Raw genomic sequence first — 106272 nt, 5'->3', positions numbered from 1 at the left:
CTTGTTGCTGTTGATTGGTCTAAACCCAGCAAGGACTGTCCACTTCTTATAGCCAGGAAATGCACAGCTGAATGTCAGCAAAGGAACCAAGTGTCAAAAGTACAGGTAGCTGGAGATGCTGTCAATACCTGCACTGGGAGGAACTTGCTAAAAATTCTCCTGACTCTGAAAACGAAAAAAACATCAAAAGGAATGAGGAAAAGCTGTGTGTATATGCTTCAAGGTGCAAAACACTGGAAGACCAAGCTTTCCCCAGTTTAATGCTCTGTATTTACCCTCCTGATTCCTATTATCAATGGGCTCAAGGTGGAAAAGGAACTTTATAGTGAATACACGTTTGGCTGGAAAAGTGGATAAATCTTAATGCCGTAGTAACAGAAATACAGCCCTTCTCCAGGACGATCAAGACTCAAAAAAAAAGCAATAATGTGCGGTCACAACAGTCTAGTTATCCCAGCTGGTATCATGTATGCATGCAATACAAAACTGATCAATCTACCTAGTGACATCAGCAACTGGACCTTCTGAGAAGCAAGTTACTTGCTTTACTCTCTGTAAAGCAATACTTCCAAGAGCGCCCTTTAGAATATCATCCCACAAGAGATAGGCCAACAAATATATATATATATGGAAGAGTCTTCATAATTGCAATATCCTAATTTACAGCAGCATCAAAGATAAAGCACGAGAAATATTTTTTATTTACAAGATCAAGAGACTATAACCTGAAACTGCATCAGAGGAAAATGATTAAATGCACCATTTTGTCAAAAAGACATAGAAACCACAGTACACCTTGTAACAGGATTTGTTGTAATACAGCAGATGACACATAGTTCACAGAAAGACCTCCCAAATACTTAAAAGGACACCAAAAGCCTTGAAGCACAATTTAAACACTACTAGAAGTAGACAACTTGCTGGCACCAAGGAGAGCAGCACTGTTACAGGGATAAGCTCTGTGAGTATAAATGAGGGCACAAATACCCATACAGCAACATTTCCATTCAAACAGGGAAAAGAAATATTTGCAGATGTCAGAAATTTCACAAATCCACAAAGGGAATGATTTAAAAGACATAAAAGTATGGCATGAAAACAGAGAAGTCTGTAAGAAAAAAAATATCATGATAGCTGAAAAAAACCCCCAACATTTGGAGAAACACAGATAATTCCTCCCAAACTGCTCAGTGCCTACTAGAAATGAAGAAAAATGAGACCAATGAAACATGGAATCTTTTAAGACAATCAATCATTGAGGATGATTTAGGAATGCTGGTTAACTTGCAGAACAACAAAGTATCCTTGGCTACGAAAGAATTTTGGAAGGAAGAGGCAAATTTAGCTCTAGAATATGGACTGCAGAAACAGACTGCCTGGTCATTACAACTAACACACCTCAATGGCTCGCAGAAAGATACTCAGGGGATCTCTCAAATGGTACAAACAGGGGGGGTGGGCTGTGCACTTCACTGGCAAGAATGATCAAAAATAGAGACTGTTTTGCTTGTTTAAAACACCAGAACCAGAACCTGAGGAGCTTGCCAATGCCCAGTGCTCCCAACAGAGCACAGCAGGAGCTGGGGGCTGCTCTTTCTTAACTCAGAGGAAACCATTACCTTCTGATAGTTGATTACTATGGTAATTTTTCAAATTCAATCAAAAAAATAGGAGCCACCAATACAGCAAATCAGGCTGTGACAGAGCCCCACAAAGCTCCTGTCTGTGAGGGGAGGGTGTACAGTGCAAGAAACTTTGATCTTTAGTGCATTTTCACATCTATGTATCCTATTTAGTCTCTACAACTTGTCAGATGTAATATGTTTCTTGTTAATTTACCACATACTTTTCCCTAAAATCTGTGGTTTGCAAAGCCTTATACCAGGCTAAAAAAGGAGCGTGTTTTAGCTTGTCCTCAAACAACTGGTTTGTGTCTTGCACTTGTCTCAATGCTACTTAAGTCACAGGAAAAGGGCTCCATTGGAAGATGCAAGCAAATACCTTCTTGGCAGATAAATGGGCTAGAGAGAGTTTATGACCTTGAGAATGTTCATAGCCATGAGTTACCATGTGGCAGTGTTTGCTAAGGGGACCTGCAGTGAATTTAGTAAAGCAATAGTCAACAACAAACATCTGAGAGATTTAACAGGTCTGCACAGGGTGGATGTCTCAGACATGCACAACCTGCTCCCCAGATTATTCTTGGCCCAATGGACAGAAAGCTGAGAAATACATAAAAATAGTCAATCATCTGCTAATCAAAGTAAATTAAGGTTGTCAGGACCTTCCTGAACTAAGCAAATAAGCAAAAGCTGTGTGTTGTTTCTAATGCCAAGAATTGTTAATCAACATTTGTTCACTAGAAGACAAGCTAGAAATTGTAGCATGTTAAGAGGTGTCAAATCACTTAAAACTTCCAGAAGAAATGTCAGTTTTGTGACAAGAAGTCTAAGAAGATGATCTGTCCTCACAGTAATTGAATCAGCAGAACAATCTAATTTTTATGCTCACAGAAGGGACATACAGGGAAAAAGGAAACACCTTGCTCTTTGTTGTGCTGCCAGCAATACTGAAACCACAAACGAAAACGTGTGCCATATTAGTCAGCCCTGGAAACTTCCTACTTAGCATATAGAAGAGAAAACTCCAATACAGCCAACCCAAGCACAGATGATTTTTCATGTTTTGGCTATCGCTACAAGAACCAAAAGCAACACTTGCTTCAGATGGAAGAGAATATTTAAATGCCCAAGCAAAGGATTGTGGTACATTTTGACAATGTTTTTAAGGATAACTCCAGAACTCCTTTGCTTATGAGAGTGTGTGGCAAGACACAAGCAAATAGTTACATGGATTTTTTTAAGCAAGGAATAGGAAATTAGAGCCCTCCTTAATCTTTTTTTTCATGTATCTTCAGCTGAGTTGTGAGCAGAGCATGTGTTTGAAAAGTTTTGTTAATAAAAAGCCTGTTTAGTTTAGCTCATCCCATATGGATCTCCACTTCTTCACCTAAATAAAGGCAATAAAATCATGTTTACATTGGGTATTTGCCTTTTTTTTCCTCAAGAGGTAATTTCTTTCATACTCTTGCTAACACTGCTATGTATGCAAAGCTTAAGTACAGAGTTGAAAATGTAACTTCAACTTAATACAAATTGTAGATAACCAAGACCATGTTTCCCATAGGCATGGCCTTCCAGGAGAAGGATCTTCAGATGCTCTTGTGAATGTCAGTGAATGTCCCTGTGGCAAATTTGGGATGGAAATAAGATGAATAAGAAATATATCCCCATTCAAGATAATCTCTGCACTTCTTTGGGAGGTTTGTGATGCTGCTGTTTCACAAGGGAAAAGAACAGAGGAGGTGAAATTCCCACAGGGAGTGTCAGGGCTCACATTGCCTTTGATCTCAGGAGCTTTTTGAATTGTACATAAGTCACGTGCCCATTGCAGATAACAGGCAAAGAGGGTTTTGATGAGAACAGTTGCTGCTGCTCTCTGGATCTCTGCTTTCAGCACACCTGAGAGCAAATGAGCTTTAGGTAGCCAGGACAGAACATGTCACTGGGATAGCAGGAAAGGAGGCAGCTGCAGACAAGATTCAACAGAACATGGAGAGCAAAATTTTGGGTACCAAGCTGTATATCAAAATAGCCAGTTTTGTAGGAATCCCACCAATGCCAAATCAGAGTAAATGAGCTCTAGTTCAAGCTGCAACACTGCAGGCTTGCAGGATGGGAGCAAGATGTACTGTACCCAGAGAAAATAGGAGCAACAAAACTCAAAGCTGGAAATTCAAAGCCCACTTCAACCATGTCTTCTTCAGCTCTTGGAAAACAGCCTTGGTAAATCTCTAGTCGCATCATCATGACAATTTTCCCAGATTGTTGGCTAAACAGTATCAGTACTAAATATAGGCTTCTTTGGCATGCCAGAAGGAGCTTGCCAAACATGAAGGAGAGCAATTTGTCCTTCCTGAGAAGACACATGCCACCCTCAGGCATATGATACTGAGCCAGAAACAATTCATCCCAGAATGGCAAACTGCCCAATACCAGCCTCAGCCTGATGTGTTCCCACACTGCCATAGAATCATACTGGATACTGTATGGAGGATAAGTGCCACTTTCCAGGGCAGTATTTTTTCCCAGGTAAGACTCACTTTTGTAAGGGAACTCACTGAAGTGCAAAGTTAAAAAGTAATGTCATTGTTTTTAAAAAACCCGATCAGGTGTGAATCTTCACACTATGTTTTAAGGTCTTAAACCCACAAATAAGACTATTCCACCTCCAGCTACTTTTAATATCTAAATTTATATATACCAATGGGTCTGTGACAAACAGATTGTCACAGCTGTCAGAGTGGGTCACACAAATGAGCTGCATTTGAGAGGGAATTGGCTTATTCTTTAAAGAACAAACCTGCGAATAAACAATGATGAGAGACCTATTTAATGTAATATATGGGTTTACTTTGTTCAGAAAATGAGCTCATCCAGGAAAAAATAAAAAAAACCCCAACTTTGTGAATCTCTTATGATGGATTATATCCTTGTAAACTCAGACAGACTGGTTCAGTTTTTAGTAACTTGGTCATCAACAAGGTCCAAGAACAGGCTTTAAACCAACACAGGAACATGACATTTCCATTTCTTCAGGGCTTCTGATCTTTTTCCCAAGGAAACTAATCAGTTGCAGTCTTACACTGGAAATGGATTATTTACAAAAATGCTTCTGAGCAATAAAATGTCAGACTTCCATCCCACAGTGAAAGCTGGCCAGGCACAAAGGTCTGTAGGCACACAACTACTTAAAAGATCATGACAGAGAACAACAGAGGAAACCACTGAGATCTGGAGAAGGTAGTTGCTATGATTTATTCCAAATAAAACAATTATGCTCAGAGAGAACCAGAAGTAAGGGAGGAAATCAGCATTTACTGAAATTAGGTCTACACATACATAAAGGGAAAACTCTCTATAGAGCTTTCCATGTAAGAAGCTACACTAGATATTGTCAAAGAACCATTATTTTTCCAGTTGAAAAGGTGGAGGAGAAGAAGAATCAAGTGCACTGGAACAACAGGAAGGATTTCTGTATTGCTGATTAACTTCATGAGTGAACCACCAACATGTGCTAAGCAAAGAGCTTTGAGCTAGAGAATTTTTTAAATTTCCAACCTACAGCTAGGGAGTATCTTCCACAAACAACAGGTAAGAAGCAATTTAAGAAGTTAGCTAATTATTCATAGGATCATCATCTTTCAGAGGGAAAATTAGAAATGTCTCCAAAGGAGCAAGGAGCAATGGGACCAGCAATTTAGAAGTTTAGGTACCCTTTTGCTGGCTGAGAACTAGTAGCTGCAATTACATTAGCTCTGATGTTTTGAAGAATTGAGAATTATGGACCCTCCGCTATGGTAAATGCCTTTTGCTAGAAATGGCTTTGAAACTGGCCAGGTGTGGCAGAGTCCTCATGCAGGGTTTGGTCACACCAACTGAGCTGTCCTTGAATCCTGAAAGTGGGGTGCTGCCTTTTCTAACAAACTTGAGTTGAAAATCAGCATAGAGGTGCTCAGAACCAGAGAAGGTGGTGCTCCAGGTAGAAAAGGGCTAGAGAATAAAAGTTTTATGGCTTTGAGGGATTTTTTTCCCCCTTCGCTTGGAGTAGTGAAAGAAGAGATAGAGTTCTGTAGCCTATTTGATATTCTTTAACCTCTCTTGAGCTGTTCCGCTTTAAAGCTTCCTTGACATGTACCCTTTTTCTTAACTGAGTGCTCTTTGTCTTGAAAACAGCTATTAGGCACTCACCCTTATCTCAAGATGTCCTTTTTACGTTTCATATGAACAAGCTGAATTGCTTGGAATAAAAGTGGCTTTTCTGTCCTACTCTGTCAGGAAATAAAGACATTTCTGACATATAATACCATTTTTTTTAAGGATAAGGTCATCTTACTGTGCCAAGGAGACTCTTTTTAAGGCCACAGAATGAAGTTACTCCAAAAATGCACTGCTTTTTATTTATTTTAACACATAGTTTTCAAGCTTTCTGTCTAGCCCAAGGCATTATTAATATTGACATGAATACATAGTTGGCTTCCAAATAGGCCTGCAATCCCTGTGGCTCAGCTGTTCAATACAAAATCCCTAAAAAAATCCCAATTGTTAAAACATCACTGCAGTCTAAGTGCTTAGCAGGAGGTTCTCGTCTGTTTCCAAAACAGATTTCCAATGAGTTTCAGCTGTGGTCAGTTCTTTAAAAGTCATGGATTTGTACACTCAGGCTTGTCCTGTTTCATTGGAGAGTGAATAATCTTTCCATGTTTGAATTATTACCATTTTAGTAGCAAAGCTCAGCCTCATTTTGTAATTTCTGCTGGGGGAGTAATTTCTCCTCACCCAAGTAATCCCATTGAGTTTCCATATGAGCAAGAACTTGCAAGATCAGGACCTTTCACCCTCAGCACTGCCTCTTTTTAGTGTGCAACTATTTTTATTCTCCAGCTTCCAGGCATAGAAATGTTGACATCTAAACTGAGGAATGCCAATGGTTGAAACACAAAAAGAAAATAAGAGCCATCAATTAAATTATTTAGAATTTTTTTCAAGACATTGCATTATTAAGCAAGCAGTTGTTTACACAATGGAGTAATTTTAAAATATCTACATGTTTTAAAAATCCAAATCTTAAATGCTGCACATGTTTAAAATTAAATAATGTTTCATGCTTTACTAAGTAGTAGATATTTTAAAATAGTAGACATTTCAAAATAAATTCTAGCACTTATTAGCCTGTCTCCAACGAAATATGTTCTTCCATAAACATTTAAAAGAGCTCTTCTTAACTCTCCATCTCTTGAGCAGCAGAAATTAAAACCCTTCCAGGGACAAAATCCTTACTTTCTCCAAGTTGAAAACAACTTGGGTACTGTCAGCAGTTATGTATCCCAGGGGTCACCCTGTACTAGGGTGCACTCTGTTAATGACCTGGGTGGTGGGACAGAGTGCAGCCTCAGCAAGTTTGCAAAAGATAGTAAACTGTGCAAAAGATAGTAAACTGGTGCCTTTGTGAGTTAAAAGGCCTAGGCAATGGTATCAGTTAAAGAGACTTGTTAAGGAAAATATGTGTCAACTGTAACCTTGCAGTCTTTTTTCCTGACTCATTGCCACAGCAATGGACCCAGGATATAGTAATGAACCTTCTCACATTCCTGCACCTTGGTAGTCTGTGTGCCTTGCCAGCTGCTACCAAACCCATCTGCTTCTGGTCCAAGTCCCAGCGGACAAAGACACTGTGCCATCATCTAGATGGCAGAAGGATGACGATGAAATCCACAGATCAAGGGAGGCATCCTTGTTATGTGTGTTACGAGGGGTTACCAACCCTCTCTGCAAGCATTGAGGCCAAACCTCCAGGAACAAGCTCATGTTTAAACTACCAGGCAGATATCGAGGCAGATAGCAGAAGTAGGAAGGACTACTGACCGAAATATCTGGCCTCAGGACCACATTTCTTCCTTTCCCTATTTGTTCGTAGGCTTTGCTGGAGAACGCTGGGAGATAAGAGTAGGGCATTTATGCAGAATGTTATGGTGCAGGTTCTGTGGTGCCATAGTGCAGACGAGTTGGGGTTGGGGCAAGTATTAAAACGTCCTTTACACAGCCCTGCAAGGGACTTTGGGAAAGGTCTTCTTCAGTGGTGCCCTATTTATATGCAGAAGTGTCTGGGGCACTGTGTAAAGGGCTATGCTGGAACCCCAAGTCTCTCTGAATACAAGTCCTTGACTAGGCCTTAAGGTAGTGATCTAACCAGGATGGTTTGTATGGATGTAAGGACATAGATTGATTTTGACACAAAAATGAACTCTTAAAGTAAATGAGAGAAAAAAATCCAGAAAGTGAAAGTGATCTCAGTGCAGAAAATTATACTGACCTGGAAAGCACCATACAAATTTTAGTGGATATGTTGACTAAGGACCATGTCCTCATGTAGGTAAGTTGTCCTTTTGGGGCAGATTCCACAGCCAGATCTGTTCTCTTGTACATTATCAGTTCGAGCCTCTTCATAGCTCCTTATGCAATGGTTATGTTGTAAATCAAACTGAAGTTTGCTGGCTAGCCCTAGCTCATGGATGATTCCCACTGACTACTCTGGTATGAATTTGAGCAGCCTCCAAACTGCCCTGCAATGTAGACAGAGAGGGAGGGATTTCAGCAGACCATCCCCATCTTCCCAACAACTGCTGGACTCAGATACACACAGCAGAATCTGAACAAAGCAAAAATTCTGCCCTGAAGCCTTTAGGTGGAGTGGACATAAATAATGGCAGACTCTGAAGAAGGAAGAAGAACCAACTCTTACAGCCATTGTGGGAGGCTTCTGCTAACTTATGTGGCTGGCCTTTCAGCTCCACATATGTAACCATTGTCCTCAGCAAATGGGTTTAGTATAAGCAAGGAGCACTTACATGATAAAACGTGAAAAAGTGCTGTTGCAAAAGTACTTGAATCTGAAAAAAGCCAATTCGAAATAAATAAGGGGCATTGAGAAATCACATTCTGGCAATTGCACAAAGTGTGTGCATTTCCCATAGAACTGAATAAAAATAGATTGTGTCGAAAAAAACGATGAAAAACTCATGGGAATGAATGTCTGGCACTGTTTATATTCCACTCCTGGGGCTAAAGTTGGAATATTGAAAGGGTGGTGCAATTATGAATTTTACTTTAAAAATATAAATATTTCTGTTTTTTATAAAAGTATAAAAATAATCACACACTTTCTTTGATGATCCATTAGTCTACATTAAATAGCAAGTCTCAATTCACTGCAAGTCAGCTGAGTTAAGATACTTACACTGCATTCATAGAGAGATTAATATGATGGAGTCTTTAGGTTCTGCCAAAATAGAAACAGTAGTGTCACATACAGACAAATGTGTGTGTATTTATTTATACATGCACACACATATATGAGAGATAAAAAAACAGTGCTTCTGTTCCAGGATCTGTAAAGGTCATTACATTTAGATTATTTTTTAATCAAATGCACATCTACAAGTTCATATAAACAAACCATTCTGAGACAAACTGGAGACTTGGCGCTCCAGTGCACAGCTCTGACACATCCACATTTGTCCTTTGAGGTCTGCTGGTTTGAAACAAGGTTCTTCTCTCAATTGTAGCTCTTCAAACTAGAAGTACACATCTTTCCTTGCAGACTAGGCAATACCTGAACCCATCTTGTCTGATGCCTTTAACACACTGAAGTGCCTGTCATACAGTCCAATGTGCATAGTTACCCAACCCAAGCGGTTTATAAGTGTGCAGAGACACTCAAATTGAGAAACACATTAGGGTCAGAATGGTGGTTTTACTCACTGATGCTATTCTCAGTTTTCACCAGGACAAAAGCCTGTAGGAACATTACTGCTGCATTAAGGTTTAAACTAAAGAAAATATTTCAGCTGGTGCTTATTTGTCCTCTTTAACCAATATTTATGCATATGCTTTATTCCTCTTGCCAAGAATAAATAATTATTTCTTCAAGAAAATAATGAGTAACAATTAAATCTATCAGGAAAATAAAAACACACCAAACCCCAACAAAACAGACAAACCAAAACAACCCCAGACAATCAAACCCAAACCTACAAAACCAAAAAACAATCCAAACCAAAAGCCCAACAGTTAATGTCCACTGAAAAAGTTGCCTCTTTCCTAGAAGACATCATTTAGAAGGAGAGACTCCACAGCTCCTTTTGGAAATTAGCTACCAAGAAACTTAAGTTAATTCTCATAATGAGTTGGGTTTTTTTGTTTTTGTGGAACATTGACAGTTAATGAGAAATGCAAGGCATGGAACTGTAGGGTTGTTCTTCGTCCAAGCTATTTCTACTCCTTTGTTCACTGTTTTTGCCACAAAGTAGATGATCTGAAGGTGCCATACCTAAGCTCGGGACTAATAGGAGGAGAAGAGGCAGGGAGAAAGTTAATTTTTCAAAAATAATTGGATTCCCCAGCTCCATCAAGGGAAAATTAAACAAAACTATCCATTCACTTTTTCATTTAAATAATACCCAAGCATCCATGGGGGTGACTGTAGGTTTTTAAAACAGATTTGTACTATGATTTTCTAACTATTGCATCGTATTTTGTAAGATCTAAGAACTACTACATGTTTTAGGATATTTATTTGTTCCTCTAGTGACATGAAAGAGTTTGACTTTCCAAGAGAAGACAATGAGGCATTTCTGATAGGCAAGGCTGATACTATTCTTTTTCTTAAAGATGCTATTAGAGTATCGAGACTGATATCCTTCATAACAGATCATATAAGCCTCTTCTACCGAGCATAGCAAAAAGTGCTTAGATAAAGGCTGTGAACTCTCACAGTCTTTTCACTTCAAGGCATTTCCTTCAGCTTATGAATAATTCCTGTGTCTCTTTTCTGCACCTCTCCTATTTATCCATATCCTTTTGAACACATGAACACCAAATCTGTACTTTTTTTTTACTGGTCTCAGGAGTGCTTTACAGAGGGAAGACTCCCAATTCCTATTTTTGGTCTCCCTCTTGAAATAAGCAAGAATCTCATTAGCCCCTTTCTCTACAGAATTATTCTGGAAATTGAAGTTGAGCTATTTCTCCATTTTGATCCCCAAACCCTTTTAGAAGCACTGCTTTCCAACATAAAGTCTTTCCAGTCTGTAAAAACATCTTGCACTCTTTCTTCTGAAGTCAATGACTTAATATGTAGCTGTGTAAAGAAAGATTTTCTTTAAATGGACAAGTCACCCAGATCACTCCATGCTTTCCTGAGCTCACTGACATGACCATTTTGACTGGGTTTTGTGTCATCTGGAAATTATATCAGCAACATTTCTGCTTGCTCCTGTGTGATTACAGGAGGTGTTAACAGAAGCAGCCTACTGTCAGTTCCTGGGGAACTTCTCCATCTGATGATGATTTTCTGTTGTCAACTACTTGGAGAGATGTCTCTGTTAGCCATTTAACAGGTTGTCTTCACAGTGTATAATGCCATTTTTATAAAAGCAGTAGGACATCAATGAAATAAGATCCTCGAAATAGCTAAGTCTACTATATCTACATTGTCATTTTATTTTGTTGCTTTTAAAATGAGAAGGTTTACTTTTAATCCCAAATTCAGCACTGACTATATTGTCTTTAAAAATTCTAGTAACATTTTTCTGAAATTACAGGTGATTATGAGTTTCTAAAATGAGTGCCCACATAAAAAGGACCAATTTTCTAAGAGACAGTATCCAGTAGTTTCTGAATATCAAGGACCACAAACAACAGGTTTCAATGGAAATCAACAGCTGTTCATTTACTGAATAATAACAGATGCAAGCAGAGTTTGCAATAAGTCACAAAGCTCATGCTTCTGGAAAATCCAGTTTGAGGTTAAAAAGAACTAAGGTGAGTGGAAAAGTAAGGGACTTGATGTCAGAAGACGTGATACTCAGCAGTTCTTCTGAACGTATTATCTCAGTAGATGAGGTTGTTGGAAGACTTGGTTTCATGGCCAACATAAGACAACCTGAATTTGAATTGCTGATAGTCTGATACTCCTCCTCCTGAGCCATGATTTCTGCTCTTTTCTCCCTGACAGCATGATGACTCATCTCAGCTCTATCAAGCATTTAATTTCACTGACTGCACAGCCATACAAGTGCTAAAAAGGTGATACAAAGGAGAGGAAAGTAACACTTGTTCAAGGTTTAGCAGGTGACATTTTGTGTGAGGAAACTCCTCAAACCATATATCTGCTTAAACTCATTGTGCATTGGTACTGAAAATGGCAGGGGCTATTTCATTAACACTGCTTTGCCACTATTCTGTTTCCTGATTTGAATTCCTTCCATCCAGGTTTTGAACTTGGCCTTTCTGTTTGCTCAGGAAAGACCTTTATTGGCATAAATAACAATTTTACTTGAGTATGTAAGTGGCTACTTGGTTCTTGCCATTCTAGATTTACATTAGGCAGAGGAAGAGTTAAGTATTTTGAATCTATAGAACAATAGGCACAGGCAAAATAAAGGTATTATATGGAGAACAGGAGATTCAGTTGAAGGAAGAATTATGAGGAATGTGTTCAAATTCAATTAATGCATTACAGGCACTAGTTTCTTATATTGTTGGTAGAATTGAACATTTTTCTGATATATAGATTTGGGTTTGGCAATGGATTTTGTAATATAATAACAGTGACACATCTTTCTAATGAGAAAAGTAGAAAAGTAGGAAACTATGAATCTGCACAACTGCAAGTCTTGTTATTGCTGGAAAATCCATGGCTGAATGACTGCCATTGAAAACAGTTAGTAAAAAAATTGTGTGAGCCAGATTTGCCTAGTAAGCCAGCAGGAGCTGAGAGAGAGGAAAAAAAATTAAAGAAGGAAAGTCAATACATGTAACATTTTAAAGGTATTTTGGAAGATCGGAAATTGGTACATAATTATTCTTATGAACTGTGGTTGTTCAAAACTTACAATCCAGCTATTGCTTGATCGAGAGCCAGCAAGAAAAAATATTGCCATATAGCTAAATGGATTTTGAAGTAAATATAAAGCATGAAGGGATTTGCAGATGCATTCTCAGCAGCACCTTTTAGTCATGCAGTATGCAAAGTGCATCTGCATTTGAAATTTCAAAAGCCTGGACAAAAGATTTAAGATAACACAAAATGATTTTTAAAACACAGGAAATACATAGAGTAACATCTCCCAAAAGCAAATGTCAGTCTTTTCCTACTATGCTGTAATAGGTATAGGGCCAAATTTTGTCCTATATTTTCTCAAGTACAGTATAAACTCTTTCCATCAAGAACCGCAATTGGGAGTTACTAGTCCCTCTTGCCTGGAACAAGGTAACTAAGAGCAGGGTTTAAAAGCCTGTACTCCACTTGAGTATATAGAGTGCTTGCTAAAGTTACTTTCCATAAGACATAAAGGGCTTTATGCAGGCTTACACTCACGATGTTAAGTGCACACTTCTGCCCCCTCTGTATGGCACCCACTGCATTGCAGGCTGCAAATCGTTGCTTGGGAGCATGTCTGTAAGGGCTGGAAAAGAATGTTCCTATAAGGCAAAACATTGACCTCTGGCAGGAAAAAAAGGCTTGTATTTGGTTGTAGGATGGACTTTGTTAGCTTAGGTTTACTGAATTTACCAAGTTTGCCTTTACCCTGGTAAAGACAAGGCCTGGAAGTCTGACACTCCTTCCTTCTGCACTCTGTTTATTGTCCTCTGTGTGATCAGAAAAAATCTCATTCTCTGATCTCTGACAGAGCAGTCAACCACTGCTCTGAAGCATGCTGGAATTGTCCTGTGGGAGATACAGTGCTTGTTATTTCTCACCTGTTAGCTCTAGTCTTCTAGCTTTTCACAGCCTTGAACCAGGTGAAGGGACAGAGTGACATGCAAAGCTGGTAAGCAGTGTGTTATGAAGAGTGCATCTGTTGCCTCGGAGGAAAGAAGACAACAAAGTTGTTTCCTTGAGAATTGTGAGGGGAATGTTCTGTCCAATCTTTTTTCAGTACAGATGGATTTTTGAAGGTTTTATATTCTCTTTCATTTCAAAAAGATATTTACAGCTGAACTAGAATGACATAAAAATTAGTGGCAACTAATAAAACTCATCTGAGAGGTGTGAACCAATACGATACTCTCATTATCTAACTGTTCACTCTGCTAGACATAACACATTTTTTCAACAGCTGTCCTCCTTATGTGGATTTAAAAGCAATTTAAATATCAATGCAAGATCCTTGGAACAGAAAGTATCTAAGGAAACCAGATGACACTAACTTGAACTACAAAGTTCACTGCCATCCTTTGAGATACACAAAACTCAAGTTTCACTAGGCACAAATGTTTTAGGCTGTTTTGAAAAATTTTTTTTAAAAGAAGCATTCTTTAGAGTGCTGCCACTTAGGAATCTCTTATTCAAATTATCCCAGCTTTGCATAAAAACATCAAAGGCTAGCTCTTCAGGAAGTCCTCAGAGAAACAATCTCCTTTCACGTCTGGGAGGATGGGAGGCTCTGGCAAAGCTAGGGGAGTCCTTGATTAGACGGCAAAAGGCACTATGCTGCTGGTAAATTCCTAGAAGAATAGAGTGCCCTGTCTGGCTAAGAAAAAATGTCAGGGATGACAACCTTTTTAGTCCCGGAAGACTCCAGTAAACGGAATATTATATGCTCACAGAACACCTAGTGTCTAGAAGACACTAATTACTAACATTTCCCTTCTTGGGAGTTTCCTCAAAGCTTAGGTATCTCTGAACCTGGTCACAAACAGATTAGCCCTCTCGGTGGTGTGAAAAGGTTTTTAAGCTCCTAAACTTGTAAATGAGCCAATCTGGCATTTCTAGCTAAACCACCCTCTAGAGTGACTACAGTATGCACCTGTCTGTAAAGTACAGATGTCAGCTCTCCTGCTGCACTTCAACCTCAGCCACTGTAATGTGTGTGGCTAGTTGCTGCACCAGCAGAGCTTTGTACAGGCAGCTGTGGTCAGGGCATGCCAGCACCGGGGCATGGCAAGAAGTGGGGGTGTGCTGGGAGCCCCCTGGACACTGCAGCAATTCTTAGAGCCTGCTGATGGAGCAACCTTCTGCAGCCCAGAGAGCACTCGTGATCTGCCCCAAGATGACTTAGCTTGAACTTGAAGATGGTCCTCAGGCTGGACAGTGCTAAACATCAGTGAATTTAACTTCAAATAAGTACTTTATAATGGCTAGCTGTAGGCTTCTCCTGCAGGGTGAAATGAAGCCACAAGATGTTGCTCAAAGGTATTTCACAGCTCGACTGGCAGAGGTGTTTCTTGCCTGCTGCAGGGCAGCAATATCACCAATACTGGCATGGTTCACTCACTTGACTAATTCAGCTGGTCTATCTACTTTGAAGACCCGACTTGTGAACAAAGCTCTATTTGAAAAGGCATATGCTACAGGCATTGGGTTCCACCTGGAAACTAATTAAATTTAAAACTGGCTTTGAGATACCTATCTGTGTGAAAAGCGTTGTAGGGATTACTGTATTTTGCTGTCATATTTTCTTGAGGTCAAGCCTTTCAGTACACACTACTACAAACTCACATTTTGACTGCTTATCTTACCCTATGCCCTCATGAAGTATATTTCAAGGCAATTTGAGTAATGCTTAATGTTAACTGAAATAAATTTTTAAACAGCCAAGTAGTCCCAGCCTTAGACATTTTAGCAGTTAATTTCCTTGGTGTGTTAAACAGAAGACTCCAACAGATATTTCTGGAACCCCAAAACGTTGGTCAATATTTAGGGGTGATTCCAAACCAGGAGGTGATGCAGTTTTCATGCATTCCACAGACCTCATTTTCAAGAAGCATTTAGTGAAGCCTCGGAAAACATGGCACCCATAATTGCTACTTACTCTACTTAAAACATTTAAGCTTCCTGGTGATGACAAGCAGCACCCACTTACCGCTGTGCTAAGTGTCTCTGCAGAGTGGCTTGGAAGAGTGTTTATGCTTAGCATTGGCACTCGGCAGTGTTTAAATTGGACTTTCCCCCCTTTTTTCTAACAATTGTTTCTTTCTCCAGCTAAATTTTTCATGGACTTTAGACAACCACCTGACAAACAGGATGCGTTTGCTAGCACATCACCCCTCTCACCCTCCACATCATTCATATGCATAGATGTGCTGTCTATTTATATTCGTCTATATTATGTGGAGAACAGCTTTAAGGTGGTGCATGGCTGTGAAAAAGCAGAGCAGGAACCAGCTATGAAACGCTACATGCACTGCGGTCCTTCCCTGAGCGGGGACACGTCCGCTCACCAGGAATCCCTGGATGCCTGGACCTCCCCGCAGGGAGAAGGCGCCCAAAGCCCGGGAGCCCCGGGGTGCCGGGAGGCCGCGGTGCCCGGCGGGGCGGGCGGCGGGAGGTCATCCCGGGGGTGCGGAGATGCCGGCGGCCGCCCTGCCCTGCCCTCCCTGCCGCCGGTCGGGGCCGCGGGCCCGGCTCCCCGCGGCGGCGCGGGCGGGGCGCGGCGGCCGCAGTCCCCGGCGGGAGGTTGTCATGGTTTCCCGGGTCACATGTGCGCGAGGTTCCCCCGGCGCGGGGGGAGGAGGCGCCGCCGCCGCCGAGGCTGCGAGAGCCGCTGCCCCCCGCGGGTCCGCCCCCCGCCCGCTCCCACCTGCGCCGCCGCCACCCGCCCCTTCCCGCTGCCCACGGGCGATCCGCCGGGCGCGCCTCGTCCCCGGGCCGCCGACCCCCGGCCCCGGGCTCTCCCTCCCTCCTCCTCTTCCTCCTCCTTCTCCTCTCCCCTTCCCCTCTCCCTCCCCCTTCCCGGCCGGGCTGCGCCCCCCCGGCCGGCCCCGGCATGAGCATCTCCATCCCGGCGGGGCTGACGGAGCTGCTGCAGGGCTTCACGGTGGAGGTGCTGCGGAGCCAGCCCGGGGACCTGCTGGAGTTCGCCCTCCAGTACTTCGGGCGCCTCAAGGAGGAGGCGGCGGCGGCCAAGGCGGCAGCGGAGAAGGAGCCGAGCGGTCGCAAGGCGGTCACCGGCCATGACAGGGGCAGCCAGCGCCGGGCTCCCCCCGACGCCCGCGGGGTCAACTTCGCCGAGGAGCCCATGCAGACCGACTCCGAGAGCGGCGAGGACGAGCAGCCTCCGCCGCCGCCGCCGCCGCAGCAGTTCCCGGGTAAGGCTCCCCCGCCTCGCCGGGCGGGTGGGAGGGCGGGAGGCTCCTGCAGCCCCCGGGCTCAGGTGAGCGGCCGGGCAGGGAAGAGGGTCCCGGCCATGGGCCGCTCGCTGTGCCAGGAGCGGCCCCCGGGCAGCCCCAGCCCCGGCGGCCGTGCGGGGGTGGGCTCGGTGAGCGGGCACGGGCAGCGGCGGCACCGCGGGCACCTCCCGCCCGCGCTGACGCCAAACGGCGGAGCCCGCGGGAGATTTCCCGTATCCCGCGGCAAACTTTAACCTCCCGGGTTTCCCCCTGTTGTTCGGCGGTGCTGGATGCTGGGCACACAGGTATCACCAGCTCTATCTCTTGTAGTGCATGAGCCTGTGATAGCCCTGACAAAGATCTCTGTATTTCCTTTTCGTAAGAGCAGAAGAGAGCAAATCTCCGTTCTGTAATTAGTGCAGCAGTAACTCTGCCTTAGAAAACACCTCTCATGGTCATGTTACTGTTTCAACGCGCTTGATTAAGCATTTTACGTAGGCGTACTTATATGTGTTTTAAAAAGTAGAGCACAATTTAAAACACAATTTCTTCCTGAAAGCCAAGATGAAATATTCTGCATGTAGAAGGGCCTGTGGAGCAAGCGTGGTTGTGACAGCATAAAACATGTGCAGTATCTTTGTGTTTGAGGGTAACACCTCTCTGCACCTTATCTTTGTGTGGCTGACAGGCTTTATTTAGAGACCATGTCGATCCATCGGCTGCTGTGGGTTATGGGACGGGTGGTAGCTGCCTCTGAAGGGTGTGTAATGCTTCATCTTTTTGTCACGAGCAGGCTGACTGAAGGGTCAGTCAGTACCGCTAGATGCTGAGAAGCCAGTCAATGAGGGAAGAGGCGGTGTCCAAGTTATCTTTTATCTTTTTTTTTTTTTTTTAGAATAGCTTGAAATTGAAGTGTATCTCATCAAAGCATTCGTCCCTCCGGGTCATGCTGGAGGTAGATTTACTTAGCAGAGTACAGAAGTAAGATGTTTGCTAGTTGCATATCAGTGCAGTTTTTAAAAAGATATCTTCTGTGCATTTTACCAGGAAATGTAGATAGACAAATAGATGTTTAAGGACTGGGTAAGTTTTCAAAATGCTTCATGTTACACCTTAAGATAGTCACCATTCTTTTCATCTGTTATTGCAGCTCTGCCATGTGTATTTAATGAGAATTTGAATCTGTCAATCAGGTTCTGCAGATTTATGTGGTAATTTTAAACTCTAATGCTGATTACGTGAGATTAGCAAAAATCTGAAAATTTGCTGTCTTTGAAAACTGAAACGGTGATAATGGGGAAGAACAAAATTATCTTAATTCACTAACACAGGACCTGGGTTTCAAACGTTAATTATGATTACACAGACTTGCTGGTAAATGGAGAACTGGAATGTTGTATGGAGGGAAGTGCATAAATGTAGCTTGATTTATTAGCATGTATGTGTTACATATGTAAAACTTTACAGGGTGCTTTAAGAAGCTTGCTAACAAATACCTGTAATCACGATTCTCTTAACAGTCTTTTTGTTGTGATTGTGAAGAGGGAAAGCCATTATTGTCAATATTCTTATTAAGGGACATGTTAGAATCTCTTAGTTTAACTAGTTTGTTTACTTATTTGACAAAAACCCTTTAAAAGGTCACATTTTTAATATATTTTGAAAGTTAAATTGTATTATGGCCTGTAATTTGTCAATTTCATTAATTATTGATTAAAGTAACAAAAAATGAAAATATTTGTGAAACCATATGGAAGGTTAATAATAAGTAAATTATAGGAAATGATTACTAATGATGTGCTTGTGTATGTGAGTATTGTGCAGAAGTGTGTATTTTAAATTCAGATTTTATGTCTTCCCTAATATATTCTTCTAAGGTAACATAGCAATGCATTCAGTAAGCCTTTTGTTAATAACTGAAGGCATAAAGGCTTGTACTCAAATAATTTTTAATGTGTTTAAATACCAATTTTAAAGCATATTTCTTTTAAGCTTTTGCTCTCTGTTTCTCTAAGTAACAATTCTTGAACTTAAGTTTGGGGGATGTTTTTTTCTTTTGCCTTTATGAATAATCAAACTGCTTCTGTACAGCCAATTTGTCCTGTTTGCATACTGCTTTCTTAGGAGAGGACAACAAATTGGAAAAGTTGATGAGCAAACGTAAAATGAAAACCTTTGGGAAGGAGGTCAGACCTGGTGGTGGTATCTTTTCTTTGCTAAAGCAGTACACTTGAAATGTCAGACTGAGAGTATTCCTTAATTAATTCAAACAGAACATTTTTGAGAGCTCATTGTAAATGCTGTTGTCTCCAACCTTTTTTTTCCTCATCAAATGTTTCTAAATACCTAAAAGCCCTGCAGTTGAACTCTTTGTCAGTATTAGTTTTGTCCTTGAAATGTATTGTGGAAGTTACATCAGCATTATCCTGTTTCAGAAATGATGAGCTGAGGCATAAGCTGTGTGAAAAAGAAAAAAAAGCTGTACTTGGGATTAAGAGTCATATGTGAACTTTGAATTAAACTCTGTTCAGGTCTCTGCTGCATCCTTTACATCGGTTACAGACAATCACATAAAGGTAGAAGCAGTTACCTTGTCTGGAGGGAGAGCTTTGTTGTATTGATGTCATAATTTGGAATTGGCACCTGGAGTTAAGGTGACCTCTGAAATTAGATTCTTTAGGTTCAGAGCATTTAGATTATCCCCTTTGGAACACACTGTTTAATTTGGGAATGTTTTTAGGTCTCTAGTTGATTTGTTGGTTGGTTTTTAAAAAATATATATTTAATTGTCCTATGTGGATGTATTAGCATTAATCAGTGACAACTAATTCCTACTAATACTAGTAGCAATTACTGTATTGAATAGGACAGACATATACATAAAAATGAGCCCCTTTTTAGAAAATTCATCTACCTTTTTGCAGGTTTGAAGTGCATATTAAGATTTTGTGTCTGCAAAATTTGAAAATGCTCAGTAAAACATTTGTTCTTTTACAATGACTATACTTTTGACATTACCACTTATATGTTGATTTGAGACTTATTCTGATGAGTAATAACCCATGACATTTGTAGCAGCTGTTTTAAAGTATTTGCCATAGCTAAAAATTTGTATTTCATCTTGCCTTAATATGAATTAGTAGAGGAGTTTTTAGAGGTAACAGTGCTGTTCTTTAAACTCAAAAATTGCCGTGCTTTATGTACCATTTGGCATCACGTAGCTTATGTTTATTTTTATTTTGTTTTGTTTTACTTTGGTTTGTTTTGGTGTCTTTTCTGAGATAGTGATGTATTTTAACAGGAAAATACTACAGTTGTCCCTCTCCTCCCCCGTGTGCTTCTGTTGGTGTGTTGGTTGCTTTGAATTGCTTCTTTGAAAACTTGAGCTAGGAAATGCAAGTATGTATCTTGGTTTAACCCACTGTTTGTGCCTAAATGATATGAAATCACTGCTTAGGTAAAACATATTCTAGCTTACAATACCCATTTTAAAGGTGTGTCTTTATTTTAGTTCCTTTATTCAGTTAGAATTGCTTTACCTATGTACTGTTCATAGAAATTTTGAAATAATAAGTAAATTGTAGCAACCAGGGCATCAAAGAAGACTGCACACAACCACATTCATGCCAGCTTTGTGATGATAAATGGTACTTCACCGGTGCAGTTAAGCTAATTTACAGTTTTCTTCCTGAAATTAAAGAAAATCAGAAAGCTCTGATTAGTTTGTAACTTTCCTGTGGGTCTGTAATGTGTAGATAATGGGTAGATTAGAGCAGTGGAAGGGATAAATAAGAGCAAGGGGAAGATATAAATATATCTATAGGTTGTAGAAGGATATCATTAAATCTGGGACCATATAGAAAAATGTGAATTTCTTAAAAATGTGTATATTCAAATTAAAATCTGGGCTATGATGAGTGGTGGCTGAAAGCATTACTATTTATTATGCACTTAGCCAAATTTAGAAATGAAGTTCTAATAATTTCTACAGTCACTCTTTTGATATACAAAAAGACATAAAGCATTATTTGTATGGTTATAAGGACAAACCTAATTGGACCCAGGTTGGAGCAGCCTTACTATGGATGCAGTTTAGGAGAGGCAAGTTTCCAACCACAGGCAAGTCCCTTGCGAGTGTGTGAGCACAGCATTGTTGGTGCACTCCTTGGCAAGGCTTTGGGCTGTATCTCCTTGCACTTTTCCAGACTATGCCTGCTGTCAGCCAGAGCATAACGTGTGTAAAGAGACCATTCAGGATGAGTGTTTGGGAAGAAGATAGCTTCTGGAAGGGCAAAGAATTCCAGGTGCATGAGTGGGTATCTTGCTGGTGCAGTGGACCCTGGTGGTCAGGTGTTGGCTTCTTGCTGCTCTTCAGTAATGGACAGAGTCACAAAAACACAAAGCTTTCAATGCTTGTTGTAAATTCTCAGAATAATGCAGCTTTTTTAAATAAAGGTTTCCAGTAATTTTGACAGGACCAAACTAAAATATTTTCTTTCTGCTAACAGTTATTTTAGAAAGTAAACCTGAGCAAGTTGGCAGTTGTTTGTGTTTTTTTTAATCCCTTAATCTGATGCAGTGTTTTTTTCAGATTGAGAGATTTGTAGTCCAAAAATTTAGTTTGACAAAATTATAAGCAACTAGAAATGTGAACTTGCAATACATAACATTTAGTAGTTTTTGTAGTAAGGACTATGTTTCCCTCTCAGATGTGCATATATTTGTGATTGTAGATGAAAAGCATATTTTGCTAATAACTTTTTTTTAAAAAGTATATTTGTATTAATAGTTTAGTTGAAATGATAGCAGCCTCCACTCAAAAGTATTTGTGCATACCTGCTCAAAACAAAGCATGCATAAGTGAAGGTGTCTCTGATCTCTAATGCTTTGTTAAAGTTTGTGTATAGAAGAGAAGCAGGAGAAAATTCCAAAGACCTAAGGACAGAAAAGTAGTAGAACGATACCAAAAATATTTGAATTTTTCTCCAGCTTCTTTTTCTGTAAAGAAACAACTTGAAACTGATTTTGGCTGACTGTTCAGCTTGGAAAAAGCATTAATTCAGTAAGCATAGGAAGACAGAAAATTTTTTGGCATGGGTTTGTAATGGTTGCATTATGAATTATAAGGTATAAACAGTGTCAGTACTAACATTTGCACACCAACACTCGGTTTCTTGCATGTATCATGTCTGTTTTAAAGGAAAACTGGCTTACTCAGGAATGCTCTGGGAGTATTGTGTCACTTGCTGACTTTGGTTCAGTTTCCCAAAGAAGCCTTGCATTCTTTGTTCCCTGTGTTTACTCCTGTTTATGCATTTACATGAATGGAAAAGCAATTATTTTTTTCCCCTGCTTAGTGAACAGAATAAAGGTACATCTCTGGACATTAAGAAACTGCCTGTTTTTAGAATGTACTCCTACAACGTAATGGCCTAGTGTTTGTAACCTGAACAGAGGTACTTCATGCATCTGTCTGGAAGTTAAGCTTGGTTAAATGCGTATAGAACTTGGGGTTTATCTGAAATCTGTTACACAAAAATATTTCATTATGTTTGCTAGTTCTATTCATCATCTATCCCTCATCTGAGGGAAATCTACCTGAAATAGTCAAATCTCTGCAGACTAACTGGCCTTAGCTGCTCCTGTAAATCTGGAACATATGGTTTGGAAATCACACATTTAGGTCACAAGGTACAGATTAGTCAAGGTACGGGCTGCTACTCTGCTTCTGGCATTCCAATATCAAAGATGACCTCTAGATTGGGGAATTTCATTTGTTGGAATAGTTATGAAAGAAACAAGAGGGCAAGGTGGAAGGAGGACATAGAATAGGACTCAGTGTGTGGTAAGGAAAGTGCAAAGGTAAAAACAAGAGGAAGGAGAGGCAGAAGTGAAGTAAGAGGAGAAAGGTAAAAGAATAGACAGCACATGTGACTGAGAGAACACATTAAATTCTCTGCTCTTGTTTTCTCTACCCTGCTTTCCTCATGTAGAAGAGATACCAAATTTATGTCCTGAATTTTCTATTGAAATTCTGTTTGGCTTACACATGTATTTCAGAAGAACATAAATGCAGACTTAAGTAAAAGTAGTGGTCAGTGAATTGTACAGATGTGAAGTTGGTCATTTGATGCTGAGAGATATTTTAAATATTTTGATGTGGTTATCTGTGCTATTACTATGTCTGGAGCCTTGTAACACTTGTATTCTAGCAAAAGTTTCAACTTAAGTTTTTCATGAGAATCCAGGCTGTATTCAACCATTTTCTGTTTCAAAAGATAACGGTGGTGGTCATCATCAAGAAAGCTGATAGACACGTCAGCGCAGCTGCAGTCGTCGTAGAGAGTTAACATGGTTTTAGTGCTGATGGGAAAATTAAATATTGAACAGTGCATAACAAACATGGTGAAATGTCCCTTTCTTTAATGCTTAGTACAAATTACAATGGTTATTCATCAACTGTTATTTTAATGGAAATGCTTTAAAGTCGCGCTGTAGAGAAACTATTCCCACTCCAGGTTTGAGCTCCTATTATGAGCTGCGAGTGTAATTATACAGAAGTTCTGTGCTTTAAAAAGGTAAGTGATTTTTAAAAAGTGAATTGAAGGAGAGAGAGGAGTTTGAGAAAAGGAGCCATTTAAAATGGCTCAGTGTTCTCTGCTGCTGGAATAGGTCTTGACATACATGAAGAAGAAGAAGAGGTGATCTTACTAGGGTTGATACATTTATCACATGGTCTTTTTTATGTTGTATGTTGGTATATTGATGTGGATGCATAAAAGATGAGGTCCATTTATATATATGTGAGAGTTACTACATAACCCTGTTAAAAGAAATATATTCATCTGTAAATAGGTATTACCATACACATCCATCAAGTATGGTATTGTTTGAAAGCAGTCTTATGAAAATTCTAAAGGAAATGTATACTTTTTTCCCCCTTTTCTTTGGGACATTGGGTGATGATACAGATAACTCTGGATAGCTTTATAGAGAGTTTTTATGCTGAAAACCTTTCAGGGAACTCTTTCTAACCCTTTCATGTGCTGATTAGGAATGACAGATAACCTGTTTACTGCCTAGAACTGAACAAGATGTTCTTACTGTGAATTTTGATCCTGACAAGTAATTACAAACTTGGTTGTTTTATTTATTTATTTATTTATTATTTAATCTTTATTGAATGTGGTTTTTTGGTCTGTAGATCAGTTTTCATTCATAGTACTAAACAAAAGTTGTTGAAAAGGATGAAATTTGGATTTTTGTCCCTTTGTTTTCTCTTCATTTTTTACTTTTCTGATTGTCTGGTATTATATTTTTCCTTGAAGAAAATCATCATGTTTGTCAATTTGGGTTTTCATTTAAATATTTGAAGAGCTCTGTTTCAAGTTTTTGTGCATTTGGTTATAAAAATAGCAGAAGTACTCAAACAGAATTTCTATTTGCAGTCTCTAGGCAGTGTAATACATGAATCCAGATTTAAATTGATGCAGCAAGTAACCCAGGAGACATACAGTTTTGGGGTTACATTAAAAAGATGATATTAATCATATGTCCAGTGCCTTATTCATCATTTTAAATGATGCCTTGTCACACGAAAACGTGGGAGATGTGAAACGAAGGGGGTTAGAGACAGGCAACGATGTCTGAAGTGCTTGGGAGTGAAATGCAGGTTGTAGGCACAAGGCATCCACAGAGTGAACTGAACAACCATATGTCAATTTGCCATCTTTTCCATAAAAGGCATCCTTTTAGCATTGTTGCTTAGAAAAGTAATTTGTGGACCACAGATAAAATGAGAAAATTATAAGGAATGGAACAATAAAAAAAATGGAAGGTAGAGTGGTAAAAAACATGCTGTAACAACAGAAAGTGTTTTTCACTTGTGTCTTTGACTCTTAAATTGCTCTGCTTAATGATATTAAGAAAAAAATCATCTGAGTAAGAATTTGAAGCTGAGAGCTTGAGCAGGTAAAGGCTCATGATGAGAACAGCTTTCTTCCACAGACTGTTCCAGTTACATGACTAAAGTGGTTTTTGTAAAGCTGGGCTAAAAGGACCAATTAGTAAATATTATGAGGACTTTCATAATGGAGGGACTAGAAAATTGCTGTATAAAATAGATTTTGAAGGGAAGAGAAGTAACATGATCTTTCCTGCTCAGTCATTCCAGATACCGTCCTGCTTGTGTAAAGATTTTTTTAACAGCATCAGCCCCTTCTGAATCCCTGTGATGTGTTCTTATAAATAGGGATAGTATTTTCATGTTGTAACTTTTTAGCAGACATGTCTATTGTAAAACATACCAGACAAGAAGAAAAGAAGTCCTTGCCCAACACTGGAAAGAAAACATTCCTTGGAAAGCCTCAGTGTAGACTATAAATAAGATGTACAGAATTCTCAGTGTTGGGATGAATACAAGCTGGAACCAAGTGTAAGCATCCAGACTTGCTAGCCTGAGAGCATAGACTGAAAGGCTTGGTGTGTTTTCTCATTCTGATTTTAATGATAATTTGTAAAAAAACAAAACCAAAATCCATTTCTATGAGTTAGAAGGCATTTGTAAGTGTTGCAGGGTATGGATTAACTTGAACTCATGTTGTCCATGGTAGTAGCATTGTTGTGGCCTTTTTTTGGATGACCTCACAAATGAGTGTGTATTGTCACTGCACTGATCTGGTCCTAATTTGTTTCACATTACTTTTACCGCTGAACTTGTTCCCTTTTAGATCCTCTTTCTGAAGCTGTAACACTTTTCATTGATGCTTAACTCCATCATTGAGCCAGAAATTGCCTTTGCTAACAAATGCAGACTAGTATTAGTCTGAAATAGGTGTTGATCAAGAAATTTTGCTATTTAAGGTTTTGGAAATGAATGTCTAAAAGCTGGTAAGTATGTTTAAATACTCGTCCTATATTAACAGTGGTTAATATGACAAAAACTTTGTCTAATGGAGGGCTGGAATCGTCCTGAGATTTCTTGTTCTATTCCAAAACAATATTTGTCATACTCATCACACTTGCAGTCAGAAATAGTTAAGATGTGTGCTATAGACATATGTTTAAATTTTCTTAAGGCTTCAAATACAATGTTTTCTACCATTGTAATAAAACCATTTTTTCATCATGAATCAGTTTTGAAAAATGTATGTTCTCAATAACTGATACTATTAAACATTAGAGGGATAGGTTTAATTTTTTTCCCCCCAGTCATGCCTCATCTCTGCTGAAACTGAGGAGTTAGGATCCGGTAGCTTTGTCGATCTGTTTCCTCATGAGTCGCTTTAGTACTGGACCCAGTCATCATTTTGGCTTTAGTTCTAGTTTTGGGGCTTTTATTTTCCTGTTTTGAGTGCATAGTGTTTTTTCTTTCCAGCCATTTCGTTCAATACCTTTGAGTAATGTTCAGGCATCTTTCTCTAAAAGACGTCTTTTAGCTGATAATTTATCTCTCTCTATTGGTTTTTAATAGGTACTCTAAACATGAGAAACTTCGGTATACCTTTCACCACTACAATATTGAAGCATCTGTGAGGTAGTTTAAATATAAAGTTAACAGCCTGCCTTCCTTCCTGTTGCTTCAGCCTACAGGAAATATTATTTAATGGCTAATGCACATATAAAAAATTGTTTGAAAGAAGATAGATGGTTATTTATTCTTAGATACTACTAAATTCACTTCTTGTTAAAAATTTATCTGCAGTATTTTTCTGCACATCTCCCTTGCTAATCCATCAGTTTTGCCCTTCTACTGGAATGTAGCTGCTGCTGGCAATAGACGTGGGAGTAGAGGTAGATTCATTTCCATTATCCACCTTGCAAAAAGAAGTAATTTGCTCTTCTGGTTTTGCCTTCTTAGAATCAGAAATAAAATGGAATTGATTTATGTGTGCCCTAGTTTGCTGTCTATCTGGAATATATTGTCATATGAACATGGCTTGTCTGTAATTATTTCAGGTTATGGCCTCAAAAAAAATTGAAAAAAGAGGAGGAACGATGTAATGCATTCTTTAAGTCCATCTTTCAAATTATTGCATTAGCACAGATGCCAGGTTTGGCAGGTATAAGGAGACTGAGAAGTCTTGGGATCTTAGGAAATCTAATCAAAGAACAGTTGGAGCTTTTGAGAGAAGGATGTATTTTCCATGCAGATGTGTAGGTGTTTGTCCTCTTCTCAGACTTTGTTTTTGGGGAGTTTTGGGAGTTTCTCAACAAGAACTTCTGTAAATATTGCGAGAAAGAACTGAGTTTGATGCTACTGCCAAAGTTGGATGTCATTGATCCATTTCCAGCAACGAGAGTTTTCCTGGGGAAGTTATATGGAGCACTAAAGTACAGCAATGAGTGGCAACTTCTTCCATCTCAACGTCTTTTTTTTTTTTTTTTTTTGATGAAGGATCTTTCTCATGCACTGAATGAAAAGAAAACCAAACCAACAACAAAAGAAAAGAAAGGTAGTAAGAGAGAGTAAAAGACAGTAGCAGCATTTCTGTTTTTCACCTTTTGTTGCTGTTAAGAGGGTATCAGGTGTTTTGTTTTCCTTCTTTTGCTTTTTTTTTTTTCAATGTATGAAATTAAGGAGGTTCTTTATCCAGAAGCTCAAGCAGGGACTAAGATCCATTTCTCTTGTTTTGAGATAAAGTATTATTTGCAATTCTGTTTGACAGTAATAGAAGATGAATCACAGAAATGTGTGTGATCACGCTTCTCAGTTGAAAGGAGGCAGGTTGATATTTACAATTCTAGCATGACATTCACTGTCTTTATAGCTGTAACACCAAATAACGTAAGACCATCTGGGAGGGAGCTGATGTACAGTGCATGTATAGGCCTTTCAGAAGAGGAGACAAGTACTCTTGGATCCAGGTCATTGTAGTGATCTTGTACCTCATTGGGTGCTTTCTGAAATATGCTTTTTCATGTTAGAAAAATGTCTAACTCTTGAAGAATTCTGCCATTATAGCATCTGAATCCTTGACAGAATCGAAACAAAGCATGCCAATGAGCTTCAAAGAGAAATGTCCTTAAATCCTACAGGTTAAGGACCCTAATAGTACTTCTTCCCAGTAAAGCAGTCCATTTGTTACCTTTTCTGGCTCAGAGGTGACAGACCCAAGGTTCCTTTTTTGGGAGCTGGTCTGTGGTCCCACCCCTCAGGAGGTAACTGTCCCAGTGGGCACTGCTAGAGGCCCCTACTTGTAAGGTCACAACCATGGCATCATTTCACTGTCATGGGGAAATTCAACCATTGAGCAAAACTATTTTTGTTCTTTTAATGAGACTAAAGTTTTCTGTGCTTTCTAAGATGTGTTTAACTTCTGAGGAAGAAGTTTCTTGAAGCTGTGGTCTGTAAGTTGCAATCTGTCTCACCTTCAGTATTTATTGCAAGGTCCTCTTCAGTGATTATTTTTTTTTAAAGTTTTGATGTTTTATTTGCTGAAGCCGTTACACAGTTGCTTCTGAAGAACTAATAAAGCTGACTACACAGCCCTGAACATACAAACTGGCACCTGCCTTTATGGTTTCTTTAAATCATACTGTTAAAATCATAGTCTGAAGTTAATATAGCTCTCTGGTTGGCTGGTACAGGTTCACTTCAGCTGGGGTAAAAACAACCTAATCCATGTTTGGTGGCCTGAAAGAGCCAGTTGGTGTATGGCACGGAGTGTGTAAAATACCCTTGCAATGTTTAGTCTTCAGGAAGAAGCAGATTACTAAAGGTGCACCACAGTGTTTAGGTAGGGGCAGCACCTGAGCCTGGTCAGAGCCACCTGGAACTGATGTTGGGAGTGTCTGGTACTGATCACCTGGCAGGACATGTGAGGCAGGCCAAGACTGAATTTAGGTGACCTTTCCTTCATGGTAGATACTAGGTTATCAGCTGCTAGTTTTCACAAATTAGTGGAAAAGTTCTTTCCTTGAGGGCTTTCCTCATTGTTAAATTCAGATAAAAATTGTTCAGCAAGTTCAGTTGGTTTCTGTTTTTTTGGTGGTGGTAGTTTTTTGTTTGTTTGTGGGTTTTTGCTTGTTTGGTTTTGGTTTTTTTTAAAGAAATTGATATATCACTTGCAAAATGAAATTAGCTTTTCTCGTTTTCAGTGTTTGAATGGTTTGCACTGAAACCAATTTAAAATTCACAGGCCAGATTCAGTGGAAGCACACTCTTTCTTCCTAAGTATTAAGAATAGAAACATAATTGCTGTGCCACTTGGGGCAGTTACCTGACTGACTGTCACTCAGAAAGTAACAGGAGCCTGGTTATTGCTGAAAAGTATTAATTTGATTTTTTGTTTTCATCTGGAAAATGTACAAAAGTCGGAATATAAACATGTGTGCTGTTTCAAAAATGTAAAGGCAGAGCCAATAAGATTTACACATTAATTCCGGAAACCCTACTTTATATTTACTTCTGGCTAAAAACTGACATTGTTTGACTTATTTTCAGCATTCCAAGACAAAACAGTTTATAGAGCTGTAGAACTACCCTCTTTTTTTAGTCAAAGGGATGAACTCAGCTTTCGTCTTGGTGTTTGAGTTTTTAATGGAGTACATTTCAGATAGTAAAGTTTGTTTTTTCTGTAAAACTAGCTTTTCCTGCACAAACTGTATATTAGAGATTCAACAATTGCAATGTTTTCTAAGGATAACTTCTCTTCTTGTGGTTATTGTTTGACGTGGTATTCTGTGTTACTAGAGTGAGGATCAAATTCATATAACTGACTGTACTTAAGGAAGTGGGAAGAAGGTTCAGGTTTTGTAGTTTGTAAGTGGAAAGTTAACACAAATTCCAGTGAGACTGTGAGATGAAACAAAACTCTTACCTTTTTGTGTTTGTATTGAAAGTTTAATCATAGTTCTCAGTTTAAAAAAAATTATTTTTGGTGATCAGTAGTTTTGATATCTAAGATAATATGTATTACTATTATTTGACTGCTGTTTTCTATCAGTCAAATCCTACATATTTTATGGAAGTGGTTTGATTTCTAAGAACTTCTTGGTTTAAAAGCAAAGAGGAGAATTTTGCACTGGAGCTGTGAAGCAAATGAAAGAGGCATGTTAATCAAAATTATTGGCATGTCTGTAAAACTGGATGGTGTTCATCTGTAATACTTCTAGAAATTCCAAGGTCACGATACAGGAACACCTATGGGGCTTATGAAACTATACGCTTTAGGAAAGACATACATGTCTATTTTTTACAGACTGACCTGATGAAGCTCTTGTAGTCTGTCAAATTACCGATAAAAACATTTTTAAATGAGTGTATGTAGTGCAGTATAGTAACTGAGGGTAACTTTTCCCATATCCTAGCAGTGATAAAAGACACTTAAAAATCGTGGGGGGAAAAAATTGTATTTTAATACTCTGTGGATCTGCATGAAATTAACAAGACAAAGGAATTTGGACTGAAGGCTAAGGTTTGGTCTGTTCTAATCTCATCCCTTGATAAGCATCCTTTAAGGAAGAAGAATGATCCAGCATTAAAAATAGGGCTCTGAGAGTTAAGACAACTTAGGTTAAATCTCCTTTGGTGTCGCAGACTTGCTCTGTGCCTTTGAGTCATTTGCACTGGTGCCTGTAACATAGTAACATGGAATACTTGCCACCCCCAGCTTTCAGGGGCCTTGTAGCAGTATGTGTGCGAAGGGGTTTTAAGGGGCTTATATAGCAGTGCTTGCCTGCAATACTCTAGTATTTAGAGTCCAGGGCCCACCTGATGCTAGAATTTAAGAAATTTTTGTCTGATGCATCATCTTTTTCTGGCCAACTGTAGAAAATAATGGATTTATCTTTGACTGAAATGTGCAGGAATACCTGAGCAATCAGCAAACTGGTTGTAAATGGAGGAAACCTATGTGATTTGTTTAGGCTAGGAAGATTACCCTTAAAAGTGTACCAAACTGAAGAGAGCTTTAGTGAATTTTGCCGTTGTCCTCCATAGATTGTATCTGGGCCAGCTTGACTTCTCCCAGGTTTTCTCATAGAAGGTTGTTGGTAACTGTAGCATTGTGTTCTAATGGAAACAGAGGCATATCCCCCACGCACAGGGCACACTGGGGATGGAAGCTCTGTGAGCCTGAAGGAGCAGGAAAAGGCAAAGCTGTTTGCCTGGCCAGCAGCTGCCCCAAAACGGATCGGCTGTTGTGGGGAGTGCAACATGCTGGAGACGGCCTTGGGTAGCTGCATCCCCAGCAGCCAGCCCTTCTCAATCGGAGCAGGCTGCCACAAGCTCAGCCTCACAAGAAGGAAGTGCAGAACTGTCTTGTCTGCACACTGAAGAGATTGCGTTGCTCGATGTTCCTAACTCATACTGTCATTTACCAAATTGTTTATACAAAAGGCAGCTTGTGGTTATTAGTATGGACTCTTGCCATATAAATGTTACAGAATCCCGTGTTACCTACATGCTCTTCTGGTCACACTAAACACACTTAATGTGAAGGGCATGTATAGACCCAGCCTATAAAGGATGAATAAATTTTTTGTTCTGTGAGTTTTTTGTATGTCTGTTTGTCTGTTTGTTTTTAAATAAAGTTGTCTTTGTTTGTACGGGTTTTTCTAAATCCACTATTAGCACAAAAAGTAGAATTATTTTCTTTCCTGTCTGAAATACTTTTTAAAAGAATAGTCATCAGGAGTACTCCTCATCTTAAGTTGTAGTAACCTAATGTGGATGCTGGAAATGTTTATCCTAAATTTCTGAAGTTGAGTGTCCTTTAATTTCAGAAACATTCTGAAGCAGTCTGTGTTTGGTTTGGGATTTTATTTTTTTGTTTGGTTTGCTTTTTGGTTTTTTTTTTGTATTTGTTTTTGGTTTGTTTTTTTTTTTGAGAAAGCAAGGAAGAAATGCTAGAAACTTGCAATTTAATTTACAAAAATGGAATTTTATTTTTATTTCTGCTGAGAGTGTAATGTAAAGCATGCATATTCCAGTAAGTTAAAGAAGAAAGTCTATTCTGTCCTTGTGAGTATTTGAATATCCAGATCACTGGGTCAGAGTCAGGCACCCTATCTGCTTTAGCATGCTTGTTTGCTCATTGACTTTGCTTCAAGTGAAGAGCTTTTAGTGCTTGCTTTTGGAATATGGCATGGCCTGAAAAATAGGGCATATTTTTTTCAGTGGTGTGGGTTGCTAGTCTGACATGTCAAGCAGACTCATCTTTGGGTCATGACCACATGCGTTTTTTATGGTTGCTTCTAGCTGTATTTCAGGTAATGGTTTCATTATCACATGTAATTTTGGTAGGGAATCTGAACTGGGAGCACAGTAAGTTGCTTTTTTTTTTTTTTAAATCTGTCTATTGGAAGACCGTTATTTTATGCCAAGAATTATTTCATTGCCTGAAGGCAAATCAGCCTGCTGGAGAGTTTTGTTATCAAGAGTCATGGAAAGTTGGCCCCTGGTAGGAATCTCACAGATAGTTACTGAAGGAAGTCAGGTCAATGTTCTCAAGCTTTCCTAGCCAGGAGAAGAACAAAATGAATGTGAAAATGACTGTGATGCTGAAGTTTACTAACAACAGATGCAACTTCTCAAATGCTGCCCAAGCTATTGAGCAAAATGGAATAGTGCTGGAAAATCCACTACTTGCCATTACTAGACATTTCTGAATGTCATCCACAAGCAATGGAGCAATAAGACATAATGTCATTTAGCTTTAAATCATCTCTTAGAATGCTTTTAATGCTACTACAGTATAAGAAAAAGAAGATAGAAGATAGATCCTAGCATTTGTGCTTTGACCATCCCCTTTCTCAGGGGATGTTGTTCAGGTGCTACCAGTAATCGCTGTTTCACACTAATACAACAGAAGGTACTGAAATAAATTGGCATCTGCAGCTTCCTTTGCCATTCCTCCCCTCACTTGCGTGGGTTGAGGATGGAAAAGACACATCCTGTTAACCTGTTCATAAGGTCTATTCACACTGTGGGATCTCTGACCTCTCCATTCTCTTGAGAAAATAGTTTTTTGGCCTCCATAATTGAGGTACAGGTACTGACTCAGTAGGAAGCAGTTTGAGAATAAAAACAAGATATATGAAGGGGCTCAAGTGGCAAAATTTGGCATCATTATAGACAAATTTACCTTTGGGGCCCAGAAATCTCCACACCAAGTTAGGCAATTGAGATCCCTATTCATTCTCTAAACACATTCTATGTAGTCTGGGGTATAATCCTGGAATATTCTGGGGAAGTTCTGAGTTGTTACCATGGAAGAGAAAAAGTTTGATATGAGTGTAGGCCTGGAAAAAGATCCTAAACAAAGGCATTATACCATCTATATGCTATTTGCTGTTTGCATCTTGGCACTGGGACAGTAACATTCAGCAGCTCGGGTCTGTGTTGGATCATGGTCATATAAATGCTGGCACAGTTGTATCATGACTGACCACAAGACAGAAACTGGGCTGTGCAACATACTGTGCTATGAGTTGCAACATGTTCCAAGTGCCTACATTTATGAGAAGAGAGATAGTGACAATGGGGTATCGTGTTCCAAAACTGAGAGCTAGCCATTCAAGGGAGAATTTTGGGATCAGGATGGTGATGATCATGGAGATGGGGTCCATGTTCTTTGTTGTTCAGTAGCTAGCCATCACAAGGCAATGGGTCCAAGGGAAGGGGCTGCCTGGTCACTTGGAGAGTGGTTATCCCTAACTGCCACCATTCTTTACTTGCCCAGTTCAGGGGAAAATGACAGCCAGCTGTACCAAATGGCTGGGAGGTGCCATTTGTGGGATCCTCATTTGATACACTTCTGAGTAACAGAAAAACAGTAGATAATGCACTTTGCTTACATAAGTTTCTTCAGCCCTCTGATTCCCAGGATGATATGTCTGTATGGTTCTCCTTTGTATAATTCTTTATCAATAGAGAGAACAATAATTTGTTTTATTGCAAGTCATGTTGTTGATAGATTTTTGCTGTTATCTGCAGTCCTTTGGTTGCTCTGGCAGATTTCACATGTCTTCAGTAGCACCTGCATTGCTGGTGCAATGTCAACAGGCCAGTGTGCAGCTAACTCAAGATGATGCCTGTGGAATTGCTTAGGTATCACTGTCACCAGGGATTCTTTGGTGGCTTTCTCTATGCCCTTTCTTGACTCATACAGCCATTCATGAAGGTCAACCTGGATCACACCTGGGGTCTCTATAATTAGGGCATCATCAGTAATCTTGTGGATATGGGTAGGGGTTTTGGCTGTCTGTCTGAAATTCTTATATTTGTTAAGATTGAATCTGTATCCCACTTTCTCCCTGGGCTTATGTTGGCCTGCATGTTTGCAGGAGTAAATGAGAGCAGTTATTGCAGTGGTACCTTGGGCCTGTGTTGAAGTGAGTGCAGCTGCCAGCACCAGCTGTGCTTCATTCACTTGCCCCTGAGAACTGTAAAGGCCAAATCACGCGGGGTGCTTTGGCTGACAGCTTCACCATAATCCCTGACAGCTGCTTGCTGTCATTTCCATTGCACCTATATGGGAAGTGAGCAGTAAAATATTTTTGATTTTTTCTTTTCTCTCTTCTCTCCTCTTTCTTCTATCGTTGACTCAAATTCTTAGATCCCTGCACTAGTTTTTCGTAGCCCAGGCTTTTGCTGCCAGGGTCTGCAGCCTTAGAGTACAAGCATTAACTAGAAACAGAAAAACAAACCCCAAAAGTATCCCAAACTTGTTCTCAGAAACTATACTCAGACCTAAGGGGTCTGAGCTTGGGGAAGTGACTCCAGTGGGTGTGTTCCTAGCTGGTGGGAGGACACTGGGAGTTGTTCATTTTGGTGTTGTTTCACTAACTGGTTTTGTTGGCTGCCGACAATGGACAGTTTCTATAATGGTGGGAGGTATGTTATTTGTAGTTAAACCAGTGAGATGTTGGACTAGGAAATGGCTGATATGCTCTGCCTGTTAGACGTTTCATTAGAGTCTAGGAAGTGCTACCCTGCCATCAGTATCATCCACAAGATTCTGTTATGTACTAGGAGTGAGGACAGGATATTCCTTAAGAGCTTATCTTTTTGGTCATGACTTTTTTAGCTAGGTGCTTGTATTTATTTTGTTTGGTTGGGTTTTTTTGTGTGTTTTTTTTTTCTTTTTTTCTGAAACAATCTCAGTACTATTATTTCATATCATTATTATTATTCAAGCAGTAACATTTGGGGTTTGGGATTTTTTTTCTTTTAGGATCACTGTGCTTTCTGATAAGGTACATCTCTCAGCCTTTCTCTAAAAACAAGTGGGGAGAATGTGCATTGCCTCATAATCTGAAAGCTAACAAAATTGTCTATTTGAGATCTGAGTAGCTGAGAATGAATTATCATGGATGAAAGAGAAACTCCCTTTAAGTACGTAATATTCTTAAAATATGTGAACTTTAAAATACACATCAAGTCCAAAATCTTAAATTTCACCAGGAAGTGAATAAGCAGGCAATGCAGATTGCAGATCATACATATTCATATACTTCTCCATCAAGGTACTTTGTACCATACATTTCTGCCAAGGTAGTCCTAGGAACCAGGCAGAGTCTTTGTATAAAATCTTTGCTTCAGAACATTTTAATAGTGTTTGCCCATGTAGGATTTGTTGTAATAACCTAATAGCAAAGTGACAAAAACATGAAAAATAGTAGGAAAGCCTGAGTCTTAAAAGGTTTGAGGCTTTGGATTAAACACAGTATGAATGTGTATGGGAAAAAGCAGTTATATTCACCGTTGTTAAACCATATAAAATAGATAAGATAGTTATAAACTCTACACAAAGGTGTACTCCTTCAGAGAAGAGTACTGACAGCCATGACATCTTCTCCACCCCACTTTCATCAGTGAGATTGCAACATTATTCCTTTGTAATAAATATATCTTGCAGGTACTGTCAAAAGACAAAAGACATAGGCCAAAATTTTGTTTTAAAAAAAAAGGGATCTAGAGTGCTGTTGTGTAATGGTTAAGGGAGCTATTGCCTATCAGGAAATCAGAACAGGTCACTCTTGTAAAATCTTTGTTAGTTTTCAGTTTGGCAGAAATACTGGTTCAAGGACAGGTGCAAATTTTTCTTCATCTTATGAGATGGTGAACCTGAAGCATAAAGTCATGTAAAATGTCAGTTTGATACTTTTACAGATGAGCAGCACCACCCAACCTATTTGGGCATTGCTGGTGGAGTTTTGGCAGAATGACCAGTTTTTCTCCTGTTCTGATAGGGAACATGCATACATTAGTAAATATGCTCCAGGCAGCAAAATTAGAAAGCAGGAGAGAACATGAAATGGATCTAAATGCCTACGCAGCACTGTTAGAAAGCAAATAACCACAATATTCTTAAAATAGCTTATGAAATTTCAAGTGGAAAGAAGCCATTTACAGATGGTAAGAAGATAAAAGCGTTACTGATGTTGTGTCAGATTGTTTAGTAGCAATTGTAAACTATGCTATAGCTATAGCAGAGTATCCCTTGGAGATGATAATACATTAGCGAGGAAGAATGTTACTGCAAATGGTGTTGGGGTGTAGCGATCATGTTAAAAAACCAAACTAAACCACCCCCACCCACTCTGCTAGGCAGAAATAGGCAGTTTGGTGAATTGTTACAAAACAGAATCTATGGGTCGTGACCAAGCTAAAGCAGGGTGGCAGGTCTTGAGTTTTGGCTCTGTGGGAAGGATTGGGTCTTCATAGCCCAGGGCATGTCCCAGGAAGGCTGACCTCCCTCATACATATATTCCATCAGTATTTTTACAGTCAGTTTTATATCTCTTTTTTGATTTCAAAATATATTTTCTCTGGTGGGTAGAAATCTTCTCTCATACATACTACTAATTTTCATCATATATCCTGAGTAACCTGGAGTTGAGGGCAGAAAGTACTCCAAGCCAGAATTTCTTCACAGGTTCACATCTTCAGCTTGTGCCTAGACAAATTCTAACACAAATTAACTTTTTTACCCCGTGATGTAACAGAAGATTAGGAATATTGCTATGAATTATATATATATATATATATATGGGGTTTTTTCCTTCTTATCTGGATCACTAACTACTTTTAATGAGATAACGACCAAGTGTACTGGTCACAAACAATAAAAAATAAAATTTCCAAGGGGAAACATGTTCAGTAACAGAATGCACATTTAAGATAAAAAACCTCAATACATCAATGTCTTTGCTTTTATGTTCTAACATGGGACATAATTCTGAAAGAATAAATTTAAAAATTAAAAGAGCACCCCAAATCTTGGACAAGTTGCTTGGATGGGAAAAGAGCAGTGTTTGATTCCCATTAATGGGCTGTGACAACCCATTTCACTGTGTTGGGTCATTGGTCTAACATATCAGGCAAGCATTTCATCTTTTTATTTTCAGTGTCAGTAATTACATACAGCATCAATTATTCATAAGAGCTTAAATCTCTCTAACTGATAAAGTGGGAGAGATTTCTTTACCTCTCTTTTGAGGTTTGTGTTCTGACAGGTTAAATAACCAACTAACTTGTGGCAATATTCCAGCCGGTTAGGCGCCTTCATCGGGGGCCCAACTTTACTGCCTCTGTGCAAGTGCACACAGCAAGAGGGATAAACAAGATGTGCATGTGCCTGCAGGGCTGTGATCTTACTGGCATCATGGAGACATGGTAGGATGGGCCTCCTGTGACTGGAGTGTTGGAATGGAAGGATACAGGCTCCTTAGGAAGAACAGGCAGGAGAAATGAGGGGAGGGTGTAACTGTCTATGTCAATGACCATGTGTAGTGCATGAAGCTCCATCTCTCAGTGAAAGGAGCCAACCAAGAGCTCATGGGTCAGAATTAAAGGAAGGACAGGGACAGGTGACATTGTAGTGGGGGTCTGTGACAGCTGCCTGGCCAGAAGACTGAGCACATGAGGTCCTCTATGGGCAGATATGGATATTCTCACATTCAGAAGCCCTGGTCTTCATGGGGGACTTCAACCACCCTGATATTGGAGAGACAACACAGCAGAGCGTAAGCAATCCAGAAGGTTCTTGTAATGCACCGATGGTAACTTCTTCAAGTGATAGAGGAGCCAACAGAGAGAGTGCTGTGCTGGACCTTGTTCTGGCCAACAAAGAGGGGCTGGTGGAGAATGTGAAGCTCAAGGGCAACCTGGGCTGTAGTGACCATGAAATAGAGGAGTTTGAGATCCTTGGGGCAGTGAAAAGAGTGCACAGCAAGCTCAATACCCTGGACTTCAGCAGAGCAGATTTTGGCATATTCAGGGATCTATTCAGTAGAGTTCCATGGAATAAAGCCATGGAGGGAAGAGGAGCCATAAGATGGTTAATATTCAAAAATTACCTCCCCTGAGCTCAGGATTGATGCATCCTAATGAAGAGGATGTCAGGTGAAAATGCTGGGAGGCCTGCATGGATAAACAAGGAGCTCTTGGACAAACTCAAACACAAAAAGGAAGCCTACAGAGGATGGAAGCAGGGACACGTAGCCTGAGAGGAATACCTGGGAGATTATCTGAGCAGCCAGGGATCAGGTTAGGAAACCTAAAGCCCTGAGAGAATTAAGTCTGGCCAGGGATGTCAAGGGCAACAACAAAAGCTTATACAGATATGTTGGTGATAGAAGAAAGACTGGGGAAAATGTGGGCCCTCTCCAGGAGGAAACAGGAGACCTGATTACCTGGGATGTGGAGGAAGCTGAGGTACAAAATGATTTCTTTTTGCCTCAGTCTTCGTCAGCAAGTGCTCTGACCCTGTCACCCAAGTTGCAGAAGGCTTCAAGTCCGAGAAGGGACTGGGGGAATGAAGAACCACCTGGTGTAGGAGGTCAGGTTCAAGACCATTTAAGGAACCTGAAGGTGTACAAGTTAATGGGACCTGATGAGATGCATCCATAGGTTCTCAGGGAACCGGCAGATGAAGTAGCTAAGCCACTTATCCATCATATTTGAGAAGTCATGGCAGTCCAGTGAAGTTTAAACTGAATGGAAAAGGGGAAACATAACCCCCTTTTTTAAAAGTGAAAAATAAAGGATGACCTGGGGAACTACAGACCAGTCAGTCTCACCTTAGTGTCTGGCAAGATAATGGAGCAGATCCTTCCTTCCATGGAAAATAAGGAGGTGATTGGTGGCAGTCAACATGACTTCATTGAGGGCAAATTGTTCCTGACAAACTTGATGGCCTTCTACAGTAGGGTTACAGCATTGATGAATAAGGAAAGAGCAATCGATGTCATCTACCTTGACTTGTACAAACCATTTGACACTGTTCTGCACCACCTCCTTACCTCTAAACTGGAGCAGCATGGATTTGACTACTCAGTGGATAATGAATTGGCTGGATGGTCTCACTCAAAGAGTTGCAGTCAACGGCTTGATGTCCAAGTGGAGCCCAGTGAGGACTGGTGTTCCTCAGGGGTCGCTATTGGGTGCTGTGTAACACCTCTGTTGGTAATATGGATTGAATGCACCCTCAGCAGGTTTGCAGATAACACCAAGCTGTGTGTGTGGTCAATTCGCTGGAGGGAAAGGATGGCATCCAGAGGGACCTTGGCAGGCATGAGAGGTCAGCCTGTGTGAAGCTCATGGAGTTCAACAAGGCCAAGTGCAAAATCCTGCGCATGGGTCAGGGCAATCACAAGCACAAATACAGGCTGGGTGGGGAATGGATTGAGAGTGGCACTGAGAAGGAAGACTTGGGAGTGCTGGTGGATGAGAAGCTCAACATGACCCCAGCGGTGTGTGCTGGGCTGCATCAAAACCTGTGTGGCCAGCAGGTTACCCCACCTGGATACTGTGTTCAGCTCTGAGGTCCCCAACATAAGAAGGACATGGAGCTGTTGGAGCAAGTCCAGAGGAGGCCACAAAGATGATCAGAGGGCTGGAGCACCTCTCTATTAGAACAGGTTAAATGATTTGGGGTTGTTCAGCCTGGAGAAGAGAAGGCTCTGGGGATACCTTACAACAGCCTTCAAGTATGATAGGATGAGGGGAAATGGCTTTAAACTGAAAGAGGGTAGCTTTGATTACATCGAAGGAAGAAATTCTTTACTGTAAAGGTGGAGAGGCACTGGAATAGGTTGCCCAGAGAAGTTGTAGATGCCCGATCCTTGGGAGTGCTCAAGGCCAAGTTGGATGGGGCTTTCAGCAACCTGGTCTAGTGGAAGGTGTCCCTGTCCATGGCAAGGGCATTGGAACAAGATGATCTTGAAGGTCCCTTTCATCCAAAATCATTCTTATTCTTTGATGTTGCCTGTATGTTTATGTCAAAACGTGACAATGAAAATGTGCTGCTTTGTAGTATCATTTAAAAAAAACTTTATTTAACATCAACATTAGTTATAACCTGGAAATAATATAAAAATCCTGAAATAATATGTTAGTTTCTCTGTTTATTAAATGTTTTCAGAGACTTCATTTATGGCACTGCTGTTTTCCTGATACCATAGTGATGTGTTTAAATGGATACACAGCAAAGCAAGTGCCAAGGTATTTATCCACATATTTAATTCATGTTCTTGTGTGACAGCTTAATAATCAATGAATCAATTTGCTAAAAATTTTACTGAGCTTTTTTGATGTGAAGTCAAGCTTCTGGGGTTTTGAAGAAATAATTTGTGTCTTATTACTGTGTGTTAGTACAGCCCTTGGAAGTGTGTGATGCTGGGTTTGAAAAGGGGCAGTCCTAGTGAACTAGCACATAATTGTGGAAATCTGAGCTCCAAAGTTAAATCACAAGGAGCACAAGGTCCTTGCACAATATCTGGTCTAGTTTTCAAATTATTGTGACTACAAGGCTTTCCCAACTTTCTTGAGAAAGTATTCTACAGTGAAATGGAACTCATTTTCCAGACTGAAAAATTAAAAGAAGTAAACTATAGAGCCAATAAAAATCTCAAAATTTCATTTTAACTAACAAAATGCGTTTTAGGACTACAACTTCATGTAAGTTTAGTTTATTTTGTTGCATATTATAAAAATGGGAGTAACAGAATATTCTGGTTTCTGTATATTTTTATTCTTTTACAGATGTGTTGGTGTCTTCAGAGACAACAATAATTATGTATGTATTTGTTATGGTACAGATGGTTTTGAAATCTGTAGATTTAATTTTTAATTAAAAAATAAATCAATCTTAGGGCATCTCATCAGATGTAGCTATTTTTCTGTTGCCAACACCTACTTTTCTTGCAAAAGCTAAATTATTTGCTTTCACTTTTTCTCTCAGTAGCACATAAATACTGTCACTATAGCATTGTTTCTCCCTCATCTTTGACTTCTCAGACTGTCTATGGGATTTGCTGAAAGCCTGCATTTCCTTCATGCCTCGCTGCCTGCATGTTGCTGTGTATATGAATGTGTGTCTGTGTGCGCTCTGCCTCCTCCGGTTCGCAGCAGTCCTGACTCCTTAGGGAGCACACTCTTCCTGGAAGCACGTACTTGCAGCGCCTTCCAGCAATTCACCTTTCTTTGGGTGGAGCCAGATCCATCTGTGTGCAGATCCTACCCTTTGAGGAACTGTGGGTATTCTTCCCCAAGGTGCAAATCAGAGTTTGGGAGTGGACTTCAGATTTTCCTGATATGTTAAGGTTTGTTTTTTGGGAAATTTGGCAGCAGTGTTGCTGTCTAACCTTTCAGGTTCTTCGGCTGACTGTTACTAATGGCTTGCACCTCTGTTACCCTTTTTCCTTGTGAAAAGGCCTATGTACTGCTGTTCTTCAATTTTTGTTTTTAGTAATAAAATCATCTTTTGATACTGACTTACTTGGTGAGAGAAATAGTAAAATGTATCTCATGTATTTCATCATTAAAATATTGCTGTTGCTGTTAAATTTCCAGAAATTGAAACGCATTTATTTTGAAAGTTATGCTCTATCTAGCTACTGTGTTGCCAGAGCTGTTTGTTTGTCTTCCAAATAATAGCTGTGCATTTGCTGGGCTCATCCCCTCTTCTCCTTCCTCACAGCTGTCATGGCCTTTCACAGAGAGAAGGCAAGAACCATTCTCCATAGACCTGACAACTCCCTCTTTTGTCAGAGTAATTTCTTCAAATTGTCAGTGAATGTTTGTCCTGCCTTCCTTGAGATTTTATGAGGTCTTATCAGTGTGAAGGTACATGAACATAATTGTATGATCTTGTGTCCGTCTCATAAGATAAAAAAATCTGAAAAAATCATTCTACCTGAAATAATCCTGAACTAAGGTGAAAGTTTCCTGTGATGGAGGGAAATTAGAGGGGCTCCAAATTACTACTACTACTACTACTACTACTACTACTATTATTATTATTATTATTATTATTATTATTATTATTATTATTATTATTATTATTATTATTATTGTGTTGTCCCAGTCTATCATTGTCCTGGTTAATGGAGAGTTAACTGTATTTCTTTCATTTGGGACATAAAAACATAAGTCTGACTAAAGCATATATTTTAGAGTGGCATTCGTTTAGATTTGATTTTGTTCTTGTTCTGATTAGGTCATTCTAATTAATAATCTGTGAAAGAAGACAAGCGAATGTTAATTCACATAATATAGGAATATGATTGCAGTAAGCGTAATTCAAAGTTTTTCTGAAAGTTGGGAGACCTCTTAAAAACAGGTATACTTGGAACTGAAAAGGTGGAGCATGTAGTGCCCATGATTCTCATCGGTTAAAACTTGCCCTGGGATTTTGAGGTATATGATTAAAAGACATGGGTAAATCAGGGATAACTCTTCTGAAAACACAAGAGTTAAATGGTATAAAATCATATGGTCTATTGGGAGTAGGTTCTCAGTATGTTCTTCGAATTCGGACTAGGTTTGACCCACTGGCCTCAGTGAGGTCCTTGAGAGTTTTAACATGGCTTTGCCCTCAACAGGATAGAAAAAAATGTATGATTTGGCTTTGACATTTGTTTCCTAACTTCACTTGGGGCATTTGCATCTTCCATACAAAGATGGCACACTGTGGTGTGCATGTTTCTGTTTGTGTCTTTCCATTAAGATATTAACACATTCCTGTTGTGTAAACAGAGATGGCTTTTTGGGGCTGTGGGCTGCCAAAATTGAGGGGTTTAAACATGTAATAGCAGAAATATGTGTGTGTGTGGTTTTTTGTTTGTTTGTTTATTTATTTCAGGTTTTTCTTAATTTTTAGGGGGTTTCGCCCTTTGCCATATGAAGCAATTACAGTGGTTAATTGAAAGTGAGGCTTGTGGAAGGTGTTCTGCTTTTTACTGATACTGAAGCTTAATCACTAATCTCCTGCCAACCCTTGTCACTCAGAGCAGGCATTTTGGCTTTGTGTGTTTTGCTCTAAAAGAGCATTGCCTTGGTTTGCCATGAATGTGACAGGAGACTGAGCAGTCTCTTGTTGCCCTCTGTGCACTGCAGGGAATGTGGTGTGCTCACCATTGCTTGGCCACATGTGGGGTTTTGTGCACTCTGCTGAATAGCCTGGGGCTGTGTATTTGCTGTGGTTTGCAGACCTGCAGAGATCACCAGTTTGCAGGTCTGTTGTCAGAGAGTGCTCCGGGCATGTCCTTAACAGCCCCTGATAAGCAGAGCCCCTTGTTGAATCCCAGGTTGACAGTCCCTGACTTTTTAGGAAGGCTGCATGTCTAATGTCTGCAATGTATTTGGCTTCTTATTCCAGGTGACATTAATGACACAAGAATCTCTGGCAGTTTCTGAAGCAAAAACACTTAAATTGGGAGTCTACAAAAAGGGACAGCTCAAGCTATCAGAACAAGTTAACCATCTAGAGGCTGCCCAGCTAGGGATCCTTTCTTAGCGTTGTCTTCTTAGTCTTGGTGCTCTGCAAACCATCCCATAGCCTCCCATTTCCTCCTCTACTTAAAAAATTTTGCTGCTTTTATGGTTTGCTTTGCAGGACTGTTGTGGTGACTACCTAATGCTCAGAAAGTACAGCGGGGAAAGGAGCAATGGTTAGACAGTTGTTGAGTGATGGAAAAAATTCTAGTGTATGTTTCATGTACTTTGATGTTGTTTTTAAATCCTGTGTTTTTGGTGAATAGATGTATTAAAATACTTCAGCCTCTCTTGATCATTTGCAGATGATTTCTGTTTATTTACTTAATCTGTATTGCCCAAAATATTTTAAAAGCTATACCTTTGTACAGTCCTCTGAGCAAGGATTTTCAAACATGAATTTCAGTTACCAGCAGACGGAATTCTCTCTTATGTAGCGCTAACAATGAAACAACTGGAACATGGCACGTAAGGATCTATAGCTTGTGCAGTTTCAGGTGGTAATTAAATCAAGACTTCATCAGGATAGAAACCTCTGTAATTTCTCGCACACACACCCACCCCACCCCCAGATAATTTTCCTCTGTGAAGTTTGTAATAGATTTTGGTTGAGACTAAGTAGAACATGAAGAGTCATATTTAATATTGGAGTGACACCTTGCCTCTAAACAAGATCCTCTGTGCACAGCAGTACATTATTTGTTGTGGTGCAGCGCTCTTTCTGTTACTGTAAAAAATATTAAATGTCACTGGACATGTTCTGAATTTATCTACATGCCAGTTTACCCTTTATTGGGAAAAATCCTTGACTTTTGCAATCATGAGGTTTTGCAATCCATGGGTTTTGCTTCTGTTACATTTTGCATGAGTTAGTAGAGGGGTGTGTGTAGCTGTAAGTTACTGTGTTTTTTTTCTAGCAAGTTGGTTTATTGAATCATTTCGAGCAACCAACCCTCAACACAATGTCACTATAACCTTTAAGATACTTTTTCTGTAGAGTGAACTTAGCCCATTCCTTAACTCAAGCCCATTCCTTTTCCAAGTTTCCCCCTGCTGGAAAACTGTGGAGATGTGAACTGGTGTGTGTCGACAGTGTTGCTAGTGGTATGTTATTGGGGATGGGGTAGCCCACTGACAAGGCTGCTTGGGTTTCACATTGTAGGAAGCAGTCCTTGGGCAGCCCCCAGAGCCCAAAGCCAGTTGCTTTCTGCTGTGCCTGCAGACAGACACTAAAAGTCCCAAGAACCTGCTTGTGGACATGGCTGAGAGGAGAGAGGGGAGTGGGAGTGTCGGGGAGCGGCTGAAGTAGCAGGGTGGGAAGCACAGTGCCTCAGCACCACTTCTTTTGCCTGGGCGTGGCTTGGGGCTTGAACCCAAGGATATAAATGCAATATTTCTGTTGCCTGTGAGTGGGGTTTCAAAGCTGCCTGATAATTCAGCCTGGATGCCAAGACTGTCTCTTGGCATTCCTGTCTCTCTGGGTACCACTTTCACTTGAGCCATGTGAATCAAGATAGTCATCGTGGTCCAAAACTAAGTCAGCCTAACTCAGAACTCAGTGGGGACTGTGGCTAAAAAAAACGATGTCCAGGGACGATGATGATCACAGGCAGAATAAGTAGTGTTTCTTCCCTGGGAATCTCTCTGCTGCTCTTGATGCTGTGTGGCTCCAGGAGGAGCGTTTGATAGCCCTCATTGAATATTTCTGCCATTGATTTATCCATTTGTTTCTGAGCCAAGGCTTTAACCTCCTGACATGTTTGAAAGATAATTTAGTATTTGTTTTAGGGGTCTGTAAAATGCTTCTTAGACTTTTTTTTTGCCCACCTTACTATGCTTATTCTGCCAGACATTGTAGTGACCTGGTTGACCATGCATCTACTTTGTAGTGAAAACACCAGCTAAATTTCTGTGGGACTGATGACTCTCTGAGACCTTCTTGTATGCTAACTCTTTCATCTTTACAACAAAAGAGTATTGTGATCTGCTACCAGAAAAATAGAGAGTAATTCAACGTGCTCCATAAAAAGTAACTGTGGGTGCTGCTTTTAAATCTCCCAATAACACATTTGGATGACCTCCATGAAATCCCAGTCTGAGCAGGAAGGCTTTGTCTGGTTGCTGCTGAAACACTGATTATTCACATGAGCTCAAAAATGGTTGCTAATCAAGGTTCTGACATTCTTGCTTTTTTTTTTTTCTAACAGGAAATAATTTGTAAAATCTATTGTACAATAAATTAAGCTCTCTGCAGCCAAATAGAATAGTGAATTTAGAATTATGGAGCTGGAAAAGAACTTTCTTCTTTGACATTCCTAGTAACTTGTTTCAAATTATGTTAGTTTTGTGCTAGATGTTCTTTATTTTTAATAGTCTATTTTTTTTTCCTTGGTTTTGGTTGGTTGCTTGGTTGATTTTTGGTTTGTTTTGGGATATTTTTGTAAAATGTGCTGAGGTAGCTGTCTAGAGGAGTTAAATCTTCATATCTACAGATTAGGTACAGAACTGACAGCCAAAGCCCTCCCTGAGTTTGAGGAAAGCTTTTGAATGGGAGCAGAACACGATTTTATTCTTTCTTGTTAGAAATGTGTCAGATTCTAGTTTTGGGTTTTTTTATATGAGCACATCTGCTAAGACCTGCTGCAAATTTACATGCTTGAGGAAACAACTCAGCGATCTGATGGTGACAGTCATGACTGATGCCCTAAAATAAATTTGGCCTGTAACAGTAGTGACAAAATAAACAATTTTGAGGAATGAAACAGCCCCTGTATTACAAAACAGCAGTTGCATAAAATATGGTGTCTGCTTTAATTGCTTTAATAAAAATGTGTCTATATTTTTTGTCTTTTTTATTTTAAAAAAATTGTTGGGGGGAATTGAATTAATGTTTAAAAATAACATTGCTGGTTACATTACTCTCGTGTTCATCTGCATGCATGTTTGGGGGTTGTGATATCTTATTAACCAGAGATTTCCTTGCTCATGACTAGCACTCCAAACCTCTATAGTTGGGTTTCCCAGTGTATTTTTTGCCACTTGGACCTGTCACTACTGTGTCTGTTTGCACAAACCGTCTGCAACTGTGGTTCAGAAATTGTAGCTTTCCTCTGTTTTTCATCCCCGGAGGAATAAGAAATCAGTTTGTATCTCAGGCTGTTACTGCCTCTCCTGTTTTCTCAGCAATTTTTTTTCTCTTTATCTTGGCTTAGATGTTCAAGAAATGATGCATAACTGCCATGTAAAATTAAGTGGGATAAAATAAAAAAGTTTGATATTATTCCTGTTTCAGTTCTGTGTAAACATAAAGAGCAATTTTTAAGGCTGAATATTAATAAGCACTGTAAAGGCATACATTTTTAATGTAGCTGCTGCCCACATTTGAAATTAGGTCATTCGGATTTCTTCTTGCTGTTTATCCCAGCAGTTAATATATCACATGAAAGTAGAGTTCTAGACCAGTGTTTTATACTAATTAGGAGAAGACCAAAGGTTGTATTTGGAAGGCAAAACATAAAACTTTATCTATTTTATCTCCAGTAGCTCTCGAAGAAGTTGGTAAACCTAGAAATGAAATAGATGCCAAGACATGTGCTTTAAGTTGCATTTTGTAGTGTATCCCAGTTGGAAACAAGACAGGAGTCTGATTACAAATGTTTGCAGCATACAGTTGGAGATGTGCCAGGATGGCACTATGAAACATTTGCACTGGGGTTTGGTGGGGGTTGGCATTGTTATTGACTTACCCAAGGAGTTCTAAAGGTTAACCAAAGCAAAAGTCAGTCTTTTAGATGGGTTTGCAAATTAGTCTTTCTCTCTATAGGAGTATCATTGGTGCCATATTTCCAATAGCTTCATTTTGTAAAAGTAGAGTAGATTTTTCTACATTTTTTTTTAATCCCTACTTGCGTTATTGTTTGCAAGATGCCAGTGCATCCTGACATGCTTCCCACAACTGTACACTCAACAAATAATAAAAAATGCAGATCTGAATGTTTCACATCCAGTCAAGAACAGCAATAAGTAACAGTAACTCTTAGACAGCTGAAAATGGTCTTGAAAGCTTACTAGTTACTATGTACCATCTCTTGCAAAGCTGCTTCAAAGTTTCTGTGTGAATTTAACGTGGGTTTCTCTAAAGATAAAAAAATAATGGTTAACACTTTGAATGAAGTATAACTTTGTTATGTTTAAAGTGTGTTACACCACTACAAAAATAAACAAAATGTTGTATTTTTTTTTCAGCTCCAGCGATAAACCGATTCACCAGACGCGCGTCAGGTAAGTTGAATGCAATTTCATTTGTCTACATAATAGTTGAAACAATGCTTTCAGTGATTGTCATGTAAAATGTAATATGACATTAGTCAGAGTTCTTTAAAGATGACTGACTTGAGTTAACCTCTAATTTATTTTCTGCTTTACTAAAAACTGTAGCCAAGGTTTCAGGTCACAGAACTTGCATGAACCCTTCTTGTTGCTGTGAAACTTACTAAAAACCTAAGGTGTTTTTTTCCTTTAGAGAAAATAATTTTAGTCCTAACAGAACTGAACTGAAAGCAAGACCTGAATGTAATCTGATGCAGGGTTACCTTACTTTATAGACAACCTGAAACTGCAATTTGGTGATTGCTATGCGTGAAGAAATGTACAACTTTGCAAAAAATCTCACTGTTCTTCCGAACTGAGCTGGTTTGTGTACATGGTGCATTGCTCGGCAGAGCTGGCAGGTGGGGTCTAGAAGTGCCATTGCTGTGGTGGTGGTGTGTTGCCCTAGGAGTGCACCTGCCCATCTTGGGGCTGATTGATGTTTTCTTCAAATTAAGTTGGCTCTTGCTGGCTCAGAGGACTCTACCTTATTCCATTACATGTAACAGATCCCTCCAAATTACATATAATTAAAAATTAAATTAATTAGTTAATTAAAAATTAATATTCTTGGCCTCTCCTTATTGTTCTGCTGTGTCATATCCTGCAGGATTAGTATTTAGGCCTTTTTATCCTGAAGCATGAGGCCCAGAACCTGAATCTTGTTTGTTTAAAGCACTATGAATCTGAAAATATGGCACAAAAGTCACCACTAAATGAAATGAAACTCATGATAGACTCATAAGAGTTTGTTTTCAAATTCAGGTCATTTTTAAATAATAAATGTAATAAAGTTCATATTTGATAATGCAGTAAGTCTATCCAGACTTCTAATTTTGCTGGTTACAACCTCAGTCAGATAGTTCCTTGTCAATATAAAAATATTAATGGAAATCCTCTGGATTACTAAGGAACTGTGTAGAAAAATGGAAGTTTGCATTTGCAGGATTGGTGCATGACATGGTATATCATAGAATCATGGAATGGTTTGGGTTGGAAGGGACATTCAAGATCATCTAGTTCCAACCCCTCTGCCATGGGCAGGGACACTTTCCACTAGACCAGGTTTTTCAAAGCCCCATCCAGCTTTGCTTTGAACACTTCAGGGGTGGGGCATCCACAACTTTTCTGGACAACCTGTTCCGGTGCCTCACCACCCTCACATATGTAGCACAAAGTAGGAAAATGTAATGAATTCCAAATATTCTCAGGCTTTAAGTAATGACAGTACTTTATGAGGTACTGTAGCTTGAAACGAAAGGAGTGGTTCGTTAACTATCGCTCAGTGACAGTGAGCAGGGCTCTGTGCAAATCACATTTCATGTTTTTAAGGAAAGTTCTACTGTGACTGATTGATAGCTGACTTTAATGAATGCAGCCCTAACAGATGTGTGCTAAGCTTTTGCACTTCAGTAGGAGAGTCTGATTGTTTGAAAAGCTAGTACATGCACAAAAAAGCCCTAGCCAGTTATTTTTAATGTTTCTTTAACATTAAATTAACATTTCTTTTTGAAATGAAACTGAAAATGTTATAAGGCTGAAATTTCTGCACAATTGTTGGGGAAATAATTTCTGTGGGCAATTATTATTTCATGTGTTTTGGTCTTGTTGTGGAGAGATAAAATAGTTATCTTATTCAGAATAATGAGTCAGGTTCTATGGTATTGTCCAGATGTAAATCATGCGAATACATTTCAAGCCGGAACAAGGTAATACTGCAGTCTACTGTATGTACTATTTTATTAAGTTGCTGGTAGCTTTAATAGTTAAAATAACTATTTTTCAAACAAGAAAGTCTGTGGAAGATGATAGTTCTTTCTTTTCTTCTTAAATGGTAAATAAGTACTGGAGAGGTACAATGCATTTAAGAAATGTGATTGATCAAATATGAAATTAAAAATATAAATCAGACTTATTATGCTGATAATAAAAACATTTCACAGGGACGTTTGCAGTCCTAACCATATTTTTAGATAGTTTTTTTTCTAATTGCACAATTGTTTGGGTAAATTGAGGTAGTCAGGATACCTTGCAAGTGGAAAAGCTGGATAGTAGCTGTTTGTTTGGGTTTTTTTTATGCTTGGTAGCTTCTGTAATCAAAGTTTCGGAAACGAGAGACAGACCAAATGGAAGGTAGGGGTTTTTTTCTCAAAAATGAACTTCTCTTAGTTTTAGGCAGTTTGGCTAAGAGTTATTTTAAAATTTGAAATGTGAAAAATTGTTGATTTTTGCGCGTTTTTGAAAATTTGCTTTTGTTGAACATTACTCCAAGATGGTGATGGATATTTGGAGAGTTAGCTATAGCATGTGGTTTGATGTGCATCTGATCTAGTGATCCTGCAGACTGTTCTGAGAGTCTGTCGCTTCAGTGTCCCTGCCCTTCTCACGCCGCTGCCCACTGGTTGTCTCTACTTCCCTGGCACAGACCTATTAGTTCTGCTGCCTGAGGGTGCATTGATTTTAATAAAACAGAAATACAAGAGGGGTTTTTGTATTGATTTGCATTGGATTTCCGACTGTGGCTCCTGAATAACTATATCTGAAAGAGGGGAAGTAGTGTCTGCCTTGAGCCAGTGATGGGATAGAGAAAGAGCTGAACTGCTGATACCAGCTGAGGCAAAACATCCAATGATATCTGCAGCAAAGGCTCCTAGACTATTCTGCTAAAAGCTGCTTTTTGAGCTCTTGCAATGATAAGCAGGGAGAAGCCAAATGACACGTTTCCTCACAGAGAGCAGTAATTCTCTACAGTGGATATCTTGATGTTTCTGTTATTCTTTGGGTAATGCCTAGTATTTTACTTGGTTGCATAAGATATAGTTATTTTTCCTAACTGAGCTGGAAATTAGGCAGCCAGAGTTTAATTGCTGAAGCACCCACTGAAAATAATACAGTAAGGCATTTATTATTTAACAGCTGTTCCTGTTAACATGCTGTGAATATATTAATGTACTGTCCTTGGTACATAGAGAATAAAGGCATAAGTAAGCTAGGATCAATTAATTGTTTTTGAATTCTGATTCTTAAAATCTGTTGACCTGCCTAGTATAGTATCTATGATGTGTGTTTATTCATGTCTATGTGTGTATATGCAGTGTGGGCTCTGTACATAAAATACACATATACCATAGTGCTGATGACATAGCTACACATGGGCTAGTTAATAATGCATTTTGTTGTTCTAGCCTATGCACAGAGAAAATAAATATCATAGTCTTAAATAGAGGAGTTTAGCAAGAAAAGGAGATTAAAAAGACTTAGTACAGCTAGAATGAACAATGACACAGCTGTAAGTAGCTAATCCTCAATTTTTCCTTTAAAATCTGGTGGCAATGAGATGAAGAGAAGGGATAACAACTGTTAAGGCAATCAAGAGACTTGGATGGGGGAAAAAGCGGAACATGGAGGTAGAAGAAGCATGAAGTGGAAAAGAAAGCTGTGAATATGTTCATGAGGTGAAAAATTAGAAAAAATTGCTGAACAAGCTGAGGTGGCCAAGAGAGGCAGTTTCTGAATATAGACAGATACTTTCTTGCTGTGGATGAGATAAATTTTAATTTCCTTTAAACCATGACAGATAGATAAACAAGTAAATTATCTCATTAAATACTGGCAGGAGTTTAGACTAATGCAACAAAACCAGCATGGGTTTGCTGCATAATGAGCTTAAATTTATTCTTGATAGATAATATTTACAGAGGCTATTTTATACCAATTTACTAGTATTATATACAAATGTATAATTTTTTAATTAAGAAATAGATAAGTCTATAAAGTTACTTCAGTTAGGTATCTGCTTAAGCTTCTGACAGAGCAAAGAAGACCTAACTAAGTTTGCAGTGAGTTAGCCTTCTTAACCTAAGACATGGTAGATAGACTCAAGGACATATTAACAACAGACATAACTTCTTTATTCCTCTCCCCAGTCAATACTGAACTTCAAAATACCGCGTTCAACCTGTGGAAAGGAAATAAATGAAGTTTTAAATATTGTTCTCTCAACCAAATGGGAAAAAGAAGTAGCTTTATTTATATGCCACCTTCTCCACAAAGCTCTCTAAAGAAAAAGAGAAGCACAATATAAGTAAATGGATGCTTACATTATGCACCTACTGTGTCAGCCATCAACCTAAGTGAGAAAGAGAGAGAATCTCATGTGACACTAGAGAAGATCTCAGTGCAACTTTTTTTTTTTTACTTTGAACCTTTTTTTTTTTAATTTGCAATTTAAATTTGAAATTGGAAATATTTTTTGTCTTTCCACACACTGCAAGGAGCTGTCACTTTGAGATAGATGGCTGATTAGCTGAAGAGGAAAGGCTGAGAAAGAAGGAGGTCAGTTTTTATGCCCTGTGAAAACAAAGTGTTTAATTCATTTAGCAGGTGCATAAATTAAAATTATTTTTCTATGTACACTTATGTACTGTGGTAATTTCTTATAAGAACAGAGCTACATTTTGTGGCTTGTCTCTCCCACCTCTTTTTATGGAAGTATGAAAGTTTCTCGAAGAACCAAAACTCATTTTACTTAACTCGACAAATGTTAGACTTACAAAACAGTTATAAGAAAACAAAGAAGATGCAACATTCTCTTTTTTCTCAATTGCTTGAGATGCCCAAAAGCCATGATAATCGAATTGTTTAAGACATATGGTAGTTAATTTGAATTGGTAAAGAAGTCATTCTAGTTCATGTCTACTCAAGCCTTGCTATTATTTAAATATTTTCCAGCAAGAATTTCTACAGGTTAGAAATATTTTCTGTTAAACTCAGTCAGGAGAAAACACTTCATGGGAAACCTATGATTTTTTTCAGTTGTTTTAGAATTTTCAAAAATAAGTAAATCTTTTACTAGAAACACACTGATGAATTTCTAAGCCTCTTCCACCTAGTGGATGAGGGAAAGTCTATGGTGTTGTCTACCTAGACTGTAAAACCTTTGATATGGTTTCCCACAATGTTCTCCTGGAGAAACTGAAAGCTCATGCTTTGAATGGGTGTACTGTTTGTGGGGTAAAAAAATGTGGCTGGATGGCTTGGCCCAGAGAGTGGTGGTGAATGGTGCTGCATACAGCTGGTGGCTGCTTACTAGTGGTATTCTCCAGGGCTTATGACTGGGGCTAGTCCTGTTTAATATATTTGTCAGTTATCTGAATGAGGTCATGTGCACCCTGAGTCAGTTTGCACCAAACTGGGCAGGACTACTGCTGGAAGGCAGGAAGGCTCTGCAGAGGGATCTGGACAGGCTGGATTGATGGGCTGAGGCCAATTGTGTGAGGTTCAGCAAGGTGAAATGCTGGGTCTCGCTCTTCGGTCAGAACAACCTCATGGAATGCTACAGGATGGGGACAGAGTAGAAAGCTGCTGAATGGGAAAGAACCTGGGAGTGCTGGTTGACAGATGGCTGAACATGAGCCAGCAGTGTGTCCAGGTGGCCAAGCAGGCCCGTGGCATTGTGGCTTTTGTCAAGAATAGTGTGGCCAGCAGGACCAGGGAGGTGATTGTTCCCCTGTACTCGGCACTGGTGAAGCCGCACCTTGAATCCTGTGCTCAGTTCTTGGTCCCTCACTACAAGAAAGATAGTCAGGATCTGGAGAGTGTCCAGGAAAGGGTGACAGAGCTGGTGAAGAGTCTGGAGCCCAAGTCTTATGAGGAGCAGCTGAGGGAGCTGTTGCTGTTTAACTTGGAGAAAAGGAGTCTTAGGGGAGACCTTATCACTCTCTACACCTACCTGACAGGAGGTTGTATCCAGCTGGGGGGCAGTCTCTTCTCTCAAGTAACAAGCAACAGGTTAAGAGGAAATGACCTCAAATTGAGCCAGGGAAAGTTTAGACTGGATATTGGGAAATATTTCTTTACCAAAATGGTTGTCAAAGCATTGAAGGAAGCTGCCCAGGGAAGTGGTTGATTCACCATCTCCAGAGATATTTAAAAGATGTGTAGATGTGGCATTAGGGACATGGTGTAGTGGTGGACTTGGTCATCGCAAAGATCTTTTCTAAACTAAAATACTTCATACACAGAGTGAAACACTTCACACACAAGTTAGTGAGTACTTTACAGCATCATTGTGAATAGTGAGTACATCAGTGGTGCGCTGTCTTCAGGCCTCCAAGGCTTGTGACTGCACTGCTGGGAGCAGGACAGTGTCACTGCGTCAGAGACCGGACACACACCTGCACACTTCGTTCCACACAGGTCATGTTACAGGATTACAGGATACAGGGCTGTCCCTAAGGTGCGACTGGCCCATGGCCCTTCCTGCCCTAGTTGGCTGCACCCCTGTCATGCGGCTATGGAGATGGGTGTTCTCAGCTCTTCCCTGTGTCTGATGCACAGGGCTCATGCCTCTGCCTGCCGTACGGGTGCTTTGTGGCATCCCTTCAGATAGGAGGAGGGAGGATCTGCACAGCCCTCAAAAAAGGGAAAATCTGGGAGAAAGTTTGCCAGAACAATTTATTCTTCATCTTTGTGTAAGGTGCCATCAGGAAGAAAGAGACAAAATAGAAGTTTTGGTCTTCATTATTCTGAACCATTGTGTGGACTGTGGATTAGTCATGCCCACAGTAGCATTTACATATATCACTGCTAGCTTTCAGTTTAATAATTTCCATAGAAAACGTGACAACCTACTTAAGAAACACTGTGAATTTTACTGCATTTAGACCATGGTAGTCCTGTTAGTGAAGGAATAGCTAATTGCTTTCTGAAATTACAAGTATGGAAGAACATAGGTGATATTGAGTACAATGATTAAATATAAACTAGTATTTAGGAAGAGCAAATCAATACTGTTCGCCAAGAATAGAAGATGTCCCTAGGAACAATATTTCACTTGTGATTTTTCAGTCAACTCAGTTATATTGAGTTTTTCTTAAAAAGATTGGCACCCACTTTCCTGTGTCGTGTTAAAAATTGTCAGAGAAAGGCAGCTTACTGAAATGAAGTGCTATTCTCTTTTATGCAGTAAGGCATAAAATGAGGTTGTACCAAAAATAATGATGAGAAATGAAGTAACTGTAAATTCCCCTTGGAAATGCTCAGGTAGGATGCAGTGTTGTTGTAGAAGCATATTGAGTGATAGTGACAGAAGAAAGAATAATAAAGAACTTTTTTTGATGAACCAGTAATTCCAGTTCTTCAAGCAGAGTTACTGGTTCTGCTTTTTCTGAGTAATGAATAATCCCCAATTGAATTCAAATAATGCTGAATTCATCTTTGTTCTTCGTCACACACATGTAGTCAATCCAAAATTTAAAATGCCCAATACGTCACATTTTTTAAGTAAACAGGGACATAGCTGACTAGTATCTTATAAATTCAGTTAAATTCAGTTAGTCAGGCTGTCATTGTCACAGTGAGGAAAACCAGAAGAAAAAGTGCTGTTAGAATTTGAGGGTGTATCGACATTGCATGAACAGAGCACAGTGAAGAAGGGGCACCAAAGCTTATGACAGCACAATCTGTGTGGCACGTTGTAGCTTACTGGAGGTCGGAGAAGCAGAATATCTTCCTTAAGTTCAGCCTGCTGAGGGGGATCGGTGGACTATGCTGATGTCCACAGGGCTGCAGCCATTCACGGATGCGGACATGTATTGTGCATTGTTGTGTGAATGGACATGCCCTTTGTTTACTGCATACTCCCCTTGCAAGGCAGTCACCACTTCTGTTTCACGAAGCTTTCCTCTGCAGCCGTGCCTTTTCAGCCATGTTCTGTAATAGCAGCTGCCTCAATTGCTAATTGCTGAGAACAAGCTCCCATCTTTATTTTTCGATCTTGCACAATTGCATTGTATAATCTGTACTCCCCAATCCTTATAGAGAATATTGTCTTTCCTCTTACACTTACCATCATTGTAATGCTCAAATCCTTTGCTGTATAACAATATGGTCATGGTGCACTGAGCTGTAGTACCTTATAGCCACTGGATCAGGGAGAATGCTGTGCTTCAGTCTAGTCCTGCTGAAAGCATGTGTTTTGTAGAATATCCTGAGTTGGAAGGGACCCACAAGGATCATCGAATCCAACTCTTAGCCATAGGACCATCCCCAAGAGTCACACCATGTGTCCTAGAGTGTCATCCAAACGCTTCTTGAACTCTGTCAGGCTTGGTGCTGTGACCACTTTCCTGGGGAGCCTGTTCCAGCACCCAACCACCCTCTGGATGAAGAACCTTTTTCTAATATCCAACCTAAACCTCCTCTGACACAACTTCAGGCCATTCCCTTGGGTTCTGTCACTGTTCACCGTGGAGAAGAGATCAGTGCCTGCTCCTCCTCTTCCTCTCTCATGGAAATTATAACTGCAATGAGGTCTCCCCTCAGTCTCCTCTTCTCCAGGCTGAACAAACCAAGTGACCTCAGCCTCTCCTCATATGGCTTCTCCCTCTAAACCCTTCACCATCTCTGTAGCCCTTCTTTGGACAGTCTGTAATAGCTTTAGATCTTTCTTGTACTGAGATGCTCAAAAGTTGAGTTCTCAAGGTGAGGCTGCCCCAGTGCAGAGCAGAGCAGGACAATCCCCTCCCTCGCCCATCTGGCGATGCTTTGCCTGATGCCCCCCAGGACACGGTCGGCCCTCCTGGCTGCCAGGGCCCTGCTGACTCTTTAATTCTTGAGTATGAAGAACTGATCTCAGTTACTTGCCTCACAACACTTTTGGGTCTGTGGAAAGTTAGTGATAAAAGCTGTTTCCCACCCAATCCATAATCGAGTGATCCAGCTTCCTTTAGTTTCTCTTGCATAGCTTATTTGCTGTGCACTTCACAAGTTCTGTTGCAAATGGGACAGTCCCATAAACAAGTTTAATTTGTTCTGTCTAGTCTCCTTTTATATTTTCTGACATTTTGAGAAAAGTTCCTGTAGAAAAATGATGCATTAGTACAGGCTTAGGGATGCGTAGAGAGCATGCATATTTACTTCCACTTCTCACCACTGATTTTGTTCAGAATATCTGATAAAATAGCATCGTGATGTTATACTTGGAGTACTTGTTCCTGACCTGTTGTTACCCTGAGATTTGTTGGTTTTGATGCAGATCTGAAGAAGAGCTTGTGTGCTCAGAAGCTCTTCTGCCTCCTTCCTGTTTCAGTTGTTTAGGCTGTTCTAGTGACAGATTGTGCCTGTGGACCTTCTTCTGTGAGTTGCATTGCATGTGTGCCATAACTCTTCCAGAGGTTGAATATGAATTTTTCAGAGCCCATTTATGGAGCTAAGCTACAGAAATAGGCAAACTGTTGCAAATTAATGTCATACCAGGTTTTAGATATGGCCATGTTTAAGCTGTTTTGTCATAACACTTTAACACTAAGCTTAATAAAAGAAGAAGAGATTTAGTAGGTGCATACTGTAAGGCAAAGTTTGAAGTGGTGGAGGAAGGGAGGAAAGAAGATAAGAGAAGGGAGAGAGAGGTGATGGTAGGAATAAGTACCTAAGCCTTGTGCTCTGCAGTAGGTTGCTATAGAGAGGGTTCTCAATATTTGTCCCAAGGAGGTGACAGGGAATGAAGGAAATAAACAATAGTGATTGGCCTAATTTTCACACACACAAATATTTAGGCTATGCTTTGGGGCAAACTTTCTAACTAAGCACTTAGTAAAGCAATAGACTAAACTGCTCAGGAATGTTGTGTAATCTCAGAAGTTTTAAGGAAAGGTAAGACCTTTTCTTGCAGGAATAGAGGTGTAGTTCATACTGCGGCAGTGCATAGATGATTTAGATAGATGGGTTAGCTGACTATTGAGGTTTCATCTGTGTTTCATTTCTGTGTTTGTTTAGATCTCCTTGCAATTTCTTGACTGCATTTTATAAACTAAAATGTACAGAGTAATTATTTTTAAATTGCACAAGCTGGAAAAGTTACATTGCAACCTCTTTAGAAAATAGGAGAGTTATAAATGTGTTTTGAGTTCATGAATTACTGTATATGCCCCTTTATGGGAAATTGTGGATTTTCCTGCTATTTTAGTATTATCTTTGGAAAGTATTCTGCATGTGTTTTTGTATCAATAAAATTAATCATTGTAGTTTTTTCAGCTACTTAGGCTTACCTTGTTTCAGATATGTGAAACGTAAACCAGAGATTGGTATTGAAATATAAATCAAATTCATCTGAATGGACCGTTGCCCGCACAGTTGAGGAAGAACTAGCAAGGTGTCGAGTAGTTAGGCTGATGGACCAATTCCTTTAAACTCATTTTATGTGGATAACTTGTAAATAAGATGAGTATGGGAAAGTGCCACAGTAGAGCTTGTGTTTATATGCTAAGTCTTTCCTGCAGCCAGCAGTGTGACCTCAGCCATACCACTGTTTGGGAACAGTCCTGTTTGGGACTGTGCCAGGGACCATGCTGGAGGCCTGGCTCCTTCTGCTTTCTTGGGTACTCAGGTCAGCAGTCTCCTGCATGAGACTAGACAGAGGTCTGTCTAAGGAGGTCAAGGGTTTTTTTCCCCCCTCTTAGTTCAGACAGACTAGTACTTAGAATGCTTTAATGCAGGGTCTAATATTTCTTTCATGACCAAACAAGTGTGTTATAGACAAAGAGAAGATTGTCATCTTGCTATGTAACTAAGTAATAGTGAATAAATTCCAGAAAAAACACGTTTTTCAGAAAAACAGACTTTCTATCAAAAATAAGGCCAAATGTTCATATTAATAACAATAAATATGGCTGTTATTTGTCTGCAGGCAGTAGTTTGCACATGTCAATGACTGTTGAATAAATCTACTAAGATTTCTTCATGGATGCTCTCAGGTTGCAGTAAGTGATATGAACTAGTTGATATAAAATACATTGTTCCCTGTTATTTGAATTTCTCTTCATTTTATAGCCAGGTTTTTCAGATTAATAGTTCCTCTCTGGTCTCTACCTAACATTGGATGCACAACAAATTCTTCCTGTGTTCAACCTGTAGGTCATACTATATTTTCTGTTTTAACTTGCTTCTGTTTTAATCTTCACTACTGATAACCTCAGAGATCCCAGTAACACCCCAGAATCTAAACATGGTCACATAAGCTGATAATCTTCCAATGCTTTTATCAGGATGCTCATAACTCATGATTTTGAAACAAAATAATTGTTATTTTTTTGAGCGAGTGCGCATGCTCATTACTGAAAGAAAGATGACAGATTTTAACATTATTTTGGAGCTGGCGAGTATTGATAGTTATTATTTAATAGTTCTGATCTTTCTTCTCTAAAATATTTCCGTATCTGCATCTGTGATAAGCTCCAGTTTGGTTGCTGTGCTATGTTGTTCTTCAACATTTGTGTTTGAGTGAAGGAGGTATGCTCCCTCCACTGTGAAGTGATAGAGCATGAATCTGTAGGCCGTAGTATCTGCTTACCAGTTTTCCGAAACAATTCCATTCCATCTGTGATTTCATGTAGTTTGACTTTAGTGTTACAGAAGATTTCTTCTGAAGGATAAAAGATGAGTAAGATGAGACATGTTTTACATACTGAGTTGTTCAAAATGGAATAACAGTATTTGTGGAATGTTTTGCTTAGCAAGTTTTCTTTTAGAACACCATAATGCAAGTGGTGTGGCCTTTGACTTTCAAGTTTGGCTTAGTATTTGGCAAGTACTGCTTCTTTTAAATACTGTGGAAAGAAAGGGGGAAATTATATATTTAATTATCTTTGCTAAATACTATGTTGTTTAAAACACTAGATGCCATTTATGCACATTGTATAAAATTAACAGCAGTGTAATGTTTTGCTTACTAAAACGCTCCATGTCAGTTCTGGATGTTTCATAGGAAGCAATGCCTTGAGCTGCAGAGTGTACTTCTCAGTTGTTTAAACAAAATGTCCTTTGTCAAAGTGCAAGCCCAAGGCTTTCTTGCCTTCAAATACTCACTATTTCCTGCACCCATCCTCCTGCTGCCACGTAATCCAGTTCCACAGTGTCTTTGTTTCGTGGCTTTACCATATATCTCTCAGATCCTCTTCTCCAATGTCTAGTTTAGAGGATATAGAAAGTCTGTAACATGGTAAGAAATACAGGATAAAGGTTTCTGTAATCAGTATTTGTAGTGTTTCTTCAGTAGGTCCTATAAGTGCCTCCAAAGCCATTCATGCTTCTCTGTTGGACATCTTTACTAGCCAAGCATTGGTACTTCACAGTAATAGTTTTGTTGCTATCGTAGAACCATATTTGCTTTCTTCAACAGTAGGCAATGCCTGCTTTGGCATTTCAGATTTTCTTTCTTCTACGTAAATATGTGAAAAGTCTTTGCTCTTGAAAACTCACTGGAGATCTAATTTTTAAATCTAGTGTGTATGTATGCTCTTTCAAATTGAGTTCCTTAGAACTGCTAGGCAAGTCACTAATGTTGTATGTATTATACTGTTTTTATATGCAGTGTTTAGCACTTGTGGATCCTAGCTCATCACTCTTTGTGCATTAGTTTTATTTGGTTTACTGTTATAGATAGAAAGTAATGGAGATGGTTGAGTGACCATTGCATACAAACAGCTGAGGCAGAGCAGTGCATGAATAACTGTGTTTGTACTGTGCATAGTTGTGTTGCAGCAGCATGAAATGACAGCAGAGCATTGCAGGGCATATTGCAGTAAGGGACTAAAGAGATCTTTCTGCATGCACAACTTGTGCTCTCACTTGTCCATTTGATTATTAGCTTTCTGTTAAGGAATCTCCTTAATAGGTTTTGGACTCGAGATCTCTCTTCTGGTTCAATTTTTACATTGACTGAGTCAGGAAGAGTCTTGCTCCCACCCATGGTGCTTGATTACATGGCAAATGGAGAAGAATCTGGCCATTGTATGGCAGTGGTGTGTGTAAAGCAGAGAATAAATATGTAGCTTTCTAGTATAAAATTTGCAAGAAAATTGTTGAAGAACTGAGCATGAGTTTGAAAGTCTCTCCTGAGTTTGTTTCAGAAATTTCTCTGAATAAATACTATAATTATTTTTCTTCCTTATAACTCTCTCACCCAAATTAAAACCCTTTTCTTCTTTAGAGGAAAATGAAACTTAAAAATAATAAAATTTTGTTGTATTAATGTAATGCATCTTTAAGGGGTTTGTTTTTAAGCTATAACAAGAAGGTGAATAATTCCTGTTCTTGTCCTAAATCACTGTTTTGTGTGAAAGTGAGAAAGATTGATTTCTGGTGTCTTTACAATTATTGTGAAGAATTATTATGAGCATGCCAGAATGAAAGATTGCTACATGCCACAATCCACTCATGAAGAAAATTGAATGTATTTATTACATAGAATAGGTAACAGAACTTCATGAGAAAATCAAGACAAATGAACTTGTCAGAGGAAATATTAAGTGGAAATGTTAAAGCCTTGTTTAGTTTTCTTGTTAAACGTGAGATTGCATGGTAACACTAACTCTTTCCCCTTTTTATATGCAAGGAAATAATGAAAATGTAGAGATTCAGTTTCAAGTAACCAGTCACAGAAGAGGGACCCCCACATCAGCCTAATCTTAAAGCTTCAGGCAGCCTTTGAAACCATCTTTCACACTGAACATCAGCTATGCACTGCAACAAAATTGGGAGTTTATACCCTTAAAATTCCTGTGCGTGCAGTCTAGTAAGTGATGAGTGTATCTTATAAGGCACAAATTCAACACCTACTTATCATCCTTTATCTTCTCTGCTATCACAGTGTTTTGGAAATACAGCTTTAGATTGGAGCAGAACTGTGCTCTGTGAGCTAGGGACTTACAACACTGAAAGGGAGGAGTCCTAAACAATTACTTTCCACTCCCTCATATTTCTTGCCACTGAGCAACAGGAAGAGACATCCTTGTTTCTTTTTCTCCTGTTAGCATTGGTTTGAGAACTACTTTCACACCTATTCTGGTAGATCCAGAGCCAAGTATACCTACTCTTTTATTCAATTTTTTGTCTGTCTCATCATAGTAATGTACTGTGTATACTAATAACTCATCATACTAATATAAAAGATCATGCAGGGCACAGTTTCATTTTTTCAGACATTTTCTTTACTGAGAGGATAAACACTAATCTTATTCTTTATTTTAAATGAACCACCCAATTTGTGCTATCCATTTGGGAATAAGTTCCTGGGGAATGTCAGCCATCACCAAATTGGAATTTAGGCTCAAATAGATGAAGTCAAAGAATCAGCCATCAGCAGACAAAAATGTGTATGTATTTATAAAAAACAGCAAAAATGTCTCCCTCTGTAATCTTTACCTACTGTTCTATAGGATTTTTAGATGCATCACAGAATCAATCACATTTTCTCATGGTTAGTGGAAAGGAATGCTTCAAATGCAAGACAACTAAACAAGAAGAAAAGAAATACTTACGCCAACTGCGTGGCATAATTGCACTGAAAAAGATGAGATCCTGATCTAAAAGGTCTTTCTAAGATGTGTTCCTGGGATCAGTTTGTCCATGAGTCATTACAGAGTAGAATCTAAATTGTCATTGGGGTTCAGTAGTGCCCAACAACATTGATATGTTATTGCACGTTGGTGAAGACTGTACATTCTGCTAATTGAATTTTTTACCTGTACAAGTCAAACCATGTAGGAAGGACAACTATGGAGTGCCCCATATACTTCATCCTAATATGTATGGGGCTTATTAGACCAACCCAGTTGGTTTCTTTCATATGCCATCCAGGAAACTGGTCTTCTGCAAGAACAAGGAAGGGAAAGTGGTACAATTCTTATGGATCTCAAGAAGCACAATCCATGTATAAAACATGGTGAGGAAAAATACTTAAAGGACTGTTGGAGAACTGTGATCACGCAGCTGTCACAGTAGCAAAGCAGAGACAGGGAGGAGTAACACAGTGTGACAGTAGCTGATACACCAGGTTAATAAGGGCCTGTAAGAGAGGAGTAGGAAGCCTATGTTTGATGCAGTCAAAAAGAACACATTAAATGGGATTTCAAATTCTTTGTGGTACGCCTACCACCAAGTGCCCAGCAGCAGTGCTTGTTGGGTGTGAGACATCCTCATTGCCAGCACTGTGCACGAAATTCCCATCTCTGCAGAGAACCTGGATTCAAAAGGGAAAGATGATTAAAATGCATGATGACATAAAAGCTGTGCTGCATAAAGGAGACAAAGACTGCCTGCGATTAGAGGCTGGTTTGCTGCGGTCTGACAGAGGTGTTAACCATGTATATTGCTATGCTAATACTCTGTGCTTGCTGATGGGTTCAGCTCATGGTATCCTCACACCTGACTCTGGATGCCAGTTGCTTAAAACCTTCTGCACAGAACTTGACTGTATAATGGTCAAGAAACTGTAGATTTAAAGTAACAGGAATAAGTTCATTCCTGTGAATGCTCTGACCCCATATTACTGTCACCTGACAAAAACCAAAAAGCTCTACTGACAAATTTACACATAAAGCACTTCATTGAATTCACAAGGACATTCAACTGGTCATGACATCCTGGAATGTATAAATGGTATCTTGATGTCTTGAATAAATAAAAAGTTAGAAATTAAATAATCTGTGTAATTACTCTAAACAATTGTGAATGATGTGCCTGGAATGGGCTAAAATATTGGCCTCAAAGAGAAAAGAAAATAAAAAAAATTACTTTGTTTTAGATTTTCAGAATAGTGGCCTTCTGCCCATCTAGCATCAGAGCATACATGGAACAGAGAGGTCTTGACCTGGGTTGATGGTCAGCCCATAGCAGTCTCTAAATACTATAGAATGTGTCTGTGGATGGAAGAGAGTGTACGGAGAAGAGAGAGGACTAATACGTGTGTGCATGCTCAAATGCTTGTGCTCACACACAGCTTTTGCGTCTCTTCTATCTGTTTAATAGTAAATTATGCCATTTTTGTGGCTGTGTGTGCACACTTGTTTGCTTGTTTGAAATGCTTGGTTTGACTTGCATTTTTTGTAGAGTGAATGTGCCAGCCTTAGATTCCCCAAAAAGTAGAACTTTATGAAGTTACAGAATGTTTTTATTCTATTAAAGCTCTTTCCTCCTGTACTCAACATTGGCGAGGCTGCACCAGTGTTCAGTTTTGGTCCTCTCACTACAAGAAGGACATTGAGGTGCTGAAGCATGTCCAGAGAAAGTAAACAAAGCTGGTGGAAGAGTTGGAGCACCTGAGGGAACTAGGATTGTTTAGCCTGGAGAAAAGAAGGTTGTGACACAGTGGGGGTTGGGCTCTTCTCCCGGGTAACAGGTGACAGGATAAGAGAAAATGGTCTCAAGTTGCAGTGGGAAGGTTTAGATTGGATATTAGGAAAAATTTCTTCACTGAAAGAGTGGTTAAGCATTGGAACAGGCTGCTCAGGGAAGTGGTGGAGTCACTATCCCTGGAAGTGTTCAAAAAATGAGTAGACGTGGCACACTGTGATGTGTTTAGTGGGCATGGTGGAATTCGGTCAAAGGTTGGACTTGATGATCTTGGAGGTCTTTTCCAACCTTAATAATTCTGTGATTCTTTAAGCAACTGGGCTTACATAATTTTGGTTACTGAAAAATGCCAGTGATAGCCATATATCTGACATACCTATAAATTTCTGGGAGATAATTTTTAGGATATAATATTTTGTGGTTCACCTCTGGCCATAATGTCATTCTTTCAATATCTGCAACATTTTCAAGGCTGAAGCAAAATCAGTTTCAGTGTTAGGTGATTTTTAGTTTAATGACTGCATATGTGACAAAATAGCTTTAAAATCTGTTGTTAAAAGCTTTGCATTAAGTTTGAATTATTAAGTAGAAAATAAACTTTTTTACCAAAAGTTAAAACTGACTGATTGTGAATTACGTTTTCTATTAGAAAAGTTATTAAACCTTTGTATTCAGGACTAGACCTTATTTTTTAAAAGTGCTAAGTATGTCCCACCGATTTCAATGAGAATGAAGGTGCTCGGTTGCCTGGAGGTTGAGGTTGCAAGTGGTTGTATTGTCCAAAAGAGGAAGCAAATTTCAGGGGCATTTCTATTCAGTTCACACTTTTCATACAGGGCTCTTTAATCAGAACACGATATGACTGAGGGATCATTTGCAAAGACATTATTTATATGAGCAATTAGTATTGTGTCTATTTATAGGCTGGTTGCAATCACACCCAACGACTGGATTTCTTAGTGCATTTATCACACAAGTGGTGCCGGCAGGAACTCTGCATTTACATCCCCATGTTGCCATTTTTAATGAATACTCCTTTTTAATGAAACCTCTCCATTTTTCTTCCTTGCGTTGGTTTAATGACTGCAAAGTTAAAACTACCATGGTCCTTCCTTCCTAAGATAAAATCAACACACTTTAATGATTAGGTTATGAATTGCACACTGAGGCAAGTGGGTAGAGCATACGTAAATGGCTGAACAGAAGGGAATAATGTAACACTGGGCTGGCTGGATTAATAGATGCAAATTGTTACCAGCCATCAGGGATATACATGTTGTAGTGGTTTGGACTTTGATTTTCCCCAGAGGCTGAAAAGTGGTAGACCCCAAGGGGTGGAAACCCTTGGAAGTTTTGAAATTCTGTCCAATGGGCGCTCCTGCAGAAATGTCAACATCTCACAACCAGACCGGAAGAGATGAGTGGTAGTTTTTGGTTGTTGAGGAGAGGTGGCCATGTTGTGAGCCACGAGGTAGGGGCTCTGAGCCCCTCGGGGCCTCTGGCCCCCTCCCAGCCCCCAGCGGGGGGCTGCAGGGACCTGGAACAGCATAAAGCTGGGCTGGGTGCCTGTAGTTATGCTGGGAGAGTGTTTTCTCCATGGGCGCAGAGCAGCAGCCGGGACTGGCCAGAGAAACGGTGGCAGAGAGCCAGAGATAAGACCAAGAAGCAACAGAAACATGCAGCACCGCAGAGAAGACTCCTGGAAGACAGAGCCAGGAGAAAGAGAGCCAGCAGCTGAGAGAAAGAGTTTGGGGTAAGACTGATACCAGATTCCCCAAAACTCCCTTGGAGACCCTCTTGGAGAAGAGGGACATGGACTCCTATTTAGGAGAAGAGTTTTAGACATGCAGCACCAGAGAGAGAGGAACTGAGAAGCTCAGAGCGTCCCAGGAGCTGGACCGGGACGGCCAGATGGAATGCGGGGGGAGTTGACCTTGGCTCCCCCCCCTTGCACTGCTGCCATGGTGGCAGCCTGAGAGGCAGTGGCACAAAGGCCCTGCAAGAAGGAGCTTGAGTCTCCTGCAAAAGATACCAGACCGTCACGGAGACCCCCCTGTGTCTTCGTGATATGACCGTGGTGATACGACCTTGTCTGGGGTTATGAAGCCCACGGAAGACCCCTCGGTTGTGAGGCGATGGGGCCGGGGGAGTTTGATACCTCCCTCGTTGAGTGCTGGCAGAAAGCCAGCTATCAGCTGCTGCATGTGGAGAAGACAGACAGACTGCTGCCTCAGAAGATGCTGCTGCTTAAAGACTGGAAGGGATCTGTCCTTCTTTCCCTCCTGGACTTTTATTTGGAGGGGAGAGGAGACCTGATCCACTGTAAATACTATATGTCATGGTAGAGATAGTTTGTGATCGAGTGTATAATGTGATATGGTATTTATTTGTATAGTCATTGTAATATATTCCCTTTCCCCCACTTTGAGTCTGGTGTGTTTTGTCTGGAAAAGCCCATCTCACATTAGGTTGAGATGTGGGAGGGGGGATGGAACTAGTGAATTGGATTTCGGGACTATCTCAAACCATGACACATGTACACTTCTTTCTCTAATAAAGAAATGTTTAGTATAAGAACTTTAGGGTTTTTTAAAAATAAAAACCTATGTTTTTATTTTGTGTTCTGTTTTTATTTTGAAATGAGATTTGCGTGACTGTTTGCTCCATGTTGTCCTCTTATTTTTGTGGAGGATTGTGTCCAGTGAAGACTTACAATTCTGTTTTCAAGTTGAGCCATTGATCCTTTAGTTGGTACAACATAGACATATTTTGGGAACTGTCTGCTGTATCTCTTTACCTTCTAACATGCATACTGGGAAATATAGGTTAGAATTTTAATTTCCTTTTGCACACAATCACACTAGACACTAGAAAACTTTTTTTTTAGGCTTTTGAGGGTTCTTTTTACTTTCATGTCTTCCGATATTTTCTTCTTTCAGAAATCCAATCTTATTCACACTATCTCTTTTGTGCGTATCACAATATATTGTTACAGTGATAAACATTACAAAACAGATTGGAACAAAAGTCTGTAGCTGTAATCCATTTAGCTAAGATCCCCTACCTTCTTGAAACTCTGTTAAACATAAGCATTTTGTACCACATCTTTATGGTCTTTAAACTTCAGAAGATTGTTCTTCACAATGGAGAACTTAAAGTGACGGAGTTGTTGGGTGGTACGTGGGTAAGGGAGTGGAGACCCAGAACCGTGTGCTCCCATCTTCTTTCAGGTCTTGAAGGACCCTGTTATGTCTATTCGTTTTATTATATTATTGCAGATATAAGGAATGGCTGGGGACTACAGGGGACAGACACACCAGCATGAGGGAGCAGAGGCTCTCTTCATGGTATATGTGCCATTCTCTGTGTCCCACGGGCTACCCATGCTGTCTGTAAAGTGCTTTTACTTGGTGTCTCTAATTCTTATATAGTCCTACTGTCATTACCTTCATCCATATGGGTGTATTATGTTAATGATATTTAACTTCATGAGGGCCTTAAAATTATTCTGAGAGTCTTCTCCTGTGCCCACTGAAACCTGTGGTAATATTTATACGTTTTTCTATGAAGGCTTGACTGATATTTTTTAATTTATAATTTTCAAAGGTCAGTGTAGTATACTGACAAGTTATGAATGGGTTTATATGATCAGGAAGATCTTAAAATTTTGTTTCATTAACAGCTCACTGAATTTTATCTTCCCTCTTACACTGTGCCTTTTCTAAGTCATTAGATTTTCAGTGGTGACAGCAGAGATGAACCGCTTTCTGCTTAGGCAGATTTTCTTCTGCGTGGTAGATCCTGTTCTCTTTGTTTAAAGCAGTAATGTCTTTATAATTCGTCTATTGCTGTGGAACTTGAGAGGTTTGAATTCCATCTCTGATCCATAGAAGTATTTTTATTGCTTAGAAAGTGATGTGTTCCTGATAAGTGCTCTATTTTCTGTTCTTTTAAATTAAGCAAGGGAAGAGATCTGGTGCCTGTGTTGCACAGAAGTGGAGCTGAGAAAGCCACAAAGGCCTCACCTGGTTCAGGTGTCTGAGGTTTTGGTGAACCTCTTGGTCACTGCAAGGGACAAGCACTGCTTTGTGCACCTCTGGGCCCAAACTGATTGGGATGCAGTTCCTAAGATGACTCCTCAAGGAGGTATCTTTCTCCAGACTTGTCTTGATTAAGAAGAGACTGGTGGGGCCCATGGAGTTTCCACTAAGTCTTGTGACATGGATGAAGCTTGCATGTTGCCACTGACTTCATAGCACTGGCTTACCAAATATACACCTTATATATGTATATATATATATATATATATAAGGCTTATTTATATGTATATATTGGCTTACCAAATATTATACTTTAAGCTTATATCATCTTTCTCCAGTTCAGCAACTATGTGATTTACAGCTTTGTCAGATCCCTTGGTACTGCTTGAGGGGTACCTCTGTGGAAGTGACACTTTGTTCTCAGTAGGAACACACAGCTCTTTGTTCAATAAAGTTCAGGAAAGTGAGTTTAACTTGTTGTAGTACTACGGTTCTCTGAGCCTCAACATTGATACCTTTACAACAGAAATAATGTTAGACCTCAGAGCTGTGATAGTCCTCAGGATGCGAATGTGGATATGTAAATTAATGTTCTCTCGGGCATTTCTGTGGTGGGTGGTGTTGGTCATTTGGAAATGCATCTTATTTTAGAAGAGAGAAAAGCAACTGTGGGTATTTTGAGGGACGTAGTGGTCACTCACTGTTGGATTATTGCATTCTTGACGCAAATACTGAGGACTCAGTCTTTTCTGGTTTTAATTCAACCAGCAGTAGTACTGGATGCCTCAGGTCTACTGCTGAATTGCTAAGTAGGTAGACATTTCTATATCACTTCAGAGTGTGACCTCAGCCATTTTTTTCCCCTATGTTCTCTGGAGACAGTGGCTCTGCCTGGGTGTTCTCCACCTCATGCTGGAAAGGAGAGTGTTTAATGTACTACAGTGGCCAACGTTCTTGTCAGATTATGTTCAGGTGAGTGGAAGGTTAGCTTAAGATTTCTGTAGTTGAAACATATGGAGACTCCATGGGTATTTTACATCAGTTGTCTGCAGGTCTGGTGTTGCTCTCCAGTAATAAGGTCATTCTGAAATCTGTTGACTTTCTTAGGAGAAATGCCATCTTTTACCATTTTACTGTCTGTAGAATTGCTGAAGAAAAATCATAGTTTTTTGAATGTGGACTTTCTGTGCTCTGAAGTAGTTTGTTCATTCCTGATGATGTTAAATGCCTGGCCATCTGAAAAACAAAGAAACAACAAAAAGTATGTGTTTATTTTCATCATTGTGATTCTAACTTGCAATTTATCAGACTCTTTGTTCTGAAAGATGGCAGCTTATGGAGAGCTTGTGTTGTCTTAATCCAGTTTTCTCTGACTAACAGGCTTGGGTAGGAGTGGTTGGAAAATGGGCCAGTGGAAATGGACCTGGGGATGCTGGTCAACAGCCGGCTGAACATGAGCCAGCAGTGTGCCCAGGTGGCCAAGAAGGCCAGTGGCACGCTGGCCTGTATCAGGAATAGTGTGGCCAGCAGGACCAGGGAGGTAGGTGATCATTCCCCTGTACTCAGCACTGGTGAGGTCCCACCTCGACTCCTGTGTTCAGTTCTGGGCCCCTCACTACAAGAAATACATTGAGGTGCTGGAGCGTATCCAGGGAAGGGCAGCAAAGCTGGTGAAGGTTTTAGAGGGTGAGTCCTATGAGAAGTGGCTGAGGGGGATGGGATTGTTTAGCCTGGAGAAAAGGAGGCTCAGGGGTGACCTTATCACTTTCTACACCTGCCTGACAGGAGGTTGTATTCAGGTGGGGGTGGGTCTCTTCTCCCAGGCAACCAGTGACAGGACAAGAGGACATAGTCTTAAGCCATGCTGGGAAGGTTGGGATTGGACATCAGGAGGAATTTATTTCCAGAAAGAGTTGTTAAGCATTGGAACAGACTGGCTAGGGAGGTGGAGTCACCATCCCTGGAGGTGTTCAATAGTGCCATGGTCTAGTTGACAAGGTGGTGATCAGTGAAGTGTTGGACTTGATCTCAGAAGTCTTTTCCAACCTTATTGATTCTGTGATTCTGTGAAAATAATAATTTCAAATGACCTACACAGAAAAAGTTTCTTTACCTTAAAACAGTGTTGAACTTTGGTCCCTCTAATATTAGGGGAATTGGGACATAAACAACAGTAATGTGCTCTGAGCTACAATCGATACCATTTTTGTCTTTTATGCATTTGGCTCTCTACAGTTCCTGCAGTTTCCACCAGCATGCTGGTGGAAATATTATTTCCATATTTTAATGATCATGCTTCTGTACATCCCATTATTATTCAGACTTTTCAGTTTCTTCATATTATTGATTTTGCTTTGTGCATCTGGTTCTGAAGGCAAGCATTTGGAAATCAAGCCTTGTATCATTAGTTGTTGACGTTAGAACATGAAAGTCTCGTTTATAGTAACTGAGAATCTTATGGTTTACCTTCTGGTCAACTACTCAGTTTCCATGTCTCCTGTGACAAGTGATGTGCTGAATTTTTCTGATATTTCACACTAGATTTTACTTCCAGTTCTAGTTTCGCTGTAGTCTGATAAATCTACACAACAAGCAGGTCACTATTCTCTAGGTTCTGCAACACTTTCCATGTGAGAGGATGAGGCCAAAATCTGACAGGAAATGTCTGCAGTTTTTTCACCTGTCTTCAAGAACAGTGACATCAAATGTGTCCTTCACTTAGTGATAACAAAAGAGCCTTGAGCTTCACTGTGACATACTCTAAAGAGGTTCCTGTAGTTGCTGGTTTGGAAAACTGTTAAGGTAGCTTTTGCCAGGTAATGAATGGCATCAGGGAAATGACTTGAAACTACAGATAATACTTGTGGACTCAAAGTAAAAAAAGATAATTTCCCCATGATGGAATTCTTTTGGATGCTAGAATAATTCAGGTTGGAAGGGACTTCAGGAAGTCTCTGGTCCAACCTCCAGATCAAAGCAGGCCAGTTTTTAAATCAGACTAGGTCAGTGAGGGCTGGTTCTTGAAAACTTCCAAGGACTGAGAGAGACTGCACAACCTCTCTGGGCAGCCAGCTCCACCACCAAACTGGCCTCATGATGAAAAGTTTCACATATATCCAGCCTGAAACTCTCTTTTTTTCAACTCATGCCTTTGCCTATCATCTTTCTACTATGCACCAGTGTGCAGAGAATTAGGGACCACCCCATAGGTACTGCCAGGCTGCTGTCAGACACTGCAAAGTTGTCTCTTCTCCAGGCTGAGCAAACCTGCCTCCTCAGACTCTGGTTGCACAGCAAGTGCTTGACCATCCTGGCGACCCTCTGCTGAGCTCGTTACAATTTCTTAGTGTCTTTCCTTTATTGGAGGCCCCCAAATTGGATCCAGTATTGCAGATGTGGTCTAGTGAGTAGAGGGATGATCACTTGTCCTGTTTCTGTAGCCCAGGAGGAAGCTGGTCCTCCTTGCTGCTGGGGCACTGCTGGCTCGTGGTCAGCAGCTGCCCACCAGGACCTCCAGGGCCATTCCAGGGGAGCAGCTCCCTGAGCAGGGGATTTCCAGGCTGTGCTGTTGCAGGGCTCAGGAGGAGAATGAGAGATGTTTGGGTGCACGTGCTTCTTCTGAGGGTAATCTAAGATGAAAATTGTTCACCAAACTTGAATGATCTATACACTGACTTGTGTGTGTTGTGCAACTTCGAGAGCTTCAACTAGTTGTAAATAATGTTACTTTTGCTTTACCGGTTGTGCACTGAAAGGCCCCTGAGAGTGCAAAAAAACCCATGTTGATGCGTAAATGGTTACACCAGGTGTAGTACCTTCAAATTCATTTATTACAGCAGTCCAAGCCTGGAACTGTTTACTTGCAGCAGTTTTAATTTTTATTGCTTTTTATTGTTTTCTCTTTCTTTAGAATTAGAATAACTTTATTTAGCATACCAGCAGTGGGTACCTCAGCAGTCTGGTTCATTCAACAGGGATATTTTTGTTATCTCCTAGCTGTGCTGTTATCTTGGTAACTTTTATATGAAATGATTATTTGATCATTAAACCTGAAATTTCTAGAAGTGTGAAGGGAACTGTATACAAATTAAATCAAGAAGTTCTTTAGCACTGCTACTTAGACACAGGGCATTTATAAAGGAATATAATTTCCTTGGGGTTCCTTCATCTTTCTCTATGGCCTTGATCATTCCCTCTAAGTTTGATCCCTAAAAGAACATTCTGTTACAAATAACTGTTTTGGCTAAAGAAGCTGGATGTCACTGTGTCTCACCCTAAGGGTTCATTTATTCTTTGATATTTAACAGAGTTGTTGCTGAAAAGCAGCTGTAGGTACTTCATTTTCTGGGAGAAAAAGACTTCACTGTAAGCCTGAATTCTAGCACCTGGCAAAGTGAGATATTAACTCTTTGTTTAATTTGTGCTGTAACTCTAGGAGCCGTTCTGAAAAGTGGTTACCTGGGATACGTGATTTCCAAGGATATTGGTTTCAGTAAATGTGACGTATCTGGCTCACATTAGGGTTTTTATTCCCCCCCCTCCACATTTAAAGGAATTAATTGTAGTTTACAGAGGAGATATATGTTATTGTCTCTCCTCTCATGAAGTAAAAATAGAAATAAAAATCTTTCCTTCCTTCCATTCAGTAAGAATAATTCACGTGTGGATCTGTTTTGCATGCAGGGTTGACCAAAGGAAACTAGCTTAGAATTTTATGTTTCGTTTTCAAAATGGCAAGTCCACTTTTGTTCAGAGGTTTTCTGATGTGGATTCAATTGCTGAGAAATTTGCTGTATGTGCATTTGTGAGCTTTCTTCTGTTGTCTGACAGTTTCCTTTTCTGCTGAAACGGTGCTAGGCCATGGTTGTGCAGGGGAATGCAAGAGCTGGTCCCAGTGGAGATCCTGTGTATTAAGGCAAGAGATTAGGGGTTGAGGTTTGTGTAAAACAAGGAACTCTGCAGAAAATGGAGAATACTGGAACAGGGGCGGAAATATAGCAGCAAAGTATTTGTGGAGATGTGGCCAGCTTTTTCCAAGATAATGTGCTGTAGTTATTAGAGATTTGTTGCTGAAGTGAGGAGGCCATTCATGCAGTTTAGTCCTTTCTTCTTCTAGTGAAAAAAGCACTATCTTTCTTGGTCAGCTGCAGGTGGACAAGGATGCTTTTGTCATCACAGTCATTTAGGTATGGAGTAGACTGGGAAATTGAAACCAACTGTCTCTTGCAAGTCTGATGCTGTTTGAGGTCATATTGTGTTCATCAGTGAACTTCTTCTACATACATATGTTAATTTTTTCCTGGGTTCATCTTTTCTTCAAGTGCCATGTAGTTTTAAGTAGGTACTGAGAAAATGGAGTTAAGTGGTGGTGACCAGCATAATATATCTTGGAGCATCCTATGTGTGTTGATGACACCTCATCCAGCCTTTTTGTGTCTTCCTGTAATAGTAGAAGACAAGGGAATGAAACAGCACTGTGGATGTCTGCAATATCTACAGACAGAAAAAGAAATAAATCTGGCTTTACAGTATGCAGGAAAAAGATTGATCAGTGTGTTTAGATCCATTTAGTCTTTTGAATACAGTAGTATTTAGTTCATAATGGTACCAAATGCATATGTGTGGGAGGGGTGGAGGGTGTTTAGAAAGCTGAAAATAAAAAATGCATTTTTTTTTTTTAATCATTAGAGTGCACTGCCTGTATTTACCATTGATTAAGGACTTTCTGAGAAATATAGTTTCAAGTAGTGACAGGTTGTTAGCTGAAGGAGTGGAGGCTTGATGTTTCTTACCTTTTAGGAAAAGATCACTTCTGTGAGACCTCAGTGCCTTCTTTCTTGTTCTGATTGATAAGTAGTCACACAGTTATGGACAACTTGTATTATTAAGGAATATAAATGTAGTAATCTGTGTTCTCAGGATGATTACAGTCCCTGTTCTTGAAATTATAATATTTGTAGGCCATCTTTTGGCTTGTTATAGTTGTCTGCATCATTACAAATGCAGGTGAGCATGTACTGATTGCTATGTGGGTGCTTGCTTTCTTACCTCAGTATGTAGTTACCAGTATTATTTCATTACAGCAGTTTATATTTTGACTACAAAAAAGTAAAAGAGCATATATATTATTTTATAGTTTTTATTTGTCTTCTGAACTTCCTTTGTCTCTCTGAAAAGAATCCTGTCAGCAAAAAGTCTTAAATTAATTTTCTGGAATTGTTGAGAAAACAGATGTTCAAAATCAACCATTTCAAAACTTGGCAGAAATATTTTCCATAATGTTTTTGTCTACCTGTCTTCCTGTTATATCTGGAACCTCTTTAGTAAGTTTGGTTTATCATATTTCTTATAGAGGATTATGTGAGCATGACTTACCCATTTGACCAAAGCCACCTAAAATCAGCACAATAAAATTCCAGGAGACAAGTTCCATTAGCTTATTCCCTTGTTTCATTTTGCCTAGCAGCCTGGGCCAAGGAAGACTGAGAAGCATCTCCTTACAGAGTACTTTGTAATGTAGAATGTAGGGCAGTTCTGGAAAATGGGAAAGGTAGATTCAAGCTTCCTTCCCTTGGTCCCATAGCTGTGAAAACCAAAGGTAACTTTGCTATAGCAGCCATTCTTTTAAAAGGATAATTCCACCTCTTTTTTGGTGCCTATTCTCAGCTTGCTATTCTGAATGCCATATAGATGCAGGGTATTCTGTGAAGCCTGTTGATTGAATTTTGCCTGAGATTGAATTTTGCGCTCCCTTAGCTGCCCAAACCAAGTCTACCCCGTATGTGGGATCACAGGCTTTGACATGTGCCTCTGAGGAACGCTTGCATTTATGCCTTAGATATCATCCCAGAGGTTCATAGGAGTATTCCAGATTTGGTATTATCTCTACCTTCCCCATTTTGCTGGATGATTGATCAGACTATATCAATCGTGCTATATACCATACTACCATACTGTAATACCTGCTATTGGTAGGTTTTTCACCTTGTCTTGGTCAAATCAGTTCAGTCCGCTGGCAGGACACTGAGACAAGCTTGTCAGTCAATAGTTTTGACCTTGTCTCTACTCTCCCTTCTGCTGCCTGCCCTTAATCTAAATTTTTTCTACTTTCATGAATATTCTCATATCTTTACATGTCCAGTCACCAGTAATTATTTTCCTTGTGTGTCACTCCTAATAATTTTCTTTCCCTCACTATATCCTTCCTATGGCATATCAAGATCTTGTGTTAGTCTTTAAACACCAGCATATAAAAGCCATAATATGTGGTTCCTTAAAACAACCACCACCTTTTTGTTTCATAACTCTTTGCAGATCTGTAACACAGATTTTCTCATGTATTTTCACTCCTCTCTTCTGGCTGCTGTTTCACAGCAGGTTCTTTCCCCTTCTTAAATCCATTATCCCAGAGGTGCTACCACTGCCGCTGATGGGCTCAGCCTTGGCTGGTGGTGGGTCCATCTTGTAGCCGGCTGGCATTGGCTCCATCCAGACATGGGAAAGCTTCTGGCAGCTTCTCACAGAAGGCACCCCTGCAGGCCCCCCCAGCTACCAAAACTTGTCCAGATAAACTTAAATTACTTCTATGATTTTAGATTTTTTTTTCTTTTCCCCCAATAATTCTTAGTTCTTTCTACCCACAGTGTCCTATGTCTTACTGATTCTTACATTTGTCCATCAATGTCTTCTCATAACGCCAGAATTTGAGTACTTCCTTTTCTGGCTTTTCTCTCAACTTGTACTTTTTCCCCCCATTTTCTATTCTTTTGTTCTGCTCTATTGATTACTTAATGTTTTACCGTGCTAGGTTTGTGAATTGGTTTCTGCACACAGTTTTCATTTTTAACCCACTTGAAATGGGTTACAAAATAGCAAAAAGATTACATTTCATTGTTCAGAATATGTTTTCTTAATAGCTGCATTTTATATTTGCTCAGATTGTAAGTAAGGCATGACTTTTCTGGTGGGAAAATAATGTAGACACTGATATCATCCTAATGCTGACTGTTCAATAAGAAAACATACCTGCAATTGATGTCTGAAGTGCTAAATATGGCAGGAAGAGCTGGGTGCATTTCTGTTTCTATTCTGTAGTATTAGCAAATATAAAGTTGAAATGTATGCAAAGAGCTCTGTGTCTGCTCATACTTTGTCAAATATTTATGCATATTTTAGCTACATCCCAAATAACACACTGTAGCACTGTGAACTGCTGGGACTTGTATGAGAATGGGAACAGAAGGTTATACGAGTCAACATCAGAGTACAATATGTTGCTATATGTTTTGCTACTCCATGTGCTATATTGGGAAAGCTTATAGAGTAAGTACTATAGTCCATGGTGTATACTGGCAAAGTTTTCTAGTGCAAGTACATCTTACTTTTGTAATGATTTTATTGTTTAATAACTACCTGCAGTGTTCTGGACACTGTAATGTGTGTTTGTGCTGGTTTTCACCAGCCAGACAGATGAAATCAAGCACGTCCTGAGATGCCAAGTGAAACTGTCTCCTACCATCAGCCAGAAGCCTGGCTGGTTTTTTTTAGCTCCATCTTGACAAATTACACGATTATGGAAAGAACTGAAATAGGACTAGAAAGAGGACTGAGTACTATGCAAGTCCTTAGGGAAATTCTGTTAAAGGTCCTTTCTGGTGCCCTATTTAAAAATAGGAAAGTCTTTTAGCTCCTTGTGCTGAAGTTTGAATAGACAGTTTCTGTGAAGGAACCTATTTAGTGATTCAAACCCCTATGATTTCAGGGCAGAGTGTGCATCTTTGACCCAGCAGTGAGCGTGCTACCTGTGATGCAGAGTGCTTTGGACTCTGAAGTAGAAAAAGGTACTGTTGTCTAATACATCTGAATTTTCACTTTTACATACCAAATAGTTTTAGGGAACTTGTGCAAAGGTTGCCCACACAAGAATAACTTAACAGGGATAGTTATCAAAAAATGTCTTGTGTGGGCTGTCATGTTTCTTCAAATGGGCTTTCATAGTGATCAGTACCATCTTGATGGAATTCCTGCTTTGGCGAGAGGATTGGTGAAATATGAATAAACCCATGCGGACTTTTGAACGCAGAATCCTTGGGAGGCTTTGTGACTCACTATTGGCACGGACCTCATTCAAGATGCTACGTATTATATTAGACACTTCATGTTATTTAGAAATGCTGAAGGAAATAGCTTATGGTTCTGCTCATTAGAAATAGCATTGGTAGCAGATGGCCAAGAGAAAATGCTGTAGAAAAGTTGATTGTGTGAGTCTTTTGATTTCTTTCAAGCATGTAGTGCAGCCTGAGCAAGGTCTTCTAGCTCTGGCAAAGGTTTTGCCACAGAGCTGCATAGCGCTGAGCACAAGCCTGGTGCTTGGTGGGTGTTCATGACTATGACTATGAGGCAGTCTTTGGAGAATTTGAGTCTGTGCACTGAAAGCAAGAGTGGAACTGTCCTGCATGAGCAGCTGATCCTGACACAGACTGCCTTGGCAGTGCTCCCAAGACTCTGATTCAATCAATTCCTGCCTAATGAACTGAAGACCACCTTCTTGATAATTAAGAAGAAACAAGCTGCCTGGATTTTATCCAGCTCTGGATTTTTACACTGGTATTCTGAGCACTTAGTGATTTGTGCTAGGTAGTCGACCACTCAAAAGTTGTTACCCCCTAAGTCTGGTAGATTGGAGGGGAATTTCTTCAATTTTAGTTTATTGCATGTGAGGAAATCCCTAGAATATGCATGTCTCTGTGTTTGCCAGACCTTTTTTTTCTGAGTATGAATACTTTTATTCCAATTTGGGTAATGTTTGTGATGTAAATGTTCTATGTCTAAAAGAATAATGACACAGAATTGCAAAGTATTAGGCATTCTGTGTATTCACCTAATTATGCCTGGATAAAGTTTCAGTATAGTGACCCCATCAGGAGTAGGCTCCTTCTTTCTGACAGTATCATGGGAAATGATAGCCCCACCGATCCTGATTTGTTCCAAATGAGCTTGTATTTAAAGTAAACTTCTTGGAATTTGTCCAGGGTTTTGTACAAATGGTGGGTCTCAGCAGCAGAGTCAGTTAGTATTGCCTTATTATATCATATGTGGAATCAGATAAATTATACCTCATCTTATTGTATGCTCAGATAGAGGAGAAAGTTGATCTCCTTTCTCTGGGATGTTCTTCAGTCCTTACGTTTACTTACAGCTCTTCAATTTCATCTTCCATGTGGTCCAGTCAAAACCAGGAAAATAGAAATAATATAGTACTTGATAGTTGCAATCGTCAGAGACAACAACTGGTTATTTCTCATTGCCATCACCCCAGAGGGTTGCTTTTGTTTAAATAAAAACTAATTATGGAATTGGGATTTTGGGGGCTGGGGCTCTCTTCCTAGTTCCTCCTGTAGTGGTAGGAACTGGTGAGATGTTAAAAAAATGGGTTTCTGACACAGAAACTTTGGAGATCCAGTAGTATTTGTTTAGTCTAGTTTGAAACTACTATCTGCCGTGCAAGGAGTCTCTGTGCACCGTGTTTCTCATACAGAAGAAGTAAATCCCAACAAACTGGAAAAAATCTCACACTGCCATTAAGTCACCTTAGCAATTCTCATAGAGTTAAACTGGGGAAGTGGCGTTTTTGCTGTATGAGGGGATGGGCATAGCTGTCATAGTTAGGGATGTTTGTAGAGATGTAAGACATGCTGGTGTAGCTACAGCAGGTAGAGGTGGTCTATTTTCATGCTCTACCCTGATAGTCATGCTGGCAAAACTGTGGTCTTGATTTGCCCTGAATAGGATGAAAAAATGTTTCCACAGCTCTTCTTCTCTTGAGAAATTCTTTCTAATACAACTCAGAGGTTCTGTACTTTGGAAAGGGTACACACATATTGACTATTTTTCCTGCCATGTTTTGAGTATAATAAAATATTCAGTAATTATATGTGAATTTACATTCATTTATGTATTGATAACCTTATTTCCTGATACATCAAGGCAATAGAGAGAGCCTGACTAACATGTTTTGTGATCTTACAATTACTAACTGCATGTTAATTTTCATTTTAGAATTCATTCATGTCTGAAGTGACTGTGTTGCTGATTTTGAATATAACACATATTTACCAGCTGAAAACCACTCATCACTTGGAGTGATGAGTTAGAAATTCTAAAAGCTTACCTCTTCTTGCTGACAAAGCAATCCATCTTGAGCTGTGTGCAGATTTCAGTGCATGTGTATTTTCATAATGCGCTGCCTTTTGACAGTTCAGATTTTTTCCTACAAATGCTTTGCGTTGATGTATTTGGGCTTGTTTGTGTTTATATCCATCTTGGATGGATATATGTGAAATGTAACCCTCACCTGGAAAAAGCAAATAAAAATAATTTCACTTAGTTGAGCTTGGCAACCAATGGAGAAATATGTACAGTGTTTGTGTCACTATTTGTTAATGCCATAATTCTGCATGGGATGAAATAGGTCCCTAAGAACAGTATTAGGACTGCTTTTTGAGCAATGATGTCAGTATTGCATTCAGCAGTGACTTGTAGCAAAATGTGGCAGGACATTTGAGTGTGATAAAGTCACCAGGTACTGTTGGGAGTGTGGAATGAGCTAGAGAGGTAGAAAAATAAAATATTGAACACACTGAGTATTGCAGCCACCAGCAATGCAATGGTTCAGAATCATTAATGTCTGTGGTGCCAGTCAAGGCTTAGACAAAAGAGATGGGGACCACAGAATATACGAAATAAATACAGAAGGTGTGCTATCACATGAACAACCTGTCAGCATCATCATATGATGAAATTCTTTGTTTTCCAGGAAATATATGCTAAATGGAGAAGTGGGGAAAACCAGTCTTGCAGCTTGTTGTAACTACTAGGACTCATCTCAAGAGGGATAGTATTTATCTCAGCCAATTAGTCACATTTTTAATTAATCTCATCTAATCTGGACATGTAATACAGATCATATAAATCTCTTCGTAAACGTGCTGGTTTCTCTGCATTGACTGTAGTTGAAATCCAGATGACTTGTGCAGATGTGGATGTTTGCCTAAGAGGCATCTCACTTAGCTTTAGATGGTTTATGTCAGTGGGATTCTTGTGTGCCAAACCCCAGTGTTCATGTCATGAAATTCAGTGCACCATAGTAATGTCAGAGGCTGTATTTTAAGAATCAAAATAAAATGTATCAAGCTTTTCCATGAGACATCTAGTGGCATGCACTTAGAAATTAATGTTACTGAAATAAGCAATGAAGGAAAGGAAATGCCGTAAAACAGCAGATCCACAGCATTGGTATAATTTTTAAGTTGTGACTCTAATGAAAGATGCATCCCTGTTTATCGCAAAAAGATAAGCCTAGGCAAAATTAAATATGGATTTGTAACCAGAAGTGTTAAGTTTCTTATCACAGATGATAAAAAGAATCCTTTTAGAATCTGGGCATATGGGCACTAGCACAAGAAACTGCAGTTCTTAAATACATTGTCTGTAACCAGTGATAGAGAAGAAATATTTAATGAAGGCACCTGCTGATAGTAGCTAATGAGATTGACTGAAATGAGTTGCTAGCAGAGAAGAGTGACCTTAGAGCAGAGACACAAACTGACACAGAATAGCTCAGGAACACACTCTGTTTCTGGACTGATCCTGCTTCAGGCTATGTGAAAGGGACTGATAAGATGAATCAGGATGGGCATGGATGTGGCTAAATTCGGTTTCCTTTGTGCGGTCTGAAAGACTGTTAAGTGTTTAGCCAGGCCCTCTGAGACCTATCAGTTCTGGGATAACAATATCAAAGCTATTAAATTAAATTCCCCTGGTTTGTATAACTTTTTCTATGTAGAGGTTTTATCAGAGGTAAGGATGTACCTGTACATCAAGTTGAGACAGACTATTCGTACACCCAGCAGCACACTGTACTATGACACAGATTTGTTGGCTCCCGTATACACATATGTGCACTAGGGCACAGAGTCTGATACCAGGTGAAACAAAGGTGCTTACCTGGTGCTTATATGGTGGTTACTTGGGATGTTATTATTGTTGCTATTTAAATAAAATCCCCGAAAGTTTATTTCTGACAAGATTGTAGTAACTACAGTACCATTAAATAGTTGGTAGGAATTTTGTTTATGTAGAGGTAAAGTACTATAGTTGTTCAAGAGATTGCAGACTTCCTTTTGTGGGCATTTGAAATTATTTGGGACCAAATCCAGTTCCTAGTAAACTGCATAAGAATCTTTCAGTCAGTTCCAGAGGGACTTCTGTCAAATTTCTCCATGTTTTTGAAGATGTCAAGTTTTATAAAGGTGACATTTTAGCTGAGTGCATGATACAGTGAGGACCAGAACTTCCTGTGGGAGTGTGTATAATACATGTGATGATATGCTTTACCATGAAATCATCTTAATTGGGTATGGTAATGAGAAGGTTAATGCGTCTACCAGGTCACTACTTCATAAGTTGTTTGTATAATAATATAGGAAGTATGGGGAATAAACGAGAGGACACCAAATCTCAATCCATGAACAACACTGTGGCTGAACTAGCATAGGAAAGACATGGTTAGAGGACAGGGAGGAGGGAGAGGCTGTTGCATGTTTTGGTTCAGACACTTGTTCTGTGACCCAACCATAGAGGGAGTTAGACATGCCAATGCTCTGAGTAATACTAACAGGGGAAAAGCTCATGGGCTCCGTTGTTACACAGGCATTGCACAGACCACCGAAGAGATCAGATGGATCAGGGTATTTGCTATTGTCAGGGTACGGGAGATGGTGATAGTGAGGGATTTAAATCAATCAGTCATCTGCTGGAGGCCAATAAAGGAGAATACCAACTGCCCAACATGTTTTGCAGTGCACTTAAAACCCAAGTTTGAGATGGTGGGAAAAGCAATCAAAAGGGAAGCTATTATATTTGATACCAACTCTAAGGGAGAAGCTGTTGTAAGAATGGGAAGAGAAAAGGCAGGTTGAGTGAGTTACCCTGTGATGACAGGAGTCACAGATTTCAGGGAGGAAATGAGGTAAAAGAGTCAGAACAACAGGTTTCAAGGGGGTATGAGAGGACTGTGGGCATAATCTCTTTGGAAAGGAGTTTGGAGAAAAGAAATTAAAGAATTGTTTGTTCCTCAAAGAAAAATTATAAAGAGAAAAAATGCAAACCGAGACAGGACAGGAGAAGGACAAAAAGCATAGTAAAATAAATATGTCTAATATTAAGCACTTCATTTATATCAAGCACAAGAAGGAACCATGCACTAAATTAAAACCAGTTTGGATTATTCAGAACAAGTACAAAAGAATAGAAAAAGATGTAGAGAAAAAAAAAACCAACAAACCAAAACACATCAAAGAAGCCAAGACCAAAAAATATGAACAAGAAAAGATTGTGTAGTAGTAAGTACGTGAGGAGTAACAGAAATTGTTCTGGAAGTATATTTCTGGTAAGAGCATGTTCCAGGAAGGTGTTGCTCTGCTGCTTAACAAAAGCACATCAGTTTCCACTAGAGTATATGGAAAACAGCCTAGAACAGAGAAAGGAAAAATCAGACAGTAACTTATGTGTTAGGTGTTCCCAAGTTAGCTGTGCCTCAGACACACTATACTTGGAAAATGGAAGAATTGTCTAAATTAGTCTCAGCCCTGTTAGCAATAGCCATTAAGAATCTGAAGAAGAAAAATAAGTGTGAAAACCCTCCCAGAAAAATAGAAAAACTCATTTTTAAAAGGATGGGGGAGCTATGGAGAGAATATGCCTATCATAGGTTTATAGATCATTTTGTTCCTAGAAAAATTACAGACAAATATTCATTTTGTAAATGCCTGGAGGAAGGTAACAGATAGCAATCAACATGGATTTGTTGGAACTATCTAATACCCTGTAACAAGAAATTAAAACTTGTGGATAAAAGAAAAGGAGCGAGTGTCCTACATTTTCATTTTAAGAAACTTCTGAATGCTGTTTTATAAGACTGCCTATAAACAAGCTAAGGAACATGAAGCAGTGTCTCAATGTAAGTTGCATGGCATATAGCTGCAAAACTGGTTGGATAAGGTAAACCCCAAGCAGCTACTGCTGTTTCAATCGTCCATATTCCGCAAGAGGTTTTTTTAGACACTATTCTGTTTTTTCAGTAATAATCTGGATTATGTTTTAGAGAATATGCTTATTAAATTTGCAGTTGTCACAAAGTTGAGAAGGGATTGGAAGGATGCCAGGTAACAGGATTAGAATTGAAAATGATCTTGAAATGGCTTTGAAAATAAGGTAATATTTAACAAGCCTAAGTGCATGGTACTGCACTTGGACAGAACAGCCTTATACAGGCACCGGACAGATGGTTAAGCAGTGCTTAAGTATTGAAAATTATATATGTCATAAATATTACATGAGTAAATGTAGTCAACCTGTTGTAAGGAAGGCATGATGGATGAAATAGTCATACAGCCTGCAAAATATGCAGAGTAATTCATGTGTTATACTCAGTGCTCTGCTCTGTTCAAATACTGGGTCTAGATTTGAGCATCACATTTCAATGAAGAGGGCTAAGTGGATGGAGTTTGGGGAATGGCAATAAGGAGAGTTAGAGAGCTGAAAAACGTGCCTTGTAAGGAAAAAGCTGAAGAACCAAAATTATTTAGCCTAAAAAGTGAAAGGTAGGAAGGAGTGAAAAGTTTTCAAGTATGCAAAAAACTCCCAGTAAAATAGCTTGAGCCAGCCAACCAACCAAAGAAACACACCCCAAACCACCTTGAACCTACACAGATGAAGGGAATTATGTAATCTCTCCATCCTATATGGATAGCTTGAATTCTAACATGAAATAATTAACTTAGACATCAGAAAAAAATTCTGATAGTAAGGTAAGATCATTTAGGAGAGGTTAGGTGAGAAACTTATATTAGAGGTCTTTCAAACCAGGGAAAACATGTCCAAAAATTATACAAATGTAGTTTTGTTTCACACGCAGTTTGGAGTTGACCTGCTATGGACCCTCTCAGCTGTATCTTCTCTATTGAGTGTATTACATTACTGCATATTATTCCTGTGCCACACAATGCATTTTCTGTTCTGTAAATCTTGTGAAACAGTATTGTAATTTGAATTAAGATTATACTTTTTTTTTTATTTCAGTGTGTGCAGAAGCTTACAATCCTGATGAGGAAGAGGACGACGCAGAATCTAGGGTACTTAATGCTTAGAGACAAATACTTACTTTTTCAAGTCTTGGGCATCAAATTTAGGAATAAAAATGCAACTACCATTATCATTCCTTTCCAAAGGCATCCTTATTATAGTATACTTTAGTAAGCTCTTGGGTTTTTGTGTTAAAGGAACATTTAAAAAATCTGATTATAGTCACCCATGTAGGACCTGATGCATTATTCTAAATTACCAAACATGTGATATGTGGTTAAGGAAACATTTTTGTGCAATTATATTTACGTAGAGAGCACCTGCTCCTCAAAACACTTATTTGGTGTCCTCACAATCTTGCAGTAGTTTCCTCAATATTCTAGTATTTTTCATAAGGTAAACTATAAAATTGCTAAGATTTTTAGGTGTTAAATGCAATAACTAATGAACTGTGTTTGTTTTGTTTGTGTCACCCTTTGAAACACATTTATTTAGCTTTTAAGATGAAATAGCATGACTTTCAAGAGAAGTTTAATTGTTTATGTTCTACCTAATTTCTGGTTTGTAACACTGTCAAAAAGGTTACCCTATACTATCACAGCTATACTTAGCATATCTTTTGAAGCATATGAGTTGAGCAACTTGATTGATACTCACATGAACCGCACATTGGTAATTTAGTAAATCTCTGGCTCGCTCAGATAGTGTCACGTCTGTTGTTTACTCTGTGAAATTTCTGATATGAATTCTACACATATACTATTTCACAAAACACTCTTTAGGAAGTAGTCGTGGCAAATGACTGAATATAACAGTGGTGCTTTTTCTAAAACATACATGCCCCAAATACGATCAGAGAGTAGTAGAGTAATGTTTATGTAACTATAGTGTAGATAAAAGTATCCAGAATGGCTTGCAGAAATGAAGTGGATTCTACAGGTGTAAAGATCTTGTAAGCTTAAATACAGCAGTGTCACATTTGCTAGTGGTGTGGTGATACCATGTTATCATTGAGTGTTTATTCAAATCCTGAAGGTTCTGAAATGAAAGTGTTATGAAGCATGGCCAAAATATTGTGTAAAATGCATAGCTGAATTAGCTCAGTCCTTCAGCTAGTGCTGCTATATGATAACCACCTTAAGAGTTTTTGTCTTACATCCCTCAGATTATTCACCCCAAAACAGATGATCAAAGAAACAGACTGCAGGAGGCGTGCAAGGACATTCTTCTTTTTAAGAACTTAGACCCGGTAAGAAATTCTTTGTAATGAACAGCATTTAGCAGTGCTGCTAAGAATTAATTCTCGAGCTTTTGAACAGAAATTTACAGATTTTACTTTTGTAAGCTCTTACATATGCTTTCTTGACTGTTTCATAAATTCCAGAAATTACATTTTTATAATTGATACATCATATAGTCTTCTGTTCACCACCATAGATGATAATCTTGAAGTACATTAATATGAATCTATGCATTATTATGACTGTAAAATGTTGTATTTTCTTATTTTAAATCTTGCTGTACATTGATGTGTATAAATGCATCAGTTAACTGGAATGTTTAAGTTGTCTCTACTAGCTACTTTTTAGCATCCAAAAGGTGCTGAGTGCTCCCCCAAAACAGAAAATTACACCTAAAGCCTACAGTTTAAGTCTGGATGTAATTGAACAAGTGAGTTATAAAATAGGGGGAAAGAGAAAGGCAACAGCGAAGTGTTTACATTATTATTTCACTTAATGCAGATAGCATAAAAAAGCTTCAGATAACCTTATTCTATGCAAATAATTTCCTTCTATTGCCTATAAGAATAACTATGGGCTTTTATGAAAGCTTAAATGAACTGAATGAGTGATCTGGATCAGACAAAGGTGATAATGCTACCAAAAAAAGGGGCACAGGATTGTTTAAGGGAAAAGGTGATTGTATCAATCAAAACATGCCTACTGAGGTTGGGATGACTCACAGCATACCAAATGCTTTCTCAAAGGAATTGATTTGATGCTGTCAGGGGAGGGAGCATGGCGGAAATGAAAATAATTATGTAGAGTTTTAATTATTAGAACAGAAAGTTTAAAATTTGATTCAAGAAGGAGCTAATGGAAAGGCCAGTCTGCAGCTCTGTTTGGAAATCAGGTGCTCTTACATAGAATGACATTAATCTGTGCTGCAGGTTTCCAGCTCCTGATTCTGTCTGCATAAAGGCTGAGCCCTGACCCCAGGTACCTCTTCCCAGAGAAGCCCTGAGGAGGGCAGTGAGCCACAAACTCCCACAATTGCAGAACCCTGGAGTCAGCATTATAGGAGGGCACCAGAAGTCTCAACATGGGTGCTAATAATACATGTGCATTGTTGGGACACTAGGAATCCTAACACAGAAGATTTCCTAATTCCATCATGCTATCTGTTTAATAGGTAGTTAATCAGCTGTTCCACTATACTTGTTCAAGCTGAAGTCATGCATGATACCCCTTCTACTCCTGAATTATTTTTCTGAATGGCTTCAGGGATACAAAGTTGTTTGTGGGCGTCTGCTCTGGATGTGAAATTGCTTTATTATATATTTTCCTTATTGTTCCTGTGTCCTGGCTTCCACTTGGCTGGACCACCCCTACATTAGTCTGCCAATGGCCTCTCTTGGTTAGTCTCTGAGCACCTCTCTCTTACGAGCCCTGTGACCCAGTGGATTATCGTGTACTCCTAGAACCTACTGTGATGTTAATAGTGCTTACAGTATCTGTCCTCTGGATGGGATCTGCTTGCCCTTATAGCAAGAACTAGATCTTCTATCTAAATAGTCATCAGCCACTTGGTCTGCAGGATAGGGATCTGTTGGCATCAAATCAGCTATTGTAACGTTGTGTAGACACAGTGTCCAGTGTGGACACTTGACAGACTTTTTCCAGGGATGGATTCTTCCAAGAAATATTGAGGGGTTACTTCCTGTTTGTGAAGGTCTTCTCAGGACTGTGCTTGCTGTCTCAATACTGATGTTTTGAACATTTTTTTTTTTAGGTTTTGCTTCTGAATCAGTTACTTGTAATTGCTAAGAGTTCCCATAGCCTGTTCCAGGCGTTTAGCAGAAGACTTCTTAGCTTCCTTAGATCCCCTGTGGATCTCTGCAATCCAAAGCCTTGAAATCCGCTCCTGGGATCTCCAAAGTCTTGTTCACCCACCTTTGCTCAGGTTGTCCAGTGGATTAAGAACACTTCCTCCTGCTTGAAATTCTTTACAGACAGCATTCTGGGAAGTGGAATAAGATAATTTTTGTAGAAGAGTTTTTCATTATAATAATTTTACTCATAAAAGACATTGGAAAACTACTGAGCTCTGAAGACAGCAAGGGTATTAAAATATAGCCTTCTTAAGTCTGGCGTGCTCCTGTGGAGCCGGGATCTGTAGTCCTCAGGGGACTTCTCCCACTCCTCCTTCTTGTTCTCCTTCTATGCAGTGACTCAAGGGCTCTGCCACTGTAGTTGCAGTAATTTAAATGTTCCTATGCCAGCTCTCTTCCTCACCTCTGCTTCTCCACCCTGCAGCATGAGAGCGGCTGCAGTTTGCAGAGTGGTGTATTAGAAAAAAACCTCCTTCATCTCGGAGAGAGATAACATCTTCAGCTGCTAAAGCTCAAGTCTCTGGAACAGAAGTCAAGCTTTGTATTGATAGCATCACCCACTCCCACTGTTTCGTTTTTTTTTTCCTTGCATTGAACTTCGGCCTCTTTCTGCTATAGTTCTGTGTATCAAATTCATTGTTTCAGAGATCAGTTATGGAGGTAGAGACAATGTAAAGCACTTAATGGCTTTTCCCTGATGGCCTTTTAGCAGGGTGTCAAACACCATTCTCAAATACAGAATAACAATGTCTTACAGCATGATCAGAATTGTGTTCAGTACATGATGCTCAGTGGAGTCCACATTTTCTTAAAACTTCATCCCAGCCTCACAGACTGTATTGTAATTTGAGTGGAAGGATAAGATAAGGGTATCATCTGAACAGACAAGAGCCATCACATAAAATTAAAGAACAGCAGAAACATTTGAACATGAGGCTAAATGAGAGAGAGGAGAAAAAGATAACCTTCAGACTTTGAGACAACTACACACAACACTGTCTTGAGCCTGCATTTACCTATAGCACTTTTTGAATATCAGACAGGTAAACTTACACAAAAGTATTTATAAATATCAATATTTCACATATTGGCTTTGGTTGAAAATATAGTAGTGTAAAGGTACAGCAGTTCTGGTACATTTCCTTGAGCCACACTTATGTTTTAAAGGCCAACTCTTTTAAATTCCCTAAAGCAATGTTAGCAATCTTTTTGCCTTCCCATCTAGTTGCTGTTACTCAATATCAGTTTTAGCTAGTGTGTAACAGTATTGAAAGAATTACTTGAAGAGAAAAATATTGATTGAAACATGCATTTGCAACAAGATGGGGGAAAAAGGTTTTGCGGAGGTGTTTGGCTAGTTTTAGAGGACCAGATCAGAAAAGAATTGAGAAATTCTAGAAGCAGAACCACGTGGATGAGTGAATTAGAAGAGGAAGGTCTATTCAGATGTTTGTATTCTTCTCCCCATGCTGTTAATGTAACCTATATTAAATTAACTCATTCCTCTTCTAAAGCATCTCTTCCTGTTTTTCTTCCCAGAAAAACTTCTTTCTCTTAGACCATAATATTATTTATTGTTCTTCTCAGTTGCCTGCTACCCCATTGCCAGAAACCATATTACTTTTGTTTTCCTAGGTTTGCCATGGTGTGCCAGGCTGCTTATTCTACCTGCATGCACAGAGCATGTTACCCGACAACCTCCTTTGTGCTCCAGATGCTGGAGATTACTAGCAGTGGAATCCGAAGCTCCATGCCCCCTTTCCCCTCCACTTCCACTTAGTGTAAGCCAGCAAGGAGAAAACAAGATGGTGAACAAATGTCTTGAACCATTAGGACAGGCCCTAAGTCACTATTACTGAAATTTCTCTCTGTTCAGCCTAACAACTGTTTTGTCACCAGGAGCAGCAGCTCATCTAGTGTCCAAGGCAGCCTTCTACTCTTCCTTTTTACAATGCAATTCAGAGTTGTTGTTCTGTTGGCTTTGTCTCTTAAGAGGAAAATTTGCTGGGGTGATTACCAACAGGCTATTTGGTTTGGCTTTTATGGCCAATAGGGCAGCAGTTAAAAAACCCAAGGAACCTTTTATCAGAGTAACAACGTGGCTCAATGGACTGGTACCGTCAAATCTGTGCCGTGCCCTTGCACTTTAAGGTTGAATCCTGTCTTTTGCAAAAATTCAGAAGCAGCATTAGATCATCTATTCTCTTTCAGGGAAATTTTATGTTGGAGAGCTTTGCCCTGCTAATGCTTGTAGAGAATATTTAAAATAGGTCTTGACCCTTTTATAAAAGGTAATAAATTATACATATTGTTCACAAATAATCAGTAGCAATTTCTGGGCATATTGCCACTCATGTACCTGGGGAATTAGTATAAGAGAGCACAAATATTGATTAATCAATTAGAATTGATTAACTTGAAGGAAGATGAAAGAGAGCATAATGTAACTGTTTTATGAATAGTGGATTCTTATACTTAAGGCCAAAGCATTCCTTGTAACTCCTAACAGAAGATCTTCACCAAAAGGGTTGTCAAAGCGTTTGAAGAGGCTGTCCAGGAAAGTGATGGCATCACCATCCTTGGAGGTATTTAAAAGACATGTAGATGTAGTCCTTGGGGACATGTTTTAGTGGTGGACTTGGTAGTGCTGGGTAATGGTTAGACTCAATCATCTTAAAGGTCTTTTCCAACCTAAATTATTCTGTGATTCTCTAGTCAGCTGTTGAAGATGTTCTGCAAAAGAATGGCACAATGTAAGGTACTTTCACATTTGGCTTAAGAATTTTGGAAACTATTTGCAACTCTGAATTATTTCTGCTCTTTTTAATTTTTTTTAACAAACTTCTAAAAAGAATCAGTCAGTTAGCTCAGAGGGCTAGTTACAAAGTATGAAATGGGTTACTGAGCCTGACTGATGGGCATGTGCATGATATTTGAGAGGCAGAATACTAATTTAACACATGTGGAGAAAAGGCAAGGTATATTCTCAAGAAAAATATTATCGCTTGAAAATATTGATTATACTTTGAAATACAAACTAGATTCTTTGATAGTGAGGAAATAAATGCCTTTTAATTAGTTTACAAGTGGATATTACACAAGGGAACTAAATATTTTGAATTGGATCAATATTGCTGCTGACATTCATACCAGAGTTCTGAGGAGTGTATATACATGGTTTTGTTGTGAAAAACAAATGCAGAGAGCTGTAGACATGAATTCTGTGATCTACTCTTCCTCTACAAGGTCCTGACTTGTTGATTAAGAAGTCCTTTTCTTCCCATGATTTCCTTGCCTGTTTTACCAATATTTTCTCCCTCTCTTCCCCCCACTCCCCTTACCCTCCCCATCTCTTGCTCCTATTTTGGTATTCTGTCTGCTTCGTTGACTTCCTAATATCATGTTGAAAATTAATTTGTTGATATTTTATAATTCACATAGTGAGGATAAGGTGGCCAGCAGGATGCCATTTTAACTGGGGCTCATTTTAGTAGAATGGTTGTAGGAGGAAAGCATGAAGTGGTTTATGAACTCAGGGACAACAGAAGTGTGGATTCACTTTGTTCTCATGATAGTCTTATGATTGTGTCTCAGAACATTATAATTTTTACAAGTCATATGAGATAGGCAAGTCTTGTTGCTACTGTTTTACTAAAGTGCAAGGCAATCTTATGCCCACTTAATTGTGCAGGATGTCTTGGATCTAAAAGGGAAATTAACTGAGATTTCCTGTGTACCAAGGAGCACTCCAGCAGCACACTCATCCTTCTTTTTGGGGATTTCCAAGCATGTATAATCCCAACATACTATCCATTACTTTAGAGATTTATTGCACCCATCTTAATATCTGGATTTTACTGGCTCCTGTCAAATGCCAGATTAAGATTGTGTTGGTTTGCTGTTAGACACCACGTCATTTTAATTGTAGAAATGTAGCTGTGCCTTCTATCTCTCAAATTCCTTTTCTTAAATAGTGGGGAAGGAAAATTTTCAGAACTTACTTTCTATATTTGTCATTGTCATGACTACCAGTGATGATTATGTCCTACTTTCCATTTTATCTACAGTGTCTTCATTGATTCAGGTAGCACTTTGTCAAACAACAAATGTTTATATCAGCAGTTTAAACATCAGTGCTTCTTGGAAGCCCCAGTGTTGGAGTTTAGTGCGGAGAACTTTGTCCTTTTTCCTTTACAAAACAGCTCACAGTAAGTTTATAAATTGATATTAAGAAGACATGTACCTGGCACAGCAGTAGGAAAGCACTTGATAGTTTGGCAGTTAAAAGAGCCTTTGACATTTGGGAAGGACATGCCATGGTCTACCAGCTCTCCTGAATGAATCAAAATCTGTCTTGCAAGGACATACAAGTGACTGGCTTTTTAATCTGTGAAAGTTTTATACTAAATAAAATGTAGTTTAAACTATACTTAATGTCCATTATCTCACCGACTGTTTTTTTTCAAGGAATTATCTTGAGATGTGAGTGTTACGTTTGTTTTGTTGACTGGAGAGAAATTGAGGTTAACGTACTATTTCAAATAAAACAACACGCATCTGGAGGACAGTGCTTTGTGTGATACAAAGATAGGAGAGTGAGTGTTTATTTACAGTTTTTCACTTGACCTGGCAGGAGGGATGGGATCACACACTGGTCCAAGGGGATGTCCTTGGTAAAGCAGTTGTCATTCCTGTCTGGGTTTTTTTTTAAAGTATTTTAATTTCCAAGGATTGAGGTTCATATAATGCATTTTTCTTGCATTGCTTGCATTTAGAGGATAACATATGGCCTCTAGCCTCCATGAAGTGTGGAGCATTCTGTATATTCTTACTTGTTTTCAAATGGCAGCCAAGGGCTGTTGGTTGGAGAGCCACTTGGAAAACTCAGATGTAAAGCAAGAGAAAGGGAAGGTGCTGCTTCAAATGCTTCAGGCAATTAACTGATTAGGTCAGTTTTGCAGATTCTGTAGGAGTTTCTTTTAGTTCACATAGGGAGGACTGTAAAAAATGAAGTAATATTACCTATTAATTTAAGCATGAAAGTTTTTAAAAGGCAAGTCCTGCCCCTAATTTTCAGTCTCCCCCAATAGCACCCACACACACTTTTCTCTTTCTCTGAAATGGACTATAACACATTCACTGATACCTACAATGATCCTTCTTTTTGCAAATGCATACTTGTCTATACTAACAAAGGTACCAGCTAAATAGAGACATAGTTAAATGATTCTTTGCTGGCCTAGGAGGGCTGCATGATGTCTTACTGTACTTTACCATGATCAGCTGTACAAAGGATGGATGCTGCCATTCCTTTGTTCTTTGTGCCCACACACAGTGAACTCTGTGAAGTAAAATTTTATTTAGCTTCCATTTTCAAAAAGACTTGGATAACATGGTACTGTAATATTTTTTAAAGCTTTCAGTAAGTGAAGAAATTCAATGGCACAAGGATGAAATTCATTCTGAACTATCTTATATGGTTATCTCTGTCCATGGGCTGCACAAAGACTCTACAGGACTGGCTTAGGCTGGTTGTCTCCAGAAAGGCAAATGCCATCCATCTTTCAGTGACTGGAAAGGCTATGAATTGAACCATTGCAAATGCACAGGCTTTTCTTTTACCATGGTTTTCACTAGAAACTGCTCTTTCCAGTATGATACATACTTAATAAGTTTCAACAAGTAAAGTATGATTTTGTGGTTATTGGTAGAATTTTAGGTATATTGTGGGATAAACTGAAAATAAAATTTAAATTTTTAAATTATCTTTTAAGAAGCCACATTGTTAATCTGCAATGAGCTGTGTTTGGTTTTTTTAGATGTGAATAGTCAAGTTTTAGCAAATTTGCACCAAACAACACAGATTATGTAATTAGTGATTTGGTTTTGTTATTAGACAGTTGTAATTCAGATGATCACATGTTGTTGTCTTTTAACTTTTCTCTCTAAACATTTGTATTCCATTCAAATTAACAAAGTAGTTTTATAACTGTGTGTAAATTTCTACTTCCCAATGAGTCCAGCATTTACATACTTAACCAAAGAACTGCTGACCTTTATTATTACATCTGGCCCAACATTCTGCAGGCATTATATAATTTAGATTTTTGAATCATTTTGAAACTTTAAATTCTGTGAGACAATTGTGAAGACAAAATCAGGTAAGTTTATCATATTCAATAAGAGATACACTTTTTTCTTTCAATGGTATAACATTACTCAGTTGAGAATTCTCTCTGGATGGTCATGAGTAGGGAAGATCTATTTTATTACTTGCAAGGACAAGAAGGGAAGCTGTGCTCTGAACAGTGGAAGAGGAAAAAGATAACACTGAATACTAAATGAAACTGTCCTTCTGTTGATCCACACATTTCTGTAGCATGAATATTTTCCACCTATTAACATTTTTTATCTGCATATTGGGAAGCTGGCCAGTTAGTTAATTTGAAGAGTAAAGTTTAAAAGCAGATGATAATTTCTTGTCTTTGTGTTCTTTTAAACAGGAACAGATGTCTCAGGTGTTGGATGCGATGTTTGAAAAGCTGGTTGAAGGAGGGGAACATGTTATTGATCAAGGAGATGATGGTGACAACTTCTACGTCATTGATAGGTGAATTGCTGTGTCTCATTATAGCACAAAGTATTATGCAAAAGTCATTCAGAAAGACTTATATTCTGTGAACTTGTATTTAACTCTTACATATATTTGCATGGGAGAAAAAAAAAAGAGCACATGTGAACCAGTATGGCTCTTGTCTGAGCTATGGAGAGCAGTTTCTAAAAGGCAGAAGCTTTTTTATATGGAAATATGTTCCTGTTATGTATTGCTAGATTCCAAAGATGAGGGTTTATTTTGGTTTGTTTGTTTGGTTTGGTTTTTTGTTTGTTTGGTTTGGTTTTGTTTTTAACATGGAAAGAGATCTAACACAAAACACAATGCTAAAGGCTTTACAGCTCAATATTTGAAATCTTACTGCTTTTCAGTACTACCTGTAGATTTTCTTGCTTGCAAGAAAATAATTAGACCTTGAGGAGCTAAGTCTTTACTTTTCATTTGGACATCTGTATGGACAAAGCAGGTAACCAAGATAATCGTTACTGTTGAAATCAGTGAGCTAGGAAGAGCATTTATTTTGGCATACTTCACTAGTCTGTTGGCACAGATTCCAGCCAGGCTGTCCCAAACCACCTTTTCTTAATTGTAACTGTAGTTTTAGGCTAATGCAGTGATTTCTGGGAGCGTTTGATAGGAAGATTATGCTAGAACTCTAAAAGAAATGCAGAGACTGTTGATCAGTGTAGATCAGCACAACCAGACAGTCAAAAAACATGATTATCCCACTGTATTCAGTGATGGTGTGGCCTCACCTTGAACACCGTGTGCAGTTCTGGGCCCCACAATTTAGAAGGATGTGAAGTTACTTGAATGTGTCCAGAGGAGGGCAACAAATCTGGTGACAAGACTGGAAGGAATGTCCTGTGAGGAGCAGCTGAGAACTCTGGGTTTGTCTAGTTTGGAGAAAAGGAGGCTGAAGGGCGACCTCATTGCTCTCTGCAGCTTCCTGAGCAGGGGAAGTGGAGAGGGAGATGCCGAGCTTTTCTCTTGGTATTCAGTGGTAAGACTCATGGGAATGGTTCAAAGCTATGCCAGAAGAGGTTCAGACTCGACATTAGGAAGCATTTCTTTACCACGTGGGTGGTCAAACACTGGAACAGGCTTCCTAGAGAGATTGTTGTATGCTCCAAGCCTGTCAGTATGTAAGAAATATTGGGACAATTCTTTTAATAACGTTCTTTTACTTTTGGGAGCCCTGAAGCGGTCAGGTAGTTGGACTAGATGATTGTTGTAGGACCCTTTTACCTGAAATATTAAATAAGGAGATCATGGAAGTGTGTCAAGATTCTGTGTGGAAAGACAGTATTTTTCAGCTTTTGTGAGATTACAGTTTGTCATCTCTTATGCAAAAGGCTGCAGGGACTTCATAATATTCTGTCAGCCTTGCAGTTTTTAGGTGCAGTGAATCACCTCTATGTCCCTTATCAGTGAAATAATTGCACAGATTTTTGCATTACATTCACATGATTTATCAACACATAGCATACAAATATTCAGCACTGAACAAAATGATGGCTCAGCACTAATGGGGGTGATAACATCATGTTTTACAAGATACCAGGTTTTACTGCATTCCCAAAGCAAAAAAAAAGTTACTGATTTAAATGCACAATATATTAGACACATGTATATCTTTATTTCATAATCTTATGTTGCTTTTCAGGTACATTCCTTGTGTTTCCTGCTTCTCCTTTATTTATTTCATTATAAATTACTACTGTAAAATATTTAAAATATTAAATAACTTGTATTATTATTTCAGCGATCTTGTCATAACAATTTTTGCAAGGACTTGTGACATTTGTGTTTAGTGTGGTTAAAGTGAAATTAAGAAACAGATAGTACGTTAAATCCTAATTTTAATAAGTTCTGATGACCAATAGATGACTGTACATCCAGTCTGTCTTTAAACTGAGTTAACAGTTTAAAGTTAAAAACTAATAGCCCTATCCTTCCCTTTAAAAAGAGACCACTTTTATTATTTATAGAAGTCATTGAGATGTCTCTACAAGGTATTTAACACCATATAAACAAACAAATGTACATTTCAAATACTTTATCTTTGGAATTCATGGTATAAAAAATATAGTGAGAGGCTGCTTAGTGAAGACCAGGGCTGGATTCTACTCATTGTATTTATGTATTTTATTAACAGAGGTACCTATGATATTTATGTAAAATGCGATGGTGTTGGGAGGTGTGTTGGAACCTATGATAACCGAGGATGTTTTGGTGAGTTGGCCTTAATGTACAATACACCCAGAGCAGCTACAATTATAGCTACCTCTCCTGGTGCCATCTGGGGTTTGGTAAGTGGAATACTTGTTTTAAGCTATTTTAAAAAAAACTATTTTATATAAATTGCACTGGCATGCTATTATCAGCATTTAAAAAAACCTATAATTTCAGAAAGTTTAATTCTAAAAATTCTGAGAACTCCCAACACAACGCTGGGTTTTTTTCAGAATCTGCAGATGCAAATCTGAGGCTTAAGAAAACACTGATTTTTTAAAAAAGAAATTAATTTTATTTTAATTATAATTACCCAGTTTGCAATTGCATATAATTTTCTTTTTCTCCCACATCTTGATTGGAAACACCTTTGGTTCCAGAGTAAAATTCCCACTATGAGGTTATACTACCTGGATCTTTGACAACAGTAATAGAATTTACCTAAAGAGTAAAACTGCAATGGCCATCTTCTTCAAGATATGCATACCAATCTAATGACTGATCCCAAGATTACATTTTGCCATTGAAGTGAAACGTGGTTTTCCACCAGCTTAATCCATGTGACTTTTGGGATTTTATAAGGGCACTGTAAGAATGGCTTTAAATTGGACTGGGTTGCACTGGCCGGTAAGTCCCACCTGTATCAGTGAAGGCTTGCAGTGCGTTTCCCCTCTGTCACCAGGATACAGTCATATGAAGTCAAGAGAAGAAAACAGCATTCATGTAGTTTTTGCATCTGTCTGGTTCACTTGCATGGCCAAATACTAAGGAATGTCCAGTTGGCTGTTTAGGGCAGCAGTGAATCTTGTTCTGCTGAAATAGCAGAAAGTGGACTGTGACCCAAGACCCAGATCCATGTATTTTGGTTTTGTTTATATAATAATATAAAATCCTAATGGGGTACATATCAATATGTGCAGGACCTCAGGATAACGAATAAACTTTGTAAATGAAACGTTTAAATATTGAAGATTTCTTAAATTACACACTCAATGTTCACAGTTTAATGTAAACTCTCTACCCTCTGTATGTGAACTTAGCATGTACTCTCTGCCAAAGGGCAGAGATTTTCATAACATAAATCGGATTAGGAGCTTAACTTTAGGAGCTCTCGATTGACCTCTAGAGGAATCTTTTGCAACTGACTGTAGGGAGAGACTGGCCAGGTAGTTTGACAGCTATATTGAGTGACTAAAATGGGGTAATTTGAACATATTCAGCTATTTCTAAAGTATTTTCTAGCACACACATATTTTCTGTTAATAAATACTGTTTTTCTCTTTGTGTTTTCAGGACAGGGTAACATTCCGAAGAATCATTGTAAAAAATAATGCCAAAAAGAGAAGAATGTATGAAAGTTTTATTGAGTCATTGCCATTCCTTAAATCTTTAGAAGTAAGATTTCTATCGAATTATTTTAATGGCTGTATCAGAGATGTCTGATAAGATTCTGGTTTTCAAGAGTTTAAATTTGGAATTCAAAGTTTCTCCACTATAAAAGTTTGCATACTTTGGGGTTTTTTTAAATTTGGGATAAAGAATTATTGTTAATATTGTATTTAAAAAATAATTTTTGAAGACTTGGAATATATAGACTCCTTACAAAAATGGAAGTTCTATCAAAATACCTGGCTATTAAAACTGTAATATACCCTCTGGAACATTGTTCAGCAGTTCTTTTTTTAATGGTTATCAAAACAGGAAAATCAAGATACACTATTCTGTGCAAAGATCCATGAAAAGAAATATGAAAGTGTTTTCTAAATATATGGTATAATAATGTTAACTAAATATTTCTACATTTTCTCTTTTTAAATGAAGATGTCTGAGCGTTTAAAAGTGGTTGATGTGATTGGTACCAAAGTGTACAAAGATGGAGAACAAATCATTGCTCAGGTACAGTTTATTTCTAATTTTAGTTTTTCTTTTCCAATACGTAACAGTAATCATGTTATCTATAGACAATGCATACTTCTAAACTATATTTTTTCTCACCTAAACAAAACCAATGAATCTTGTATCTAAGAGAGGTGATTATTTTGTTTCAAAAGCTAACTTTTCACTTACAGTACTTTGAAAAACAACCCTCTTTGTTGGTATAATAAAGGAGTCAACAATACTTTTAGTATACTTAGAAACTCAAATTACATAAACATGTTTCCAGTGAAGAGCTCTGAGGACTTAACTTGTTTTTATTGTTAAAATACAGTAGCATTTTGAAAAAGAATGCAGAAATAAACACTTCAGAATAGGCAACTGAGATTGTCTTCCCCCAGATAAATACTGGATATCAAATAGCCCTTGGAGGCTTTTTATACTGGAAACTCAGTAAGTGAAATAATTTCAAAGAAATACAGAAGTGGAGAAACAGTAGTAAGGATCCTAAAAATCTTCCATAACATTGGTTTTCTGGTTTTTGTGTAAGGCACAGTCAGCTATGTCATTCCATGAAAAGTCCTTGCTGTGAGTTCCATATAGATGTTTTGATTATGTGCCTAGAGTGTGGTTTTCAAATTAAAAGTGATTTCTTTTCCAACAGGTATCAGAAAGATGAGCTTCAAGGCACTGGTTGCAAATATTTTAATGTTAATGAAACTAAAAGGGAAACTATATTTCCTTTACTCACTTTATTTTTTGTCTTGCGCAGGGTGACTTGGCTGATTCTTTCTTCATTGTAGAATCTGGTGAAGTAAGGATTATAATGACAAGGAAGGTAAACATCCCTAAAACACTGAACTTTTTTTTTTTTTAATATTGATTTGTTGTAAGTGTTAGATGGTGATGCTACCATTGTCACTAACTTCGCTTATTCGGTCCTGAGTTCAGCAAGTCTCTCCCTCATACTCATAATTTTCTTTCTTTTTTTACGTAATATTTCAGGGTAAACAAGATCTAGAAGAGAATGGAGCAGTTGAAATTGCTCGATGCTCAAGAGGACAATATTTTGGAGAACTTGCTCTTGTAACTAACAAACCACGAGCTGCATCTGCATTTGCTCTTGGCACTGTCAAATGTTTAGGTATTGTTCAATAATATTTTATATCTAATATAAAATGATACATAATCTATTTGGTTGGTTGTATTTGTATTTATCTGTCTTTCTCCAGAATATAAGATTTAATAACATTTACCTAAATAAGGCTGTTTAAGTACATCAGCTATTGCTGTGCATTCCTATCTGTGTTATTTAGCTGCACAGATTATCTGCAGTTGATAAATACTATTAAACAAAAATTCTCCAACATTTCTCTTATTGCACAGAATTAAAAATTGTGCAGAATATTGCTGCAAACCATTTATAACTAATGTCTAATAGTCTGCAGAAAGGTAAAGTACTTCTTTTCTCAGTAGACTGACTCATCTAAGAAATAACTCTTAAAAATCCTGTCCCATTTTATCACCATGATTTAAGCTCTTAACAAACTCTTTGTCTTCACCACCTGTTAATTAATCATTCCATCACACTGTAATCTCAGGCGCAGGAAAAGTGAAGACTATAGGAGTTGTGCTCATAGACAACCCTTTGCATACATTGCTTTTCAGGGTCTGATGTTTAGCTCCTAATTATCTTTTTCTAATTATACAGTAGTATCTGTTTTGTTGTCATTTAAAATTTTACATTGGAATGTCATAAATATCAGGGTTAGTGTCTGTAACTGATGAGCACATCATATTCTTTCTCTCCCTTTTTATCTTAGTTATGGACGTGCAGGCATTTGAAAGGCTTTTGGGACCTTGTATGGAAATTCTGAAAAGAAACATTGCAAACTATGAAGAGCAGCTAGTTGCTCTGTTTGGAACAAACATGGACATTGCCGATACCAGTGCATGAACTAAACAGTGGAGCAACAAGATCTGTTATGAGAATATAGCACAGTAGTGGTTAGTCCACTGAGAAATTGTCTCTCTTCCTATAGATGCCAAGCATTTTCTGTGATTTTAAGAGTGGGTTTGGGGTTTTTTGGTTTGGTTTGATTTTGGTTGGGGTTTTTTTTTGTTTGTTTGTTTTTGTTTTGTTCTGTTTTTTTTACTTATTACAGTGGGAATACTAGTAAACAAAATAGCAATTCATTAAATTGTGGACTTGATTTTTAAAAGTGCTTAGAGTTGATGGTTCCACCTGCTATTAGGACGACATGTATTAGCACAGCACCTTTGGAAATCAAATCCTTTAACACAGCATTTCCATAAAGAATAGATTTAAAAAAAAAAACCCCTCACATGCGATGAACTTGTTAAACCAGCTTCTGTTCTTCAAAAAACGTTACAACTTTTCTGGAAAGACTGTTAGTTTGAATGTGATATGTTGAAAGTATTAGTGCACACAAAGTGTTTATATGTATTAATACAGAAGATATACAGTAGATATTACTTTCTATTACAATTGTCATGATTTTATGTTGCATTTATCACAGATGTAGTGAATCACAAGATTAATCGTAAGATAAAGCATGACAACGCGTTTTGCGTAACGCTCATGACCCAAATCTGATTTTTAACATTTTGTAATTCGTTTTAAAGTCCTCTTTGTTTAATATGTCATGTTTCAGCACGACATTGTAATATCTTATGCAATTTAGAGGACTTGTGTATCTTTGCAATAAACTGCATTTTTTATTAGTTATACGCATTCTGTACATGAGTGAGGACAGCTGACAAATTAACCTTAATGCTTTCAAAGCAAAGGCATGGGTCATTGTCATGTTCTACCTAATCATACATAACCTATATTGTTTTCCTTCTCCCTTGTTTTATATTTATGCATTTTGTCTTCTCTATCTATGCTTGTTCTCTAGTTAATTGTTTTTTAGATCTCACCTTTTTTATGTTAAATCTTTTACCTGTTTCAAATGAAATGATCGCTGTATATCTCTCTTCTTGCAGTCTAATCTTAGCTATCAAAGATCAGAGTCAATTACTAAAGTGATTGATATTGAAAGCCATGCTAAACTAAGCTTGTCCTTGAAAATCCTTATCAGGAAGTGTAAAAGTATTTTTAACTTAAAAGATCAGTACTTCCAAAGCTTTGCACACATCTGTTATTGTTAAACCTAACCTGTCTTGCTTTCAAAAACCTGGTAGGTCATCATGAAATAATGTCTTCAGCCATAATAGCATGGGATACCTTCTAAGACTGAGGAGAGGGAATATCATCTGAATTAGGAGCACAGGGCTCATTGCTTACAAAGGTCTGTGACTGGAAATTTCAGGCACAGCCCAATTTTAATACTGCTTACTGACCTGTCTGTTGATGTACATGGAAAACTCGTGCACATACTGGCAATGGGCAGTAGTTCTGCCAAAATAACACTGCAAGAGTTGGTGGAAGGCTGCTTATGCCCTGTTTCAAACACCTGAATTATAACATCTTTCCTTCTTAGATAATGACTTTTCTAATGCCATACAATTGTGTATGTTGATGCAATCATTACCCTACAGTTAGTGATGTTCTGACAATTTATATAATCATACCTGTATATGAAATTATGATTATATAATAATATATCATTTATATCATGCAGTATGGTATAAATTATAAGTCAGATTCGTAAAAAAGTACAATCTGAGCAAAATTTACCAATGTAATTTTTTTTTAACCTAGAAACCTTGGTGTGAATAATTGCACATATGATAACTTGCCTTTGTACATTTGATTTATGGAAAAAAAGAGAAGCCTGTTAAACTAGAAGGAAATGTCAGGTAACCAAAATCTACACTCTTGTCATTCTGTATGCTTAATCTCTAAAAGCTACCTATATTTTGCACTGGCTTGATGTGACTAAGAAAAATGCTAGAAATTACTTGTACGGCAGTAAACTACAATCAAGGCCATAAATGCCAGTCATGATATTTTCAATATTGTTGGTTATATTTAAAGTTTCCTTACAATAAACAACACTTTTATATATAAAAATCTATGTTTATTGATATTGTTGTCTTTTAATTCCATTGTCATAAAGTTACAGGTGACCTATTTATATTCATTTATTAAAAAAATTCATAATTCTTAACACTTCCATGTTGATTTTCATAAATGACATTATGCGGATGCTCTGTCTACTCAGAAGAGACAACATGTTGGTGTGGTAATTGTCATAACTACTTTGTATTTGATGATTTGCTCCATAGTTTATAGCTGGGAAAAAGCTGTGGAGTGACTTTGGATTTTCTGAGTCCCAAAGTACGACTTCATGTTGCAGCAGTTTTATGGTGTTGCTCTTGGCACTGGATGGTTTCTGGAATTTTCTTTGTTGGTGAATTCAGGGGGTCTTAACCAACAGTAATAAATTGTCACTTTTTAAGTTTCATCCAAATCATTATATCATTCATCAGTAAGCACTTGGGATCTCTCCTGGATCTGTTCATATGTACACTTCAAATATGCCAGTCTTCATGTCATAAATGTGGTGAGTGTTCATTCTAAGAAGGAAATCATAACAAGTCACTGTTTTTTTTAAAGACCTTTAAAGAAAAGGTAGATAATTCTAATAATTTTAAACAATACTATGTCAGGTTTACCTCATGAGACTATCTGTGTTCATGCTTTGGTTATTAAAGATTTTTATCCTTGATTTGTCCTTGTTTGTAGCCAGGTAACTAAAGGAACGGTACTTTGGCAGTTACTTGGCACCTATGTGTTGGTTTGTCTCTCTCCTTTCTCCCCAACCTTAACAGTGGTTTATAATTCTGCACATGATTTAAATTAATTTGACAGATGGTTAAGTTCTAAATAGAAAAAAAAAAGGGGAGGGAAAGCTCCAATTAGTTTGTTGAAAATATGCCCCACTGAGTGAGGAGAGAAAAGCCTGAGAGGAATCCTGTAGGAGAGGCATTCATGGCTCAGATGTTACTAAGAGAAAGAGAATCCACATGGCAGCAAGTGTTTGTTTACAAATGCCTTAATCAGGGGGAAAAGAATTTGACCACAGCCCCGCAGTCAATCACAAGACACAAACCCTGAGGAAAGCAAGCTTCCTTGGTCCTAGTGCTGATGCCATCACTTTTTAAATGTCAAATGACATTGTGCTCCATGAGATTTAATTCAAAGTCATCTGAAATAAACACTTCTGAAATCATTCCCTTCTGGATCTCCTGTATGAGGTCCAGAAGTCACCAGTCGTGGAAGTCTTGAGGCAAACCTCTGAAGAGCATTGTGAAACCATTTACTACCTAAACCACTGTCACTCCATCTTCTTCCCTCATGTTGTCTTTTTTATTCAGTAAAGACTATGCTGGTCCTTGCTGAAATGGTATGTTTGGTTTTAGTGGTTTGGTTTTGTTTTGCTTGAAATATTTGGTGCTTTAAGCTTTCTGTAAGGTGACTCTAGGATAGTTATGTCATGATTGTGCCATTTTGTAGTTCATGACACACTTGCCGTGGCAAACATTATTGTTTATTCAATATCAAGAGTTCCCAGATGTGCAAAATCAATATCTGCTGGTCATCCTCCACAGAACTGGCAATTTCTAGTCTTCTTTTTTTCAGATGCTTACTGCATCTTATAGCTTTTGCCGAACAAAGTGCTTTGCTGAAAGTCAATTACCACAGCATGGACATTCTTACATGCTCTTGATAAAGTTTTTATGTTAGTTCAAAGCTCTTTTATCCAATTATACATGTGATGGCTATAGGTGTGCTGTTTGGGTTTGTTTGTTTGTTTGTTTGTTTTTTAGTTTCCTGTGTCTGTAGTTCTCAATTATTACTTGCAGTTTTATCTGGGAGGAGTAGCCTCTTTGTATGCTGAGTACATACAGATCGCTGCTGTTGACTGCCTGAATAATCTTGGTAGGATATGAAAAGCCCAAAGAAAATTAAATTTTAACATTGTCTCTTCCTTCACACCATTTCTCTCTTTCCCTCTAAAAGATCCTTCTTCTGACAGCCATGTGATGAGCCAGTGGCAGTAGGGGGATGTAAGGCAAGTGGAGTGACTGGCTAGGTCCAGTTCATTGGACAGAAACTTCCTTTTCCCCAGCCCCTTTGTCCCATCCTTGTCTCTTCTCTAATGGCAAGTCAGAATGTGCTGGAGTGCAGTACTGGCATTGCCATGGTTGTGGGAATACTGTGGGTAGGGTTGTGTTTCTTCCTTAGAACTGGTAGAGGCATATGTGTGTATGGGGGGAACAGGGAAGGAACAAAGACCAAGCTATTACACAAAAGAAGCTGCCCAGTCAAAACCACGTGAAAAGCTCTGACATTAGGTTATACTAGGCCATTGTGACAGTATCTGCTGACTCAACCTTTTCTTACTGACATAAATTAAATCAGGACAGCCTAAAAAGAGCATAATGGCATGATATGAATACTTTGTCCTTTCTTCTTTGAAGGTACTGAATTATTTCAGCTGAGCAGCTATGAAGTTTTGGGAGATGATAATGCTCTGTGCAGGTCTCTGTGGATGACTGATATCCTGGCAGCCAAGTGAGCCTCTGGGATCTGCTCCCTTATATCTCTGAAGATTCTGGAAATTCAGTTCTGATAAATGTCTTACTTGGAAAAAGCCATCCAACTTATCATGAAGCTCTATCTTCTTTTTCTCTTTATTGCTTTGTCCTTGTGGAGTCAGGTGGTGTGACTGATGTAAGCAACCTTAGCTTCACTCTACCTTTAGTTTTTTGCTGCATCTGTATAGTTATATCTATCATGGGAAATCTTATGTGCCTGTGACTGTTTGCTAGTACAGAGGCATTGAATGACCAACACTCATACTTTTTTCCAGTATTTGTCTGGGCTCATTTATAAGCTGTCTTGGAAGCTTTTTTCCAGCTTTCCATAAGGGATGGTCATACACAGATGGCCAACTGAGAACAGTCCTTAGCCTATGGTAGCTCCCAAACCCTATCCAAAAATTATTTATTATTGGCCTGCAAAAAAATTTACCATTTACCAAAAAAATTCTAAAACAAATTTCATTACAGATGATTGTATTCCAGAAACACTCCTGGGCATTTTAATTTACCAATCGGCATAAAGAAAACCTACAGATCATCTATAATCTCTTCTTGAATTGTTTTTCTGAAAGCTTTGAGCTGGGATAGATGGTTTTCTTATTTATCACTCTTCTGGATTGTTTTTATGATATATCAAGCCTTTATTTTTTGCCTAATACTATTGTCACCTTTGTCTTGCTTTATTTTTGTAGGTGATAAAATTTAGCTAAAACTGGAATCTGTGCCTTAATTACATGAAATAAATTTCTCATTAATTCCTGACCTGTCTTAGAAGAAAAAATCATCTCTGGCCTGTTATTTATTCCATTTCTCCCCACCTCGAACAGACTGCAGGAAGGAAGTGAAGTTTTCCTTCTAGCACTCAAGGGAAAAATTAATTCCTGAGAGCAACAAGTTCTTTGTTCCTCTGCTTTTCATTCCCAACAGCATCTTCTGTGAGGAGATTGAAGAGGTGAAATGTGGGGATGGGCATGCCTAGAGTTGTCCTTAGGAAGGTGGAGGGAGCCTACCACCATTGCAGTCAGCCACAAACAGCTGTGAGAAGAGAGAATGAGTACAAATAGCTTTAGGAGATACAGGAGTCATTGTGACAGGAGAAAACTGGTGTGAGACAGTCTGGCAGAACAGAGGCTGCCACGTTGGGTAGGAGTGGAAGCTATGGTGAGCAGGGTTCCTCTGATGTCTGAGGGAGTATTAGTTAATTACTGAGGGTGAATGTCTACATGTGTATGAGAAAGCAGCTGTAGTAGAATTAAAATAATGATATGGTGTATTTCAGAGAGTCAGCAGTAACAGCTGTGTTATAAGGGCAGGATTGGCTTTGGACAGGAGGGATTAAAAGTGGAGATAGGCACAAACCCAATATATAACATTTTATTAATATGACTTTGAAATATTACTCATTTTAAAAATCTACCTTGTGATTTCTTAACTTTGTGGCTGGCAATTTTAAGAAGTAAATAGCTAAGATGCAAATTAATCAGTATTTTCTAATAGTGTAGACTCTGCTAATTGTTTTGTGCTTCTTGTGCTTCTGCACCCATAATGTGACAGGAACTCACAACTAACACTTCCCAATCCCCCACCTTATTTTCTACCTCTTACAACAGCAGAAGCAACTGAATCAGCAAAGCTACCAACAGTGTCTGTGTTACACAGTATTGATTCATTCTCTGAGCACCCATTCATTTTGGGCATGGACTAAGGCGAGGTAGGGTGTG

At 38.9% G+C, this 106272-nt stretch overlaps 1 protein-coding gene across 1 annotated transcript; it reads left to right on the top strand.

Annotated features, from left to right (window-relative positions):
• The first annotated feature begins 16163 nt into the window (after window positions 1–16163).
• On the top strand, window positions 16164–102018 carry PRKAR2B (protein kinase cAMP-dependent type II regulatory subunit beta). Its single transcript, XM_064656322.1, has 11 exons — window positions 16164–16712; window positions 47704–47739; window positions 84138–84190; window positions 85306–85389; window positions 93756–93862; window positions 96024–96177; window positions 97394–97495; window positions 97922–97996; window positions 98748–98813; window positions 98981–99119; window positions 99799–102018. Exons 1-11 carry the CDS (start codon window positions 16391–16393, stop codon window positions 99930–99932), a joined length of 1272 nt encoding a protein of 423 aa, XP_064512392.1. The 5' UTR covers window positions 16164–16390; the 3' UTR covers window positions 99933–102018.
• Window positions 102019–106272: the final 4254 nt, after the last annotated feature.

Source organism: Pseudopipra pipra, chromosome 5 (assembly GCF_036250125.1).
Source record: "Pseudopipra pipra isolate bDixPip1 chromosome 5, bDixPip1.hap1, whole genome shotgun sequence".
NCBI classification, from domain to species: Eukaryota; Metazoa; Chordata; class Aves; order Passeriformes; family Pipridae; genus Pseudopipra; species Pseudopipra pipra.
The sequence above is the reverse complement of the archived record's forward strand: the minus strand, read 5'-3'. Positions and strand labels throughout refer to the sequence as shown.

What these genes read in the sequence shown, in the direction of transcription:
- PRKAR2B (XM_064656322.1), top strand. Translation starts at nt 16,391, where the DNA reads ATGAGCATCTCCATCCCGGCGGGGCTGACGGAGCTGCTGCAGGGCTTC. An exon ending in CATTCCTTAAATCTTTAGAA is followed by an intron (nt 97,496 to 97,921) that starts GTAAGATTTCTA and finishes TTTTAAATGAAG; the next exon opens with ATGTCTGAGCGTTTAAAAGT. An exon ending in GAGAACAAATCATTGCTCAG is followed by an intron (nt 97,997 to 98,747) that starts GTACAGTTTATT and finishes TGTCTTGCGCAG; the next exon opens with GGTGACTTGGCTGATTCTTT.